Source organism: Anopheles coluzzii, chromosome 2 (genome assembly GCF_943734685.1).
Source record: "Anopheles coluzzii chromosome 2, AcolN3, whole genome shotgun sequence".
Classification (NCBI taxonomy): domain Eukaryota; kingdom Metazoa; phylum Arthropoda; class Insecta; order Diptera; family Culicidae; genus Anopheles; species Anopheles coluzzii.
In genome coordinates this window covers 115,700,468-115,821,421 of record NC_064670.1, presented here as the reverse complement: position 1 = coordinate 115,821,421, position 120,954 = coordinate 115,700,468, and the positions used below count along the sequence as shown (strand labels likewise).

The window sequence follows — 120,954 nt, the reverse complement described above, 5'->3', positions numbered from 1 at the left end:
GGTACTTGCAAGGGTATCCGCAAAACCATCTACGCCCTCCCGAACGCCTTCCACCTACTACACTATCGGCCTATCGGCTTGGTGGACGGTCGACCTCAAGGAAGTCCAGAAACTGGTGCATGAATAATCGCACCGTACAGAACCGTACCGGCCGCGGTCTCGTGTCACCTTGGCTGAGTCACGTTTCTGGTTGCGGGGTGATCGTTTTTATGTTGGTGCCGTCCACAATTCGCTCTAGGCGCTCTGTATCCTGGTTCCCTATTTCGGAGCACGCTATGGAATTGGGATACACAACATGGATTGAGGTTTTTCAATTCAATCATCGTGCCTTTCGCCTTTCATTCTCGGAAATGAGGATCGTAGCCAGATAGTGGACCGTTCCCACCCGTCTGAAGCGACCTTGCAGGGAGGCAAATCGCAGTGTTTACTGATGCGATCGGGCTTAGCACGTAGAAGTATATGGGAAAAGGGATTCCAGCATGGATTTGGTTCGGAGTACGATCGTGCGTTAAAACAAAAGTGAAATTTAATCTCCAGCCCAGACTATCCAATATGCAGATACAGCCGGTCAGAGGTCACGGGAGTACATTATCCATATCCATTCGATTAAGTAAAATCGTTTCGGGCAGGTTTTTTTTTTACCGTAACAAGGTGATGTGTACATTGGAGTTCTTTTTTATGGAGTTTTAAAAATTTGAAATGATCACGGTTTTTGTGGTATGAAGGTATTGGTGAACGATTGGAAGTGCAACTGGAGCGTCGCCTGCGTTGGGTGACCCGCAGCAAGCACAGGTTGACCGTGGGGTGGAGTCGAATAAAACCGAATGCAGAATGAAATGGGGCCGACCGATGAAAACGAAAACTGTCTGCACCGATAGCAGACTAGCCTACGATGGATTAGCTTGGCGCCAATCATACGCAGACACACACACACACAGACAAACCGTTTGCCCACCCATTTATTGCGATCAGCCAAAGCGTCGAGAGGGCGGATTGGATTATTATTTGCGTTTACGCGCGATCCCCGAGGGGGGCCCCAACAGGGTGCACCGCATATCTCGAGCAACCTCGCAACCCTGGCGTGATGGTTACGCTGTCAAATAAAATTTAATGCAAGGAGAGTTGCAAATGGGACAAAATCACCCTACAGAAACAGAGAGAGACCACTCTCGCATGCAAAAAAAGAATCCAGAGCACTCCGGTCACAAATCTGGACCAATAACGTCGATGATTTATGTCTGCCACACAAATGTTTAGGAGTGCGTGCAAAAAAAGCGGGGTATGTCTGCTTTGTTGCTGTGGTTGTCGCCTGTTTGCCACCATCGCATCGCGGGGCAGCGATAGAATCCGGCTGCGTACGGTTGTCCAGCCCAGTTGCTCGGTATGTTGCGTGTTAATTATAAGGCTACTTCTCTCGGTCACCGTCGGTCCGTCGGCACCTGGCCACCCGGTTGGCCTGGTTGGCCGAATCGAAGGTTGCACACGATTGATCAGGCTGGTTCGCACCGAGGACGCCCGAGCAGACGAAGACGAGGAAGAAGGGATAATTAGGTTGGAGATGGAATTCCAAAGATGGAAGCCCAAGCGTGGGTGGCGGGCTGTGTTCTAGGGTGATCGATACCATTCTTACGTCAGGCAACCGAATGCTGGCGAGATTCCGGATACGGATTCGAGGGTGGGACAGAGAGAGAGAGAGAGAGAGAGAGAGAGAGAGAGAGAGAGAGAGAGAGAGAGAGAGAGAGAGAGAGAGAGAGGCCGCCCCAACTGGTCGCGTTGGTGTCACGGTTAATGGTTCTTGCTAGACCTCGATCAATATTGTCCCTATTAAAGTAATTCTCGGCTGCGTCTTGCTAGCCTGCAGCGCACATAGCTACAATGTTTCTGCTAAGAACAACTCAGCATTTGTATGTATGATTAGCCGTGGTGCTAGCCGAGCTAAGTTCCTTGTGTGACGCAGTGGTTTTTCGCATTGAGTGATAATTAGCGACTGTTTTGAGATGTTAAGAATGTGATTATGAAAGGATTGATCGTGTCCGGGTTGTTACAGTGAGCCATTGAAGTACAATTTCACTTTCACCAGGAACTGTTGAATGCTGTATAGAGTGGCATGTACTTGGCATGATCTCAAGATAATTAGAAGTACATCGTTGATTATGTCTGAGTGCTTCTGTCATCGCACTATACAGCTTTATAAATGAAGTTATGAATATTGTAACATTCCTGCAATTGTATCGATATGTACCTTGCGTTTATCAAAATCTATAAGATAAGTCTGCTCTCCAAACAAGTAGAAATAGATCCTTTACTCTAAAATTCACATTTATTAAATAGATAACAATATTAACATTCTAAACGTAGCCCATCAACCTGCTCAAACTCTGTTGGTTTGTGCAACTGTTCCACTCAATATTGTTTGCAGTTAAATTAGTGTATCACTGATGTACGTGGACATTCACGCACCCTTCCGACGACAAACACCAACAGAGCAGATACAGTCCGGGCTTCTATTGCACTATACGCCTTCCCGTTTTGTTCCCTCCGGCATAGTTCAGGCATAGTTCTTCGCGTACACGGGCACGTTTCGCGAGTGCTGACGTGACAGCATCGACTGTACCATTCGCTGCGACGCACGCTTCTGCTCATCGGGATGGAACAGTACCGGACCGGTGCGGGCCTGGCGGCTTCCTTTCGACTTGAAGTAGCTCGCGTAGTCGGGCCGCGCCGGACCACGGGCAGCAAACTTGTACACCGACGGGGTGGCAAAGTTCTTCAGGCCCGGCGTCGTCAGCGGCTTCAGCAGATTCTTCTTCGGTTTGCTGTCCACCTGGATGGCGTGCACTTTCGCCTTCTGCAGCGTGACCGGGTGCGACACGTGATTGTTGTACTGTGCGAACGGTCGGTAGCTGTCTTTGGTGTAGTATGGGCCGAGATCGCTTTCGGAAAGATGCGAAAAATCAACATCGGGCGAGATGGGCTTCAGCTTGGATAGGTCGGGCGCTTTCACTTCCTCGATGCGAATGCTCGGCTTGAACAGGTCCTTGTCGGAGTCCAGCTGCTCGGAGAAGAAGTCGGCCGAGTCGGACACGTAGTGCTTGTGGCTGTGTTCCGTCTCCACCGTGACGTAGTGCGGCTTCAGCTCGTCGTGCGAGTAGTGCTGGAAGATGGTTTTCGGCGGTTCGTAGTGTTTGTACGCCACCAGCGGCTTCTCGAGATTGACGTGTGGCTTCAGCTCCAGGATCGAAGGGATGGGACGCTTCTTCTCGCCGATCTCGGCGATGTCTTTCTCGTGGTGGGGTAGATCCGAACTCAGAATGAGATGATCCTGGCCTTTGCTGAAGTGGTTAATCTTCGACTGCGAGTGATGCTCGTCGTAGTAGTGCGTTTTGTGCTCGTGCTGATCGTGAGGATCCCGCACGGGATGAGCGTTTGGGCCGTGGGTTTTTACGACCGCATTGAAGCCGGTTTTGGAATCGGCCGTATAGTCCACCTCACGTATCGAGCCGTCCGGTTCGACGACACTGTAGTGGCCCTTCACGATGCCATCGTCACGCGTTTCCCACTGCGACTTTACGTCGCCACTGTGCAGATCTTTGACGCCGTAGCTGAAAGAGTAGGCAGGATGGGCCTGCCGAGACGGAGAAGAGGATGAAAACGAAGGTAAGCATACATTAATACATCAATAGAAACATCCAAACATCATATTGAGATAGTCAACTGTTTACATATTCAAAACTACGCGATTTCGATCATAACGTAGCGCTTAAATGTGCATAATTTATTACGTGCAAATCACGGAGGAATGCATTTAAATGAGGTTCACATGAAATTCGTAACCACATCGTACCGCTACCAAACCGCACTGCAACACACAGCTGCCGTTGTGTGCTGTGTGGTCTAATTTAATTCACCATCACTTGGTCGCCACCCATTGCTCCTTCAACCCCTACCATGCGACAAGGTGTGTAGGTCTTCGCACTCTTAGCGTCACGTTCGTTTGCTATCTTGCGTTTGTAGCGTAATGCAATATTAGTCGAGATGACTGTGCACTGGGGGAGGGGACATAAGGGCCGAACTGTTCGTACGTAGCGTTACAATGTAGCGTGTGCGTGAACGGGCGGTGAGAAGTTTATGATAATTTTCTTAATTAGAAAAATATGTTAAATATAATGTGTAATAAAAGGTACATTTAGGTTTCGATTACGATGTATATTTATTAGATATCGTCTGTATAAGGCAGGTCCCGGTGATTTGTGCTATGTTCGTTACGCTGTAAATACCGTAGGCTGTATCGCGTGTTTGAATTTCTAGCATGATGTTTTCTGAAGTTTGTGAAAGAAAATAAATTAAAGTTTCATTTAATTCATAACTGACAGAACGGTGAATTCAAAAAGCCTGATATTGGTAGTATAATTATCGACGTTAGGCTACGTTACAATGCGTTACGTAAAAATCATTAATGTTACCGATTAAATTCGTTTAACTGACAATTTAAAGGCTATCTAGCACGAAACCCGTGCCTGCTTGCAACCCGTTTGTAACATTCAGCCACAAATACCATTCGTCTATCATTGAAAACGCACTCCAAAACATTGAGAAAAAAAATCGACTCAATTTGCGATTTTATTTATCGCCCACCGAAGCAGTTTTCGCGGATGTCCTCGGGATTTCCGCGGCGCAGTTTTGACAGCAGTCGTGAGCCTTCCCTTCGATTGATTTATTTCACAGCCCATTGGCACCCGCCGCAAATGTCGCTGTTACGGGGTGTTAAATGGCGCTCCAAATCCGACCGACAGAGGGTTCGAACATACAGAAGTTTAATTCTGCGTACGCGACACGTCACGAGCGCACGAGCACGCGTCATGCAAATGCGCTCCGCGTAAAGTTCGACCTGGGTGGAGGTCCTTGGGTTCGGCGATAGGTACACGGGTTTGCAAATTAGTTTATTTTAAGAACGATGCAATGGTTAGTGCGTGAGTTTTTTTTTTTTGAAAACTCATTTTGGAGTGGCGACGAAATGAAATAGAGAGATAGAGAGGCAGTCCATTAGGTGGTGTGGTCGCTAAGTGCGTTTTAGACCAGGAAGAGATAAGAACTGCTGGTGTTGCTAGAGCCTGATTTGCATCCGACATGGTACAGCAACTATTGACGCAGGTCAGCCATGGGTGACTTATTTGTGTCTTAAAAAGTTGACGAGCACCATTTACGATTGGTTCGGGATTAATTAGGCGAGCAAACTTATGCAACTGCACTGCGGCGGATGGATAAAAACAGAAAAGTTGCGGAGAGCAGCAAGCGATAATGTGACTTTTAGCGATTTTTTTTAAAATTTGGCTTTGCTCTTTGCTCATTGCGTAAGACGATTATTTGAACGGTTTCAATCAAACTGCGATTGTGGGGTTGTATGTGAACGAGCCACACTGCTCTGTATCATCGATGGAGGATCATTATTGCTTAATGCAGATAAGTTCGATTGCATTTGCATTCGCGTATCGCAACCGGCAACCGGTGGTAAATGAGAGCATTCGCTCGGGCTTCGGTACAGCGTGGTGCGCGTTCCGTTGGCGTCAGAAAGGTAAATCACACTTTTAAAGCCACTCTTGACCTCGTTGGTGACATTCCTGTGTACCGCACGGAGTCGCGGTCGTAAAGTGCCAAATTTATGGGTCCGTGACGCGTTGCGGGAAGCTGCACCGGAATGGAAAGTGAAGCTGAGTGCGTGCCTAACGAGATCGTAGCGCTGCTGGTGCGCTAATTATTCGCGCTGCGTTTGGTGTGCGCGTAGTGCCAGCTCGGTCAAGGTCGGCTTGGGAGGTACTTACGTATTCTGGCGCGTAGGCGTGCAGCGAGTCCTTATAGCAGGATGCCAAACCGATGCTGGCCGAGGCGAGTATCGCCATTAGAAAATGCTGTGGAAGAAATAATGGGGTAATGTGTATTTTATTAATAAGTTGGCTTTTGCTCTCTTTCTGTCTTGTGATGTAAAGGTTGTCTGCGTTGCGTAGTGCACTGTCATTACAGGGTAAACGCTTGCCATAAAGAAAAAGATAATTAAGTGATAACGAATGGAACATGAGTTTGGCTTTTATTTCATGAGCTTGTTGAATATATTCCTTTGCGTTTCGTTTTGTTTCGTTACTTGCACTGTGAGCTGATTAAGGTAATAATGAATGGAATTATCAGAATGGAATAAGAATGGAAATTTATAGCGTTGCTTTGTTTAATATTTACCTGACGAATCAGAAAGCATTACAAGGTTTCCCAAAAATACCCAATTTTATGAACCTACTGGTACTGCTACAGGCACCAGCTTTGGAGCATTCGGTCAAATGATTCAGTGACAGAATGATTCAAATGCGCCCGAACGTGCAGCGAAACGCAACATTGCATGATTCAAGCGTGAGACTATCACTGTGCGCGCCTAAATGACCGCTGACAACTGTAATCTACTGATTCGATACGTTTAGCGACATCTCGTGCAATGCGTTCGCGGTCGAAACCGCCAAAGAAATTTCCTTGATGATTTATTAGCCCGCGGGTCCGTTTCCCAGCCAATTAAAATCTAAATTTACCTGCACCGGAGCCCGTGTGCGGTCGGCACACGAAACGCACCCCTGTATTCGCTCACTTTGGCGGATGGTTATTAATTTGGCGCCCGCGTGTGTACCCAGTATGACCCGGCGCGTCGTAAAAGGCCGTTTAATAAATCTTCAAATCGGCACCAGCCGATTGGTCGCGTGCAGTTTGCCGAAGAATGGTACACTCACGTGGCTGGCTCGTTGCCCCCGTTGTGATAAAAGGTTCGGTGTGCAACAATTGGAGCAGCAGCAGCAGCGGTGTGTGTGTGACAGTTTGATAAAATACATGCCCATTTGGAAGTGTTAGGCTGCTGCTGCATTACAGGGGCGGGAAAGCGCAACAGAGCCTTTCGGTGGACCGTCCCCAGTTTGCTTAGGTTAGAATTGCTTTCAATTTTGGCCTGGCCAGGCTGGCGTGGTGTGGCGGTTGTGCATTGTGACTAAAAATGGTGACCTATCGCGTGTCTGCAGGCGGACGCTTTCCGAAGGCCGCAGCAGGAATGTGAGTTTTGGGGTGTGTCACTTTCAGTGCAGTTTAGGCGCTGCAACGAGATGACCTTGCACAAATGAAGTGCGAAGAATGGAAACGAATGAGTGGTAACATGAGTTTTCTAAGTAGTGGAAGGTTTAATTTTTGTGCAACTTAGCTTGAGTTGAGTTTATTATTAAAAATATGTTTTTCCATATTTTTGTTATACTTGCTGCTTCTGAAACTAAACATGGAATGGAGCTCTATTTTGAAGGGGACGTAGGCTTTTTTTTCAAAATGTATGGTTTTACATTAATTAGTCTCCTTCTTCTTTATCATTTTCTTTTTCTGCTTTGTGTGGCCATGTTGTCTTATAGAGTTTTCTCTAGACTTGTTTGTACCACACGCGACTGACTAATCTAGTGGTTGGCAAACTTTAAAGCCGAAACAGTCATGATTTAAAAAAAATGCTCATAAAGTTTCCCATGAAAAGCCGATTAGAACGAACCGCAAAGTTTGAAAATGTCTAAATGATTTATAAAACGTATATAGTGAAAAGATCTATATGAGAGTCGTGCTTTGTCGAACACTGAGCTAACCAAATCCTTGCTGCGAGGCGACAGTCTCTGGATGGGAATCGATCGGAGCGTTTATCGAACAGAGTGTCATATTCCAAAGGCTGAAGTGGAGACCATACAGAAGATAAGCTTTCGGATAAGAATTTATTCTCTCTCACATGAATTAATCTTATAGGATGATCAAGCTGGGTTCATGATACAATAGAGCTGGAATAATATTTAAGGGAAATTAGTAATAAATTTAATTCAGTCTTGTTGGCATACATTTAAATACGCCCAATAAACTATGAAAGAAGGTAGGGTCAATTCATTTTTATTATTAAAATAAAGCTGCTTAGCTAATTGGCGTGAATGGATTGCTTAAACTCTCCCTAAAATTCTAAACAGGAAATAAAACTGATGACACCATCCGGATTATGCAACTCATTTCAACCCATTGTGTAACATATTACACCACAAGCGACGAGCCCGAAGCACAATTTGTCAGCAATCGGCAAATGTGCGCGAAACGTTTCCGGCCGTTTGCGGAAACTTTGGCACATCGTTGTCACTGCTGTTATTTCACCCTTCCACACTCTTCCGAATGACATGTGCCGGATGGGCTCGTGAGCAGTGAGAAGATAATCATCTTACCCATTGCCTTTCGGCGTTCGGCTTTAGCGATTCGCAAAACAATCGCACGTGTGTGCGATCCGTCGGTACGTACCGTACGGTGCCCAAACATCGCACGAAACCACGAACGGAACCGGTTCGCGAGAAGGAAGCATAATTCCCGGTCCCGGCCCACCGGATGTTGTTTCGCTTTTTATTGCACCGCTTTCCAATCCGTTGGCGGAATACGCAAAATGGGACGGTGAAAAACGAGTTTACCGTAGCCCAAACGCTACCGATAGACGACGATGGTTTTTGTCTGTCAGGCACACGGAGCGGGAGCGCCACAGTGCATATGCAATTGTTGAATAATTCCTCGCCAAAAGTGAAACGTCCGCACCGAGCCTACCAAGGTGTGGGTGCATGATCGGGCACCGTGGCCCCAAAATGAGCTGGAACTAAATCGTTTCCATGCTTCTTCCCGCTCCTAATGCTGGTATTTTCAACCCAAAACGAACACCGGACCGGAACAGGCGAGGCGATCGTGCGAAAGTGAGCTGTAATGCGCCTGCCGGTACACGGTACAGATGCAATCGCGTACCCAGGCCAGGTGGTGCATTTTAATGCAACATTTACGACATTGTAGGCGCTGTCGCTGTGGTCAGTTGGTGTCGGAAGAAAAATGGTCGAAAAGACGACATGCAAAAGCAAACACTAAGGAAATGTGTGCAAGAGCGAAAAGGGTTTTATTTACAGCCTATCATGCGCCGGCGTCGTTTTGCGAGCGTACGTTCAGCTGGGGTAGGTCAGTTCCGGCTGGGAAACGACTTGAATCGTGGGTCCGTTGGGCGATGGGTGAGCAAAGCGCAAAGGAAGCGTTTTGTAAGGAAAAAGATTAATGAGATGTTTGTGTGCTCGATCGGGCGAGCTAATTAAAGCAGCAGCATGCTGTCGGACGTGATTATCGCGTCGATGGGAGGCAATTTAAACAGCTAGGATAATTGTACAAGACGGTTAGAAAGCATTAGGAGACGATGATGTTTTCTAATCGTCTCTGTGGGTCTGTTTGTCTGTTTTGTGATTGCTTTTGGGAAAAAATAGTGCAATAAATCTCACATTTACGATTAAAAGTTGAACGAATTCCAATCATGTTCTTTAGCATACCACAATTCCAAATGATCATCAAGTTGATGCACTGAATGCTTCCGTAGTAATAAACTAGCCAACTTTATTTCCTTTCCGCTCAATATGGCTCCAATAACGTCGCATCCCCACCGTCTTGTAGTACACGACAGGAAATGCAACTCCGTTGACAAGCGATTAAATTAGCATTTTAACGCATCTTCATTTACACCTTCGCCAGCCTACACATGCATTTCGTGCCCGTGGTGTCACCGCTGTACTGGTACAAGAACCAGTCTGACACGAAACCGTGCCCGGACAGCCATTACCGAAGCTGGGTGAATTGTTGAATACACCGGAAAACGGAGCAGTAACCAGGTTTTGTTTGCATTTATTGTGTGCTTTACCAGCTTGACGATTGTGTAATGCTGATCGCAGCGCATCGATACTGCGCGAGTGATCGATGGAATCTCGATCTCAGGAAACCGATGGGAGATCGAGCAGCATCACGGAAGTGATGGTCAGGTAGGCGCGTGCTGTGTCGAATTTGTGGACGCCAGGAAACCAGAAAAGGATTACATAATCAGCATGACGGTATGCCAGTGTTTATGTATTTTAATTTCATTATTTCTAAACTCTCAAATCGGGTAATCGAGCTGGACAATTGGAATGATTGATAACGAAGTGCAAAACGATCGTACCAATCAGTTCATTCCGTTTCGTAATTCGTACCTCAGCGAAGTGTTTAATTTCGCACCATTATGCCGCGCTGATTAAATTTTATGTATTTCTAATCAACACTAATAGGTAGTGTTTTAAAAACTGGCCCGCTGCGATGCAACGACCTGCTAGCACGAGAACGAAATTATGTGTCTCCCCAGTGCCCTCCCAACCCCCTGCTGCATCCGTTTCTCGATCTCGGTTGCGTTCGAATGCGGTTCGAATCGAATTGGAAAACGGATTGAATTATGCTTCTATCGATCGATTGATTGAGCTGCCGCGAGACGTACGGGGTGGAGCATCGGAATGAACGCTATGATTAGGGGTTCGATTGAGTGTTAAACAGTAAACACGCAAATAGCGTAGCGGCTCCCCACGCTGCTGGGGTCTGCAAATCAAACCAAACCAGCGTTGGGTAATGGTGGCTGCGTAATGTGTGTGTGAAAAATAGCTGCGGGCAATCGATCGCGTTTGTTTGTTTGCGCATGATTCGAATGATCTTTTCTTCCCATTTTAAGTACCACACAAAGGCGCTGTGTGTGAGGTGAATGAAAATAATTGTCTTTTGATCGTTTTGTTTGGCAGTTTGGTGTCAATTGCAAAGAAGACTTTTATGAGATCAAATAAGCTTAAGAAGGCTCTCGAGCGTGCTTTTGAGCGAGCTTTTCCATCGTCCATCGTCAGCATTCCAGCACAACGTGATGTAGATGCAATTAATTGTATGCGTTTGCACACTCCTCGGCTATCTCCTACCGATCGGGGGCTCCGTGCGCGATTGGTGTTGGTGGTGACGCGATTGGCAAACGCTGGGCAAACATACTGGAACGGAGACAGAGTCGATCCGGTGCAATTGCCCGTACGCGGTACACTCGAAGCGTAGAAGTAATTACAGCTTTCATGCGTACCGAAAGCACTGCCTGCCTGCGCCAGCGCCGACCATTAAGCGTTCGATTTATCTCCCGCTTTGCATTTCCCCGCTCCATTTCTACCGGCTACCTTTTCCACCCGTCGTGCACCCACTTGAGAGCTGCTCAGTTTGGGATGGAAAACACACAGACGCACTTGCTCACGAACGAAATGGACGGATGGTGTTTTGCTTGCCATATCCGTCGGAGAGCATTTTCACGTCGCGTCGCCACACAGCGCCACAGCGTTCTGAGCCACCCAGTGCGGCAGAAAGGTGGCCGCCTTTTGACGAATGTAAGATTAAAATCACATTTAGCATGAAACGAGGTGCCAGTTTTGCCCACCATGTCTTAGGACCCACCATGTGTCTGTGTGTGTGCAAACGGGGTTGGGTTTTTGGAGGGTGTAAGAGGGTGATGTACAAGCACGGACACACATATTTTATGTTATTTACACACAACAGTGGTAAAACCATCCATGGCGACACTTCGGATGGGAGGGGTGTTGGTGTTGCAGCAACGGTGCGCTCACCCGCGGGGAGAAATGCAAACGCGTCAGATTTGTTTTCCAGCTACGGTTCAGTTTTTTTTTCTTTCTTAATGTTGTAAACTTATCGCACATTAGCTCTGTCAATCTGTCTGCCCGTGTGCTCGGGGGGGCAGCGACCGGCGCTCATTGTCGGTTGTGTTGATTTACAGTTCCGACAGCAACTCACCTTGGGCAGCAACATTTTCACCCGCAGCAATGTGTAAGTTGTGCGGGCACGGCAGGGAACAGAAGAAGAAGGGCTACGGTACGGCCTTTCGTTTTTTCACAAATATGCAATCAGAAGTCCTTTGTGGTACATTTGTGTTCAATGCGGTTATGCACAACTTGTCACCCTTGTTTCACCAGACAAAACAAACATAGAATGTCCTAGAGCGCAAACACTACACACGGCACACGGTACACCACTGAAGCGCTCCACCAACACAGAGCGTCTGCACTGTTTGAAGGTCTTTTCACCAGTCAACCGGTGTGCATCTTCACTGCCCGTTTATATACGTCGAGATTGGCGGAGCGACAGTGTTGGCGCACGTGCAAACGTTTGCTGGCTGGCAGGCAAGCCACGTTTCGGCCCTGTCCCTGTCGTTGCGATAGTTTGTTTTTTTTTTTGCTTCGACAAGATCAAGAGCGAAGTTTCCACCGAACGGGGCGGCAGTAAAAGCCTTTCTCCCGCTTAGGCGATGCAGCGAGTGCAGATAACCTACAACCTGTTAGTGACATCACCACGCGTGCACACTGGAACGAGTCGTGTACGGGTGCGAGGGAAGGAAAGAGACACACCTATAACGACGCGTAAGGCGGGATGCTTACGGCTAAGGAAAGGAACTTTATAGCTGCGAACCACCCGAACCAACTTCCTTCCAGTTGATGGTGGTGGAAATGGCATCCTCTTGGTGTGCGAGCGCCATAACCATCCCTTTGCTCACTATCCCTTCTCTGTTTTGCTCTGCGTAGCTTGAAACAGCGGGCCAGCACGAAAGGAGTGTACTGTTGTTGCCTTGATCTTGCACCCGTTCCCATGATCCCGACCATTCGGCAACAAAACAAACACACACACACATACACACACACACACATGCATGCGCTTGATGGAAATGGAAAGTGGGCAACCGGTTCTCCGGGTCGTTCCGATTGGCATTTTCCCAGCCGTGCAGCACTTTCCCGTAGCACGGTTTCCGTTTGGCGTCGCACCCGTGCTCTGGGATATCGATCAGCGGGATGAATTTCCCTTTCTACATGCGGGTGCAACGTTTTGTCCACCACATTACGCTTGTTTAATGTGGTGACGGGCGATGTGTTGCAGATTTGGTTTGCTTTGCTGGCGTTAATGATGATTGTGGGACGTTAAATCGATGTGACGGTTTGAGATAAATTAGATGAAAGCTTCGAAATAAGTGCCGCTGGGGGAGATGGTATGGCATCCAGCAAAAAATGGTGGGCATTAAATAGATAAAATGATTGCAACTTTGTTGCACTGCGTAAGAAATCAAAATATTTCTTTTTATTCAGGAGGGAGAATAAAACGTAAAAAAAAAACATAAACTAGGCTTTTTGTTTATGGTTGACAATATTTATTTATTTCACTTCCTGCGAACGGTTTCTGCTAAAAAAAAACTGCAAAAATACTTATTTATCTGCGCTCGGTTGAAATCTATGTCAATAGACTTCAACGCCAATTGGAAGCGACGAACCCGACGAACCCTTATTCCCCTTGTTCGCTGGAAAAACAATTTTCTTTCAATGGCAACCAAGCCCTTTTGTCGATGGCAGTTCCAATACCAACCAAGGGTCGGGGCCAAATTCCCTTCATTCCATGTGGGCTGGCCGTACATGCGAAAAAAAGGGAAAATGGCCAGTTCGTTGGGCCAGTTACAATGGCGTGCGTAACTGCTGGTGACGCAGCATCGGCGAGCGAAATGGAAAACTCAACGGCCAGGCAGTAACCGGCTTGCGTAGCCCGCAGGGATGGAACCAGTTTTCCAGCATTGCTGTGCAGCAACATTAGTAACAACGGCCGCTTTCAAAGGTTCAACGATTTAAAGGGCAGTGATGTGAGTGTAATGCTGGTCAGGAGCAGCAGCAACTAGCTGGTCGTTATCTTTCCTAGTGCGATAGAAGGGCTTTGCGTTTGTCCGAGCGGGTTAAATTGCTTAATCAGCTGAGCTGATGGGAATGATAGAAGTTTGCCACTGACAAGCAATATGGAGAAAAGGTGATGAAGGCAAAGTATCAGAAAATGTATAGCTCTGAGCTCCTACTTTTGATTTGGTAAAAAGGCAGCATAACTGAAGCCTTGACCGTTATGCATCGCCGAATGCAGAAATATTGTACAGTGCACTATGCAAATCAAACTCCCTCAACCTAGGCAAACAGATAGACGGGCATAGTAAAAGTTGAGCACTGATTGATATATGTACCTCAACATTGGTAGACTTGCTCATTATTTATGCGTGGGTATTGTTATGAATGCTGTAGACAAGAGAATCTTCTTATTGGTGTATAAATATACAGATGGTGCCAAGCCTTGTGTATTTTTGGCATTACTTGCAAAACAGAATAAACCATTTTGAAAGATATTTTGATATTTTGAATATACTGAAAGATGTTCTGCGTTCAAGGAACTTCATTTTTAAAATATGATGAAAGATTGAAGAATAGTTTATGCCGGATGTATTATTTTAAAAGTTAGTTTGTTAGTCACACAAAAAAATCACACCTCATACAATTGACAAACATATGAAATAAATTATTATAACAATTCCAGGTTTAAAGTTGAAATTTTCATTTTAGTGTGATATTCACACCGATTAGTAAACTCAACAAACAGAAGTAAAAAAGAAAACTGTTATATTTGCGTACTCGAAACACGTGCCCTGCGTTGAGCATACATTCAGGCGTTTTCATCGTTGCGCATTCATACGGCCATCTTTCGAGCAGTACACAGCACAAGAAGCAAGATGAGAGATACTGAATAGTGTAAATAAATTATGGTAGAGAAGAAGCTAAGACACAGCAGCCACTTTACAGATGCTGATTAATATTGCTGTAACTGTAACCTTCCGCTTCATCGTAGCCACCGCCCGAAATGCCGTGTTCCGTTTTGTACACCTGCGGGTGGTAAGCATGGCCCACTCGCTTGACGTGAGCCTGGAATCCGTGGTGCTTGTCGGACGAGTATTCTACCACGCGCTTCGTACCGTCAGCATCGTACAGCGTGTAACCTCCCTTGACGACGTCTCCGTCACGGATTTCCCACTGGCTCTTGTGGTCCCCGGTGTGCGCATCCTGCACACCGTAGTCGTACTTGTACTTCGGGTAAGCGTAATGATCACTGTAGTCGTAGCCATTTTCCGGGTAGCCACCATCCTGGGAGGATTTGTAACCAATCACACCGGCCTCACTGTAACCCGATCCGATGCCCAACGGTTGATAGGAATCGATGGCATTCGCCCCGTTGCCAAAGTAATGTGATGAGTGTTTGGTCTGGATATTGTACCCGTTGCCTGTAATGTATGCACTGCCTACCGCTACCACCATCAGCACCACCGAAGTCACCTACAAACAAACAAGGCTTGCGTTAGATTAACACTTTACTCTTCCCAGATTCATAGTTGCACTCGATTAGTTCGAAGTTCGTTCACTTTACCGATATCACGTTCATTTTGGGTGAAGACACTTAACCACTTATTCAGTCTATTTAGCTCTGCGTTTACCGCTGTACTGATATGTTTTTCCACTAAAGACCCTCAATATATATACCATTCTTAAACAGGCGCGTCCCTACCATAGTTAAAGCTGCCCCGTGTGGAGTAAAGCACACATGAGACACGCGCCGGTCGCAAGTGTTACATTGCGCGTGAGAATTGTAATCTTTCCTCGCGCGTTGAATTTGTTTACACTTGCGGCGAGATCGGGTCCGGAAAATTGGCAATTCTGCGCACCGTTCTGTCCCATCCATACGCACTCGCTGGGTCGCTGTGAACGAGACATGAGGGAACGGTTCGCATGATGCTGAAATGCGACGGCAGCACGCCACCAGCCACTTGTCTGTGATCGGCAGCGGTTGGAATGAATGCTGCACGAACCTCTTGCTAATGTCGAAAACGAGAATGATTGGCGGGGGTTTACTGGAAAGGGAGGTAAAGGGTTGAAGGGTTTGAAACACGTCAGCAAACAATCGGTGTCTTCTATTCGGTTGGCGTCGAAATTCCAAAATTGGAGCAGCTTAGAAGGTGGCACGAATGTGTGATACGAAATGGTAAAGTAATTGCATGTCCGATAGTTTTTCTGTTGGTTTTTTCATTACTGAGTACCGACCATAAGTGTGTGTCTAATAACAAAGTAAAATAAGTTATTAGCAGAATTAAAGATTCAAAGGGAATAAGAGATATTCTTATTCTCATAAAATTGTTAACTCTTATTTTTTAAATGTTTTCCTCATTAAATTTGGCATTGTTAAGCTCATGTAGTTTTTTCTTGTGATACCTTTCAGGTCTTGTGATTTATTAGGTCTTGGCATTGTTAAGCTTACGTTGTGTTGTCTTGTAATTGTTAGGTTTCGATGATTGACTTGGAGTACATTTAATTCTATAAATAATCATAACACCATTGATTGTGAAACGAACATTGTTCAAACATCAATTCACGCCTTTAACTATTCGCTGTACAAACAAAAGCATCCAATGCCATAATCAATGGGATGATGAATGTCTTTAAAGATTATCCCACGGATACTTGGTTGCGTGGTACACTGTGGTCTTCACACTGAAAGACCGCTTCAGAGTGGGCAGCATTCGATTCGTTTGCTATTTTGCCCGAGGAACGCACCAGCTATTTAGCTATCGCTGTACCCATCTTCTCCGCATTCACTACTGTGTTATCGACCGTTTACCGAGACGATTAATGAGCTATTTGTACCGATCTCCCCGAATCTTCGCACAACCTCTTCCGATCGCTCTATGTAACACTGTTCGCCGGTGGCTGTTCGGGTCTTGAGATGAAGATGGGTTCACTCTTTTCAATCATTCAGCTCGAAGAGCATGATATTTGCAATGGTCCGAGCAACAGATACAGATCGGTTGCACAAACGGGTGCGCAAAATTGCAGCAGTTATGCTCGGGCTCTTCCTCAAAGCGATTGCAAATTTGCCTCAATTTCGTTCGCGACGCGCTTTGCCAGGCCACCCCGTGCTTCGGCGGCGGCGTTTAAATCTCCATCGCTTGGAGCTTTTGGCGCAAAAAAAAAAAACGGCTTGTGAGGGTGTCGATTTGCTGGTGCAACGAGTCTGACATCAAAAGAAGAATATGCTGCCCATGGTTTCTCACAGACGTTCGAAAAAAAGGGCGGTTCTCTCGCAGTTTGCTACGCATGTCTGGCACAACGGTGGCAGAAAAATGATTTGGCGTGGGATCTTTTCCTTTTGCTGAGCAAACGGTTTTGATTTGCATAGCGTTGTTGGAGGGAATAGAAGACTCGCTAGCTCGTTCGACTTCGAAGCATTGCACCCCGTATAGTGTTAGCAGATCACGTGGTGTTTTGGATTTTAAAGGGCGTTACAGTCTAGTGGTGGCTGCGAACGTGCGAGGGCAAAAGAGAATGAACAATAAAATGTCAATTACTTCATCAGAAAGTGAAACGTTCGTCCGGCGGGGCTAGCTATTGCACCCGGGAAAACGATCGGTTTGGATTAAACGATCACTTGTACGGCCAATAATGCACGGGCACGTGCTGCTCGGTGGGCGGCAGCTTATTCGTGGCTTCGTGTTAAACCTCTTATGGTTGGGTGGATTATGATTTTGCTGTATGAAATGCAACGGCGAGAAAAGCTGCAAGCTTGACGGGGGAAAGTAAGCTGCTCCAGTTGTTCGGTGATTATTTATTGTCACAATCGCATGTTACAGTCGGCAAATTCTTGGATAATTTTTCACTAATTTTGCTTGGTTCATTAGTGCATTAACGCAAAGGTTTGAAGGGGGTCTGGAGAAACCGGAAACATATAATGAGCTCTTGGTCTGCAGTTTGGCTTGTTTGTTGCGTGTTTTTAATTAAGTAGGAAACAGCGATATTTTTCTGTTGAACTGTATTTTAAATTCGGAATCGACCGTGAATAGACAAATAGAATGATCTCACGAAAATATGATCAAGAATCGAAGTTAAGAATAGATGCAGGATCATAATTCAATGTTCTCGTCTGCAGATTTCCTTGTTTATGGTAGCAGCTATTGTGACTCTTATTGAAAAGATTCGTGATGTTATGAAAAAACTACATGGCTCACGATCATTCATTTGAAATATTATGCTAAATTTATTTTAAAATCTATGTATGTTATGTAGTCAGTTATAAGAATATTGTTTAGTCTAAGAAGTCCCTTTTAAAAGTGGTTTGAAATTACTTTTACTCCTTTTTGAGACGAAAGGCGGAAATGTGTTTTGAGCATTGGATTGGCTTGATCAAACGATAATCTATTCATGTGTCGATTAACTTATCACCCGTAGCCTTGGTGTGCCAAATCTTGCCGAATCCGGAACAGTTTGCAGTATCGAGTTGTCCATTTCTCACGCTCGATTTTCATCACGATCTCATCCAATCTGGGTACAGTGCTCGCCCGATTAGCAGACAGCTACATGTACTGGGGTAAAAACTCATCCACCAAGAGCAGCCAACAAGCACCCATTCAACTTTGGAGAAGCTTGCTGCCGTTGTCCAATTGTGTACGTGTGTCTGTAAGAGCTTTCTTATACTCGGTGGCATCGGTTCCGCGCCACAAATCGATTGTAACAGTGCGCTAATTAAATTACTGTAACTGCTACCAGAAAGCACTGCTGGGGCCTTTCTCTCGCTCTCCGCACGCTCTGACATGATCGGGATCGGGCGACGTCAAAGGAGGTATAATAATTTCTTTTGAACTTTTTTGTTTTTATGTAACTCGCTCAGCCGGTGTAAGTACGGGAGCGGCATAAGCTTGTACGCCTGCACATCGGGAGCATGCCGTTGGCGTCGGTGAGATTACTGACGATTAGCTTAACTCGACGGGGGTCTTGGCTGAGGTCTCCGTGTTGCGACCGTGCTCTTTCTCCCGGTCGATTAACCATTTTCACCCTTTTAATACGACTACTAGTATATAAAGTGGTTGCAAGCGTTGTAGCCGGTACCATTCAATCGATAGCGATCGAACAATAGACAGCCCAAAACTTTCGGGTACAGCGTGTGTTCAGTGTTGCAGTGCTTTAGTGTTTCGTGTGGTGAAGAACAATGTTCCGAGTGAGTATGATAACAGTGTAAAGCGTGGGCACAGAGTCAAAGTGTTCTCAATAGAATGGTATCGTTAATTAGCAACTTTCTTTTCGTGTCATTTAGTTTGTGAGCTGTTTTGCCCTGTTGGCCATTGCGACCGCTGCCTATACCGGTAGCGGTCATTACAGCTCGAAGTATGCCGCTAGAAAGTTTTACCATCATGCTGCCGCAGACGAACCGGCAAAGGCGGTACCAGCGGAAGACCATCACCACGAGTCGTCGCACCATCACGAGGAGCAGGATCATTTCGTTGATTACTACGCACCGACCAACTACAAGTTTGAGTACGGTGTAAAGGATCCGCATACCGGTGACCACAAGACGCACTGGGAGGAACGCGATGGTGATGTGGTGAAGGGTGCCTATACCGTGCTGGATGCTGATGGTAGCTCGCGGTTGGTCGAGTACACGGCCGATCCTCACCATGGATTCAACGCGGTGGTTAAGAGGATCGAACACTCGCCCATCCCGAAAAAGGAACACCATCATGTGGCGCCGGCACATGAGGAGCCGCAAGAGGAACATCACCATCATCATCATCAGCAGGAGGATGAGCATGTGGAGTACAAGCATGCGAACCATCAGTACCACCAGCAGCCGGAACATCATGGGTATGGGTATGGCAAGGGCTACTAGGAGGGAAAGTTCTTCAATCACTGCAGCATCCTGAACCCTGTGTACCTGAAGAAAAGGGGGTTGTAGTTTGTTTGTAAGCGAAAGTTGTACACTATATTTGTACTGGTTTCTAAATACACCCAAAGACTGTTACATTCGTACCGTAAATCTGCGTCTTTGGTGTTTGTTTTTTGTGTCAGGGTACCATATTCTGAGTATCTTGGAGTTAACATCATATCAACAAGCTTCCTCCAATACTGTCAACCATGGCTACTCTGTATGTCTGCATTGCATAATGTAATTAATTGCGGCATAGGTTATGATGTGAAAAATCATTAAAAATCATCATCTAATTCGAGACATTTAAAAGTAAACACTAGTTAGTTAGTTAGTTTAGAAGTAACTGTAAAAAACTTCCATTTGTTTATGGAGGAAATGTATGGGGGATATGGTTGCACCGATGATCAAATCCCTGATGATTTTACAACAAATGTGTTCAAGTCACTCAACAGATTCAATTTTCGCCGACAATAATGGTAATTACAATGGAGGTTTAGCCGGCTTCGTGGTAAAGTTGTTAACTCGTACGACTTAACAATATCCCCGTCATAGGTTCAAGCCCCAAATGGACCGTGCCGCCGTAGGACTGACTATCCTGCTATAGGGGGGGGGGGGGGGGGGGGGGGTAATCTATTATTCACTGAAAGCCAACCCCACAAGTGGGTACAAGCAGGCCTTGACCGACAACAGTTCTTGAGACAAAAGAAGAAGAAGACAATGGAGGTACGTATGCAACGTCAACAATGGATTTATTCAGGAACAATCAACCAAACACATATCGCCGATTCTGATTTAGCAAAATCAACAATAACTTAGAAATGCTGGTCCAACTTGCTGTAGCTGTAGCCCGAGCCATGACCGTATCCTCCATAGTATCCTCCGTGATGTCCGTACACTTGAGGATGATGAGCATGACCCACTCGCTTGACATGAGCCTGGAAGCCGTTGTGCTTATCCGACGAGTACTCAACTACTCGCTCAGTTCCGTCGGCCTCGTGCAGGGTGTATGCTCCCTTGACGACATCTCCGTCGCGATGTTCCCACTGGCTCTTGTGGTCTCCGGTATGAGGATCCTTTACGCCATACTCAAACTTGTAGCTAGGATGCGAATAGTAATCGTGATGGCCATGATGCTCAGCACCGTATCCATATCCAGATCCGCCCCAGTATTGAGCCGAAGCAGCTACAGCCAAACAGGCGACAGTCAGTGCGATGATCTGAAAGTAGAATACACTATTGTTGAAGATCACGATACCAGGATTTGCTGCTGAATATCTACCTTGAACATCTTTGCTAAAGAAGTGATTTGGTTAGTTGGCTTTGGCTACTGTTGGCAAGAACGTTCGGCTGCTGAATGATGGTTTCTAAATGGCTAGTTCGAGTATTTATATTGTCGTAGCTCGGCAACCAAACACGCTTGACACGGTTGCGTTCTGTACGAAATAAAAGTTTTACTAATTAACGCATCGAAGCAGTGGCCCAGCCCATCAGACAATCGTTCGGTTCGATTTCGCTAATTTGTGGTTCAGCTCTGTGACAGGACGATTGGTTATGGCATGCGACAGCCGGAATTTGTGGGCGTGCAGCGTTTCATGGCTGTAGCCATCACTCTAACTCGCAACATTTCCATGTGGTTTCGAGTACGCAAACCTTAGCACCAAACGACTGTCGATGCGTTTAACGGTTTTTTTTGCCTTCCCCTTATTTCTTCATTTGACCAAACGTGGCCGCATAACGTAATATGGAAGGCACAACCGTCGTTTTTTTTTGGTCTGGCGTCAAACACCATCGCCCAAGGTTAGTCAAGGCGAAAATGTTATTTTTCCATTTTACGTGAATTTTGACCTTGGCTGGTGGTTTTGGGTGGACGGTTAGTTGGTTCGGTACGGAACGATTGTATGTTTGTGTCTATTTCTCGAGCGTTATGTTTTATGCTTCACTGGGACGTTTTTTCCTCTACGAAATAAAACCTTGAAAGAAAACGGCGATCGGAGAGCATGAATGAAAACTGGTGAATAAAGCGCCAGACGTAAAGATTTTGTAAAACACATTTTGCGAGAGGAAATAAGATGATCAAAAGAAAAATGATTTGAGCGAATGAGAGGGAAATCTAGTTGGTGTTATTCATAGATCAGCGAGGTGGGATCATGTGTGTGGTTAACTGGGCGTGAAATTGGATCAGATCACTGCTCATGTTTACAAATTATGTTTGTATAGGATTGCATTTACAGGGGTAGATCATGTTTAGCAAGCGGAAATCACTGAGAAGATAGTGAAAGAGTTTTGTTGGCCACAGGCCTGATGTTTACCCTAATACAGTGCAGAAGATTGATTGAAGTAATTGATATGATAATATCATGTTACGTGTTTATGGACAAAACCGTTTGTTGAGATTGTCAATACAACTACAACTACACTTCTTTCAAGCCGTTAAAAGAAGCAAAACATAGAAACCTCAGTAAAAATGGTTGCGACAGGTCAAACACTGATGTTCCACCCCAAAGAAAAAAAAGTAAACAAAATGAATTTGAAACTTCAAAGAATGTGAAATCATTTGTGATTTGTGTGCGGGTTTGTCATTTGCAAATCCTTATGTGCACGGAACATGCAATGCCACTTGTTAGTTATGAGAAGGTAACTAAATGAAACTTGTATCCTTTCACAAGCTTTTTGAACGGGTTGGTATATAAGAACCAGTGCACACAGCTATAAACATCATTCAGCTTTTGTCCGTTGCAGTAAAACAATCAAACCTTCTAACCATCATCAAGATGTTCAAGGTTTGTATTGAAGAAGTCATGTTATAAAGTAAGAAAGAATAATAAACTATTTGCCACTTTTCAAACTCTCATTTTAGATCTTTGTTGCTCTGGCAGCATTGGTGGCTGTGGCAGCCGCAGCTGATGATTACTACGCATATCCCAGCTACAAGTTCGAGTATGGAGTAAAGGATCCTCACACCGGAGACCACAAGAGCCAGTGGGAACATCGGGACGGAGATGTCGTCAAGGGAGCTTACACCCTGCACGAGGCTGACGGAACTGAGCGAGTAGTTGAGTACTCGTCCGACAAGCACAACGGCTTCCAAGCTCATGTGAAGCGAGTGGGCCATGCTCACCACCCGGAAGTGTATGGACACCAGGGAGGATATGGTGGATCATACGATCATGGATACGGTCACAGCTACAGCAAGCTGCATAAGTATAATTAAATAAAGAGATTAGATCTTGGCAATAAAACTTTAAATTTAGTTCAAATGAACTCGACTGGCTTTGATGAGATAAAACTGATTATTTGGGTAATTTCAACATTAATTCAGTTGATGAGATGATTTTCGTCATTTTATTCGTTCATTTTTCCGTTAGAACTATTGTAAACAAATTCTTTCTTTAACTTATCATTGATTTGTTTTTTTTTTTCACAACTGCATATTTATTTGCCTCCCTAAGCAGTTAGTTACTAATTGGTCTTTAGTTATGGTATACATACCTGTAATAAGTAATACATCGATTAAGAATGTCAATTAATAACTGTTCTTGTTACTATACATAGACTAAACTGGTACAGTCATCAACTCGCACGTTTTAACAACATGTTCGTCATCGATTTAAATCCCGAAGGAACCGTGCATCATACGCATAAGACTGACTATCCTGCTATGAGTAATCGATAAGTCACTGAAAGCCTAGCCCGTTAGTGATACAGGCAGGCCTTAACCGATAACGGCTGTTAAACCAAAAGAAGAAAAAGAAACTAATTGACACTTTGTAATGTAATCATATTGTTTGATCACATTAAACAATCTTTAAGGTTTTACTTTAAAAGTTTTCTACTATTAGGATTCACAAGCAAGTTGAACAATATGAAGCATGTAACGCTTAGGCGTTCTAGCTAAATAAGACAAAGTGATTACTTTTGTAATTATTTTAGTTTTTATTTTTTGTTTGTCTTTTTTTTAATAGATACTTGAGCCGATCGGCCTCATTTGCCTCTTTGAATCGGTTGATGAATTCTAAAACTTAAAATCTAACATTCTTCTGTGCAAGCTATTTGTGGCTTGCAAATACCTTATACCGGTCTCGGTACAGCTATCCGTTGATTTTATTTAGAATGTTTGACTGTTTTGCATGCGGCTTTAGTTAAAGTTCTTCATAAAGACTAGTTATACGAAGGAATTTTTACAGTTTTCGCTGGCAATCGCTGTCTGGTGAGAGGATGGTGTCGATACTGTGGTCCAATTTGCTGGTGGTGCGTTCCGCAGTATATCCATGGCATTCGGTTAATATGCATAGTGATGGGCAGGATTTTTGCAATAAAAAGGTTTGGGTGAGCCAGGAATGTCCAATTTGAAGTCGTGATAGAATTCTCTGGCCTTGGTGTGAAAGATGGTCTCTCTATTGTGGTGTTGTGGTCTTGATGGTTCTCAGGAAAGAGTGGCCGCTGCTAACCCAATTACCATTACAGCTATTGGCGATGATAGCTTAGTTTCTATATGTTTGTAAATATACACTGTTGTGCTGAAACTACCACTCATTGAAACGATAGACACATGTTTTGGTTAATAAAGTTGTATAAGTTTATTACCGCATTACCAAAGCTATATAAACGTAAAATAGTAGTATGCGATAGTTAAAAATGATATTTTTTTTTTAAATCAGGTGTTTCAAAACAGAACAAACAATTGCATAGTTTAGCAAAACAGCATGCGGATCAATTTGGAAATATGTACTCTACAAACAGTTGCAAATTCTATTTAACTTGAAGAATTATCTAATATCACAACAATTTCGGAGTGTCAGTAATTTGAGTCAGTTGGTTTTGAAAAGTCTATGAAATGAAATGTATTTATACAGATAAGATCACAATAACAGTTCAAGATGATGATTATAGATCACAATGCTCTGGTTCCTCAATGATGTTGGTTGAGCTTAGCGTAGCTGCTGGCGTGTCCATGGCCGTACGAATGTCCAGCCTCATGGTGTCCATAGACAGCCGGATGGTCAGCATGGCCCACTCGCTTGACGTGAGCCTGGAAGCCGTTGTGCTTATCGGACGAGTACTCAACCACTCGCTTGGTTCCGTCGGCTTCATCCAGCGTGTACTGTCCTTTGACAACATCTCCATCCCGATGTTCCCACTGGCTCTTGTGGTCTCCGGTGTGAGAATCCTTTACTCCATACTCGAACTTGTAGCTGGGATGCGAATGATAGTCCTCATGTTCGTATGCAGCAACGGCGACGGCCAGCAGAGCGAGGGCGGCGATCGTGATCTTCATCATGTTGGGAAGGGTTCTTTGGTTTGTGGATTGGTGAGCTGCAGATTGAGCTGTGGCTGGCGGTTGACTGATGGCGTTTGAGTTGGGTATGCGGCCTTAAATACGATGCGAAGCGAGTAGGGTTGGAATGTGTGGTTTCCTTTCGTTTTGTTTATGTTTGGCAAGTTATTGCATGACCTTGCATATGGGTGTAGAAATGAAAATTGTCAAATGATGTCATAATTCGGTCTCTATTTGGTCATAATTTTTTGTATAATTATGGCTATCTGCCCGAAAATCGATACAAATACCGGGTTAGGTAATGATTGGAAATTGAAAAGGACTCTTCCTATGAAAATAAAGAAAGAGCGAGAACTTTCTTGGGCACAGGTCTATTGTTTTACCTAATAAAGGGTTGATGAATTGTTGAAGTAATTAATCTGTGAATGTCCTGTTACGTGTTTATGGACAAAAACAGGTTGCTAAATCAAAGATTCATTTCATGCATCTCAAACATCCAAGCCAAGGCACTCATAGATATCTATTTAAAAATGGTTTGGGCAGGCCAAACACTGAAGGCCAAAGCAAAATATGTGAACGAAAATCATTTGAAACTTCAATCGTCGTGAAACCGTTTACGCAGAAGTTCAAACCCTTGTGTGAATGGAACACGCGATGCCACTTGTCAGTTATGAGGAAATAAATAGCCACCGGAGTGGTCGTTGACGTTGTTATCCTTACACAAGTTTTCCAACCGGTTGGTATATAACAACCAGTGCACACAGATAGACTCATCATTCAGCTTTTGTTCGTTATAGTTAAACAGAAAACCTTCTAACCATTACCAAGATGTTCAAGGTCTGTATTGAAGATTCATTGTTTCGAAGAAGGAAAGATTAAAAAAATATATACAAAACTACTACGTTTTGACGTTTGACGTTTAACGTAAAAGTCGCTTTCGCATATCGCTCAGTATCTTTTCTTGAAAATCGCGCTGTTTATCTCACTATTTTTCGGTTTCTGTATAATCACAGTATTTTAGAACACCGTTCGTATTTCGTGCAATAGTGCGTTTATCTCTGTGACCCAAAAACTCGCGCATATTTCGCATTTCGGATCGCGTCTGAGTTCACGCGTCCTGACCGCCATCGCTCTTGTTGCTGCAACGACAACCTGCACCGTTTCCCGTAGAATGGCCCGTATTTGCAACGCCTGCACTATGGAAATTGCGGAGGCATCTATCAGCTGCTGCCTGTGCGACTCCCCATTTCATCAGCGCTGCACTTCGGTTCCCGCTGATCTGTTCCTGCGCATTTCGGAATATAAACAATTACACTGGTGCTGTATTGGCTGCAACAACGTCTTCATGAATCCGCGCACCAAGTTCGTAAAAGACGCAGCCATGCAATCTGGGTTCCAGGCGGCAATAACGACAGTAGCCGAAAGCATCAAGACCGTTATGGAGCCATTGACTAACGAAATTAAAACTGGGTTTGCACGGATGAGCCAACTTGACCTAAAAACTCCACGTAGCAGTCACCCTCCCGCAAAAATTCGTCGCATAAATCCATCCAAACGTTTGTTTTCCGATGTCATTAAGGACAATCACGCATTGTTTACATTCGGTGCTACGAGCAATCAAAGAAATAGCCAAAACAACAATACGAAGCGAACTGACGATGTTCAACGCAAAACTCATGCACCACCTGTGATAACTGGCACAAAAAAGGATATAGCAGCATTTCCAATCAAAATAGTACCCGCTCATTCCGCGGTGCAAAAATGCGCGTTGTATATTTCCCGGCTCTCTCCCGATACAACCAGTGACCAAATTGTACAAATGGTCAAACAAGCTTTATCCATTGACGATGCTACAGCATACTGTCTTATTCGCCAGGGTACAAATACGGCTACACTCTCATTCCTGTCGTTTAAAGTGTTAGTGCCTTTATCACTACGTGACAAGGCTCTTTCCCCTGACACCTGGCCTCTTGGCCTATCAGTACGTGAATTCATTGACTACCGAACTCAACAGCCGAGTGCAAATTTTCGTATACAACCGCCAATGGGTCTCTCCACACCTACAACTTTGCCTACGGTGCTAAATATTCGGTCACCGCCACTGCTGGATCACACAATTTTATCGGCACACACTCCACGCACATCACCAACACCGCAAACCCACTAATATTCACCGGTATTCAGTCCACGCACATCGCGCACACTTACAATCACACAAATCATCCTGACACGTCTCAAGAAACGAAGAACACCGGCGCTGAAACAACGTTAGTAAATAATAATTGCACTTACCAGACGATTGTTTTTCCTACAACAAACAATATTTTTTCGACTGAGGCAGTGCTTGACGAAAGGCGCACGCAACTTAATGATCGTGAAACCAAAACAAACCATCGCCAAAGAACGGACACTACACTCACACAATCGCACGGCTATCATGTCAATCCTACAGGGGTCGCCTGCCGTAATAATACTGACGAATTATTGTTCCTGTACCAAAACGTTAGAGGATTGAAATCTAAATGCAATCAAGTATTTGACTATGTTTCTACAACCCACTATGACGTTATTATCCTGACTGAAACATGGTTGGATTCAACGATTGATTCCTCGGAATTGTTCCCGGATAATTATACAGTGTATAGAACAGACCGCAGCAGCAAAAATAGTAAAAAATCAATCGGTGGCGGGGTTCTCATTGCCGTTGCTTCACACCTACGTACAATACTTTGTCCTACACAGGATACCGTTGAGCAACTCTGGGTAAGAGTTTATGGTAATAAACGTACTTTTATCACGGGTGTAGTGTACATTCCTCCAGATTTAGTAAACAACACTACTACCATGCAAACTATCTGCTCCACCATAGATAATATTGCTTGTGCAACCACCGATACGTTTCTCCTATTCGGGGACTTTAACTTCCCCAATCTTTCCTGGAACACCGATGATTCTAACGTTCCTGCACTGCGAATCAATTATGAGAATTCACGAATTACGGACAACTGCCGCTCTTTGCTTGACTGCATCTATAGTAATGGGCTTTCTCAGATCAACTTTATACCTAATGCATCGAATAACATTCTCGATCTCATAATTGTCTCTGACGAGATCCTACATTATTGTGCCCCACCGGTGGTGTCTCCTTTCCCTATGGTTGCCGTTGATGTTCATCATCCTCCTGTTGAACTACACTTAACTGGTGCTGGCAATACAGCTCGTTCCTGGCGTTCTACCTCACCAAACCGTGAGTCCGGCACACGTAACTACAGGCGAACTAACTTTATCCGTCTAGCTGAACTGCTTCAATCTACTGACTGGTCTTTCCTGGAAGGTAATCCGGATGTTAACTCAGCATTGGAACTATTTAACACAACACTACTGGCGCTTATATCTGAGTGCTGTCCTCTAATGCCACCGCGTCGCAGTCCACCATGGTCTGATGCACGTTTACGCCGTCTAAAGCAAAACAAAGCGTCATGCTTTCGCTTTTACAGTACAAATGGTACACAACACTCCAAGTTAAGGTTCATTGCTGCCCATAATGTATATAGAAGCTATAACAGACAACTTCATACTAATTATCTCATTCGAGTGAAATTCTCGCTCATCAGACACCCAACACGATTCTGGAGGTATGTTGAATCAAAACGCGGTAACAGCTCGCTCCCCGATGTTCTCACATATAACAACGTCTCCACAAGCAGTAAGGAAGGCATGTGCAACTTATTTGCTGATCGTTTCAAGGACTGCTTTACTACGGATGATGCAAGCTTATCATTAGAAGCAGCTTTAAATAATGTGCCCCGTGATGTTGTTGACATTGATGTACGCGATATTATTATCTCGGTAGATACTGTACTACGTGCTCTGCAGCAGGTCAAAACCTCATACAACCCTGGACCCGATGGTATTCCTACGGCAATCCTTGCCAAATGCCGCGAATTTTTAGCAGAGCCTCTGTCTCAAATCTACCAACTCTCTTTTGCACAAAGTACTGTACCCACGGCCTGGAAATCCTCTGTGATGTTTCCGGTGTACAAAAAAGGAGATAAAAACTCTGCTGAGAACTACCGCGGTATAACCACCTTGCCTTCTTGTGCCAAGGTGTTTGAGATCGTCATACAAAACTCGCTAATGTATCACTGTCGTTCTTATATTTCTACACGCCAGCATGGTTTCTTTCCTCGACGCAGTGTTACCACAAACCTGGTGGAATTCGTCTCCAACTGCCACGCAGCCTTTACTTCCGGAGCTCAGATGGATGCAGTATACACTGATCTTAAGGCTGCGTTTGATCGTGTGAACCATCGCTTGCTGTTGGCTAAGCTCGCCCGGATCGGTCTCTCTACTCCGCTGGTGAATTGGTTCAGGTCCTATATCTCTGAACGTAGCTACTACGTACAAATCGATGGTGTCTCCTCTAAGGTTTTCGAGAGTTCATCTGGCGTCCCTCAGGGCAGCAACTTGGGACCACTGCTGTTCTCGCTTTTTATTAACGACGTCACACTGGCCATTACGGAAGCAGATTGTCTGCTTTATGCGGATGATGTTAGGCTGTTTCGTATCGTACGGAATACTTCCGACTCTCTTTCACTGCAAAGATCGATTGATGTTTTCTCTGACTGGTGTATCAACAACGACCTGCTAATTTCTGTTGATAAGTGTACGTCAATGTCTTTCTTTAGAATAGCTAGTCCGATAAGGTATATCTATAGCATATCAGGGACACAACTACCGCGGTGCAATACGGTCAGGGATTTAGGAGTCACCCTGGATCGCAAACTAGATTTCCGACAACATTACTGTGATATTTTAGACAAAGCTAACAAAATGCTAGGATTTATTCGTCGACATTCGAGAGAACTTAATGACCCACACTGCCTGTTAACTCTGTATAAGTCCTATGTTCGTTCCATCCTCGAGTTTAGTTCTACAGTTTGGTGTCCGTTCTCTAGTGTTTGGTCCAATAGAATAGAAGCTGTCCAAAAGAGAGTTACTCGTATTGTCCTACACTTCACACCGTGGCGTAATGTAACCCCTCGTCCATCGTATCATACTCGTTGTTTGTTGTTTGGTCTGGACACACTTGCTAGGAGACGTGATAATGCCCAATGTACGTTTTTGTCCAAACTTATTGTCGGTGAGATAGATTCGCCAGAACTACTGGCTAGAGTCAACATAAATGTCCCTCCTAGAGTGTTCCGTAACTACAGACTATTAAGAACTGACCTTACAAGACGTGCATATAGCGAGAACGACCCAATGACTGCGATGGCCCGTAAATTTAATCAGCGTTACATTTTATTTGACTGGCACCTACCTACTAGATTCTGTTGATCGGTTTTGTCATTGTACACTGCGTTAGTTATTTAAGTTTTAGTTTTAATTCAGTGATAAGGCCGCTTGTTTGGCCAATCACTTAATACAATAAACAATACAATACAACAATACAATACTACTAACAATCTCTTCATCTTAGGTATTCGTTGCTCTGGCAGCTTTGGTGGCTGTGACAGCCGCAGTTGATGATTACTACGCATACCACAGCTACAAGTTTGAATATGGAGTAAAGGATCCTCATACCGGAGACCACAAGAGCCAGTGGGAACATCGGGACGGAGATGTCGTCAAGGGAGCCTACACCCTACACGAGGCTGACGGAACTGAGCGAGTAGTTGAGTACTCGTCCGACAAGCACAACGGTTTCCAGGCTCATGTGAAGCGAGTGGGCCATGCTCACCACTCGGAAGTGTATGGACACCAGGGAGGATATGGTGGATCATACGATCATGGATACGGTCACAGCTATAGCAAGCTGCATAAGTACAACTAAACAAAGTGATTTGATTTTACGCAAACTGAAATAAAATTAAAAAAATCTTAATATTTTTTTTACGAATTGATGATTGTCTAATAAGAAGAGCATAAAAGAAGGAATGTATTTTTGAATTTACTTTTGGTTCATATTTCTACCAGTAATAAAAAACATTATTTAGACCAAAAACTGACATAAGCATAAATACAAAAGTTGCTTTTGCTTTTCTGTGTCTTAAGCAAACGGTTATTGTGTATTACCAAACAACAATTTAATTGTTTCTGATAAACGCTATCTTGAATGCTTCTATTGTAAATTTTTAGAAACGATTAGGTTATTATAAACGATAAATGATAAATGATAAACAATCAACATTCATTTGCAATACATAAATAAGGAAAGGGGGTCGGTCTTGTGGTGCAGTCGTCAATTCGTACAATTTATAACATGCCCGTCATGCATTCAAGCCCCTACGCATATGACTGACTATCCTGCTATGAGTAATGAATAAGTCACCCAAAGCCAACCCCGTTAGTGGTACAGGCAGGCCTTGACCGACAACGGTTGTGGTGCCAAAAAAGAAGATGAAAGAACGAATAGCGATAAAAAATGTCTCCTTGGCCTATCCATCAAACGTTGATACAGTTTTTTATCCTTGATAGTGCAGTCATCATGAGTAAACGGTATTTTATTTTGAATTTAAAATATTTATACTCGCAGTTAAAAATCCTAAGCAAATTGGGCTCTTCATGCAGCAATGTGGCAAGCTATTCTAAATTGAAAACTATGTTTAAAAACCAAAACAAAAATAAGAAATAAACTAAATAAAATCTCGTTGTTTTGGCGAAAATATTGTAAAATTGATAGTTTCGAAATACTTAGTGATTGTCACCTGCAAGTGCACTTTCATACAATTCTGTTTTTTGTTCACTCACAAAACGTTTATCTTTATTGCTTAAAAATAAACAAAGATTTCAAACGATGACAAAAAAATTGGAAAAAACTGTAGAATTACTATGTGTACTTGAGGACAGTTACTTGAGACCGTTGGATTTGAAGAATTGATGAAATGAAATGTATTTACACAGATAAGATCACAGTGACAGTTAAAGATGATGATTATAGATCACAATGCTCTGATTCCTCAGTGATGTTGGTTGAGCTTAGCGTAGCTGCTGGCATGTCCATGGCCGTACGAATGTCCAGCCTCATGGTGTCCATAGACAGCCGGATGGTCAGCATGGCCCACTCGCTTGACGTGAGCCTGGAAACCGTTGTGCTTGTCGGACGAGTACTCAACCACTCGCTTGGTTCCATCAGCTTCATCCAGAGTGTACGCTCCCTTGACGACATCTCCGTCGCGATGTTCCCACTGGCTCTTGTGATCTCCGGTGTGAGGATCCTTTACGCCATACTCGAACTTGTAGCTGGGATGCGAATGATAATCTTGATGTTCATGACCATATCCAAACACAGCAACGGCCAGGGCGAGAATCAGAGCAATCTGTCATAAGATAGAAAGTTAGTACTGTTGAACTGAACGGTTTCGCCACTGAACACACAGTGTCCCAATCAAGCTTACCTTGATCATTTTGTTGGTTATTGAGGTTTAGCTAGAGCTGGTGAAACTGTTTTTACTGAGCGCTAGTTGAGTACTGATGTCAATCTGTCTCGCGCTCGGTGGTTTTATACCCGGCCAGTGACTATTGTTGAGATACGACTACGCTCACCGAAAAACCGAATTGTGGTTAATAATTTTCTCCCCGCGTGCGAGCAGGTGGGCTGCGCTTGAGGGAAAACTCGCCGCACCCACCCAATGACGGGTGACGAAATCGTTAAATTAGCTGCACTTTCCTGTGCCGGTGATGTGGACACGCGGCATCGAGCGGAGAACGTTAGTCGTGTTAGTGAGTTGGTGATCGGGTCGAGCATTTGCCGGCTTCGCGAATGGTTTAGTTAAAAGAACAGGCAAATTTGAACAGCGATAAATGAAAAACTAAAGCAAAATTTAGACTCAATTTAGATATTAGCTGTGTGATTTGGTAGCGAAAAAGTACAGAGGGTAAAAAATATTAGTTTGCGTACATAAGACACACACTTCAACGTATTTTTAAAGATTTCAACTGATCTGGTTTTCGATTTCCACTTCCTGATCGATGCCCTACAGCGAGTCGGTTGATTACAAACATGTGAAAACATATCGAGCGGGCGTATGCGTACAATACAGTGAAGTGTATACGAATGGTATTGGTAGTAATTGGGTACATTGCTGTTTGTTCGAGCGTTAAATCAAAACATGTATACGGCAAGGGCTCAAAATCTGCACCGGTTACAGACCGGTTGTTTGTGTGTGGCTGTGTTTATGGAGTTGGTGGGAGCATTTTCACGCCGAGGGTCTCTATTTGCAGGATGAGTCTAGGGCACGTGCCACTACTTACTACTGTTGTAGATGTTATTGTTGTGAGTGCAATGTTTTCATGATTTGTTAGAAAATAAAATGCAATAATACTTATCGTTCATCATGAGGACTGGTGTCGTCTGAATGACGAAACGAGGAGCGGACTTTCACGAATGAACAGCGAATGGTGGTATAAATTTGGAAGGTATGATGACTTTTAGCATCAGTTCTCATTTAGAATCCGCGACGCAAACACTACATTATGCTGTGCAAGGTAAGATCAAGTGTAGGGCAGTATGTCAACTTAAAATTGTAATAAATATTTTCATAATAAATGTAGATCATCTTCATTGCTTCCGTAGTAGCTATTGTTGTTGCTGACAACAGCGATCATGATTATCATTCGCATCCCAGCTACAAGTTCGAGTATGGAGTAAAGGATCCTCACACCGGAGATCACAAGAGCCAGTGGGAGCATCGCGACGGAGATGTCGTCAAGGGAGCGTACACTCTAAATGAAGCTGATGGAACCAAGCGAGTGGTTGAGTACTCGTCCGACAAGCACAACGGCTTCCAGGCTCACGTCAAGCGAGTGGGCCATGCTGACCATCCGGCTGTCTATGGACACCATGAGGCTGGACATTCGTACGGTCACGGGCAAGGACATGGACATGGCAGCAGCTACGCCAATAGTAACCTGCATCAGTATCATCATTAAGGAGCGTCTATGATCGTTCCGTTTTGGTTCCTAAAAATATGAACTGAATAAAATCATGTTTATACTATGAATTGTAATTGTATTTTTCCATTGCTGAAATCAATCATTTAAGTATATATTCAGAAAATATATTTCTGAGTATTTACTTGTTATTTAAAAGTTTTAAAACAGTGTATGATATGGAAAAGCGACTCGAATCGCATTTCTGACGATAATGCATAATTGAAATATAACGATTTATTTTATTACGATTAGATTCCCTTTTTTAATCCAATATGCTTTGCCGTATTGCTTATGGGGCAAGGTCAATTTGAGAGTTGAACCCATGACAGGCATGTTTTTAAGTTGTTCGAGTTGACGACTGTGCCACGAGACCGGCTTCTGGCATTGTCTATCCTGTTTTTTTTTTAAATGTGCAATTAATGCTTTTTACTGTTTATATTCTATTTTGAAGTCCATTTATTTTTTACCTCAAAAATTCATCAATTCATTGTTGGTTTTAGTCCATGTCATTCAAGAGCTTGATTCTTTGTGATTCATTAATGAAACCACACAACAATAGCCTGTCTTACAATTGGGTCCTTCTAACAGTCTTCTATTAGTCTTCTGTGTAAAAGTCAGTTAAAACAACCTTTATAGCATATGGTTGTTGACATTTCATGAATTAAATGCCAAGAAAGGTGTATCAAATGCCTGTAATATTCTTTGTATTGTTCTTTTTAATGATGGTAGTTTCAAAATTCATAATCTTTTAATAAAATAATTAATTGTAATCATAACTAACTACTGCCTTTTCACGCCACAAATAGTTATAACTACCATAATACTAGATGCAGATGACGGCAGCAACTGTATATCTACCTTGCAAAATAGTATAGCATATCTTAATACAGACCTTTTTTGATTCATTTATCGTTGAACATAATTATTCATTTATGATTATTTTATCTAGCTTCATGCAGGAGATATACGACCAAAATCAAATTGTTTTTCGTTTTCGTTTTTAAATTGAAGTTAGCATTACTTGCTCAAAGTGAGAATCTAGACGAAGTGAGCTACAATCAGGTAACTTATGATACTGATTTGCATTTAATTTGACACGAAAACATATACAGTTTTGAGGAATTAACTGCATATTAGTTGAAACCTTTTTATCCGAAGTACATTTTTGCAAACCTTCATAGAACTTATTTTAAGGTTATCAATAAATTAGGTCCTGTTACAGGGTTTACGTTACGAAATATAATAATATTATATAATATTATTATTATTATATAATAATAATATTACGAAAAAAATCTGGTGTTGATCTTGAAGCCATACCGATCCTTGAACTGGTACTAAACGAATACTTTTCCTGAAACTGATAACGAACCCGTAGCGGTCCTGGTCTTGAGCCTAAATTTGTTAATTTAATAATCATTATTCTAAACAATAAATAAAAAATAATTTTAAAATCCAATACAGCAGCATTTAGAATTTCTGTGGAACATTATGTGAACACATATGCATCGCTTTCCTTACTGTCACGCAAGGTCACTCGAAAATGCACCAAACTTTCAGCAATGAAAGTAAACCACTCATTCGTCGCCCTACTTCTTTCGCTTCATATTTAAGCCCTCATAACTGACTCAAACGCCATCAGTAAACCAGCAGCCACAGCTCGAACAACATCCAACCAATCCACAAACCAAAGAACTCTTCCCAAAATGATGAAGATCACGATCGCCGCCCTCGCTCTGCTGGCTGTAGCCGTTGCTGCTTACGAACATGAGGACTATCATTCGCATCCCAGCTACAAGTTCGAGTATGGAGTAAAGGATCCTCACACCGGAGACCACAAGAGCCAGTGGGAACATCGGGATGGAGATGTCGTCAAGGGACAGTACACTCTGGATGAAGCCGACGGAACCAAGCGAGTGGTTGAGTACTCGTCCGACAAGCACAACGGCTTCCAGGCTCACGTCAAGCGAGTGGGCCATGCTCACCACCCGGAAGTGTATGGACACCATGAGGCTGGACACTCGTACAGCCATGGACACGGTCATGGACATGGCAGCAGCTACGCCAACGGCAACCTGCACCAGTATCATTATTGAGATGCATCAGTGCATCAATTCCGTTTCAGTTCCTGTAAATACGAATGAAATAAAGCTACTTTTTGTTAAATACATTTGCGTGTTTGTATTGGTCACAATCAATCTATATTCTATAGGAACGCTGAGGCCTTATAAAATTCTCATAAAGTTCCTATGGTTTAATAGTTTTTTGTAGTGTTACTGCAGAAATTTTGGAGAGGTACTATTTTGATTTGCATTATAAATATTGTTTTTAAAGTTGAATTTGCTATCGATTGTTGTTGATCTTGCAGGATTTATGCCATACTAGAATTGTTAGGGAAATGGTGGTTACAGAAATCGTTTTTGTCTTACACGTATTTTTTAATCAACTAGTGTACATTTTTGAATGGGAAGTTTCTTTAGGATAGTACTTATAGCAATAAATGCCAAAAAACTTATAAAACCCAATTTATTATACTTTTTTTAGTTGAAGCAAATTCTGCAAAATTGTGACAACCTAAAAACATAAACTAGCATGTCAATTTTAAGTAAAATTCTTAGATTTGTTTGTAATAAAAAACTAGCGAGTTCTATGTTAAGTCTTTTCCATAAAAAATATATAATGATAATATGCATAAAATCAATAAATACAAATTAAAAAGACTACAATAATTTTACATTTTGACATGCTTAATATGCTGCCAAATGTTTTAAATTTTACGGTTAAAATATGTTGACGGCCAAGCAATTTTAAAAATTATCTTGTGAGGCCAAAGGAATCATTTTAAAGTGAATGTGGCTTATTTATATGTTTTAGTGTTCTGTATATCCCTTACATGAATGTATTAAATTAAGCGATTTATTTATGTTTGAGTGATTTTTTTTTTAATTTTGGTTGAATTGCTTATGTTAGCATCAGTGATTGTACAGAAAACCCAAACAAATCTTTAAAAAAATCCAAAATATTTTTTCGCAATTTCTAAGTATGTATTTTGTATGATGCGCTACTTTACCATATGCTCAGCGTAAGCTTATGCTGTTTGATTTTGTCTCTCGTAGAACTGGGTTATACATCTCTCAATTAAGTATTTGGATATTGTGAACAACAATTAACAATAAAAAATCCGGCAAACGATGAAATGGCGTAGACCATTTGTTGATCAACAAATTATCATGCATTGATATTGTTGACATTTACTAATTAACGCACAACAAGCAATTAGACAACTTCGTTATGAACATTAAAAAACCTATAACTATAGCAGTTACATACTGCCTGGTACGGTCACTCAGTAACTTGCCAAATATAAACAAATGAAAGGAAGCCACACTTTCCAACCCTACTCTTTTCGCTTCGTATATAAGCCCTCCTGCCTTACTCAAACGTCAACAGTCGTACGGCAGCCACTGCTTACTCTGCATCTAACCAATCCACAAACCAAAGAAACCTTCCCAAAATGATGAAGATCACGATCGCCGCCCTCGCTCTGCTGGCCGTCGCCGTTGCTGCTTACGAACATGAGGACTATCATTCGCATCCCAGCTACAAGTTCGAGTATGGCGTAAAGGATCCTCACACCGGAGACCACAAGAGCCAGTGGGAACATCGCGACGGAGATGTCGTCAAGGGAGCGTACACTCTGGATGAAGCCGACGGAACCAAGCGAGTGGTTGAGTACTCGTCCGACAAGCACAACGGCTTCCAGGCTCACGTCAAGCGAGTGGGCCATGCTGACCATCCGGCCGTCTATGGACACCATGAGGCTGGACATTCGTACAGTCATGGACACGTCCATGGACATGGCAGCAGCTACGCCAACGGCAACCTGTACCAGCATCATCACTAAGGAGCATTTGTGGTAGCTCGAAATTTGTTCCTGTGATTTGAAGACGAATAAAATTGAGGCTGATAACTTGATTATACTCAACAAATCTCTGTTGTTTCACTTTGTATGACCATTAGGATTTTTTCTCATTGTTTTTGTTATCATATCTGGTGTATCTTGTTTGGTAATTATATCGATGGAACAACTTTTTACTTTATTTTTAAAGCGTACATTTCCTTCTGTTTATTAACTTTCCACAATTTGGTGTATTGTGATCGAACTCGCGCTGATCACGCGGGCCTTTGACCACCGCTTGAGGAAGTTCAGTATTTTTGTGACATAGATCAAACTTATGCGAAACATTTGAAAGAGTGAACTGGTTGAAACCGGCGTTTGATCATGCATGCTGTTGAATTGAGAAGATGAATATATTTGTAGGATGCGTATGCTGACATTCCGAACGAATTTGATTTCCTAAGAAACGTCCTACACGGACATGCCGGCCTATACAGGCTTTCGAGATTGAATTCATTACCACGCAGTCGGATAGTCAATCCTTGCTACGGGGGGGACGGTCCTTTCTAGGCTTGAACCCATCACGGGCATGTTATTGAGTAGTTCGAGTTGACAACTGTACCATAGGAACACCACTGATCATATTCGCTTCGTCTATCTGAACAGAAATAACAATGTGTAATTTGGTAAGCTTAATCAATCCAACTGTTCCGGATTAAACCCAATTAATAGATTTACTTCTTTCCAAAAGATTGTTAAACAAAATATTCAAAATGACCTAGTTAATTGATATGTTGTTTTATGGTCAAACCGTTTTCAACATCGATTATTACTGGAGTGTTAGAGTGTGTTGATTTTAGCTTTTTATTTGTACTTATCATTTGACAAAAAACAGGTAGTTTAATCAGATCTACATGTAGAAGCATCTGTATTATGAATGGCAAAGAACAATGATTGAAAATTGAATTTGTGTTCATCACATGTTATGTTTTATACTGTTGTTTGATTGATTGCTAACATTTTAGTCGAATGGTATCATATCATTTCTTATGGAAAAGAAATGAATACTTTTTGGTGAGGCAGTACACAGAAATTACACATAAGCGAAAGATTACGTAAAACTTATACAAAATCAAAATTTTTCTTATGTCCGTGACCTAGGAACAATGTAAGGATTCGAAAATTAAATCTGAATGTTCACGTGTGAAACTGCGACCATTTTCTAAGGCGTGAAAGTCATTCCCATGCTACACCCACATGCAAGGTCATGCAATAACTTGCCAAACATAAACAAACGAGAGGAAACCACACATTCATGCCCAACTCGCTTCGCTTCGTATTTAAAGCCTCATACTCAACTCAAACGCCATCAGTCAACCGACAGCAAAAGCTCGATCTGCAGCTCACCAATCCACAAACCAAAGAAACCTTCCCAACATGATGAAGATCACGATCGCCGCCCTCGCCCTGTTGGCCGACGCCGTTGCTGCTTACGAACATGAGGACTATCATTCGCATCCCAGCTACAAGTTCGAGTATGGCGTAAAGGATCCTCACACCGGAGACCACAAGAGCCAGTGGGAACATCGGGACGGAGATGTCGTCAAGGGAGCGTACACTCTGGATGAAGCCGACGGAACCAAGCGAGTGGTTGAGTACTCGTCCGACAAGCACAACGGCTTCCAGGCTCACGTCAAGCGTGTGGGTCATGCTCAACACCCGGAAGTGTATGGACACCATGAGGCTGGACACTCGTACAGCCATGGACACGGTCATGGACATGGCAGCAGCTACGCTAACGGCAACCTGTACCAGCACCATCACTAAAGAACATTTGTGAATAAATGAAGTTGAATTGCTAAGGATATTTGGTTTTTATTTTCGTTGCTGTGTTTTTCCCTGTTTTGTTGGACCATTTTATGTTTCATTAGCAGGAAAAGCACATTTTGTTGTAATGTTTGTGTTTCAATTTTTTGTGAACATTGCCCTAATGAGATCAACAACTATCCGACCATCGTTAGAACTAATCACATATATGAGAACGCTAGTTGTTAAACGTGTGTTTAGAAATACTGTGATAAATTTGTTGCGTTTAATAGTAGCCAAGATCAATAAGGCTTTAAAATTCCAAGCTGACGGTTATATATGTGCATGTGTTCAACTGTCTTCCTTTATGATTTGATCATAATAGATAAAACGCAAAATGTTTGACATGTTCGAACGTTGAAAATGAAAATACTTTTCGTGAAAAAGTAAACTAATGTTTTATTTTTTAACCGATTTTGGAAATTTCTTCGATTTTGGCTTAATGCTTCAGGGTGTGATGCGATATTTCTAAAAACATGATTACTAACGGGCCTATTATTAAACAGGAAGATTAACAGCACTAAATCCTGTGACTTTTATTTGGTAATTACATTTATGTTACGTTATTTTTCTTATTCTTCTCTTTACGAGGTTATTCACGGTTCGGCAAAGGGTTCCATTTTGTTGGGCTCACTGATACTATTCCGTAATTGCAGTTTATTTAGTCGATCTCCTTGATTTTGAATGGCAACGTTAGCAATTTGTTCTATCCTATGTTATGAACAAATGTTCTAATTACAGAAGCGAATACTACATATGCTATGTATCTAAATTTTAAAAGATTTTGTAAGTAAGCATACGACCACATCAAGAATTTATAATGCCTTAACGTACGGTATTATATTATAACATTTACATAATTTATTGAATATCTTGGCATTCTTTCGTTTCGGTTTATTAGACAAAATACAAATCAGGTATATTTTCTAAACTATGAACATGTGTTGATACATTGATAATAAACTATTCCTATGATTGAAATGCATTGATTGGTTAATTATTTATTAATTTAATTATTCATTTCAATGTTATTGTGCCTCCTCACACTCTACTTTATTCAGAGTTTTATGAGCTAAGGGTTCCTATATTAATAGTGTTTCAGAAAAGATTTGCAAACTAATATTCCAAATGCAACAGATAACAATCAATGAGCAATTACGCTAGAAAATGAAAATAACATTAAAGAAGAGAAAAAAACTACAAAAACATAAATTACATACAATTAAACACCCAATGGCATTAAATATATAATAAATATTTGTAAAACTTTATAAGCAAAAAGAAATAATTCGAAATAACTGTCTAACGGTAATGGTAAATTTAATGAAAGCTCTGCATCAAACACCCTTTAAATATTGTTTAGAACAATTTTAACGTATAATACACAGTTTCAGTATGCACATTGCGGAAAGCCACTCGGTGAGCCAGCATTGCTTCATGAGAGATATGAGCAGATATATTGCTTTAATTCGAGCAAACCAATAAATGATTCCCTACCTATACGTGGCTTGAAAATCAGAAAGCGAGATGGTGAAATACTGTAGACCAAAACCCACCACCAGCAGCCCGAAAGCATGCGTGGTTTTTGGTTGATTTCGTGTTAATTCTATGCAAGGCTGTGCGTTTTCGATTACGCCACGTAACAAATGGTTTAGTAAGAGCGACCGCGTTTGTGAGAGTCGTGGGTGGTATTTAAGAACTGGCTAATTCACCAAACAGCAACAGTCGGCCAAACAGCAACAGTTGTGAAGCTTTAACAATACGGAAACGTTCTTTGTGAAGTATTGAAGTCAATCACTCGAACATGATGAAAATCACGATCGCCGCCCTCACCCTGCTGGCCGTAGCCGTTGCTGCTTACGAGCACGAGGACTACCATTCGCATCCCAGCTACAAGTTCGAGTATGGAGTAAAGGATCCTCACACCGGAGATCACAAGAGCCAGTGGGAACATCGAGATGGAGATGTCGTCAAGGGAGCATATACCCTTCACGAGGCCGACGGAACTGAGCGAGTAGTTGAATACACTTCCGATAAGCACAACGGCTTCCAGGCTCACGTCAAGCGAGTGGGCCATGCTCACCATCCGGAAGTGTATGGACACCATGAGGCTGGCCATTCGTACGGTGGACACGGTCATGGACATGCCAGCAGCTACGCCAACGGCAACCTGTACCAGCATCATCATTAGGATATAGATGTACTTGATGCGAGAAAGTTCCTTATTATGTGATTTAAATAAAAGAATGCAAAGAGAAGCTAAAATGTATTTTTACAGATTATTAGTTAAAGTTATTGAGATGATTGAGTCAAACTCGTTTAGTATCGCGGGCTGGATTAGAGAAGAAAATATTCCCGTAGGCCGCAGTTGAGCGGTGTTGGGTAGCGAGAGGGGAGGGGGGTTTGAGTGGACAATTTTTGGTGAATAAAGTTCCACCTTTTTATACTAAAATTTAACATTAAGAAATTTAAATTTTTGATTTTTTTTCTGTTTTCCCCATCACCCACTACACCACATGGTGCTTTCCATCGGCGAAAATCATTAAGGACTTATTCTTTGACCTAGAATTGTATCTAAATTTTTTCGTAGTGAGTATAAAACCTATAAAACTTTTGATAACAAATACTCCACTTCGTTATTTGTGTAGAAATAAGAAATATAGAAATACAATTAAACTACGTAAAGCAGTTTACATTTACCCATACTTAACTTTGAAGGCGGTTTCCCTAACTCGGACAATTTATCGTTCTTATGTAATACTCCAGATAGGCTACCTGGACGATTCTTTGAAACCTCGTATATCGCCTCAACATATCGACACACGAACAACAAATGCTGCATTTTGACAACGCTAATGACTAATAATGATAACTCATCATGTTAGCACTATATCCTCAAATATTAGCTGGATATGTGATCTTTTTTTAAGAAAAAGAGACTACCAACTTCCAATCGGTTGCATACAATTCACGCCTTTTTGATGTACTTGGTTTTTCGAGTTTTTAAAGAAATCGACCTGATGTTTGCAAAAGCGTAGCTAAATAGTAACCCTCATCAATGAAGTGAAGAAAGTGTTATTCCGATACATGCTTTCCGAATTTTCCTGAAAGCCTCAAAGTAAAAAAATGGGTGAAAATATGGGAAAATATAAGATCGACTTTGGGGAGTCAAACAAGAACTAAAACACATGCTACATGCCATCTTCGCGGATACCTTCTTCTAAACAGCCACTATGCGAAACTTACTTCACACTTTGTTAATCGAACTATTGAGACTGGGTGGTGAAATTTTCTTCCTCAGTGGATAAAAATTAGTACATCCATTTTTACTGTCACGTAATAAAAAATTTTCTTCAGTTTCATCCAAATAACTGCCAAAGTTCTGCGCGGGCCGGATTGAAAGGCTTCGCAGGCCGCATGTCGCCCGCGGGCTCTATGTTTAACCTTTCTGATGTAGAAAGAACGCTGGTTGAATCTAGTAAAATTTCATCCAATTTAGATAGGGCAAACTAATAAACTAGATAAACTAGCAAATCTACATCGAAAAAGCTTATATTTCATATGGATCTATTAAAGCTTTAAACTTCCCTTCACAGTACCACCTTCACCTACATTTCTTTTGTATGGAATAAGTAACCTCAATCAATAATTATTGTAATGATTGTTGTTATAAACAACTAATTACTTTTTAAAAGCTTAACTTACTTGGCCTGTAAGGTTTTGATGGTTTTTTTCAACTTTGTGATGTTATTTGTCATCAAAAAATGTTCAGAATATATCAAAAAAGCTTTTTGGTACTCCAAAACCAAATTTTAACTAATTTTAATGAAAATTTTCAAACAGGATAGAGAAGAATGACATACATAAACTTAAACAATAATTCATGCTCTTAAAAGAATCTGAAAATACAATTAATAATTTCATAGCTACTATACTATCAATAAATAAAAAAGTAAAAAAACATATTAAATTATTCACTCAAATCCACACAAAAGGTTTGCCAAACGAACGGCTTTCCAAACGTTAATGCAAGGTCACTCAATCATGAACAAAATCATAGCAAACGAAAGGAAAACACACATTCGTGCCCTACTCGCTTCGCTTCGTATTTAAGCCGTCATACCCAATCCTAAAGCCAACAGTCAGTCGCCACAGCTCAATCTGCATCCAACCAATCCAAAATCAAAGAAACCTTCCCAAAATGATGAAGATCACGATCGCCGCCCTCGCCCTGCTGGCCGTAGCCGTTGCTGCTTACGAGCATGAGGACTATCATTCGCATCCCAGCTACAAGTTCGAGTATGGAGTAAAGGATCCTCACACCGGAGACCACAAGAGCCAGTGGGAACATCGGGATGGAGATGTCGTCAAGGGAGCATACACTCTGGATGAAGCCGACGGAACCAAGCGAGTGGTTGAGTACTCGTCCGATAAGCACAACGGCTTCCAGGCTCACGTCAAGCGAGTGGGTCATGCTGACCATCCGGCCGTCTATGGACACCATGAGGCTGGACACTCGTACAGCCATGGACACGGCCATGGACATGGCAGCAGCTACGCCAACGGCAACCTGTACCAGCATCATCATTGATAGCTATCTGTGATAGTTCCGTTTCAGTTCCTGTAAATACGAATGAATAAAGTTACCTTTTCAGTTATAAATTTGCGTATTTTGTTTGCTACAATCAATCTACATTTTAAAGGAACACTTAGACATTTTCATCATAAACTTTCTTTGGTTTGATAGTCTGTGCTTTCTTTACCCAAGCGATATCGGAAATGTATATTTTTGCAGCGCATTATAAATATTGTTTTTGGTATAGAATAATTTACCAATTATAGTTTACTTCACTTTTGTTTGACTAAGGATTCATAAATGATTACCATCATGAATGAAAATGATGCCGAGTAATATTTCAATTGTTTCTCAAATATGATTGCTGACAGGCCTTAAAATCGGTTTTGCCACTTATGTTTAAATTGCCTTTTATGTAAGAAAAATTTCTAATGACTTTTCTAATGACTGCCATAACTGCCACTAGTTTAAAATTTTTAAAGAATCAGAGAAGCAATAAAAAGAACTCAATAAATCTGTATTCTTAAATCGAAACCTGATTTCTAAAAATCCTTCATTAAGCAAACTAATGATCAATTTTTAAATAAAAAAAAACCAAATCGATATGATGACAATAAACTGATATATTCTATATTTGAAAAATATCTTCCACAACGTGTGATTTTAATATTACACGGAGTGCGAATAGTTAGAGAAAAATAAATACTGGTGAAACTTATATTGGTATCGCTAGGCTGGATGACTTCATTATGTATTGGAACCAAATAAACAAAATACTAGCAAAACGGCAGGTCCATTCCTTCAAAATACCATCATGAATCAATTTGCATAACTAAAACAACTTCGTATTCAATATTTATGCATGAATTGAATTATTATACATTAATTAAAAGTAATTCTATTCAAATCGCTCCTGCTCCAGGAAAACAAATAAACAATATGTACGAATACACTATTCAAAAATAAATCAACATCTTATCACGCTTAATATGTTGTTCAAATGTATTTTATTCATGATTTATATATAATTAAACAAACATAACTGAACAATCTTTGAACATAATGATTGTCAGGTAATTTTAAACAAATTTGTCAGTCTAGTAATTGGTATCATTTTATATGTGTGGGAGTTTAACGCTCCCATCGCATCCATTTACCTCATTGAGCGTAGTTTTTTTAACACTAACTTCAACAATTAAACACAACAATCGTTAGTAATTTCAAAAGATCCATGTCTGCATTATATGTTCTTGCAGATGAGCTTTAATTTTAATGTTATTTAGCGAATCAAACAAACTAAACTACCCAAGGTAGACTTCGTCAAACAAATTCATTTTACAAATTTATTGCAAAAGATCCCAAAAATACAATTCAAGAATTTCCATACAGCCTTGCAAGGTCATGCAATAACTTGCCAAACATAAACAAACGAAAGGAAACCACACATTCATGCCCAACCACTTTCGCTTCGTATTTAAGGCCTCATACCCAACTCAAACGCCATCAGTCCACCGCCAGCCACAGCTCGATCAACATCCAACCAATCCACAAACCAAAGAAACCTTCCCAAAATGATGAAGATCACGATCGCCGCCCTCGCACTGCTGGCCGTAGCCGTTGCTGCTTACGAACATGAGGACTATCATTCGCATCCCAGCTACAAGTTCGAGTATGGCGTAAAGGATCCTCACACCGGAGACCACAAAAGCCAGTGGGAACATCGGGATGGAGATGTCGTCAAGGGAGCATACACTCTGGATGAAGCCGACGGAACCAAGCGAGTGGTTGAGTACTCGTCCGATAAGCACAACGGCTTCCAGGCTCACGTCAAGCGAGTGGGTCATGCTGACCATCCGGCCGTGTATGGACACCATGAGGCTGGACACTCGTACAGCCATGGACACGGTCATGGACATGGCAGCAGCTACGCCAACGGCAACCTGTACCAGCATCATCACTAAGCAGCATTTGTGGTAGCTCGGAATTTGTTCCTGTGATTGAAAGACAAATAAAATTGAGGCTGATAACTTGATTATACTCAACAAATCTCTGTTGTTTCACTTTGTATGACCATTAGGATTTTTTCTCATTGTTTTTGTTATCATATCTGGTGTATCTTGTTTGGTAATTATATCGATGGAACAACTTTTTACTTTATTTTTAAAGCGTACATTTCCTTCTGTTTATTAACTTTCCACAATTTGGTGTATTGTGATCAAACTCGCGCTGATCACGCGGGTCTTTGACCACCGCTTGAGGAAGTTCAGTCTTTTTGTGACATAGATCAAACTTATGCGAAACATTTGAAAGAGTGAACTGGTTGAAACCGGCGTTTGATCATGCATGCTGTTGAATTGAGAAGATGAATATATTTGTAGGATGCGTATGCTGACATTCCGAACGAATTTGATATCCTAAGAAACGTCCTACACGGACATGCCGGCCTATACAGGCTTTCGAGATTGAATTCATTACCACGCAGTCGGATAGTCAATCCTTGCTACGGGGGGGACGGTCCTTTCTAGGCTTGAACTCATCACGGGCATGTTATTGAGTAGTTCGAGTTGACAATTGTACCATAGGAACACCGCTGATCATATTCGCTTCGTCTATCTTAACAGAAATAACAATGTGTAATTTGGTAAGCTTAATCAATCCAACTGTTCCGGATTATACCCAATTAATAGATTTACTTCTTTCCAAAAGATTGTTAAACAAAATATTCAAAATGACCTAGTTAATTGATATGTTGTTTTATGGTCAAACCGTTTTCAACATCGATTTTTACAGGAGTGTTAGAGTGTGTTGATTTTAGCTTTTTATTTGTACTTATCATTTGACAAAAAACAGGTAGTTTAATTAGACCTACATGTAGAAGCACCTGTATCATAAATGGCAAAGAACAATCATTGAAGATTGAATTTGTGTTCATCACATGTTATGTTTTATACTGTTGTTTAATTTATTAATAATATTTAAGTCGAATATTATCATATCAATTCTTATGAAAAAGAAATGAATAAATTTTGGTAAGGCAGAACACGGACATAACACATAAGCGAAAGATTACGTAAAACTTATACAAAATCAAAAGTATTCATATGTCCGTTACCTAGGAACAATGTAAGGATTTGAAAATTAAAGCTGAATGTTCACGTATGAAACTGCGACCATTTTCTAAGGCGTGAAAGTCATTCCATGCTACGCCCACATGCAAGGTCATGCAATAACTTGCCAAACATAAACAAACGAAAGGAAACCACAAATTCATGCCCAACTCGTTTCGCCTCGTATTTAAAGCCTCATACTCAACTCAAACGCCATCAGTTAACCGACAGCCACAGCTCGAACAACATCCAACCAATCCACAAACCAAAGAACCCTTCCCAAAATGATGAAGATCACGATCGCCGCCCTCGCTCTACTGGCCGTAGCCGTTGCTGCTTACGAACATGAGGACTATCATTCGCATCCCAGCTACAAGTTCGAGTATGGCGTAAAGGATCCTCACACCGGAGACCACAAGAGCCAGTGGGAACATCGCGACGGAGATGTCGTCAAGGGAGCGTACACTCTGGATGAAGCCGATGGAACCAAGCGAGTGGTTGAGTACTCGTCCGATAAGCACAACGGCTTCCAGGCTCACGTCAAGCGTGTGGGTCATGCTCACCACCCGGAAGTGTATGGACACCATGAGGCTGGACACTCGTACAGCCATGGACACGGTCATGGACATGGCAGCAGCTACGCCAACGGCAACCTGTACCAGCACCATCACTGAGGATCATCTGAGATTGTATTGTTTGAGTTTGACTGAAAATAAATTGTAGAATTTACTCAAATCTACTTTTCTTTTATGTTTTTGTCAATTATTTATGACACCCTGATTTTCAGGCTTACCTAAGGTTTTTATTTACTTCCTCGCATATGCTTTTGGTGTGTTGGAAAGATTGTTTATGCTTTCCAGGATTATTTTGTTTAAAGTGTTTTAATGTGCAACGAGATAATAGCAATTAATTGTGAGAGCGAACAAATATTTATGGGATATGATGATTGAATCGTTAGACGAGCTTAAAAACTTCCAATAAATAATCAACCAATGAATAATGGAAACCCTGTATTAGTACTGAAACAATCGAAACAAGTCAAAAGTATTTGATACTAAAATAATCCTTCTAACTGTGTTGTGAAATTCTGTTCCTTTGAATCTTTAATGTAATTTTGAAGAAAACACCGTCTCCATAATTGAGTTATAATGTCTGCCTGTGTTCAGTTTTTGAGATTTTATTATCCAATAAACTTGAATCAATTTACGGTGCGTAATTTTGACAATTTCAAAACCAGCATTTTCAAAACACAATACACAAATTTACAAATTATTGAGTGATGACATGAAACTTCCTCACATAAAATACAAGTCTTGCAATTGATAGTTAATATTGAAGAAAAAAACATCAATATTTTTTGGATTGTATTTCTTGACTAACAGTCCGTTTTATTCAAATAATAATACAAATTTAAAGAAATTATAATACGGAAGCTTGTGTTCACTGCGTTTCCATGTATTCAAAAATGATGTAAATGGTAGAGGTGTGTCAATAGTAAACCATACCATCGATCCAATCTAACGTAGCGAATGGCGCAATGAACTCGAACAGCCCACAAATCAACCTTGCCTTCACAATTCACACGAAACTGCCAAACGAAACTGAACGCTGTCTCTTTTCTTCATTCGCTGAGTTAGATATGTGGCAGCAAGAATTTGAAGTTCAAGCGATTTCACGCTTCACTATTTCCTGAAATGGCCAAAGATACTCACCGTTGGTGTCGTACGATTTCTCATGATTAGTGACCATGTGTGTGAAAGTGGCACATGCTGTTTTGAGCGGCATTTTAGCTATTACTCTAGCAAAAGTCACTTAATTTCCATGTTGCATAATTGATTAATTTAGACTCATTAACAATTTCCACTACGGTGTTTCTTATGCGTACAGCTATAATTACTTTAATCACTCATGTTTAAAATAGTCTAGCTGTACAACCAATCTCATTTTATCGATCGATCATTGCATAGCAACTGCACGTTCCTGAGACGATTAAAAATTTTATGCTATCACAATACCATTTAATTTAATTTCAATTTCTTTTCAAAACTTAATTTATTTTAAAGAATAGAACTACAGGAGCGGACAGACATAACGTGGTGATGTTATGAAAACTGTCTGACGATCTCTGTTGAAAAGTGTACCATGGTATCTTTTAAACGTTTTAATAACCCTTTGTTTCTTGGCTACAAACTATTAGGTACTACACTTAGACAACATGAGTTCTAGAGTCTTGATTTTAAGAAGCGATAGTTTAGCTCTAATGATTTTGTGTTATCTATGTCTCGAATTTGTAACTTATCGTATGTGTATTTTGATTTTCATTGTTCCATTTACGCTTTTAATACTTTGAGTGCCAGATCATTTTTGGTTATGTTTCCCTGGGGGCCAGCCACTTTTGGTTTACATTTTTTATGGCAGACATTTTCTTAGGGAAATGTAATTGTATATTAACAAACAAAAAAGTTATTAGAATAAGGATTTTAATACAATTTTGATTAATTTCTTGTTGTGCTTTTTTTTCTTTGCTTCGATCATTAAATCGACAAAACATTAGTTTGATGGTATGTTTAGATTAGTTTTCATGAAGATGCTTCATTGATGAAAAGGAAATATTGATCATGTTATCAACAACATAACATTTTGTATATCTTTTTGCAGAATTTCATGATAATACCCCCTATCTGTTACAAGATATTAACATTTAAAGTCAATACTCCTTGGCTGTCGTATATGATAGCCATGGCCCACCAGGGAATATAACTGGCTATCATATATGATAGCCATGACAGACTCAGTGTTAACACGTTGAACACGCCAGTGAAATTTCCCGCAGGACTTGTGCGATCGTTTATATTATCAATAGTATTTCTTAATGTTGAAAAGATTGCTTAAAAGTATAATGGTGAGTTGTATCAGCCAAAACAATTTAATTTTTAGAATATTTCATGTTTATTCTTCTCATATTCAACAGAACCAAAACGAATATATCACAGATACTCCTTAGTGATGATGCTGGTACAGGTTGCCGTTGGCGTAGCTGCTTCCATGTCCATGGCCGTGTCCATGGCTGTACGAGTGTCCAGCCTCATGGTGTCCATAGACGGCCGGATGGTCAGCATGACCCACTCGCTTGACGTGAGCCTGGAAGCCGTTGTGCTTATCGGACGAGTACTCAACCACTCGCTTGGTTCCGTCGGCTTCATCCAGAGTGTACGCTCCCTTGACGACATCTCCGTCGCGATGTTCCCACTGGCTCTTGTGGTCTCCGGTGTGAGGATCCTTTACGCCATACTCGAACTTGTAGCTGGGATGCGAATGATAGTCCTCATGTTCGTAAGCAGCAACGGCGACGGCCAACAGGGCGAGGGCGGCGATCGTGATCTTCATCATTTTGGGAAGGTTTCTTTGGTTTGTGGATTGGTTGGATGTTTATCGAGCTGTGGCTGGCGGTTAACTGATGGCGTTTGAGTTGGGTATGAGCCTTTAAATACGAAGTGAAACGAGTTGGGCATGAATGTGTGATTTCCTTTCGTTTGTTTATGTTTGGCAAGCTATTGCATGACCTTGCATGTGGGCGTAGCATGGAATGACTTTCACGCCTTAGAAAATGGTCGCAGTTTCATACGTGAACATTCAGCTTTAATTTTCAAATCCTTACATTGTTCCTAGGTTACGGACATATGAATACTTTTGATTTTGTATAAGTTTTACGTAATCTTTCGCTTATGTGTTATTTCCGTGTTCTGCCTTACCAAAATTTATTCATTTCTTTTTCATATGAAATGATATTATAATAATCACCTAAAATTTAAAAAATCAATTAAGCAATATAATGAAACATAACATGTGATGAACACAAATTCAATCTTCAATCACTGTTCGTTGCCATTTATGATACAGATGCTTCTACATGTAGGTCTAATTAAACTACCTGTTTTTGTCAAATGATAAGTACAAATAAAAAGCTAAAATCAACACACTCTAACACTCCAGTAATAATCGATGTTGAAAACGGTTAGTCCATAAAACAACATACCAATTAACTAGGTCATTTTGAATATTTTGTTTAACAATCTTTTGGAAAGAAGTAAATCTATTAATTGGGTTTAATCCGGAACAGTTGGATTGATTAAGCTTACCGAATTACACATTGTTATTTCTGTTAAGATAGACGAAGCTAATATGATCAGTGGTGTTCCTATGGTACAGTTGTCAACTCGAACTACTCAATAACATGCCCGTGATGGGTTCAAGCCTAGAAAGGACCGTCCCCCCGTAGCAAGGATTGACTATCCGACTGCGTGGTAATGAATTCAATCTCGAAAGCCTGTATAGGCCGGTATGTCCGCGTAGGACATTTTTTAGGAAATCAAATTCGTTCGGACTGTCAGCATACGCATCCTACAAATATATTCATCTTCTCAATTCAACAGCATGCATGATCAAATCGCCGGTTTCAACCAGTTCACTCTTTAAAATGTTTCGCATAAGTTTGATCTATGTCACAAAAAGACTGAACTTCCTCAAGCGGTGGTCAAAGACCCGCGTGATCAGCGCGAGTTTGATCACAATACACCAAATTGTGGAAAGTTAATAAACAGAAGGAAATGTACGATTTAAAAATAAAGTAAAAAGTTGTCCTATCGATACAATAACCAAACAAGATACACCAGATATATTAACGAAAACAATGAGCAAAAATCCTAATGGTCATGCAAAGTAAAACAACAGAGATTTGTTGAGTATCATCAAGCTAACATATCAGCCTCAATTTTATTTGTCTTTCAATCACAGGAACAAATTCCGAGCTACCACAAATGCTGCTTAGTGATGATGCTGGTACAGGTTGCCGTTGGCGTAGCTGCTACCATGTCCATGACCGTGTCCATGGCTGTACGAGTGTCCAGCCTCATGGTGTCCATACACTTCCGGGTGGTGAGCATGACCCACTCGCTTGACGTGAGCCTGGAAGCCGTTGTGCTTGTCGGACGAGTACTCAACCACTCGCTTGGTTCCGTCGGCTTCATCCAGAGTGTACGCTCCCTTGACGACATCTCCGTCGCGATGTTCCCACTGGCTCTTGTGGTCTCCGGTGTGAGGATCCTTTACGCCATACTCGAACTTGTAGCTGGGATGCGAATGATAGTCCTCATGTTCGTAAGCAGCAACGGCGACGGCCAACAGGGCGAGGGCGGCGATCGTGATCTTCATCATTTTGGGAAGGTTTCTTTGGTTTGTGGATTGGTTGGATGTTTATCGAGCTGTGGCTGGCGGTTAACTGATGGCGTTTGAGTTGGGTATGAGGGCTTAAATACGAAGTGAAACGAGTTGGGCATGAATGTGTGATTTCCTTTCGTTTGTTTATGTTTGGCAAGCTATTGCATGACCTTGCATGTGGGCGTAGCATGGAATGACTTTCACGCCTTAGAAAATGGTCGCAGTTTCATACGTGAACATTCAGCTTTAATTTTCAAATCCTTACATTGTTCCTAGGTAACGGACATATGAATACTTTTGATTTTGTATAAGTTTTACGTAATCTTTCGCTTATGTGTTATTTCCGTGTTCTGCCTTACCAAAATTTATTCATTTCTTTTTCATATGAAATGATATTATAATAATGGCCTAAAATTTAAAAAATCAATTAAGCAATATAATGAAACATAACATGTGATGAACACAAATTCAATCTTCAATCACTGTTCGTTGCCATTTATGATACAGATGCTTCTACATGTAGGTCTAATTAAACTACCTGTTTTTGTCAAATGATAAGTACAAATAAAAAGCTAAAATCAACACACTCTAACACTCCAGTAATAATCGATGTTGAAAACGGTTAGTCCATAAAACAACATACCAATTAACTAGGTCATTTTGAATATTTTGTTTAACAATCTTTTGGAAAGAAGTAAATCTATTAATTGGGTTTAATCCGGAACAGTTGGATTGATTAAGCTTACCGAATTACACATTGTTATTTCTGTTAAGATAGACGAAGCTAATATGATCAGTGGTGTTCCTATGGTACAGTTGTCAACTCGAACTACTCAATAACATGCCCGTGATGGGTTCAAGCCTAGAAAGGACCGTCCCCCCGTAGCAAGGATTGACTATCCGACTGCGTGGTAATGAATTCAATCTCGAAAGCCTGTATAGGCCGGTATGTCCGCGTAGGACATTTTTTAGGAAATCAAATTCGTTCGGACTGTCAGCATACGCATCCTACAAATATATTCATCTTCTCAATTCAACAGCATGCATGATCAAATCGCCGGTTTCAACCAGTTCACTCTTTAAAATGTTTCGCATAAGTTTGATCTATGTCACAAAAAGACTGAACTTCCTCAAGCGGTGGTCAAAGACCCGCGTGATCAGCGCGAGTTTGATCACAATACACCAAATTGTGGAAAGTTAATAAACAGAAGGAAATGTACGATTTAAAAATAAAGTAAAAAGTTGTCCTATCGATACAATAACCAAACAAGATACACCAGATATATTAACGAAAACAATGAGCAAAAATCCTAATGGTCATGCAAAGTAAAACAACAGAGATTTGTTGAGTATCATCAAGCTAACATATCAGCCTCAATTTTATTTGTCTTTCAATCACAGGAACAAATTCCGAGCTACCACAAATGCTGCTTAGTGATGATGCTGGTACAGGTTGCCGTTGGCGTAGCTGCTGCCATGTCCATGACCGTGTTCATGGCTGTACGAGTGTCCAGCCTCATGGTGTCCATAGACGGCCGGATGGTCAGCATGACCCACTCGCTTGACGTGAGCCTGGAAGCCGTTGTGCTTATCGGACGAGTACTCAACCACTCGCTTGGTTCCGTCGGCTTCATCCAGAGTGTATGCTCCCTTGACGACATCTCCATCCCGATGTTCCCACTGGCTTTTGTGGTCTCCGGTGTGAGGATCCTTTACGCCATACTCGAACTTGTAGCTGGGATGCGAATGATAGTCCTCATGTTCGTAAGCAGCAACGGCTACGGCCAGCAGTGCGAGGGCGGCGATCGTGATCTTCATCATTTTGGGAAGGTTTCTTTGGATTGTGGATTGGTTGGATGTTGATCTAGCTGTGGCTGGCGGTGGACTGATGGCGTTTGAGTTGGGTATGAGGGCTTAAATACGAAGCGAAGCGAGTTTATGCATGAATGTGTGGTTTCCTTTCGTTTGTTTATGTTTGGTAAGTTATTGCATGACCTTGCAAGGCTGTATGGAAATTCTTGAATTGTATTTTTGGGATCTTTTGTAATAAATTTGTAAAATGAATTTGTTTGACGAAGTCTACCTTTGGTAGTTTAGTTTGTTTGATTCGCTAAATAACATTAAAATTAAAGCTCATCTACAAGAACATATAATGCAGACATGGATCTTTTGAAATTCCTATCGATTGTTGTGTTTAATTGTTGAAGTTAGTGTTAAAAAAACTACGCTCAATGAGGTAAATGGATGTGATGGGAGCGTTAAACTCCCACACATATAAAATGATACCAATTACTAGACTGACAAATTTGTTTAAAATTACCTGACAATCATTATGTTCAAAGATTGTTCAGTTATGTTTGTTTAATTATATATAAATCATGAATAAAATACATTTGAACAACATATTAAGCGTGATAAGATGTTGATTTATTTTTGAATAGTGTATTCGTACATATTGTTTATTTGTGTTCTTGGAGCAGGAACGATTTGAATAGAATTACTTTTAATGAGTGTATAATATTTCAATTCATGCATTAATATTGAATACGAAGTTGTTTTAGTTATGCAAATTCATTCATTATGGTATTTTGAAGGAATGGACCTGCCGTTTTGCTAGTATTTTGTTTGTTTGGTTCCAATACATAATGAAGTCATCCAGCCTAGCGATACCAATATAAGTTTCACCAGTATTTATTTTTCTCTAACTATTCGCACTCCTTGTAATATAAAAATCACACGTAGTGGAAGATATTTTTAAATAAATAATATATCAGTTTATTGTCATCATAGCGATTTGGTTTTTTTTATTTAAAAATTGATCATTAGTTTGCTTAATGAAGGATTTTTAGAAATCAGGTTTCGATTTAAGAATACAGATTTATTGAGTTCTTTTTATTGCTTCTCTGATTCTTTAAAAAATTTAAACTAGTGGCAGTTATGGCAGTCATTAGAAAAGTCATTAGAAATTTTTCTTACATAAAATGCAATTTAAACATAAGTGGCAAAACCGATTTTAAGGCCTGTCAGCAATCATATTTGAGAAACAATTGAAATATTTCTCGGCATCATTTTCATTGATGATGGTAATCATTTATGAATCCTTAGTCAAACAAAAGTGAAGTAAACTATAATCGGTAAATTATTCTATACCAAAAACAATATTTATAACGCGCTGCAAAAATATACATTTCCGATATCGCTTGGGTAAAGAAAGCACAGACTATCAAACCAAAGAAAGTTTATGATGAAAATGTCTAAGTGCTCCTATAAAATGTAGATTGATTGTAGCAAACAAAATACGCAAATTTATAACTGAAAAGGTAACTTTATTCATTCGTATTTACAGGAACTGAAACGGAACTATCACAGATAGCTATCAATGATGATGCTGGTACAGGTTGCCGTTGGCGTAGCTGCTGCCATGTCCATGGCCGTGTCCATGGCTGTACGAGTGTCCAGCCTCATGGTGTCCATAGACGGCCGGATGGTCAGCATGACCCACTCGCTTGACATGAGCCTGGAAGCCGTTGTGCTTATCGGACGAGTACTCAACCACTCGCTTGGTTCCGTCGGCTTCATCCAGAGTGTACTGTCCCTTGACGACATCTCCGTCGCGATGTTCCCACTGGCTCTTGTGGTCTCCGGTGTGAGGATCCTTTACGCCATACTCGAACTTGTAGCTGGGATGCGAATGATAGTCCTCATGCTCGTAAGCAGCAACGGCGACGGCCAGCAGGGCGAGGGCGGCGATCGTGATCTTCATCATTTTATTTCGCTTTGGTTTTTCTTTCGATCACTTGCTGCGTTGGATACGGTTAACGTGCTACTGTGCCTCTATCGGTGTTCCGCTTGGCTTAAATAGTGACCAACAATCCACTAACCCGCTTCTTCGGTTGTGTGCGTGTTACATTCGCTCTTACATTTTTCGTAACCTTGAGATGAATTTTCCCTCAAGCACGACCGAGAGAGGGAATCAATGTTAGGCACTTAGCTTTTCTTTTGCGAAATATGTTTTAAATTGATATCTTAATTTCTGTATGACTTTTAAAGTTTATCGGATTGATTTCAAAGTATTTTACCTAAGACGCATTTGTTTACGGAATATGTGTTTCCATGTTTCTCTTGCATTACTTGTCCGCAAAGAAACCTCTTCTGTGAAAGCTTCTGGACGCCGTTGACAGCACTTGTAGAAGTTTAAATGGGGAAAAAACACTTTTGGTGAGCCAACGTAACTGCATGGAGGTGAGCGTGTGTGTGTGTGTGTGTTGTTAGCTTTTATGTAAGCAATCTCACTCTTGACACATGCATTCCTAGCAAATGAGAAGAAGTGTTATGATTTTTATGTTGTTGTTTTGTTTACGATTCCCTGTCGGTTATGCGCTTTGCATGTGTTGACGATCGATAGCGTACTTGGATTTGTGCTCGAGGCTAAGAAAGACGGCATGAATATTGGATCGAACGTTTCTTCCAGTTCAATTTGCAAACGGAGGTGTGTTGTACGTTGACTTGAGTTAATGTTTGTCATTCTATGATATAACGTTGAGAGGGTAGAAGATGTAGCAGAAAATTGAATCATGGGGATGCATTAAAACAATCCATAAGTCCACAATTAATTTACACAGGGGGTAGCACAGTCGTCAATTTGCACGACTAAAGAACATATAAGTAGTGTGCTCATGCCTCGTAAAAAGAGCACATATTTACGTAGCGACAGGATAAATATTATGCCATAAGCATAATACATGACTTGATAAGTACTCTAATGAAGGTAAAACATACTGTTTGTTCTTTAAAGGCAATCATTATCAGAAGTTGTGAAAAAATGGTCAACTAGCGGGATTTTTAAAATGCTGGATTAAGGATTAACATAAAAAAGAAATTAAAACCGAGCCAGTCGAATGGTGCAGTCGTTAAGTCATATGGATTAATACATATACGCCTTTGGTTCAAGCCACACATCGACCTAGTTATTTTGACGCTGAACTGACGAGTACGATAGTTTGCATAAGTTGATGTTTTCAATAACCATTTTTGGAAATTTGACAAATGTCTGTATGTTGCTGCTGATATCAAAAAGAACAGAAATTCCTTGAGTTATGGGAATAATACGAGTTCCTGAAATATTTGCGTAACTTTCATGTATATCAAATATCACGTTTTCAGCCAAATTATAGTTGGTAAATGGATATGTTGATAAAATCTAGTATTTTAATGCAACTGATTACTTATTTCATACAATTTGTGTAGATAATTACGTTAGTTTTGACTTTCTGACGATTTTAAATTTTTAGACAAAAGTAATTTTATTTTGCATTTGACAATTGTAGGAAGAAATCGTACCGATAGGATACATGAACTGTTAAAATTTAAAATTTGCGTAGGTCGAATTTGCGTGACTCGCATTGCGTAACTCGGAAAAAGACTGCAGTATACGACATCAAACACTTCAGAAGCATTGTGATTATTTTTAACACTTCAGAAACATAATGGAAGTGAAAATGAGTTCTAAGAATCTTTGATAATCTATGAAGGAACGAACTAAGTAAGCAGCATAAATAGGTTTTCTTATAGTTTGTTTTAATATACAGTCTGTATATTAAAGCATACTTTCCATTATGGACCATGCTTTTTTGAAAGTTTAAGTTGTTTAACTTACTTTGTGAGTCTGGCTTTGATATTGAATATTTTGAAGTAAATGGAAACAATCATATTCAATAGTTTCAGTACTTTATTTCTGGGTATTTTTTAGGCTTGTTGAGGTTTGAGTTGAGCTCAGTTTAGATATCACATTCGGGGTTAGGAAAAAATGCTCCAGCTCTAACGTAGGCCAGATGCAGCGGACAGGACATTTGGACTAAACCTCCTTCGTAGAACGAAGGAGCACGGCAGTAAAGGTTCCTAGTAGTGGTGTCCACCGTACACCTGCGGGTGATGGGCATGGCCGACCTTCTTCACGACGGCTTCGAAACCGCTGTGCTTGTCCGACTTGTACTCGACGACGCGTTCGGTACCGTCAGCCTCATGCAGCGAGTACTGTCCCTTGACGACATCGCCATCACGCACTTCCCACTGGCTCTTGTGGTCGCCGGTGTGGGGATCCTTCACACCGTACTCGAACTTGTACTTCGGGTACGCGTAGTAGTCCTTGGGCTCCTCGTGATGATGAGCGTATCCGCTGAGACCGTGTTCTCCTCCGTAGTACTGGGCGGAAGCAACCACAGCCAGACAGGCAACGAGAGCGATGATCTGCAACAAGGATAGGGATCGATATGAGTAAATAGATTCGGGAACAGTCCAGAAGGGCCTGCAGATGTAGAACAGTGCTGTTCGGATTGTGCAAACTTACTTTGAGCATTTTTGCTGCTAATTTGCTGCTTTGAATGTTGACGATGTGAAAGCTGATGTGAAACTGATACCTTTCTGCAGCACGCGCCTGCCTATTTATATGCCGGGTGACGACTCGCCTTCCCTCTACTCCAAACCGGGGCTTTCGTGTTCAAAATGGGGAAGCTTCAAGCGAGCTAGCGCGAAACCAAAGCCACCCCGAAACGTATGTGCAGCATAACTCGATTGTTATAACATCAGTGCAGTGTGGTGCTGTCGGTAGAAGGGGTATGGTTTGAGCACCGGTACGTCAAACGGTTGCGGCCCACACCGAAGGAGGATGGTCCGAGTGAACATGCGATCGGGTTGTTGCTGCTTCTGGTACACGATGACAGCTCCGGCTGGTCAGCGGAGGCCAAGCATGGCCCAGATTTTCTCCACACGCATCGAAAGAAAAAAAAGCACACACACTCACACACCACAACACTAAGGGGGTGTACCCGGAGTTTCTGCGAAGTTTTCGGTCCGCCTCGGCTACGTACAGTGCAGTGCTTTGCGCGAAAGAGATGCCCTGTGGGAAATGTATGCACAGCCCGCACTGGCTGCCGTGTTATGTTCTTTGCCAGTTTGTTTTCACTGTTCAACCATCGCACTGTAACCATCCGTGTCCCCGCAAGCATTTCTATTGCCCGCACACAGTCACCGTGCGGCATTCACGTCGATTGCACATAATGCCATTAAATTCAATCAGTAATGTGCACGGGGAGCAATTATTTTGTGATCCATTTTGATCTGACAGCCCGAGCTGACATGGGTAGAATTATGGGACCGAGAGTCATGAGCCGTTTGACACCTCCACTACCCACCCACCGAGGGCACGGAGCCTTCTGAACTGATGTGATGTGGGTGCAAGCAAATAATCATTGGAAAATTGGAAACCTCCACGCTGCCATTTCTTGCAGCATGGATAATGTCATTCTACCGTCTGGGTGGGTAGATTTGGGCAATTTTGAAATGGTGCATCGGTTTGCTCATGTGTGTGATGCCGAAAGATGATCTCCTTGCGAGGGTAAGGTGAATGTAAATTGGCCACACACCCACATACCCACTGTCGCACACTTATTGTTTGTCCAAGGTGTTCATTGGAAGGTGTAAAAGAAATTGTATTCTTGTGTATAACACCCATTCTTTAAGACAAACATTATGATTTTCAATTTTATATTGGATGACCCTGGCAATCAGGTATAAAGAAGCTCTTTGGCGTTCACAGAGTCATCAGTTCAGTTTCTGTTAGCATTCGTTGAACATACACTTCACCTCACGTTCAAAATGTTTAAGGTATGTAGTTTTGAAGTTCAATGGCTCAGAGTCCCATATTTTATTAATTAAATTATTTCTTTATAATAATATTAGGTACTTGCTCTCATTGCCTGCTTGGCCGTGGTCGCCTCAGCCCAATACTACGGATCCGCATACGAGCACAAGGAACATCACGATCACCCGAAGTACAAGTTCGAGTATGGCGTGAAGGATCCCCACACCGGTGACCACAAGACCCAGTGGGAAGTGCGCGATGGCGATGTCGTCAAGGGACAGTACACGCTGCACGAGGCCGACGGTACCGAGCGCGTGGTTGACTACAAGTCGGACGGTCACAATGGTTTCGAAGCCAACGTGAAGAACGTTGGTCATGCTCATCACCCGCAGGTTTACGGAGGACATTCATCCCACGGACATCACGACTACGGCCATGGATCGGGATCCAGCTACACGAATCTGGACAAACATTACTAAATCTAAAGTACCTGATGCCGAAAAACATGCTGGATGAACGAATGAAAAAAAAAAGAATAAAATAATGATTTTGAATTTGAAATTGTTTTTAAATTAGTTTCTGTTTGGGTTCTACTGTAGAGGGTTTAAAATAATTTTAATAATCAGTTTTTAAATCAAGTCAAAGTTGGAAATATACAAATATACATACTTTGGAACACCTTCAAATACCCGAAAGCTATTCTTTACGTCGGTTGTTTAGAATATTGCCTCAAAATGACCTAGTAATGGTATTATTTGAACCCTTCCATCAAATATGTTTTACAAGTATTAATGTTATTTGTGTTGTCAATTTGGTTAATCGGATAGATGCGCCAGCTACTAGAAGGCTGGACGAAAATGAAACTCAACCCGTCTTAACGTTTCAATGACCGACTAATCAGCTGAGCAGAAGACTCCAAGGCCTATAAGGCGGTCCTGTGGAACAGTTATCAATTTGCACGATCTAACAATATACCTGTCATGGGTTCAAGTCCCGTATAGAACGTTCTTTTGTAGAAAGGACAGACCACCCGGCTGGAATGACCGCGTTGTTCGTTATACCAAACACAATTAGAGGAAGACCAGTATTAGCCGGCACGACCAGGAAGGTGACTATGCCAAAAGAAAAATAGAAGCGGTATTAATTCTAGTACGGCAGAAATTTCTATTTGTTTCATTAAAAAAAAACAAAAATCTAGATTATTAGATAACCATAACAAAATCTGACATAAAAAAATGTTAATTTCAAATAATCACAATCATAAAGAGCAGTTAATAAGCATAAACAAGAAATGTTATACATGAATAATAGCATATATTATACTCACAGCTTTGAGAATCTATTGTCTTTTGGCCAAGTGTTGAACGTTCAGTAATTTGTTGATTGAAGTTCCATCGGCTAATTTTCATCATTTAGTTTACTTCATAAAACATTTTAATTTACAAATTGCTGTTTATTGAGAATCTCCTGTTGTTCATTTAATAGTGCTTATCGACGTTAACGTAGCTGGCACCCGAGTATCCGTGGTGGACATGATGCTCCGGCACATGCACTGGGGCGTGAGTTGGGGCATGATGGACTGGAGCATGGACCGGATGGCTCGGGTGGTGGGCGTGTCCGACCTTCTTGACATCAGCCTCGAATCCGTTGTGACCGTCCGACTTGTAGTCAACCACGCGCTCGGTACCGTCGGCCTCGTGCAACGTGTACTGTCCCTTGACGACATCACCATCGCGCACTTCCCACTGGGTCTTGTGGTCACCGGTGTGGGGATCCTTTACGCCATACTCGAACTTGTACTTGGGATGATCGTGGTAATCCTTGTGCTCGGGCACTCCATGGTACTGGGCCGAGGCCACGATAGCCAGACAGGCAATGAGGGCAAGGATCTGAAATAGGACCAAATATGCTGAGTTAAGCTCGTTAAGCTACCAAAGGATCGGTAGATTCGTACCTTGAACATTATGAATGGTTTGAGGTAGTTGAGATGTGTTTACAAGAAGAAATCTGAAGATGAACTGATGAATTTCTTGTAGCTGAAGAGCAGTTTTATACCTGTTTCTCATGGACATTATCACAAAAAGCATCAGTTTGTTGTTTGTATGCGAAATCAAAGAAATTATTGCACTGCTTGATGCGCGCAATCGATTGAAACGAGTGAATGCATCTGCATCAATTGTTACTTGGATGCCGATACCCGATACCATATTCCATTATCAATGCACACAATTCGTTGGATATCGTCATAATCGTTGCCAGTCACGGTCCTGTTTTTTTTCAAACAAAAATAGTCTCTCCTGTATTTCATACTGTATAGGGTCAAGCCTTAGAGACGCCAGCGAATATGTCCATTATCCACTGCGTGCCACGATCTTTCAACATTATAACTCAGCTAATGCTTTAATTGTGTTTTCACCCACACGTATACCTTAAGAAACAGATCATTACAATAAACTCACAAATTCAACGAAACTACAAGAATGAGAAAATGCGAAATAATTGTCCATGGGTGTAACTTCATGGAATGTCTTTCAAAACAACCATGTGAAAGGGGTATAAATTTGCTCTTCAGCAACAAGAAATTCATCAGTTCATCTTCAGATTTCTTCTTGTAGACACATCTCAACTACCTCAAACCATTCATAATGTTCAAGGTACGAATCTACCGATCCTTTGGTAGCTTAACGAGCTTAACTCAGCATATTTGGTCCTATTTCAGATCCTTGCCCTCATTGCCTGTCTGGCTATCGTGGCCTCGGCCCAGTACCATGGAGAGCCCGAGCACAAGGATTACCACGATCATCCCAAGTACAAGTTCGAGTATGGCGTGAAGGATCCCCACACCGGTGACCACAAGACCCAGTGGGAAGTGCGCGATGGCGATGTCGTCAAGGGACAGTACACGCTGCACGAGGCCGACGGTACCGAGCGCGTGGTTGACTACAAGTCGGACGGTCACAACGGATTCGAGGCTGATGTCAAGAAGGTCGGACACGCCCACCATCCGAGCCATCCTGTCCATGCTCCAGTCCATCATGCCCCAGCTCACGCCCCAGTGCATGTGCCGGAGCATCATGTCCACCACGGATATTCGGGTGCCAGCTACGTCAACGTCGATAAGCACTACTAAGTGATTACCATCGGAACGCAAACGAACCAAACCAAAATGTGATTTAATAAACAAAAAGCAACAGTTGCAGCATGAACATGCAAACCTTAACAATTGTTAATTTATCTTGAGCATTATTGTATTGTTTGGATTGTTGTCCCTAGAACCCCGCCGATCCATTGCCCAATCATCAGCCCAATGATTAGGAAGATAGTTGGTATTAGTAATTAAAAGTCCTGTTCAGCCATCTGTCCCGACCATAGAAGCCATTGTATTTGTCACATTGTATTATTATGAAACATAATTTTTCGCATGATTATTATAATATAATTCATATAATATAATTCATGACTTGTTAGGTTCAACTGTTGGGAATATGAAATTAGGAAAGACTTACGTTATTGTTGTGGAAAGATTTGAGTTACTTGGGTCCCTTATTTGATTAATTCTTTACATTCAAGCTATGTTGACGGTCTCGTGTTTGCCAATACATTATCCAGAGCTTACAGATAAACGCTTCTATAAAACCTTCATTTTTTAAAATGGACCTGAGAGCTTGTGAACAAACTTAAGACATTTATGAGTTATGTATTTTGGTTTTATGTTGATAATATCATAGTCCACCATTGTATACATAGCTATGTAATACTAATGAAGACATCACTTACTTCGAAATACTTGACACGTTTGAAATAAAAAAAAGAATCTATATTCAATCATTTTTTTAACATTTTTAACCAAGAAAGGTGACGTCTATCATTAACCGGTTCATACTGAAATTGATTCATTCGGTGTGTCAGCATTCTTTTTCTTCTTACATATGCTAGTTTGGCCCAATATCCTCCAATGTTAGATGGTAACCATCTCTCATAATCAGAGGCTTGCCGTACTCTTAATTATCGTTCGTCTACTCAGAGTCATATCGACTTCGTTTTGATTTTTGTAATGGTCGTCACATCGCCTTGTTTTGCGAGCATTATTCTCACCAAATCTCTCAAATGAACCTTACGCTCTAGATTGCGCTTTCCCTTTTCTATTCGTTGCTAGGGCGAACTTTGACTTGTTTCTCTATTTCTTGGATTTGGTGCAATGTACTTCTTTGAATTTGTTTGTATTTTATCTAAGTATTAACACACCATGTCTATAAAAGAAGAGATGGATAGCTAAATCGTTATCGACAACCATCTACAACAAGCTAGTAGTTTTTTTAAAGAACAACGATATCTTCAAACAAAATGATTCATTTTCAAACGGTTCAAGCTATAGTACATACAATTTAATCAACATGCAATTGTTTTTTTCATTTTCCTTCTTCTCCCCGTTTGTTTGAATGTTGCGATAAACCAAAATAATTGCAAATGGTATGTGTAATTCGAAGAAATGCATTGAAGAGAACGAGCATCAAAGAAAAAAGTCCCTGAGAGTGAGGTATAAAGCATCATCTCAGCTACTGAATATTCATCAGTTCATCTTCAGATTTCTTCTTGTAAACACATCTCAACTACCTCAAACCATTCATAATGTTCAAGGTACGAATCTACCGATCCTTTGGTAGCTTAACGAGCTCAACTAAGCATCTTTGGTTCTTTTTCAGATCCTTGCCCTCATTGCCTGTCTGGCTATCGTCGCCTCGGCCCAGTACCATGGAGTGCCCGAGCACAAGGATTACCACGATCATCCCAAGTACAAGTTCGAGTATGGCGTGAAGGATCCTCACACCGGAGACCACAAGACCCAGTGGGAAGTGCGCGATGGTGATGTCGTCAAGGGACAGTACACGCTGCACGAGGCCGACGGTACTGAGCGCGTGGTTGACTACAAGTCGGACGGTCACAACGGATTCGAGGCTGATGTCAAGAAGGTCGGACACGCTCACCACCCGAGCCATCCGGTCCATGCTCCAGTGCATGCTCCAGTCCATCATGCCCCAGCTCACGCCCCAGTGCATGTGCCGGATCATCATGTCCACCACGGATACTCGGGTGCCAGCTACGTTAACGTCGATACGCACTACTAATAGAATATGTTATTTTACCTTCAGAATACTGCTTAATATGATTGCGATACAAATTTTACAAATTCAATTTGCAAGAGGAATACTGAATAGAACAGTTGAATGCATGCGCATTCATTATATAATGCAGGTGAAATAAAAAGTCACGTTGACTTAAACAACATCTTGATCTTGAAACCAACAGGATTGTCCAAAAAACATTACATGAGACTGGGTGACTGGCCCCGCACCCACGTGACCGTTTTGTTTAGCGTCGGGTTGCCTCCCTTCCCCCTACATCCAGGCACCCAGTTTCCTGGGATACTCACCTCCCACCTGGATCGCCATTGGATGGGAGAGCCAGTATTATCCCTCGGGGGGCTTCGGATCCCATCCCATTGCAGAGCGCAAAATTACATTTTGATAATTGACCTTATAAAACTCAAAACATCTTAAAACAAGATATAAAAATTCTTTAAAAAATTTGTCAAAAATGTATTTCTGAAGAACCTGTTTAAAATATGTTTTTTGGACGATTTTTAACTGCATTCTTCTGCTTTTGGCTCAACAACCGTTGTCGGTAAAGGTCTGCCGGTACCACTTGTGGGTTTGGCTTTCTATGACTTTTGGATTACTCCCTATTGCAGGTTAGTCTATCCTACGTATGGCGGAACGGTCCATTTGGGGGTGGAACCCATGACGGGCATGTTGTTAAGTCGTACAAGTTGACGACTGTAACACGAGACCGGTTTAAAAGCATTAGTAAGTACAATAAAAAAAAATCGAAGTGTATATATAGTTATGGTACGACCCAAATTTCGGTTTTTCGTAATAAGTTTGTAAAACGTATTTAGCAAAATTCATACATTCACTGTTTTTACCTACCTTTTCCTGATTTTCCACAAATCGCGCATAATAGACTAACCATATACTTATGGTAGGTTGTTTGTACCTACCGATTAATTGAAGTACCGGAGCATTCCAAATATGCATGTTTGTTTCAACCAGTTATGTTATTAGTTATGATTCAAATGGGTTTTTTTATTACTGTGGCGTTTGCCACTGTAAATCCCATGTTTGAAATACGTTGTTCGTTCAATGTTTTATTTAAGTATTTGTTAGATTGTATAAAAATTTAGCAATTTGTATTTGTATTTGTATATATTGTAATAAAGCAATGAAACTTAATTCCGTTTATATATCTGAGTTTTATCATTGCTGTAATGGCAACCCATTATTAGTGAATTTTTTTTGTATAATAAATAGACGCTTCCTAAACTACACAATTGTGTTTTACGCGTCATGTGAACATGCTAGTCAACATGGAGAAGAAAGAGGAGTTTACCATTAGAATAGATTAGAATTATTGATGGGATAAGAAAGATTTACACATCATGTAGAGCTAGGTAAAAAAATGACATCATAAGTTGAGCTAATGCTATCAGTGCTGTATGATACGCTAAAGCGTACCTCCCTTATGTCAAAAGCTCGCATTTTGAACAATCTAGCTCCGGATGAGTATTTAATGTTACATGCGAAGTTTATCTAGAACCGCTTTACATATTCGATCGGAGGAAACAAACAGGTGAACAATTAAAACATAAGTGTGCTTTTCAAAGTGCTTTATATTTTTGTAACAATTTCCAACAATTGCATTTCGAATTTCCAGGATTTAGTAATGTTTGTCCAGATTCGTGTAGCTGGATCCCGATCCATGGCCGTAGTCGTGATGTCCGTGGGAAGAATGTCCTCCGTACACCTGCGGGTGATGAGCATGACCAACGTTCTTCACGTTGGCTTCGAAACCATTGTGACCGTCCGACTTGTAGTCAACCACGCGCTCGGTTCCGTCGGCCTCATGCAGCGTGTACTGTCCCTTGACGACATCGCCATCGCGCACTTCCCACTGGGTCTTGTGGTCACCGGTGTGGGGATCCTTCACGCCATACTCGAACTTGTACTTCGGGTGATCGTGATGTTCCTTGTGCTCGTATGCGGATCCGTAGTATTGGGCTGAGGCGACCACGGCCAAGCAGGCAATGAGGGCAAGTACCTTATGATAGAAAAAAAATGAATACATTACCAGAACACAAACCTTGCATATAACGTACCTTGAACATTATGATTGTTTTGAACTAGCAGGGATGTTTACAAGAAGAAATCTGAAGATGAACTGATGAATACCCAGTAGCAGAGATGGTGCTTTATACTCAATCTTCAGGGACATTTTCGTTGATGCATTTTCTCTTCAAGGCATTTTCTCCAATTTCTCATTGCAGCTGCATTTGCTTTTTTTTATAATTACAACACACACAGCAAATATTGTAGAGAAAATGAAAGAATTGGTTTGTTTTCACTCAATGGTCTGTAAATTATGTTTCGATACTGAATAATAATGCGCAAAATAAATTCTAATGATGTTCTACAATCAATTTGTTGTTCCAGCGTGTATGATCGTTCATAGCACAGCAACAAAGAAGACCTTAGTGTCAGTGACGTATTAAAGCAGCAAAACATTAGAAAATGACATGAAGTGACCATGGCTTGTTGGTATATAAAAGCTTCCAGCTTTGTATCACTCAAGAGTTTATTGTTCTGTATCATAGCGTGAGGACAGCTTCCGTCAATATATCGTAATGTTCAAGGTATATGTTTTCTGAGACAAGTTTAAGTGACATGAAAAACTATATCTAGATTTTGTTTTGCATACAAGGATCTTCTTCTGATTTTTTGTTTAGCCACCATCGCCTTAGCGGGCGATTACGAGGATTACGAATCAATGGAACACACCGATCATTCAAAATACGAGTACGAATATGGCACCAAAGTTTTCCCCACCAGTGGCCACAAGATTCACTGGGAAGAACTTGAGGACAATAGTGTCAAACAACCCAACACTCTCGACGAAACAAATATCACTGCAGGTGTTGTTGAGTAAGAGTCAAAACACTGGTAAAAGTTACGTCGTAAAAATAAGACAGTATGAATTTTTTCATCATTTACAGATTTGTGAAAGAAGTTCCTTCTATTAACACCACAACTATTCTTCCGGACGTCACAACAAAAACAATGGAAAATAAGCAAATCATATCAATGTTAGCAAATGTCACTGTTATAACTCCTGTGGCAAATCAAACACTAAAAACAGAGTCTAAACAACCGCTACCCAAAAAAATAAGCTGCTGTTAATTAAAAATCTTCTCTGTTATGCTAAACAGGCAACTTGGTACGTCTTATGGAACAAAGATTACAAATTTCTGTTTTATTTCGTTGATTTGTTTTAAAATATTTGATGTTTACTTGCAACTAAAAGAGTTCAATTTAAAATAAATACTTTTTCAGTTTGAAACCTAAACCGACTCTTTGAATTTATTGAACATGGCAATTTTTCAAAATCATTTTCACATTCACATTCAAGGTATCATAAAATAGCGATAGATAGAGAGGTCATAGAGATTATACAATAGAAAAGCAATTTAACTTGAGCTTGAGAAGAGCAATTTGGTACAGTCGTCAACTCGAACGACTTAACAACATGCCCGTCATGGGTTCAAGCCACGTATAGATCGTGACCCCACACGTAGGACTGACTATCCTGCTACGGTAACAAAAAGTCACTGAAAGCCAAGCCCACTTCACTAATGGGTGGTTCAGGCAGACCTTGACCGGCATCGGTTGTTTTGCCAAAAGAAGAAGAAGAATTTAATTTATATCATTTTTCAAAGGAATAGTCTTTTCTGGTTGAATTATTTACAAACAACCATCATTTGTATACTGGCTGGATTGATGAATTAATCAAAATAACAACAAAAAGTAAGCATTGAAATGGTGTGGCATAAGTAAACAATGAAATAAGCAACGATTTTTAGTTTCATACTTTATTTTCGTTCTATCACAATTGATTGAATTGCGTTCTACCGATTACGCGATAACTCAATAGTGCTTATCGACGTTAACGTAGCTAGCGCCCGAGTATCCGTGGTGGACATGATGCTCCGGCACATGCACTGGGGCGTGAGCTGGGGCATGATGGACTGGAGCATGCACTGGAGCATGGACCGGATGGCTCGGGTGGTGAGCGTGTCCGACCTTTTTGACATCAGCCTCGAATCCGTTGTGACCGTCCGACTTGTAGTCAACCACGCGCTCGGTACCGTCGGCCTCGTGCAGCGTGTACTGTCCCTTGACGACATCACCATCGCGCACTTCCCACTGGGTCTTGTGGTCACCGGTGTGGGGATCCTTCACGCCATACTCGAACTTGTACTTCGGATGATCGTGGTAATCCTTGTGCTCGGGCACTCCATGGTACTGGGCCGAGGCGACGATAGCCAGACAGGCAATGAGGGCAAGGATCTGAAATAGGACCAAATGTGCTTAGTTGAGCCCGTTAAGCTACCAAAGGATCGGTAGATTCGTACCTTGAACATTATGAATGGTTTGAGGTAGTTGAGATGTGTTTACAAGAAGAAATCTGAAGATGAACTGATGAATATTCAGTAGCTGAGATGGTGCTTTATACCTGACACACTGCGAAGTTTTTCTTTGGTGCTCGTTCTCTTCAACACATTTCTTCGAATTTCACATACCATCTGCAATTATTTTGATTTTTCGCACCTTCAAACAAACGAGAAGCTGAAGGAAAATGTAAAAAAAAATGTTTGATGAAACTGTTTGCACAAAAGCTGAATTTGTATGAGAATGAAATATTTTGGTGTGAAGATAATGGTTGTCTGACTTGAAATGTAGTAGTTGGTAGTAGAGCATATATATTTATGTTTAAGGACATTGCTTTTTCATCGTTATTGTTGTATTGAGACAGCTTTCAAGGTAAAAGTCGGTTCCAAAGTGTATGGAAATATACAGTCACTTTTTGACAAATGATAACAAAATTCTTCAATATCAACTCAAGGGCCTAGGAATATTAGCAGTTTTTATCCAAAACAACAGTTTCACAAAGCATCATATAAGACGTGTTAAATACTTTATTAATTGTTCTTTCGAAGCGCAGTGCACTTGTTTTACAATGAAAGGGATGTTTTCGTTAGATCGTAGAAATTAGCTGCTTTTTTATAAAGTAACCATCAAAAATCCGATTTAATTCAAGATAATAAGCTGACTATATAGAATGCCACATTTCAATACAAAGCTTCACTTGTTATTTTTTGCTTGCTTAATGTAGATATTCGTAACTATAGTATGAACCGCAATGTGAGACCTCGATAATGACCCATATAATGAGTAGTAATGAATTGAATTATTAAAAAGAAAAGAAAAGAAAGAAGGACCTTAATGAATTTGCTGAGCTCAGACAAAACAAAAACAAAAAATAAGTTATGAATGATATGCGTCAACAGAACAAATATTTTCATAAAAGATATATTAAGAGTTCTTTATTCTTCGTACGTGTTTGATGCTACAATCGTTGCAATACAAACGATTGTCGTAAGTAAAGGCACCTACTTGTTTTTATCATCTGCGGCGGGCAAACCACGTTCAAACTGAACTTCTTATCCCAGCGATGGGCATAGTACAGCTCGCGAGCCGTATGCAGATCTTTGATTTTGAGATAGCGGCTCTAAAGCGTTCATACAATATTTAAAACTTTCACTCAGTTTTGCTGTCGATTAATCTATTTGGCTCTTTACATCAAACTCTACGAACATTTTTGTAGCATATGGCTCTTTCGGTGGCAAAGTTTGCCAATCGTTGACCTAGCCCATTCGTTTCTTTAAAACCGCCCACAACTTCATTAGCATAAGTTGATTGATTAGGAAATTTTAACGGCGTGCACCATTGAAACTGGCATAATGAATTAGCAGACGAAGGACCTTAAATGTAACAAAAGAATCATAAAAGTGATCAAAACACTAAAAACTTTCAACAGCATTATCGTTATTCTTTCTCGATTACATATGTTCAACAGTTAATTGTACCAAATCATGGATTATGTGTAAGGATTGTGCGACATAATGTTCAAATCAAATAAACAATTGTTAAGGATTGCATGTTCATACTGCGTTGCTTTTTGTTTATTAAATAACATTTTGGTTTGGTTCGTTTGCGTTCCGATGGTAATCACTTAGTAGTGCTTATCGACGTTAACGTAGCTGGCGCCAGAGTATCCGTGGTGGACATGATGCTCCGGCACATGCACTGGCGCGTGAGTTGGGGCATGATGGACTGGAGCATGGACCGGATGGCTCGGGTGGTGGGCGTGTCCGACCTTCTTGACATCAGCCTCGAATCCGTTGTGACCGTCCGACTTGTAGTCAACCACGCGCTCGGTACCGTCGGCCTCGTGCAGCGTGTACTGTCCCTTGACGACATCGCCATCGCGCACTTCCCACTGGGTCTTGTGGTCTCCGGTGTGAGGATCCTTCACGCCATACTCGAACTTGTACTTCGGATGATCGTGGTAATCCTTGTGCTCGGGCACTCCATGGTACTGGGCCGAGGCGACGATAGCCAGACAGGCAATGAGGGCAAGGATCTGAAAAAGAACCAAAGATGCTTAGTTGAGCTCGTTAAGCTACCAAAGGATCGGTAGATTCGTACCTTGAACATTATGAATGGTTTGAGGTAGTTGAGATGTGTTTACAAGAAGAAATCTGAAGATGAACTGATGAATATTCAGTAGCTGAGATGATGCTTTATACCTCACTCTCAGGGACTTTTTTCTTTGATGCTCGTTCTCTTCAATGCATTTCTTCGAATTACACATACCATTTGCAATTATTTTGGTTTATCGCAACATTCAAACAAACGGGGAGAAGAAGGAAAATGAAAAAAACAATTGCATGTTGATTAAATTGTATGTACTATAGCTTGAACCGTTTGAAAATGAATCATTTTGTTTGAAGATATCGTTGTTCTTTAAAAAAACTACTAGCTTGTTGTAGATGGTTGTCGATAACGATTTAGCTATCCATCTCTTCTTTTATAGACATGGTGTGTTAATACTTAGATAAAATACAAACAAATTCAAAGAAGTACATTGCACCAAATCCAAGAAATAGAGAAACAAGTCAAAGTTCGCCCTAGCAACGAATAGAAAAGGGAAAGCGCAATCTAGAGCGTAAGGTTCATTTGAGAGATTTGGTGAGAATAATGCTCGCAAAACAAGGCGATGTGACGACCATTACAAAAATCAAAACGAAGTCGATATGACTCTGAGTAGACGAACGATAATTAAGAGTACGGCAAGCCTCTGATTATGAGAGATGGTTACCATCTAACATTGGAGGATATTGGGCCAAACTAGCATATGTAAGAAGAAAAAGAATGCTGACACACCGAATGAATCAATTTCAGTATGAACCGGTTAATGATAGACGTCACCTTTCTTGGTTAAAAATGTTAAAAAAATGATTGAATATAGATTCTTTTTTTTATTTCAAACGTGTCAAGTATTTCGAAGTAAGTGATGTCTTCATTAGTATTACATAGCTATGTATACAATGGTGGACTATGATATTATCAACATAAAACCAAAATACATAACTCATAAATGTCTTAAGTTTGTTCACAAGCTCTCAGGTCCATTTTAAAAAATGAAGGTTTTATAGAAGCGTTTATCTGTAAGCTCTGGATAATGTATTGGCAAACACGAGACCGTCAACATAGCTTGAATGTAAAGAATTAATCAAATAAGGGACCCAAGTAACTCAAATCTTTCGACAACAATAACGTAAGTCTTTCCTAATTTCATATTCCCAACAGTTGAACCTAACAAGTCATGAATTATATTATATGAATTATATTATAATAATCATGCGAAAAATTATGTTTCATAATAATACAATGTGACAAATACAATGGCTTCTATGGTCGGGACAGATGGCTGAACAGGACTTTTAATTACTAATACCAACTATCTTCCTAATCATTGGGCTGATGATTGGGCAATGGATCGGCGGGGTTCTAGGGACAACAATCCAAACAATACAATAATGCTCAAGATAAATTAACAATTGTTAAGGTTTGCATGTTCATGCTGCAACTGTTGCTTTTTGTTTATTAAATCACATTTTGGTTTGGTTCGTTTGCGTTCCGATGGTAATCACTTAGTAGTGCTTATCGACGTTGACGTAGCTGGCACCCGAATATCCGTGGTGGACATGATGCTCCGGCACATGCACTGGGGCGTGAGCTGGGGCATGATGGACTGGAGCATGGACAGGATGGCTCGGATGGTGGGCGTGTCCGACCTTCTTGACATCAGCCTCGAATCCGTTGTGACCGTCCGACTTGTAGTCAACCACGCGCTCGGTACCGTCGGCCTCGTGCAGCGTGTACTGTCCCTTGACGACATCGCCATCGCGCACTTCCCACTGGGTCTTGTGGTCTCCGGTGTGGGGATCCTTCACGCCATACTCGAACTTGTACTTCGGATGATCGTGGTAATCCTTGTGCTCGGGCACTCCATGGTACTGGGCCGAGGCGACGATAGCCAGACAGGCAATGAGTGCAAGGATCTGAAATAGGACCAAATGTGCTTAGTTGAGCTCTTAAAGCCACTAAAGGATCGGTAGATTCGTACCTTGAACATTATGAATGGTTTGAGGTAGTTGAGATGTGTTTACGAGAAGAAATCTGAAGATGAACTGATGAATATTCAGTAGCTGAGATGGTGCTTTATACCTCACTCTCAGGGACTTTTTTCTTTGATGCTCGTTCTCTTCAATGCATTTCTTCGAATTACACATACCATCTGCAATTATTTTGGTTTTTCGCAACTTTAAAACAAACGGGGAGAAGAAGGAAAATGAAAAACAATTGCATTTTGAATCAATTGTATGTAATATGGCTTAAATCGTTTGAAAATGAATCATTTTGTTTGAAGATATCTTTGTTTAAAATAAAAAAAGCTTTAAAATAAAACTAGTATCTTAAAGCAGATGGTTTTAGATGTCGATTTAGCTCTTCATTTCTTCTTTTATAGACATGGTGTGATAAAACTAAGAAAAAATACAAGCAAATTATACCTGAAATGATATCAAAGTGGTCTCAGCAAGTGTTAGAAAATTGTTATACAATAAAATTGATAGTTTCATAAGTCAACGATCCTAAGCGTTCTTCAATCAAATTTACCAAAGACTCTGACATCGTATTCACCGCTTCAAAACGAAGTTCGTTATTCGCCAGTTCTATTCAATTATCATTACAGTAAGGAAATATATCAATGCTGACTCACCAAATGATTCAATTTGAATTATACATTATCAAATCAACCAATAAATCGCTGCTTTCGACAGTGATACAAGTAATGGATACAAATGAGCTAAAAGCAAGTGAGCAGATCCAATCCTGTAAGTACCATACTAAATGTAAAAAATACAATTTACTAACAGGAAACACCATCGGGTTTTCATAAACCAATTAAAGATAGACGTCACCAAGAAAATAAATGTTTAAAAAATGATTGAGTAAAGATTTTTTTTAATTTAAATGTTTCAAGCATTTCGAAGCAAGTGATATCTCCATATATTACATAGTTATGTCTACTCTGGCGGACTCAGGTCCATTTTCAAAAGTGAAGGTTTTATAGAGGCGTTTACCTGCAAGCTCGGGATAATGTATTGGCAAACACGAGACTGTCCACATAGCTTGAATGTAAAGAATTAATCAAATAAGGGACCCAAGTAACTCAAATCTTTCGACAACAATAACGTAAGTCTTTCCTAATTTCATATTCCCAACAGTTTAATATACAGGAACGAATGGAATATAATGAGAGGTAACAATTAAAGAAGTGGAAAGTGGAGTAGAAAATTCGCATACCACGTATAAGAAGATCTCTGCGTCCTTTTGCTGTGCGACGTATGAAACCAGTAATAGAGGGCAAATGGAAAGGGTAGGACGAGAAGGTGCATATTAGAAGAAAGACCATGGTGCGTCGACAAAGTGGAAATTATTTGAAACTATGGAGAATGATTGGGCAATGGATCGGCGGGATTCTAGGGACAACAATCCAAACAATACAATAATGCTCAAGTCAAATTAACAATTGTTGTTTGCATGTTCATACTGCAACTGTTGCTTTTTGTTTATTAAATCACATTTTGGTTTGGTTCGTTTGCGTTCCGGTGGTAATCACTTAGTAGTGCTTATCGACGTTGACGTAGCTGGCACCCGAGTATCCGTGGTGGACATGATGCTCCGGCACATGCACTGGGGCGTGAGTTGGGGCATGATGGACTGGAGCATGGACCGGATGGCTCGGGTGGTGGGCGTGTCCGACCTTCTTGACATCAGCCTCGAATCCGTTGTGACCGTCCGACTTGTAGTCAACCACGCGCTCGGTACCGTCGGCCTCGTGCAACGTGTACTGTCCCTTGACGACATCACCATCGCGCACTTCCCACTGGGTCTTGTGGTCACCGGTGTGGGGATCCTTTACGCCATACTCGAACTTGTACTTCGGATGATCGTGGTAATCCTTGTGCTCGGGCACTCCATGGTACTGGGCCGAGGCGACGATAGCCAGACAGGCAATGAGGGCGAGGATCTGAAAATAGACCAAATGTGGTTAGAAGAATTCCCTAAAGAAATTAAGTGTATTACTGGTTATAGTGTTATACCTTGAACATTTTGATGTGTTGTTTTTCTTATTTGCTTGTGTTGTGCACTTGTGCTCGTTGTGATAGCTCTTGATGAACTGATGATTGCTTTGTTTCGAATCGCGAATATGTATACCATTGTACTGTTGATGCACATTTTGTTCGTCTTTATTTTCAAATACATTTTCCATATGATCATCTCATTACTCCCACTGCAATGGTCGAATGTGTGTAAACATAGCGCTGCCGCCTGAACTTGAGCATCAAAATGATTCAATGCTCCAATGATCCACTTTCAGATCTATTTGCGTGCATGAGTTATTATCGTGTTTCGCTTTTCATCTGCTTGTTGTGTAATGATTAATGCCAATCCTTTCTCAACTTTCCTCTGTTTGTTGTTGTTTTTCATGTATGATGTACTTGCATTGCAGTTTTTAACAATAGCTCAGGGACACCACGCCAATTCTATGTATAATATGATAACCAGATTTTTTTTCATAATTTCAGCACGTGAGTGCTTCTGTTCATGATTAGAATTTCTCGTGACAAACGAACATGTTATTTAGATTGATAGTAGTTTATTTCGCCGGTCTTGTTTGGGCCGGTATCGTAGTACAGTCGTCAACACGTACAACTTAACATCAAGCTCGTCATAGGTTCAAGCCCCAAATGGACCGTGCCGCCATATGTAGGACTGGCTATCCTGCTATGGGGGGATCTATAAGTCACTGAAAGCCAAGCCCACAAGAAGAGTGGTACAGGCAGGACTTGACCGACAACGGTTGTTGAGCAAAGAGAAGAAGAAGAAGTAGTTTATTTGCTGAATAAAAAACATGCTACCACAGAAAATTTAAGAAGAAGAGAATGATTAATAAAATCATTCGACAAGCTCTTTATTTAATAATACTATTGTTAAACATTCAAACTGTTCATACTGTCAAAGAATTGTACAAAATGAGTCTTCTCTTTAGAATAGGAACATAATAGACATTTAGTGTATACCGGTGTATTATTTTACTCTTAACTATGATTAAACTATTAATTATCTTTTGTATTATTTAACTTATTTATCTAGTTTTTATAATCTTCCACAGTTGAATAAAGGAAGATCAAAACAGAAGAAAAGTGTCGAACAAACTAATGAGTTAAATGAAGTACAACAAGAGCCGAAGATAGGTGTGATCGGTCCACTAATGAAAAAAAAAAATAGATGAGTTTCGATGTAATGATTGTCACCAGACAGTTCAGGAAGGCATTGATGTGCGGTAAAGCAAAATTACTAGAATTTATAATTTATTAAAAAATTGCTATAGTAATTATTTTTGTCTCTACAAAGAGGTACATAAAGTGTTAATTAGCGAAATGCAAAAGCATTTTGTCACTTTAGAAAGGCTTACATTTGTGTGACCGCTAGGGGCCTCCACTCGTGTTAGTCCGCTACTGATAGCAGTGATATGGAATGAGAGGAAAGCGAGAGATAACACATTCATTTCAGGTGCCTTACCAAGGGAGGAATAATATTCATTGTAGTCGTCTGATGAATGCTGTCTGATGTTAATCATTTTTATGACCCTTGCTATCATTTAGCCACAAAAAAACGATCTGTTGATTTCAAGAAACTGTGATTATTTTCCTTTTCGTTTGGTGACTTGGGCATGGGCAGCAGTATGTCGTGCTGACATTACCGGGTAGTGAACCGTTCAAATTCTATTCTTTGACTTTAGGAATTCAATAAAAGCACTCATTGAAGCTTTAGAAATTTAGTCAGACTTAGTATACAGGGGCGGCCCCGTGGTACAGTCGTCAACTCGAACGACTCCATAATATGCCCGGTATGCACCGTCCAGTAAGGATTGACTATTCGGTTGTGAGGTAAATAATTAAGTCTCTAATACCTGTATAGGCCGTCATTTTGGCGTAGAACGTTACGCCAAATAGAAGAAGCCGATAGCTCAGTATGATTTTCGATGAATCCGACTAATAATCCCATTGAATTCAGAAGTCATGTTTGATTGAGCCAATGATCTCGGATTAGTATGTCCGATCGTGGCGTATGTTGCGGTCTTAAGCTACTTTTATTCTAATCACTAGGGTAAGTGACTGATTTTTTATGCTTGGTAAAATAAAATAAGGTGCCTCAAAAACGCATGTGTATCGTTTTTTAGTTCATTTTGGGTGAAAAAAAGGAAGTAACAATGCAAGTGTCTAGACCTGTTTTGAATTAGAGTTCTGAACCGCTGCCCTAAATTACTTCATCAATAAATAATGATTAGTCGATAGCGACCTGGACGTTAACCTTTATAAACGATTGTTGTGATATTTAATTGTGTATCAACGTTCGACGGATCATTAACTTCAATCACAGATAGGTTTATTATAAAAAGAGCACGAGGCAGTTTGCAATCAGCCAGCCAGAGCCAGTTCGGTTCGCGTGGCTTTTCGCAACAGTGTTTGCAGTAACGATAATAAATAATCTTTTCCTACAGAATCGCGTCTAGTTAATCTCAAGTGGGTTTAACTCCCAGTCAGCCGTGAGCAGTATCGACACCGCAACATCTGCCGGCGACGGAGTGACGGAGGTGAACAGTTGATCGGGGGTGCGGTTTTAGTGCTGCTTCCAAACCTTGGCGTAGCTGGTGGCACCCTTGCCGTAGTAATCTCCGGTGGCGTACGCTCCCGCGTAGTTGCCAATGTAGCCGTAGGCGTTGTGCTGCTTAACCGGCTCGGGATGGGTGGCGTGGCCGAACTTCTTCACGACCGCGTTGAATCCGTTGTGGTCATCCGACGTATACTCGACGACACGGGTCGTACCGTCGGCTTCCTTCAGCATGTATCCACCTGTGGGACAGGGCAGGAGCAGGATGTGCGGGATTAGAACAAATGCACAACATAACCTGAAGAATCGGAGCCCATTCTAAGTACATACCCTTGACAACATCACCATCACGGAATTCCCACTGCTTCTTGTGGTCGCCGGTGTGTGGATCATCGACACCGTACTCGAAGCTGTACTTCGGGTACGCGTTGTACTCGTCGTACTTCTTGGCGTAACCCGATTCGTACTGGCCATACTGGTAGTTATCATACAGATGAGAACCGTGCTTGCCACCGTACAGGGAGCTATAGTCGTTGCCCTCGCTGTAGCTGGTGGCCGGAGCTTCATGATGATGGTACTCGTGTGCCTCACCGATGTACTTATCGTTGCTCAGCACGAGCTGCGGCTCGTGGTGATGATCCTGCAGCAGCTCAACCGGATAGTGCACGGCCAGCTGCGGTTCTTGCGCATGATGCACATGCTCCAGCACGTGATGATGCTGCTCCGGGACGTGATGGTGCTTCGTCACGAAAGCGTACTGGGCTGGTTCTACTGGAGCCGACTGGACAGCCGTCGCTGCCAGGATGGCAATAGCGGACACAAACTATCGTTTGGAATAAATTGAAGTAACAGATAGGCGTTAGAACTTGGGTTCTTTTGGGAATCTGGATGATGTAAAGGACTCAAGAATAGAAACTAGATGTTTAGCTAGAAGCACTTATTGTTATGTGTGCACTTTTCGGGTCTATTTTGATCATGTTTAAGTTCACTGGCACAGATATTATATTGTTAATCCAATTATTAAGAACTTTAGGCTCAACATTACAAAAACTTCCACAGTAACCTAGAACTAGCTCATATCTTGCACCAAGTCACTCAGAAAACTCACTCGCAACATGGTATTATAACACTGGCTCAACGAGTTTCACTTTCTGCACTGAGGAACTGCTGTTACTGCTGCTGCTGCTTCTGCTGCTGCTCCGGAACTGCTAGGTCTGTACCTTTGCACACTAAACTGCTCGTCTGATGGTGTTCTGTGCCCGACCGTACGGTTTTATAACGGCTGAAGCACTTTTTTCCCATCCATACCCTCCGCAAGAAGTTTCGAATGAAAACACCTCTAAACGCACTGCAGCAGCAACACCGCAGCTAGTGCACCGTGCGCCATTGATTCTCGAGGACACATCCACCACCCCACGCCGGGTGTGTCCTCCGCCGCCAGGCCTACTACATCGCGCTTCGGTTCAAAGAACTTTAAAACGGACATCAGCGGCAATTAATTGAAACACGAAGGCGTTGTGAAGTTGCAGTGGCAAATGGGTGGTATCGCACGAGGTTCTCGCACCATGGCTCATGGGTAAAGAAACCTCCCCCCCGTTGGTGGCCATAAAAGTTAACAACACCTCTAAAAGTGTGCCCCCATACCCTGGGCAGCGAGTGCGCACAATGGATGTCTTCGACGGTTGGCGCCATTTTCCAACACTTTTCTAGTGAACTCGTGGAGTTCAGAGAGACAAACAACGAACGAACAACAACACCAAAAAAAAAAAAGGAAACTGAAAACCATGAAGAACTACGTCACTGTGTCAGTCGGGCGCATTGGATACGGTGCGTGAAGACATTGAGATTAATTTTTTCCACTTCCAGTGCGGCGATGGAAGTAGGGTGGTTGTCGGTGGTGAAAAGCACTTCACGCATGCATTGGGTGTTGGGTGGGTGTGGAATAATGATCTTCAAGTGTGCGGGTGGTAAAGGTAACCTATGTCGCACGGACCGGCTCAAAGTGCTCCGAAAAGGAGGCTTTTGTTGACGGAGGAAAAATCGAACGAAACCGTAACTACAGCCAGCGGGCTAATTAACCTACCCCATTAGTGTACGGATCAGAGCACGAGTCCGAAAAGCTCAGGTTTTTTTTGTTCGCTTCCGAACAACGTTAACCGCGGGAACTGCGGCATTACGACACGTGCAGTGTGCGCGTGTGTGAGGGCACGGTTCAGGGGTAGTTGTTTTGAATTGCTCTACGCAGCTGTGCGGTGTCCGTGTTGCAAGCATTAGCATACGCTGAGTGAATTCACATCGCAAAAAAAAATCTAGCCCATAAAAACAGATTGCCAAAAATGAGCTTGCAAAAATGCATAAACAACACCAGATATGCAACGTGCACGCGCGTGTATCTACATGCATGCGTTCGCAGTCGTGCGCAGCAGTTTTCCGATGCATTGAGGCATGTGAAGGGTTAATTAGTACCGGTGACCGGAGCGTTTAATTGAGCGACATTCTGAACTGGGAGCGTTTACGAGCGTTGCGTGCTTTGATTTGTGTGTCACTCGGGCAGGACAGGAATGTTACAGCTAAGCTGACAGACGGACATCGATGCGGTACGTAACATAGGAAATGGTATGCAGTGATCTTGACCACGATTGCCTGAGGTAATAGAAGGGTTAAGGGTTTGGGAGGTAATAAATTGCTTTAATTAGTGTCAATTTTTGATTTGATGTTCCAGTTCGATGGAGTTGTTTAAAAGCTTCAGAAACTTCCAAACGAAAAAGGAAGTTGTTGGCTGTTTCACACCTCATCTTATCACTGTCCCAAATCAACGGTGATCTTTATCGTTTCGTTATGATGCACGCGATGCATGAGTAATGATGGGAAGGATTAAAATTATCAATCGTTTTATTGATCTCCGACTGGCCATAAATATGTCTTCTGATTGACGTATTCCGGCATTGCATAACTAAACGGTCAGGTACCATGATGAACTCAATCGGCCAGTTGCATAAATTGATTAAGGCATTATTGGGATTGGTTTTCAGTTGTATTAGGCATGATAGAAAACGATCATTATCTGCTGCTTTTTAGCCGTTGGGGTCAATAAAATGCGGGGACAAAAAATAATAATTATCAACCCGCTGTGCCTAACGCTGCGCCCGGAAATGCGTCCGTCAACGCAACGTTAGTTATGGCCCACGGAGATCCGAAACCTGTCCATAGCTCGTAAACCACCGCTTTCCCATCCGTTGTAGGCGAACAGGTGCAGTTTTTGTTTGGCTGTAGCCGTGCAAGATTGAGACGTTTTACGGTGCGGTATCGAAATGGTTCGGTTGAAATATGTGAGTTTGTTAGGCAACTTCCAACTGTCAAAGGTGTGATAGTTCAATTATTTTATTTAGCTTTAATGGGTTGTATAATGTCGGTTATTTTATACATTGAACATATGTTATGAAAAACTACAACCTAATGCAAAAACAATAAATTGAAATTCATCTTCATCTTCAACAAAGTGTCCATGTCTAATAGCAAGGTTAGGGAAAATTGGATCAAAAATTAAATCAGATCAGTCAGGTGTAAAAGAACCGATCGACAGTAATTGCGACCTGATCAATCAACCATCTCGCGTTATTCTAGCTCCAACATTATGCAATCCTTTTGCTCACGTTCTACGCATGCACTCCATATGCTGTAATGCTTTCAAGTCCAACCTCACCACGGTCAGCCTTTCTCATCTCATTTCGTTTTGATTCGATCGATCATCGGCGGCCTACAACAAAAAATTGAAATCCACACTTCACTGTCTGAAACGCTCTTTTTTTCGCTAGACATAGACTCTCATGATGAAAGTTGGGTGTCGTACCATGAGCAGCGGCACCAATTTTCAATGTTTCAGTTTTCAAGGCAAACGGCTAGAAAAGCGAAGAGAAGGAAAAACTTTGTCACCTAGGCTATGGTATGTGGCATGGAGCGGCTTCAAGGTGATGATGGGTGGTTGATTTATTGGTGACGCGTGTGTGCTGTTGGTGGACTGGAAAACATTTGTTTGAAGAAGAGATTTATTGTAGCATCGAACATAAAATAATCGAATGAAACATAAGTAAACGCATTTCAATATGGGGTGGTGTATTCTGAAATTGATCAGTTTGTAGCTTATCATCTAAATCGTCTCATTTCAGATTGACTGGTGCCGTGACCAGGATTTCTCAGTGAAAACACTTCAAATGCTCGGTGTACTCAAATAGAAAAACCCTTTACCTACTCTCCCATATGAAGAAATTTTAGGTACATTACATCAACAGAGATGATTTGCATGAACAAGCGTTATCGGCAAGCGTTACGATAACACCGATCGCTTCAATCGCTTCGCGCAAGATATTTCACTCGTTGCGCTCGTGTGCTGTGTTTATTCGGCCGATAAAACGAAAGAAGGAAAAAAAAACTCCCGAGAAACTCTCGCAATACTGCCATTCCAACACCTGTGTTCGATTATGTTTGCAATGGTTAACATTGTTTGCGCTTCAAAAATTATCCCTTGCCCTGGGTCCACTTTGTCATCGACAGTGGCGAGAATTTGTACCGCAGCGCACCCAACGGCCGCGGGAAGGGAGATAGGAAAATTGACCAAACTTTGCCGGCCAATCTCGTGAAGCAATGCTCGTGCTAAGAGCACGAGCATGTGAGCATTCCATCGGGCGGATGGGGGTAGGTATCTCCACGTAAATACGGGTACTTATCGAAATGAGTTCAGGCGCACAAGCGCAGCATTTGCGTCGTAGCTCGATGCTCGATTAGCGTAACATGACAAAGGTAACACTGGCAGCGAAGAGAAGAAAAAAATCGTTAAACATATGATTCACTCCCTTTGGGTTCGCTGCAGAGGGCTCCGGTGTGGCAAAGAGTGGCAGAAAAAAAGCTGCAACAGATGTTTTATGCTCTTGTTTGGGGGCCACTAGGCCACTAGGGTGGCAATATTGGAGGGTTTTTATTATGAGTCGGGACACAGACACTCTTAGATGTGTGTGTATGTGGTCGTGTGGTTTTTTATGCTTTTTTTCCACCAAAACCATCCTTTCCTGCTGAGACTGTTGTGCAGGGTAGAAACGAATGCTGCACTCTTAGATGCACACATACAACCATCACAAACGCGTATGCACGGACGTGTGACACTCGGGAAACGGTTTCGTGATTTTCGCCGTAAAGCGGTGGCCTACTACGATTGCCCCATGCAGAAAGAGCAGCAGCCGCGGTCGTTTGGGCCCGCATTGGGCAAGCAAGGGCTGTTCCGTGTTATGGATCAATCGTAAAAAAGGCCTTAATTGCTGCATCGGTTTGTGGGCTGATTGATCGGTTTATTTCGTTATGAATGTGCTGACCGCCGCCAGGCACGCCGCTGTGTCCTAGTGGGGGGTGTATGCGTGTTTTTTTTTGGGACCGATTTTCCACAATCCAAAACAGATGACACTTTAATAACTGTTTAGCTGGAGCGACTGGCGCACGATAATGGTGGTGGTTAATTTTCTCGAGCATACAATTAAAATTTTTCTCAAATTGATTTCTAGCCTTTTGGGTAGGGATAGGGACGTAGCGTTGCGTAGGGCGAATGAAATTGAGAGTTCCATCTCAATCGCTGATCAATCTGGTGGCAATGCGTGCGTGCATGCGTGCGGTGTTGCGTATTACGGTAGCATGCTTATTAGTTTTGGAGGTTTTTGTTGATGAAATGTGTGAGACCTACTTAGCTGAAAAGGAATGATTATTGGGTGGGAAAAAACGGATTACATCGAGCCCTATCAGATGGGTTTGTATTTTGATTGATTTATTGGTGATGGAAAATCAGAATAATTTGAAGCAATTGGCAAATACTAAAAGGATTCGTCGAATAACACCCTTACTTTTAATAATATTTTTAATTATAATGCAATCTTTCTTTTCTTCAAAATGGTAGAATAAATTCCATGAAAATTTTCCAAACTTGCACAGGAAAACATGAGATACAAAAAATAACCCCAAGCTATGGAAATCTTCGTTTCAATATCAAATACATGAGTGAAAAATTATTTTCTTTCAATAAAGCTATACTCAAGAGAAACCAGGATAAATGTTGCATTGTAGATGTTGATGTTTATTATCAGGAATTTATTGAAAGATAAAGTCAAACTATAGTGCTCTGTGTATTTGTGTGATTTTTAAAACAAATATTGCATATATTTTATTATTCTCTAAAGTAGCTCTGCTTTACATTGAAATTCATGTTTGATATAAGTTGTTGTTTTTAATTTCTTTGTTTTGTGTTAATTTTTTATTAGAAACTAAAAAACGACTTGATGTAAATTTGAATATTCTATGAAATAAAGTAAGTTTGTCTGAGAATGACATAAACAAACTAGCATGAAGTTTAATACATTGACAAGAAAAGAATAAAAAGGTACCTAAACGATTTTTTGGACCAAGAAGTAATTTTCTAATAAAGTTGCTTATGGTATACAAACTCTAAAAAGTCCTCTCCCATTAAATGTACTGCTTACAAGGGCTTGACTAAATAATCCTTTCCAATTCGAACCTCCCTTTTAAGCAAATGCTTTGCATATTTTGCTCAAACGAAAAAAAAAACCTGCATCGCCACTGGGCAGTCAATGGGCCCGGTTAATTTAATTCGCGGAAACAATCGCCCGTCGGACGCGTGCCTGATGCGGTGTGCTACCGTTTGCTGCTGCCCGTCTACAGTGATCTTCGAGTGGGAGGGTAGGGGCCGGTGCACACCAACGACTGACCTACTTCTGAGCGGTGTTGAAGCCTGCCTCAACGAGCGGGAGCCACGATGGAAAGCAAAAGTGGCTGAAGCCTTCACGATTGATGCAATAAGCGTGCGCGAATGAAGCTGAAAGTGAGGAAAATTATGTTGAACTTGAATTCGGCGCTGCGCAGGCTGCTGCGCTTACCTGCGCACACGGCGGTATTGCGGGCGGGTGCTATTAGTTTGCTTTTGCTCCACTCGTGGTCCTACTTTCTGCTCCACTCTCCATTTTGCGCATTATGTTTTGCCTCAGAGCACGTACGCCTTCTACGTGTCGCCTCAGCGACGACTGACGTAGCCCACATACGTGTGTGATGGCTCTCGTTGCTGTCAAGAGGCTGCGCTTAGGATTGGCGCCAGCCACAGTTTATTTGTTTATGATTAATGAGAGTGAGAGTTTTCCCCCTGCTGCTGCTGGTTGAGGGAGGCACACGCGCTGGACCGTTGGCCGGGCCACTTTTCTTATATCAGACCCTACGGCGTTGAGTATTCGTGTGATGATTGTTTTCCCGAAGATGAACAACAATAAAACCGGACCGGGATGCCCGGTGTGCAACTACCTGATCGGGACGGCTTGCGGTTGTGTAACGTTCACTTCCCAATTGAGCTGGCTTTTGAATTGGGTTGAAATAACGGATTATGTGACACCGCAGCGGAGTGCTGTGTTTTCTGAAGGATAAGTCGCAAGGCTCGTTTGTTTGAATTAGTGTTACATTGTAGGAGTTATTGATGGAGGCATTTCAATGAGTCGGCGGCTTAAGGAGAGAAATGTTTGTTATGTTTTGACTGTGAATCAAAGCACAACCTGAACGAAAAATAAAGATACATATTAAAGAAGCTCAAAGCGAAACACATAAACTAAAAAGATCAACAACTATTTCAGCTCAAAAACTAGTTTGGCTGTCATAAGTACGACTTAATATTTCATCAATACTGAGGCATTTTTTATAATTTCCCTTTTTTTAACACGCTAAGAAATATGAGTCGGAAGTATTCAATGGTTCAAAAATTTAGTATATTTACATTGCAAACACTTGAAGCGCTTACAGCGTACAATGATTAATTTTTATTCTAAAAATTAGGTTTATGTGTATTTTTTATCTATAAGAAATGGCATCGAGTACATTGGCTAAGGTAGATATTTTATTAGTAATAGTATAATATCTTTTAGATCCTTTTGTAAGAAATTCTTTTGCTATTGAACTTGAAAAAAAAATTGGAGAAATATTTAATTTTTATTTTTATCCCAAGCAAAAATGTAAGTAGACTGCTCCCTTAAAATTGTACGAAAGCTTGTGCTACCTCACCCCAAAGCTTTTGTCCGACATGTTTCCACAAGCTCGCTCTGCTATAAAACCCTAGCCACAAAATTGAAGATTTCCGACGTCGTGTGGACGTCGTGTGGACGTCCACCCGACGTCCACACGACGTCCGGTTTAAGAGGTTACTCGACCAAGCGAACTTTTTTAGACGGGTTTTATGGCAAAAATTGTGGCGGATTTCCCAGGGTTGTTGTATCGAATAGCAGCCACAAAAAAAAATTATGGATGGCTAGAAAAAAATGAATCTTGTTCTCCCCCTTACTCCTTCCTGGTCGGTAGTTGCGATCACACCAGCTGTTCATATGATGGTGGTGGGAGTGATATCGCTTATCTGCTGTCTTCTTTATCCGTTCTACCAGATCATACGCGTTTTCAGTGACGTCCTTCCCCACCTCCTTCGTTTTCCCAGCAGTTATTGGCGAATGCTTGACCTTGTGTGAGCGCGCTTGACTTGTGGTTATTGTTTTTTTCCTTCCCGTTTTTTTTGGCTGCTGATGCATTGCGCGTTGGCTAGAGCGCCGTCGTTCGAATCTGGATTTGATCAACGCGCAAGTTGTCGTGTGGATGGAATCGATTTACCGTTCGAGCTATTTTCCGAACCGAATGAATGCATGCTTCGTACTGGTTTTATGTTATTTGTTAGTGTAGTTAGTTGCACTTGTGCAAAAAAAAAAATAATTCAAACAAAAGATCACTCAATGCACTAGTCCGCTCAAGTTAAGCCAACCAATGCTTAGTTAAAGCCAAAGGAAGGTCAAATATTAAAATGAGGGATAGCATTGAACACATATTGTCTTTCCATTATTTTTTCTTTAATAATGTACAAACTCTCTAATCTTCTCCCACCCCTCCTCCCTTCCTCTCTTCCTCCCACGGATTGAAGGTTAGGATTTACCCACCATGGTGTACCCTTTTAATCCTAATTACCGGGGTCTACTGTTCGGAAGAGAAACAGTAACACCTCTCGCTCGATGCTGTAAGCGAGGAGCGAACCGCCCCGGCTTGGCCTCGCTCGCTTTGCCCTGCTTGCTCCAACTCTCGCCTGACGCAGGATGCGTAAGTGGCGTTTATGCTGCATGCATAGTCGATAGCACTGCGGCTGCGCTCGAGGATTGGCTGTGGCGACTGGCTCCCGGGAGCCTCAATTGCCGGTGATGCAGCCGGTCCTTTCACTCGCAAAGCTGCTCCACGCGCCCCCGCATTTTATGGATGGCTTGGCTGGATTTGGCTGCCCCTCGTTGTCGTACTACCCGAACACAACACAACAACATGACCGTCCTGCGTTCAAGCCCCGTTTGATCCTAATGGCCCAGGAGTGCGTATCTCGCTAGGGGTAAAACAATTAGTAACAGGTCACGTCAACTCGCACGACTTAGCAACATGCTCGCCATGAGTTCAAGCCTCGTATGGACGTCTATCGTAGCAAACGGTTAACTATCCGGCATGACCGCGTAGGTCGTTGCGCCAAGAAGAAGAAAGAAGTGGCTGAGGCAGGCAGAAAAGCAATGGTTACTGTGTCAAATAAGAAAAAGATGAAGAAGCTTTGTACGATCCGCAGCTCATAAGATAGATGTGGACAATGTGGACAATACAGAAGGAAGAAAATCGACTTAAAAAATGCATGTTGTTCCCTTCCTGTATGTCCTCCCCGTTCTTGTATGCTCCGTCCAGTTCGCTTCGCTCTCGTCCCCCTTTGTTTAGAACCCATCGTCGCTTCGGAACAGTAAACGCTACTACACGCAATCACCGCTTTCATCTTCTCATCTCACCTCTTCGACTATCACCCTTCCTGCTCCTCCGCTCCCTTCCGCTCTGGTTAGTTCCCCATTTATTTACTCCCTTTCTCCTTCTTTCCTTCCCATTCCTTTTCTTTCGTATTGCTGTTCAATAATGCTAGTATAGTTTAGAATAACAAATTTAAACTGTATTTGCCGTAAGCCTTAAGGCAAACAATAGTGAGGTGCGGGCAGGGGCGGATTAACCAGAGGCCAAACCAAACTAAGCGCCCGCGTGGGGCCCCGCGGAAAAGATCCAGCGTAATCCTTCTCTGTCGGAACCATCCGTAAACGATCCAGTTCATTTGTGTCGGCTCGAACTCGTTGCACCCACGGGTCGGACTGGCGCCTGCCGAACTACCTAGCGCACTCGCTGACCACATACTAGCGCTTCATCGGAACCACTTGGGCGATTGCAGCCCGTGGCCGATAAGACCCCACAGTTCCCTGCCATCTCCCTGCTCTCTTTGTTCTACAGGGGATTTCGCCATCCCCCACGTACCGAGGCCGCGTGCGGCATTGCAAGCTCATAGCCTCCCGCTTTTCTTCTTCTTCTTCTTTGACATAACGAACAATGCTGTAGACAGCGCTGAAACGACTTCTTAACCTTACTCAAATCACGTTATCGAATAGTCGGTTCTTTCTATCCGGGAAATGGTCCGGATAAGAATCGATCTCGTCTGGCCTCGTAGGAACCGGTCTCATCACAGCATGCGTTCAATGAGTCGGGGCGCTGGTCGAAGAGAGCACCAGAGTGACGATGAAAAGATTGCAGCAGATTGCCGTTTGGTTTAAAGGGTATACAATATGCGGAATTTAATTGTTGCTCGACCCCATAAAAGGTTTACCAAAATATGTCCCAAATCTACAAACATCATAATACTGTGTTTGTGGTTGTGTTAGTCACAAAACGCTTTAGGTGCAGTGTGGCACATAAACGTGCACGAATTGGTACATCATTTGGTGTGCCAGAGCCATTACATCTAACAATTTACCCTTTAACTAACTTAACTTCCTTTAACGCATCAAGAGGATTCGCAGCCAATGTCACACACGGGAAAAACAAGGACAAAGAAAACTCCCTCACGTGCGAGAAAGAGCAGCAACAACCACAGATTTGCGCCAATAACTTGGTGAGAAAGCGACGGGACATCATCGCCTGTGAGTGAGAGTGAAACAGAAGTCATAACCATAATCTTCCCACCCATAATCAACAACCATAATTCGTTTGTGTGTGTTCGCCCCATACAAATGGTATAATTTTTATTTTCGCTTGGTCGAAAATCGCGGCGAAAACCCGATTTTGCGGCTGGGGAATGTACTAACTCCTTCTGAAAAGCTTTAAAAGCTCTCCACTGCACCAAAAGCTTTGCTACCCGTTCCACCACCCCTAGCCACAAAATTGAAGATTTCCGACGTCGTGTGGACGTCGTGTGGACGTCCACCCGACGTCCACACGACGTCCGGTTTAAGAGGTTACTCGACCAAGCGAACTTTTTTAGACGGGTTTTATGGCAAAAATTGTGGCGGATTTCCCAGGGTTGTTGTATCGAATAGCAGCCACAAAAAAAAATTATGGATGGCTAGAAAAAAATGAATCTTGTTCTCCCCCTTACTCCTTCCTGGTCGGTAGTTGCGATCACACCAGCTGTTCATATGATGGTGGTGGGAGTGATATCGCTTATCTGCTGTCTTCTTTATCCGTTCTACCAGATCATACGCGTTTTCAGTGACGTCCTTCCCCACCTCCTTCGTTTTCCCAGCAGTTATTGGCGAATGCTTGACCTTGTGTGAGCGCGCTTGACTTGTGGTTATTGTTTTTTTCCTTCCCGTTTTTTTTGGCTGCTGATGCATTGCGCGTTGGCTAGAGCGCCGTCGTTCGAATCTGGATTTGATCAACGCGCAAGTTGTCGTGTGGATGGAATCGATTTACCGTTCGAGCTATTTTCCGAACCGAATGAATGCATGCTTCGTACTGGTTTTATGTTATTTGTTAGTGTAGTTAGTTGCACTTGTGCAAAAAAAAAAATAATTCAAACAAAAGATCACTCAATGCACTAGTCCGCTCAAGTTAAGCCAACCAATGCTTAGTTAAAGCCAAAGGAAGGTCAAATATTAAAATGAGGGATAGCATTGAACACATATTGTCTTTCCATTATTTTTTCTTTAATAATGTACAAACTCTCTAATCTTCTCCCACCCCTCCTCCCTTCCTCTCTTCCTCCCACGGATTGAAGGTTAGGATTTACCCACCATGGTGTACCCTTTTAATCCTAATTACCGGGGTCTACTGTTCGGAAGAGAAACAGTAACACCTCTCGCTCGATGCTGTAAGCGAGGAGCGAACCGCCCCGGCTTGGCCTCGCTCGCTTTGCCCTGCTTGCTCCAACTCTCGCCTGACGCAGGATGCGTAAGTGGCGTTTATGCTGCATGCATAGTCGATAGCACTGCGGCTGCGCTCGAGGATTGGCTGTGGCGACTGGCTCCCGGGAGCCTCAATTGCCGGTGATGCAGCCGGTCCTTTCACTCGCAAAGCTGCTCCACGCGCCCCCGCATTTTATGGATGGCTTGGCTGGATTTGGCTGCCCCTCGTTGTCGTACTACCCGAACACAACACAACAACATGACCGTCCTGCGTTCAAGCCCCGTTTGATCCTAATGGCCCAGGAGTGCGTATCTCGCTAGGGGTAAAACAATTAGTAACAGGTCACGTCAACTCGCACGACTTAGCAACATGCTCGCCATGAGTTCAAGCCTCGTATGGACGTCTATCGTAGCAAACGGTTAACTATCCGGCATGACCGCGTAGGTCGTTGCGCCAAGAAGAAGAAAGAAGTGGCTGAGGCAGGCAGAAAAGCAATGGTTACTGTGTCAAATAAGAAAAAGATGAAGAAGCTTTGTACGATCCGCAGCTCATAAGATAGATGTGGACAATGTGGACAATACAGAAGGAAGAAAATCGACTTAAAAAATGCATGTTGTTCCCTTCCTGTATGTCCTCCCCGTTCTTGTATGCTCCGTCCAGTTCGCTTCGCTCTCGTCCCCCTTTGTTTAGAACCCATCGTCGCTTCGGAACAGTAAACGCTACTACACGCAATCACCGCTTTCATCTTCTCATCTCACCTCTTCGACTATCACCCTTCCTGCTCCTCCGCTCCCTTCCGCTCTGGTTAGTTCCCCATTTATTTACTCCCTTTCTCCTTCTTTCCTTCCCATTCCTTTTCTTTCGTATTGCTGTTCAATAATGCTAGTATAGTTTAGAATAACAAATTTAAACTGTATTTGCCGTAAGCCTTAAGGCAAACAATAGTGAGGTGCGGGCAGGGGCGGATTAACCAGAGGCCAAACCAAACTAAGCGCCCGCGTGGGGCCCCGCGGAAAAGATCCAGCGTAATCCTTCTCTGTCGGAACCATCCGTAAACGATCCAGTTCATTTGTGTCGGCTCGAACTCGTTGCACCCACGGGTCGGACTGGCGCCTGCCGAACTACCTAGCGCACTCGCTGACCACATACTAGCGCTTCATCGGAACCACTTGGGCGATTGCAGCCCGTGGCCGATAAGACCCCACAGTTCCCTGCCATCTCCCTGCTCTCTTTGTTCTACAGGGGATTTCGCCATCCCCCACGTACCGAGGCCGCGTGCGGCATTGCAAGCTCATAGCCTCCCGCTTTTCTTCTTCTTCTTCTTTGACATAACGAACAATGCTGTAGACAGCGCTGAAACGACTTCTTAACCTTACTCAAATCACGTTATCGAATAGTCGGTTCTTTCTATCCGGGAAATGGTCCGGATAAGAATCGATCTCGTCTGGCCTCGTAGGAACCGGTCTCATCACAGCATGCGTTCAATGAGTCGGGGCGCTGGTCGAAGAGAGCACCAGAGTGACGATGAAAAGATTGCAGCAGATTGCCGTTTGGTTTAAAGGGTATACAATATGCGGAATTTAATTGTTGCTCGACCCCATAAAAGGTTTACCAAAATATGTCCCAAATCTACAAACATCATAATACTGTGTTTGTGGTTGTGTTAGTCACAAAACGCTTTAGGTGCAGTGTGGCACATAAACGTGCACGAATTGGTACATCATTTGGTGTGCCAGAGCCATTACATCTAACAATTTACCCTTTAACTAACTTAACTTCCTTTAACGCATCAAGAGGATTCGCAGCCAATGTCACACACGGGAAAAACAAGGACAAAGAAAACTCCCTCACGTGCGAGAAAGAGCAGCAACAACCACAGATTTGCGCCAATAACTTGGTGAGAAAGCGACGGGACATCATCGCCTGTGAGTGAGAGTGAAACAGAAGTCATAACCATAATCTTCCCACCCATAATCAACAACCATAATTCGTTTGTGTGTGTTCGCCCCATACAAATGGTATAATTTTTATTTTCGCTTGGTCGAAAATCGCGGCGAAAACCCGATTTTGCGGCTGCCCTAGCCGCAAAATTGAAGATTTCGGACGTCGTGTGGACGTCGTGTGGACGTCCACCCGACGTCCACACGACGTCCGGTTTAAGAGGTTACTCGACCAAGCGAATTTTTTTAGACGATTTTTATGGCAAAAATTGTGGCGGATTTCCCAGGGTTGTTGTATCGAATAGCAGCCACAAAAAATAAATTTTATGGACGGCTAGAAAAAAATGAATCTTGCCCTCCCCCTTACTCCTTCGTGGTCGGTAGTTGCGATCACACCAGCTGTTCATATGATGGTGGTGGGAGTGATATCGCTTATCTGCTGTCTTCTTTATCCGTTCTACCAGATCATACGCGTGTTCAGTGACGTCCTTCCCCACCTCCTTCGTTTTCCCAGCAGTTATTGGCGAATGCTTGACCTTGTGTGAGAGCGCGCTTGACTTGTGGTTATTGTTTTTTTCCTTCCCGTTTTTTTGGCTGCTGATGCATTGCGCGTTGGCTAGAGCGCCGTCGTTCGAATCTGGATTTGATCAACGCGCAAGTTGTCGTGTGGATGGAATCGATTTACCGTTCGAGCTATTTGCCGGATCGATTGAATGCATGCTTCGTACTGGTTTTATGTTATTTGTTAGTGCAGTTAGTTGCAGTTAGTTGCAAAAAAAATAATTCAAACAAAAGATCATTCAATGCACTAGTCCGCTCATGTTGAGCCAACCAATGCTTAGTTAAAGTCAACGGAAGGTCAAATATTAAAATGAGGGATATCATTGAACACATATTGTCTTTCCATTATTTTTTCTTTAATAATGTACAAACCCTCTAATCTTCTCCCACCCCTCCTCCCTTCCTCTCTTCCTCCCACGGATTGAAGGTTAGGATTTACCCACCATGGTGTACTCTTTTAATTCTAATTACCGGGGTCTACTGTTCGGAAGCGAAAAAGGAAAGTCTCCCCCGCCTCTCGCTCGATGCTGTAAGCGAGGAGCGACCCGCCCCGGCTTGGCTGACGCACGCATCGCTCGCTTTGCCTAGCTTGCTCCTTCTCTCGCCTTTTTGGAGACGCATCATCGTTGCGGATGGTGCTGCGCGGCCATGTCGCTGCCTGGAGGATGGCATAGAAAGTTGTGTTCTAGCCCGTCGCTGTCCTGGCGATTGACGCAGGATGCGTAAGTGGCGTGTATGTTGCATGTATAGTCGATAGCGCTGCGGCTGCGCTCGGGGATTGGCTGTGGCGACCGGGCCCCGGGAGCCTCAAATGCCGGTGATGCAGCCGGTCCTTTCACGCGCGAAGCTGCTCCACGCGTCCACGCATTTTATGGATGGCTTGGCTAGATTTGGCTGCCCCTCGTTGTCGTACTACCCGAACACAACACAACAACGTGACCGTCCTGCGTTCAAGCCTCGTTTGATCCTAGTGTCCCAGGACTGCCTATCTCGCTATGGGTTAACCAATTAGTAACAGGTCACGTCAACTCGCTCGACTTAGCAACATGCTCGCCATGAGTTCAAGCCTCGTATGGACCGTCTCTCGTAGCAACGGTTAACTATCCGGCATGACCGCGTAAGTCGTTGCGCCAAGAAGAAGAAAGGAGTGGCTGAGGCAGACAGAAAAGCAATGGTTACTGTGTCAAATAAGAAAAAGATGAAGAAGCTTTGTACGATCCGCAGCTCATAAGATTGATGTTGACAATGTGGACAATACAGAAGGAAGAACATCGATTTTCAAAAAATGCATGTTGATCCCTTCCTGTATGTCCTCCCCGTTCCTGTATGCTCCCTCCAGTTCGCTTCGCTCTCGTCCCCCATTGTTTAGAACCCATCGTCGCTTCGGAACAGTAAACGCTACTACACGCAATCCCCGCTTTCATCTTCTCATCTCACCTCTTCGACTATCACCCTTCCTGCTCCTCCGCTCCCTTCCGCTCTTGTTAGCTCCCCATTTATTTACTCCCTTTCTGCTTCTTTCCTTCCCATTCCTTTTCGTTCGTAATGCTGTTCAATAATGCTAGCATAGTTTAGAATAACAAATGTAAACTGTATTTGTCGTAAGCCTTAAGGCAAACAATAGTGAGGCGCGGGCAGGGGCGGATTAACCAGTACACAAACTAAGCGGCCGCGTGGGGCCCCAAGGAAAGGATCCTTCGTAATCCTTCCCTGTCGGAACCATCCGTAAACGATCCAGTTCATTTGTTTCGACTCGAACTCGTTGCACCCACGGGTCGAATTGGCGAATGCCGAACTACCTAGCGCACTCGCTGACCACATACCAACGCTTCATGGAACCACTTGGGCGATTGCAGCCCGTGGCCGATAAGACCCCACAGCTCCCTGCCATCTCCCTGCTCTCTTTGTTGTACAGGTTATTTCGCCATCACCCACGTATCGAGGCCGCGTTCAGCATTGCAAGCTCATAGCCTCCCGTACACATTTTCTTCTTCTTCTTTGACGTAACGAACAATGCTGTAGACAGGGCTGAAACGACTTCTTAACCTTACTAAAATCACGCTATCGGATAGTCGGTTCTTGCTATCTGGGGAATGGTCCGGATAAGAATCGATCTCGTCCGGTCTCGTAGGAACCGGTCTCATCACAGCATGCGTTCAATGAGTCGGGGCGCTGGTTGAAGAGAGCACCAGAGTGACGATGAAAAGATTGCAGCAGATTGCCGTTTGGTTTAAAGGGTATACAATATGCGGAATTTAATTGTTGCTCGACCGCATAAAAAGTTTACCAAAATATGTCCCAAATCTACAAACATCATAATACTGTGTTTGTAGTTATGCTAGTCACAAAACGCTTTAGGTCCAGTGTGGCACATAAACGTGCACGAATTGGTACATCATTTGGTGTGCCAGAGCCATTGCATCTAACAATTTACCCTTTAATTAACTTAACTTCCTTTAACGCATCAAGAAGATTCGCAGCCAATGTCACACACGGGAAAAACAAGGACAAAGAAAACTCCCTCACGTGCGAGAAAGAGCAGCAACAACCACAGATTTGCGCCAATAACTTGGTGAGAATGCGACGGAACATCATCGCCTGTGAGCGAGAGTGAAACAGAAGTCATTACCATAATCTTCCCACCCATAATCAACAACCATAATTCGTGTGTGTGTGTTCGCCCCATACAAATGGCATAATTTTTATTTTCGCTTGGTCGAAAATCGCGGCGAAAACCCGATTTTGCGGCTGGGGTGGGGACCCTAGCCACAAAATTGAAGATTTCCGACGTCGTGTGGACGTCGTGTGGACGTCCACCCGACGTCCACACGACGTCCGGTTTAAGAGGTTACTCGACCAAGCGAACTTTTTTAGACGGGTTTTATGGCAAAAATTGTGGCGGATTTCCCAGGGTTCCCTAGCCACAAAATTGAAGATTTCCGACGTCGTGTGGACGTCGTGTGGACGTCCACCCGACGTCCACACGACGTCCGGTTTAAGAGGTTACTCGACCAAGCGAACTTTTTTAGACGGGTTTTATGGCAAAAATTGTGGCGGATTTCCCAGGGTTGTTGTATCGAATAGCAGCCACAAAAAAAAATTATGGATGGCTAGAAAAAAATGAATCTTGTTCTCCCCCTTACTCCTTCCTGGTCGGTAGTTGCGATCACACCAGCTGTTCATATGATGGTGGTGGGAGTGATATCGCTTATCTGCTGTCTTCTTTATCCGTTCTACCAGATCATACGCGTTTTCAGTGACGTCCTTCCCCACCTCCTTCGTTTTCCCAGCAGTTATTGGCGAATGCTTGACCTTGTGTGAGCGCGCTTGACTTGTGGTTATTGTTTTTTTCCTTCCCGTTTTTTTTGGCTGCTGATGCATTGCGCGTTGGCTAGAGCGCCGTCGTTCGAATCTGGATTTGATCAACGCGCAAGTTGTCGTGTGGATGGAATCGATTTACCGTTCGAGCTATTTTCCGAACCGAATGAATGCATGCTTCGTACTGGTTTTATGTTATTTGTTAGTGTAGTTAGTTGCACTTGTGCAAAAAAAAAAATAATTCAAACAAAAGATCACTCAATGCACTAGTCCGCTCAAGTTAAGCCAACCAATGCTTAGTTAAAGCCAAAGGAAGGTCAAATATTAAAATGAGGGATAGCATTGAACACATATTGTCTTTCCATTATTTTTTCTTTAATAATGTACAAACTCTCTAATCTTCTCCCACCCCTCCTCCCTTCCTCTCTTCCTCCCACGGATTGAAGGTTAGGATTTACCCACCATGGTGTACCCTTTTAATCCTAATTACCGGGGTCTACTGTTCGGAAGAGAAACAGTAACACCTCTCGCTCGATGCTGTAAGCGAGGAGCGAACCGCCCCGGCTTGGCCTCGCTCGCTTTGCCCTGCTTGCTCCAACTCTCGCCTGACGCAGGATGCGTAAGTGGCGTTTATGCTGCATGCATAGTCGATAGCACTGCGGCTGCGCTCGAGGATTGGCTGTGGCGACTGGCTCCCGGGAGCCTCAATTGCCGGTGATGCAGCCGGTCCTTTCACTCGCAAAGCTGCTCCACGCGCCCCCGCATTTTATGGATGGCTTGGCTGGATTTGGCTGCCCCTCGTTGTCGTACTACCCGAACACAACACAACAACATGACCGTCCTGCGTTCAAGCCCCGTTTGATCCTAATGGCCCAGGAGTGCGTATCTCGCTAGGGGTAAAACAATTAGTAACAGGTCACGTCAACTCGCACGACTTAGCAACATGCTCGCCATGAGTTCAAGCCTCGTATGGACGTCTATCGTAGCAAACGGTTAACTATCCGGCATGACCGCGTAGGTCGTTGCGCCAAGAAGAAGAAAGAAGTGGCTGAGGCAGGCAGAAAAGCAATGGTTACTGTGTCAAATAAGAAAAAGATGAAGAAGCTTTGTACGATCCGCAGCTCATAAGATAGATGTGGACAATGTGGACAATACAGAAGGAAGAAAATCGACTTAAAAAATGCATGTTGTTCCCTTCCTGTATGTCCTCCCCGTTCTTGTATGCTCCGTCCAGTTCGCTTCGCTCTCGTCCCCCTTTGTTTAGAACCCATCGTCGCTTCGGAACAGTAAACGCTACTACACGCAATCACCGCTTTCATCTTCTCATCTCACCTCTTCGACTATCACCCTTCCTGCTCCTCCGCTCCCTTCCGCTCTGGTTAGTTCCCCATTTATTTACTCCCTTTCTCCTTCTTTCCTTCCCATTCCTTTTCTTTCGTATTGCTGTTCAATAATGCTAGTATAGTTTAGAATAACAAATTTAAACTGTATTTGCCGTAAGCCTTAAGGCAAACAATAGTGAGGTGCGGGCAGGGGCGGATTAACCAGAGGCCAAACCAAACTAAGCGCCCGCGTGGGGCCCCGCGGAAAAGATCCAGCGTAATCCTTCTCTGTCGGAACCATCCGTAAACGATCCAGTTCATTTGTGTCGGCTCGAACTCGTTGCACCCACGGGTCGGACTGGCGCCTGCCGAACTACCTAGCGCACTCGCTGACCACATACTAGCGCTTCATCGGAACCACTTGGGCGATTGCAGCCCGTGGCCGATAAGACCCCACAGTTCCCTGCCATCTCCCTGCTCTCTTTGTTCTACAGGGGATTTCGCCATCCCCCACGTACCGAGGCCGCGTGCGGCATTGCAAGCTCATAGCCTCCCGCTTTTCTTCTTCTTCTTCTTTGACATAACGAACAATGCTGTAGACAGCGCTGAAACGACTTCTTAACCTTACTCAAATCACGTTATCGAATAGTCGGTTCTTTCTATCCGGGAAATGGTCCGGATAAGAATCGATCTCGTCTGGCCTCGTAGGAACCGGTCTCATCACAGCATGCGTTCAATGAGTCGGGGCGCTGGTCGAAGAGAGCACCAGAGTGACGATGAAAAGATTGCAGCAGATTGCCGTTTGGTTTAAAGGGTATACAATATGCGGAATTTAATTGTTGCTCGACCCCATAAAAGGTTTACCAAAATATGTCCCAAATCTACAAACATCATAATACTGTGTTTGTGGTTGTGTTAGTCACAAAACGCTTTAGGTGCAGTGTGGCACATAAACGTGCACGAATTGGTACATCATTTGGTGTGCCAGAGCCATTACATCTAACAATTTACCCTTTAACTAACTTAACTTCCTTTAACGCATCAAGAGGATTCGCAGCCAATGTCACACACGGGAAAAACAAGGACAAAGAAAACTCCCTCACGTGCGAGAAAGAGCAGCAACAACCACAGATTTGCGCCAATAACTTGGTGAGAAAGCGACGGGACATCATCGCCTGTGAGTGAGAGTGAAACAGAAGTCATAACCATAATCTTCCCACCCATAATCAACAACCATAATTCGTTTGTGTGTGTTCGCCCCATACAAATGGTATAATTTTTATTTTCGCTTGGTCGAAAATCGCGGCGAAAACCCGATTTTGCGGCTGGGGTTGTTGTATCGAATAGCAGCCACAAAAAATAAATTTTATGGACGGCTAGAAAAAAATGAATCTTGCCCTCCCCCTTACTCCTTCGTGGTCGGTAGTTGCGATCACACCAGCTGTTCATATGATGGTGGTGGGAGTGATATCGCTTATCTGCTGTCTTCTTTATCCGTTCTACCAGATCATACGCGTGTTCAGTGACGTCCTTCCCCACCTCCTTCGTTTTCCCAGCAGTTATTGGCGAATGCTTGACCTTGTGTGAGCGCGCTTGACTTGTGGTTATTGTTTTTTTCCTTCCCGTTTTTTTGGCTGCTGATGCATTGCGCGTTGGCTAGAGCGCCGTCGTTCGAATCTGGATTTGATCAACGCGCAAGTTGTCGTGTGGATGGAATCGATTTACCGTTCGAGCTATTTGCCGGATCGATTGAATGCATGCTTCGTACTGGTTTTATGTTATTTGTTAGTGCAGTTAGTTGCAGTTAGTTGCAAAAAAAATAATTCAAACAAAAGATCATTCAATGCACTAGTCCGCTCATGTTGAGCCAACCAATGCTTAGTTAAAGTCAACGGAAGGTCAAATATTAAAATGAGGGATATCATTGAACACATATTGTCTTTCCATTATTTTTTTCTTTAATAATTTACAAACCCTCCAATCTTCTCCCACCCCTCCCTCCCTCCCTCTCTCCATCCGAACGGAAATAAGGTTAGGATTTACCCACCATAGTGTACCCTTTTAATTCTAATTACCGGGGTCTACTGTTCGGAAGAGAAAAAGGAACGTCTCCCCCGCCTCTCGCTCGATACTGTTATTGAGGAGCCACCCGCCCCGGCTTGGCTGACGCACGCATCGCTCGCTTTGCCTGGCTTGCTCCTTCTCTCGCCTTTTTTGGAGACGCATTATCGTTGCGGATGGTGTTGCGCGGCCATGTCGCTGCCTGGAGGATGGCATAGAAAGTTGTGTTCTAGCCCGTCGCTGTCCTGGCGATTGACGCAGTATGCGCAAGTGGCGTTTATGCTGCATGCATAGTCGATAGCGCTGCGGCTGCGTTCGAGCATTGGCTGTGGCGACCGGCCCCCGGGAGCCTCAAATGCCGGTGATGCAGCCGGACCTTTCACGCGCCAAACTGCTCTACGCTTCCCCGCATTTTATGGATGGCTTGGCTAGATTTGGCTGCCCCTCGTTGTCGTGCTATCCGAACACAACACAACAACATGACCGTCCTGCGTTCAAGCCCCGTTTGATCCTAGTGGCCCAGGACTGCCTATCTCGCTAGGGGTAAACCAAATAGTAACAGGTCACGTCAACTCACACGACTTAGCAACATGCTCGCCATGAGTTCAAGGCTCGTATGGACCGTCTCTCGTAGCAACGGCTAACTATCCGGCATGACCGCGTAGGTCGTTGCGCCAAGAAGAAGAAAGGAGTGGCTGACGCAGACAGAAAAGCAATGGTTACTGTGTCAAATAAGAAAAAGATGAAGAAGCTTTGTACGATCCGCAGCTCATAAGATTGATGTGTACAATGTGGACAATACAGAAGGAAGAAAATCGACTTAAAAAATGCATGTTGATCCCTTCCGGTACGTCCTCCCCGTTCCTGTATGCTCCCTCCAGTTCGCTTCGTTCTCGTCCCCCTTTGTTTAGAACCCATCGTCGCTTCGGAACAGTAAACGCTACTCCCCGTTTTCATCTTCTCATCTCACCTCTTCGACTATCACCCTTCCTGCTCCTCCGATTCCTTCCGCTCTTGTTAGCTTCCCATTTATTTACTCCCTTTCTCCTTCTTTCCTTCCCATTCCTTTTCTTTCGTAATGCTGTTCAATAATGCTAGCATAGTTTAGAATAACAAATGTAAACTGTATTTGCCGTAAGCCTTAAGGCAAACAATAGTGAAGTGCGGGCGGATTAACCAGTACACATACTAAGCGGCCGCGTGAGGTCCCGAGGAAAGGATCCTTCGTAATCCTTTTTTTGTCGAAACCATCCGTAAACGATCCAGTTCATTTGTTTCGACTCGAACTCGTTGCACCCACGGGTCGAATTGGCGAATGCCGAACTACCTAGCGCACTCGCTGACCACATACCAACGCTTCATGGAACCACTTGGGCGATTGCAGCCCGTGGCCGATAAGACCCCACAGCTCCCTGCCATCTCCCTGCTCTCTTTGTTGTACAGGTTATTTCGCCATCACCCACGTATCGAGGCCGCGTTCAGCATTGCAAGCTCATAGTCTCCCGTACACATTTTCTTCTTCTTCTTTGACGTAACGAACAATGCTGTAGACAGGGCTGAAACGACTTCTTAACCTTACTAAAATCACGCTATCGGATAGTCGGTTCTTGCTATCTGGGGAATGGTCCGCATAAGAATCGATCTCGTCCGGTCTCGTAGGAACCGGTCTCATCACAGCATGCGTTCAATGAGTCGGGGCGCTGGTTGAAGAGAGCACCAGAGTGACGATGAAAAGATTGCAGCAGATTGCCGTTTGGTTTAAAGGGTATACAATATGCGGAATTTAATTGTTGCTCGACCGCATAAAAAGTTTACCAAAATATGTCCCAAATCTACAAACATCATAATACTGTGTTTGTAGTTATGCTAGTCACAAAACGCTTTAGGTCAAGTGTGGCACATAAACGTGCACGAATTGGTACATCATTTGGTGTGCCAGAGCCATTGCATCTAACAATTTACCCTTTAATTAACTTAACTTCCTTTAACGCATCAAGAAGATTCGCAGCCAATGTCACACACGGGAAAAACAAGGACAAAGAAAACTCCCTCACGTGCGAGAAAGAGCAGCAACAACCACAGATTTGCGCCAATAACTTGGTGAGAATGCGACGGAACATCATCGCCTGTGAGCGAGAGTGAAACAGAAGTCATTACCATAATCTTCCCACCCATAATCAACAACCATAATTCGTGTGTGTGTGTTCGCCCCATACAAATGGCATAATTTTTATTTTCGCTTGGTCGAAAATCGCGGCGAAAACCCGATTTTGCGGCTGGGGAACTCCTTCTGAAAAGCTTTAAAAGCTCTCCACTGCACCAAAAGCTTTGCTACCCGTTCCACCACCCTAGCCACAAAATTGAAGATTTCCGACGTCGTGTGGACGTCGTGTGGACGTCCACCCGACGTCCACACGACGTCCGGTTTAAGAGGTTACTCGACCAAGCGAACTTTTTTAGACGGGTTTTATGGCAAAAATTGTGGCGGATTTCCCAGGGTTCCCTAGCCACAAAATTGAAGATTTCCGACGTCGTGTGGACGTCGTGTGGACGTCCACCCGACGTCCACACGACGTCCGGTTTAAGAGGTTACTCGACCAAGCGAACTTTTTTAGACGGGTTTTATGGCAAAAATTGTGGCGGATTTCCCAGGGTTGTTGTATCGAATAGCAGCCACAAAAAAAAATTATGGATGGCTAGAAAAAAATGAATCTTGTTCTCCCCCTTACTCCTTCCTGGTCGGTAGTTGCGATCACACCAGCTGTTCATATGATGGTGGTGGGAGTGATATCGCTTATCTGCTGTCTTCTTTATCCGTTCTACCAGATCATACGCGTTTTCAGTGACGTCCTTCCCCACCTCCTTCGTTTTCCCAGCAGTTATTGGCGAATGCTTGACCTTGTGTGAGCGCGCTTGACTTGTGGTTATTGTTTTTTTCCTTCCCGTTTTTTTTGGCTGCTGATGCATTGCGCGTTGGCTAGAGCGCCGTCGTTCGAATCTGGATTTGATCAACGCGCAAGTTGTCGTGTGGATGGAATCGATTTACCGTTCGAGCTATTTTCCGAACCGAATGAATGCATGCTTCGTACTGGTTTTATGTTATTTGTTAGTGTAGTTAGTTGCACTTGTGCAAAAAAAAAAATAATTCAAACAAAAGATCACTCAATGCACTAGTCCGCTCAAGTTAAGCCAACCAATGCTTAGTTAAAGCCAAAGGAAGGTCAAATATTAAAATGAGGGATAGCATTGAACACATATTGTCTTTCCATTATTTTTTCTTTAATAATGTACAAACTCTCTAATCTTCTCCCACCCCTCCTCCCTTCCTCTCTTCCTCCCACGGATTGAAGGTTAGGATTTACCCACCATGGTGTACCCTTTTAATCCTAATTACCGGGGTCTACTGTTCGGAAGAGAAACAGTAACACCTCTCGCTCGATGCTGTAAGCGAGGAGCGAACCGCCCCGGCTTGGCCTCGCTCGCTTTGCCCTGCTTGCTCCAACTCTCGCCTGACGCAGGATGCGTAAGTGGCGTTTATGCTGCATGCATAGTCGATAGCACTGCGGCTGCGCTCGAGGATTGGCTGTGGCGACTGGCTCCCGGGAGCCTCAATTGCCGGTGATGCAGCCGGTCCTTTCACTCGCAAAGCTGCTCCACGCGCCCCCGCATTTTATGGATGGCTTGGCTGGATTTGGCTGCCCCTCGTTGTCGTACTACCCGAACACAACACAACAACATGACCGTCCTGCGTTCAAGCCCCGTTTGATCCTAATGGCCCAGGAGTGCGTATCTCGCTAGGGGTAAAACAATTAGTAACAGGTCACGTCAACTCGCACGACTTAGCAACATGCTCGCCATGAGTTCAAGCCTCGTATGGACGTCTATCGTAGCAAACGGTTAACTATCCGGCATGACCGCGTAGGTCGTTGCGCCAAGAAGAAGAAAGAAGTGGCTGAGGCAGGCAGAAAAGCAATGGTTACTGTGTCAAATAAGAAAAAGATGAAGAAGCTTTGTACGATCCGCAGCTCATAAGATAGATGTGGACAATGTGGACAATACAGAAGGAAGAAAATCGACTTAAAAAATGCATGTTGTTCCCTTCCTGTATGTCCTCCCCGTTCTTGTATGCTCCGTCCAGTTCGCTTCGCTCTCGTCCCCCTTTGTTTAGAACCCATCGTCGCTTCGGAACAGTAAACGCTACTACACGCAATCACCGCTTTCATCTTCTCATCTCACCTCTTCGACTATCACCCTTCCTGCTCCTCCGCTCCCTTCCGCTCTGGTTAGTTCCCCATTTATTTACTCCCTTTCTCCTTCTTTCCTTCCCATTCCTTTTCTTTCGTATTGCTGTTCAATAATGCTAGTATAGTTTAGAATAACAAATTTAAACTGTATTTGCCGTAAGCCTTAAGGCAAACAATAGTGAGGTGCGGGCAGGGGCGGATTAACCAGAGGCCAAACCAAACTAAGCGCCCGCGTGGGGCCCCGCGGAAAAGATCCAGCGTAATCCTTCTCTGTCGGAACCATCCGTAAACGATCCAGTTCATTTGTGTCGGCTCGAACTCGTTGCACCCACGGGTCGGACTGGCGCCTGCCGAACTACCTAGCGCACTCGCTGACCACATACTAGCGCTTCATCGGAACCACTTGGGCGATTGCAGCCCGTGGCCGATAAGACCCCACAGTTCCCTGCCATCTCCCTGCTCTCTTTGTTCTACAGGGGATTTCGCCATCCCCCACGTACCGAGGCCGCGTGCGGCATTGCAAGCTCATAGCCTCCCGCTTTTCTTCTTCTTCTTCTTTGACATAACGAACAATGCTGTAGACAGCGCTGAAACGACTTCTTAACCTTACTCAAATCACGTTATCGAATAGTCGGTTCTTTCTATCCGGGAAATGGTCCGGATAAGAATCGATCTCGTCTGGCCTCGTAGGAACCGGTCTCATCACAGCATGCGTTCAATGAGTCGGGGCGCTGGTCGAAGAGAGCACCAGAGTGACGATGAAAAGATTGCAGCAGATTGCCGTTTGGTTTAAAGGGTATACAATATGCGGAATTTAATTGTTGCTCGACCCCATAAAAGGTTTACCAAAATATGTCCCAAATCTACAAACATCATAATACTGTGTTTGTGGTTGTGTTAGTCACAAAACGCTTTAGGTGCAGTGTGGCACATAAACGTGCACGAATTGGTACATCATTTGGTGTGCCAGAGCCATTACATCTAACAATTTACCCTTTAACTAACTTAACTTCCTTTAACGCATCAAGAGGATTCGCAGCCAATGTCACACACGGGAAAAACAAGGACAAAGAAAACTCCCTCACGTGCGAGAAAGAGCAGCAACAACCACAGATTTGCGCCAATAACTTGGTGAGAAAGCGACGGGACATCATCGCCTGTGAGTGAGAGTGAAACAGAAGTCATAACCATAATCTTCCCACCCATAATCAACAACCATAATTCGTTTGTGTGTGTTCGCCCCATACAAATGGTATAATTTTTATTTTCGCTTGGTCGAAAATCGCGGCGAAAACCCGATTTTGCGGCTGGGGAAGTGGCTGTCTGTCTACTTTTTTGCTGTTCACTATCGATCGATTGATCTCCCGTACGTCAACAGTTGATTGAACTCGGTTTTAGCGGTTTCGGTAACCGCTTTGCCCTTGAACTTAATGTATTTTGATCGCTAGCTCGTGGCGAATCAGTACGTATGATGAATGGTGCAAAAATCGACTGACGTTGTCCGTTCGGATGGGAATATTTTGGATGGGAGCTTCTATGCTGGTCGCACAGGGTATCGGAGGGTATTGGCGCGTTTACATGAGAGAGTTTTTGACGATGATCGCAGTGCTTTTTTTTGCCTATGTCCTTCATAAATATTTTTAATCGATCATTAAAATAAACTGAGCCAAGAAATACGTTTTACTTGGAAGTCGATTAGATGATGATTTTAAAAATACTTGCAAAAGAAACGCAATAATCAGTGTTAAAAGTGTTAAAATACCTTGAGGATCTTTAGGAAAATTTCAAGGTTTTGTTAAAAATAGAATTAATACGCAGCTATTAATCATAAATGCTGACCTTTACCTTTTTGCTGTATAATTATAGTGCGTATACAAAAGTCACAGTTGGTACGATAAAAATCGCCAATCGATTCGAAACGAAAAAGCTTCCAACACTGCAAATTAAATCGACACATATAGAAAACATATTTTCGGTTTCCGTTTCCGAGGCAGTAGGTAGAAACATCTAATTTATTAGCATGAAAACATACACACAACTTATCAACTAGCATTGACCTGTGTCAGACAGAAGAGGACAACATTGGTAAACTCTAAAATATTCATCTTCCAGCTGGATGGTGCAAGACAAGGCTTTACACGGATTTATCCTACTATGATGCAACTTGTCCCAACCCGAATGGACGCTGGGATCGCGTGTAAAGCTCGCGAGATGCTCAGTATCGTCGCATCCAAGGGCTCGGCTACGATTTATGGACGCCCTGCACGAAGGCGACAGGTTTGGTGTTCCAAAGTGGCTGCGGAGGAGGCGTCCTTTTTCCTCCGGTGTGTATGTTGTACTGCTGAGAGCTTCCTGTAAGCATACGACACGGCGTATAAGTTAGCATAGACGTGAAATGGGTTCTCTGTTGGCCAACAATCAATTTACCTGGCGCAGTTGTTTTGATAACCGTCCGAAAGCCACTATCGCCGTCGACCTCGTAGTGTACGGTGCGTACGAATCCGCCCGGCTCCAGCACACCGTAACCGCCGTGCACGTGGTCACCCTTTCGATTCTCCCAGTGATCGAACGACACCCCGGAAGGCGGATGATCGATGTAATACCGAAAGGAGTAATCAATCTGTAACAATTAAGCCAGACCATTTAGTAAGCTGTCCCTCGGGCGGCTTTGGAAATGTGGTTCATTTTTCGTTTCGCTCTCAGGGCACGGTCCAATTAATAAGCTTCTCAGTTTCCTAATTGAAACATAATTACGGGCGATCTCAAAGCCGCCCTGCAGATAGCACCCTATTACCTCAAAAAAGTCCGCCAGCAAGGGTAAGCGAAATGCGAAGCACGCAAATTGACTGCCACCGGCGAGTTCTGGTCACCAACCACGATCGGGCGTATCGCACTGAACCCTACACTATGTGATCTTGTGTGATTTACTACACATTGCATTCGCTCTCTCTCTCTTTTTTGCCTATATCTCTCTATCTCTCTGCCTCTAGTTTTTGAACGCATGGCCTCATGGAGATATGTGCGCTTTCGCTAATTGAAAGTAATTTAAGCGTCGTAAATTCTCGACGAAAAGTTCAGACCACTGCAACCGTGGCGCTGGTGCAGTGACGCCCGACCGAAAGGGTGCATGGGTACCATTTTTCTGTTCGTCCATTGCTCTCCATTTATTTCGATCCAGCTAAAGAGCGCTCACACGGCACATGGTTTGATTTATTGGCAGTGCAAGGGTAGCCAATATTGAACGTACAGCTACAGATTGAGTAAAACGCGGCACTAGATGCTGCCGAGATCGCTGAGGAAAAATTGCTCTTTACATTCCCCAACCGGTATCAGAAGGGGTTGAAAGGGGTGCCCAGATAAGCAAACTTGTACCTTAATTATTATTTGATATGTAATTCGTATCGCGTTATTTACACCTGACGTAAGGAAGCAAGTCTTTTTCTCTGCTAGCGTTTTCTTGATTTCTTTCCCGGCCCACCACCATTACCTCAGCATTCTGTTGGTAATTTGACACGAACTCGACCAAGTGATCGCCGGCTGTCAGCAGGGCGCAGAGGTGTGCCACGAGCCACATACAGGCAGCCGTTGGAAACAGGTTCATCTGGAACGAGATAGAGATAAGGGCAGGCTTAGAAGAAGAATTATTTTTAGCTGTTTTTAAAACATGCACACGTCACTGCCCAAATGTGGACGCGTACATGCGAAATTTTAATGCTACTAGATGGACGTGCTGCGATAAATTCAGTTTCATCCCTTTGTCCCTCATCTCCGATTCAAGAACCAGTCTCGGTTCCAAATGGAACGCAAGAACGCTTGATTTTATCATTTTGCGTTAATCATACGAGAATGAGGCTTTAAATAAAACGTTCTCAAACGATCGTGTGCCCGTACGATCGCGTACATAAACAACTCCCGCCAACAACAATGGATGAAAAATGTTCTCCTTCCTGTCATAAAGGCATGCTGCGGCAAAAACATCTCGCGCCGCGCGTTCGGTTCGTCGCTTGCTGTATCGTTAAAGTTCATAGACTTGCGCGAAACGGGGCACTGAGCGCGCCTGTGTGTCATTTACCTCTGCTCGGCAAAGACGATGCGTCGTTTCCGCTCACTTGCTCCCGAATTTCAGCATTGACCTTGGTATTTGCCCTGCGAGCCGTGGAGGAATGGAGAAAAGCTGGTTTACATTGTTTACGTTGTGCGATGTGTGTTCTTGCTTCCCGCCAGCGTGTAATGCTTCAAATTTCCCCTCTCCTCTGAAGCGTCTCGTTAAGCAGCTTGAATTGTGGTTGTCACCTTTGCGTGAATTAAATACGGCGCAATGAGCCCGAAGTATCCCAATGTCCTGCCCAGTGCCAGGAGCTACTATAGAGTATGTGTGGTGGAGGATCAAAATTCGGCTAACCATTCCGTGCGTGGGTAGCTCCAAATGGGTCTGACATTTGGATGAGGTATTTATCCCGCTTCCGACAGTGTCGTTTTGGTAGTGTTTGCAGAATATTGGATTTGATTGATCGGACGCTAAAGTTCAGCTTTTTGCGATTGGGATTTTTTCGGCTGTTGTGCTGCTGAGTTTGATTAAATTAAAGCCCTGACTCTTGGATGTTTATTGCACGGTTTCAATTGTGAAACCAGTGCTGTATGATTCAACCAAACCCTGTGAGGCATACGAACTGGAACGTTTTATTTATTGAATGTTGTTTATTGTTTTAATATTTAACGACTGGAATTTTTGGGGAATGAATGACTCATCACTACATTATGGTTTATTTTGCTTTGAAATGCTGCTTAGTGACTCAATTGAATGGTAGAGTTATAATTTATCTTTCAAGTTTGAATTAAATTCGGCATTTTCTAGATTCTAAGATATTTAAAAGATCAATCTTGCTAGTCGCATTAAACACAGCACGACTGAATCAAGCTGTTTTGCTTCACAAATACTCATTATCTCCTTCTTCAATCGATGCTTTTAACCTTCCTTGGTCAATGATTCATTCTAACGGGTACGGAACCATAAAAGAAAATCGCTTAACTCTACTACAGATTTAGTGCGCGTCACGATCCCAGCAGCAAGCTCATCTGCCCGCAGGCGAAGCTAAGCCTACCGGCACGAATAAAATGGTTCTTGATTGTCTGATACCCATCACCGCATGCAGCTACAGCGGATCAATGTACAACTCCATGACGAATGACAGGTGCAGGTTGCTGAACTCCTTGGAGGGTTTTTCCCTTCGCTGCTAGAAGGTGCGAGATTGAGCGATTGTTTGTTTACAGGAAACGGAACATCAAAGCGTCTACTTTTTTTTTGCGCCTACCTATAACGACCCTCTTGCTAGCGGTGGCTTATTAGGATATATTGAAGCTCGTTAGATGCCGCCAGCAGCAGCTTTGACGTGTTGAAGACATGTTGATGAACGTCTTCTTTACTACTCCATCTCCATCTATCACGTTTGCTTCCCACCCGCGAGTGACACGAGCAAACGGAACAGTTGCTGTCATTCTAGGGGATGTGCTTTTTTAGTCGCTCAACTGCTTCCTGGCGCACACTTAATGATCAATCATTAATGATGCCATTTTTTGCGTTCTTCCTCCTGCAGAAACTTACCATCTGCTAGCGTTCTCTCGGGGTGAACGGTTTTGCTCGATTCCCTCGGGCAGTTTGGTGGGCCGGAATCACTTCCCCTGGGGGGTTTGTATTTCTCTACCCACCTCACTCGGTACTGGTTTGGTGCTGCTTGGTTTGTTTTTTTTTGTGGTGCCATCGTTCGCAATACCATTTCTTACGACGCCGTATGAACTTGGCATTGAAGTTGGCTGTGCCGTTGCCAACTTCCATGTGCAAAATAATAAGCCACTCAAGGACGATCGAGCTCTTTGACAGTGTTGCAGGGACTGAAGCAAAGGTAACGGGTGCTTGGAGAACCGTGCGAGCTCGCTTGTTTCAGCCGAGATGAACCAATTTCCACAGAGAGACTGAGAGATCGTATATTCGCTACCGCGATGCAGGAGATCTGATGCGATCGAGCGCGATACGGTGTCGCGTTCAATTTCTCGCACATCGGACACTTTGCACCGCTTCAGCTACTGCTGCGTCCCGATCCGTACCGTGCTGTATTGTTTCTTCTCATGCAAAGTAGGCTACGATGATCTTGCTACCGTGGGGTGTTGTTTTCTGGTACGTAGCTACAGGTTTTTAGTGCGCTTACTCTGTTCGAAATGTTCAAGGTTGAAGCTTCATAAATGTCACACCCTGCGTGTTTACGATTGCGCCATCGCTAGGTCTGTAGCAGTTTACCATAATGGTAGATATTTATCGTTTTGAGAATATAATTGATTTTATGAAATATTTTCAATGCATTCCCGTCATACCGATGGCCTTAGGGTTGATGATTGTGGTTTGCTGGTACTAAGATCCTATTTCAGATCGTAACGGAAGAGAGACATCAAGAGATTCAATCGGTTCTTTTGTTTGTAAATGAGTGTAGGGCTGATGTTTGATTGTGAGCAGCGTTAAAGATCTTGTAGTAATCTGTACATAGCAGAACTTTCTTGTAGAAGTTAATTTTTGTCACATGGCTTTAAACTGAGTCATGAAAAGTAAGATTTTCACACATTTTTGTTGTGGTATTCCTGAAATACTTTAAACTTGCCTAATGATATGAACCTTACGGATCCGAAACTACCATAAAAGTTATCTGTGTGCAATGATAAATGGACAATACTTTCAAGCGTCAAACCTCCTATTTTGTCTTCCCTCAACATGTCAGATTACCTGTTTTACCATATCGTTACATATTAATCTTTGTCGTCGAGTATGCATTTTCGTAACCTATTATGAGCATGTATGTGACTCTTGGGCTCCAACCATACGGGTCGTCAATTTACTGATAAACATCAGCACCGTTATTGCGCTGACCTATGGGTTAGGTGCTGCCAGCCGTACAAACCGTATCGCCTTGCGAAGAGTTCATGAACCCTTTTCACACCTGCGAGGGAACTTGATGGATGGATTGATCGTAAAGCTGCGATCTAGCCGTGTGTATTACTTGGATGGAGGGAAAAAAACTGTATTCCACAACGTCAACCATTGTGCTCGTGCGGAACGATGCTCTCAAATGTTAATTACTTTCCGGAGGGCCGGCTCCGGAGGCCTCGGTCCGGCCCATCTGAAGCGTATCGCCATCGTTCGTCCGTGTGGATGCAGCGAAGGTCATGCGTTTTTTTGGGTGCTCTCTGATGCCTTGCCCCGGCACCGAACATTTGTGGTCAACACAATGCCGTTTCGGTGCAGCAAATTAATCCGTTATAATTAATGTTTTGACCAGTGCCGGCTAATGGCGGGGCTGCCGGCTGGTATCTTTTGGTTCAGGGTTAGCTGTGTAGGAAAGGTCACAGGAAAGACCACGGATCATCACCGCAAAATATTTCTTGCGAGCATTTGCTGAGATGTAAAATGAGTGAAATGATTTAGTACGGTAGGTTTTCTATATCCTTACCTGCCACAGAAGCATAGACATTCTATTCCATCATTAAACATGTAGATTTTACAACGCATAAACCGCTACTGCCTCTAGTCGAACAGAATTACTTCATCAGTAAACGTCGTATGCAATATTTTTCAAAATCGGATTGACGTCATTAATGAGCACGCTTTTCGTTCTTTTAACACAAATTAACTTCGAAAGGGAAGGGACTATGGCGTGATATTTATTTGCATGTAAATTGAAACACTAATTGGCGCACGATTGAAGATCACATAGACCACATCGCGAGTAGGTTGGTACAAAAAATCGACCATCACTATTACACGTGCTAAGCTTTACGCTCGAACTGCAACGAAACGCGATCGAAGGGAATGGATGTCGATCGTTTTACAAGTGACTAAAGCAGCTAACCATACTCTCCAGGGGAAGAGATCGATTTGCTCACCGCTTATTGCAGCAAGTGTTAAGGCGCTGATTTGGCCACTAGTGACGGGGGCTAGTGCTCCGTAGCAGAACGTGACCAAATCACTGGCCAGATTCAGGTGTTAAGTACGTCCACAGCTGCGAACATGAAGATCCTAACGTACTGCTGCGATAATGGTACTGCCCAGGCACCGCCGCAACCAATTCAGGATTGAAGCGATTTGGAAAATTTAGGTTGTGTCCATTTTCCGGCCATTTGAGGCGCACGCTGACGGCCTTCCGCCCGTAAGGCTATCGGTTGCATCGCTTGCGACACGTGATTCCGTGGGGAGGGAAAAACGAAACAGCCCGTCCCGGTACGTAACCGGTCGGCGCTGCACAAAATCGCCAACTGCACTTCGAACTGCTCGGCAGCAGTTCGCCATCTCGAACCTTGCGGGCTAATAAATTTTCTTTTATGGTTGGGTTATTAACAATTTATCAACCCACTGGGCTTGCATTGGAGCGCCACGCCAGTTTGGACTGGGGTAAGTCTTCGTGTCTGTTGATTGAAGCCGATTTGCAACCGCACCGGAGCCGGAGCTTGATTCACTCCCGATAGGGTACAATTTTCCACACCACCCCAAGCGGCCCGCATCATTTATCGATCGCTAAACGGCTAACATGATGCGATCGACTCACCGGATCAGTCGTTTCAAACGGACCGATAAGGATACATTATAGCGAGTGGAGAGGCAAGCGGCGAAAAAAAAAAATCTCTTCACACTGTTCCACACGAACTGGTGTTTGAATCATGCCGAAATAGATCGTAAATCTTTTTAAAATCTCATAAAAATAGTTTTATGCAACGATCAGCACACTCGATCTGCGCAGGTGCCGGTAGAGTACGTCGATCGGGCTCGGTGCACCGATGATGAAGTACCCGTCTGTGAAGGTTCACCGAGTTGACGATGATAAGTCACTGTAGGGCGTTGTCTATTACGGCTTCGAAAGGGGAAGGTACAGTATGGTGTGTACCGGATGAAAGGCTCGCTGTTAAAGGAAGCTAACCATTTAGCGTTAATTGAAAATGGCCGGACAGGTTGTTTTGGGGTTTGTTGGTTAATTTAGGAAAGGGGCTGGGGCAAATGAATAATTCATTTTGTTGATTAATTTTAAGGCACAGCTCGATACATTGTTGCAGGGTGTACAGACGTGTCGGTTCGTCGCCTGCAGACGCGTTGTAGTTTTTTGTGCTAAATTTCTATTTAAAATGCATTTTTAGTTCCGAATACACAGATGTATTAATCCAAATACATAAAAAGTCCTTAAAATGTTAATCACATGCCCCATATTACATAGATTTCATATTTCAAATTAAGTTACGAGTCATAAATCACCAAAACATTGTTTGTTTGTGTAAACCGCACAAATTGCGTTTGAATTTTAACAAGGTAGTTGCTTCAATCGTCTAACCTTGTCGAAAATATGGTAGCTCCAGAAATGATTCCCATTAACTTAATGGTATAGAACAATCACATCACAATGTGGTTGGCAGTACACGTGCCAATCGTCACGACCACTAAAGCAGTGCCCGTACGCTTACAAGTAAATAGTCGTGTGGTAGCACGAATCGTACCTACTGGAGGGAGCATCGTACGTTTCGTTCAATAAATATTACTTTAAGCCACACTTCACTGCAAAGGCTCATGTCTGGCAACAGCAGCGCCGAATGTACAGCATCTATTCACCACTCAATTCGCATGGAGACATCCGAGCGTAGGAAGCACTCCAATCAAATCGTGCACGAATTCTACAAATTGCTAGTTTGAATCATTCAGCCTCACTCGGGCTCATCATTCATCTAGTCGTTGAATATGAAACAAATATGATCGTAGAACCAATGTTCCCTTTCCGCAAAATGCTTCGAACGACAACGTTCATAAAAACGGTGAGCTGCTCGATCCGTGGTACAAAACGTAGCCGAAACGTGTGAATTTTACGCGAAGGTTGTTCACAGTCAAAGCGAGCGTGTTTGCTCCGCTTTAAAACGATGCTCCAGTACACAATGCTTCAACCATGCGGCAATTGTGTTCCGGATTTGGCGCAAAAAGCTATCGACAAAATTAATGACTGGTGAAAATAGAAATTTCCATTTTTATCGACCAGAAAACGGTGCCCACCATGAATCGTGATTAATATATTTTTCATAATTTTCCAACGATAGTCGTTATCACACAACAAACGTTGCAGCTGATAATTGTTCCGCCCCTGGTTTGAACCATTTTCCCAGTCCCCATCGGCTCGCTCGGTGGTCAATGGGAAAATATCAACGTGATTGAGAGTATCGTGATTTTTTATGAAAGCTTTTCACTCGATTTCAATTACCCTAACGAGTGACAGCACAACCAACTTCCCATCCACGGCGCCGTAGCTAATAATCCATCATAACTGTGAGCTAAGATTTTCTGCACGAAACAACGATAAAGCCGTAGCTGTAAAGTTCACCCCCCAGCAAGCTTTCAATGAATGGGTTGATTCCACTGCACTTCATCAGCCACCGTAGAGTCATTCGGAACGGATTAAATCCTGCGGTGAATTTGTCGTTTTGCAATCATTGTGGTTCATAAATCAAGAAGACTGTTCGGTTTGCTCTCACCGGGCAGGGGCGAGTGAGAGAGAATAGGTAACAGGATGGGAATGACGGTGACGGCAATCAATCACGTACTTTATGTTTCATCTGCTTACTACCAGGTGGCACGTTTTCGGTGAAGGCAAGTTTAGTAGTAGTTGCACAGGGACTTCGTTGCGGATTGGGCATGTTACAATCACTCACCTTGCCTTTTCTTGCCAACGGGTAAAGAACTTCTGACGAAAGATGTTTCAAGATACACCAACGGCACAACAGACGCAAATAAGACGTGAACACTTTTACAGGCTTTGTGCAATCGATTGCCTTGGTTGTGGTTGAGCTGGCCTCTACACACTATCAACACTATCAAACATCACCATTAAAAGCACCTGGAAGCACTAATTGAGTTTTTTTTTTGTGTGTGTTCGTCTGCGATACTGCAATGGTCTACGACACTAAGATTCGCTATTCTTTTGCCTGCTAATAGCTCACTTACAACTCCTCCTTGCGAGCTTTCTTTCCCTCCGTTTTCTTCCTTTTCTTCGAAACGTCAACACACAGACGCCTTCAGTAGCTGATACGGACGGTGCCTTGTTTTGGGACACCCTACACCGCGGCTGAATGGGCTGATGTCGCAACCGGAGCGACGATTTGCAATGACGACGACACCGATCGATCGATCGATGGATGATGAAACTCTGCCTGCCGTTCGTCTGGAGCAGCAGCACAAAATTAGGTTTTCCGATGCGCACCCTCCCGAGTGCCGCGAGAGGAAATTGTTCGAATCGAATGCGATGATGTACATGTTTATGTGAGTGTGTGTGTGTGTGAATTTGTACATTGAATTGTGGCGTGATGGTGCGCCTAGGATCGCGACCGCACGCCACGGCCATTAGGATCCGGGCTAGGGCTGGCAATCTTCGCTCCATTAAGCGAGGGAGCGAGACGGCGCTTTTAGAAGTATCTCCGATGAAACGATTAGCAATTGGCGAAGGAGCCGCAAGAAAGGGGATTGGTGTTTGAAGGAGGCGCCTCCAAGCGCAATGGAACGCAATCAGCGCAGCATCGTGGTGAGCATCAAGCGAAGCGCGATCACCGGTCTTAACCTCCGGCGTGCTGGGGAGAACGATCGTGCCGTACTAGCAGGTGAGCAGGCTGATGATGGACACCAACCAACCAACCCGCCAACCAACCGCAGTGATGGGGCCCAGCAACGTGAGCAGCACGTCGTCACACATCCCAGCAGGAACACAGTTACCTCGGTGTGTGTGAGAGTGGTTGCTAGCTATTACTGTGTTTTTTTAATTCCAAACGCTGTGTACATCTAAAATATGAGATAATATCGAAGACACTTGGCAGATGAGCTACGCTCCGTACTTTTGCGCTCACACTCACCAGTCGAGTGGGGGAGAGGCCACACGAAGATGCCACAATGAAGTAATCAACGGGCTGTACCGCTTCGCGTAGTGACTACAATGTCGAAGGACTCTGTCTCGGTACGAAAGGTGATGGTTGTTGGGCATTTCGGTGCGGTCGGCAGTGGACAAAACGCGTGCGTTGTTCTGTTATGTGCGGTACATAGTAACCTTCAGTTGAGGCTGCCCAGTATGGTTAACTATAAGGCTGGTAAGCGTCACAACTGTTTTCATAATTATGTTCGAAGCTTAATTGTGAGTAACTACTGCAAAGTATGCTCAAGGTTTTGTGGAAGATACACATTAAAGAGTGAAGATAAATAACGTTAAACGGATTTGGATGATCATCCATTTTTGAGCAGTTATAGAGATCTTGGATTGAATGGATCATTCATGACCTACTAGCTGATCTAAACTGGCATAAACATGTTAAATTACAATGCACAACGTATTTCCAGACAAAATGGTAGCGTGGAACATGGTTAACATGTTAATTAAACCATGCACTTCATGCTGCAAAAAAGCTATTAATCAAAACCCAACATTTTGCGGCGAATAAAGACGCCTCCTCGACCACCTATCGCAGCGTGACATTCTTCGGATTTCTATAGCATACACGACCATGTGTCGATTGTCGCTCAATACCCACACGCTGTGCGTTACAAATCGTTACCACGACGACTAGATTTGCCAGCTTCCATCTCCAATTCTATTGCCTTCACCAACCGGATTCCTGCCGATAGATTCTTCATCCTCACTACTACTACCATAAAAAAACAACATCAGCACAATGCACAGACTATTGAAGCGGAATCCGCTTGAACTGGGTTTATTTTCTATGTAAATTCCATTATGACAACATCACGAAATCAAAAGGGTCTAGGTCTTTCGAATCAGCTGAACTTCTTCAGCTTGCTGTAACTCTGCCCGACGATATGGTGGGTGTCTGCTGCCTGCTTTACCGCCAGCTGCTTGCCCAACTCCTCCGGATGCTTTGGTTTGCCGATCTTTTTCACGATCGCTTCGAACCCATTCCGATCGTCCGCCCGATACTCGACGATGCGCTGTGTACCGTCCGGTTCATCCAGCGTGTACGATCCTGGATTAAGAGCATCAGCACAATGATTCTGGACCTTTGTTCCCTGACCTCACCGTGTGCCACAACTTACCCTTCACGATGTCACCGTCTCGCATTTCCCACTGGCTCTTGTGATCGCCCGTCAGCGGATCCTTGACACCGTACTCGAACTGATACTTCGGGTAGGCGTAGTAGTCCTGCGACTCCTCGATTAGCTCCTTGCCCGCATCGACTTCCTCGAGCTGGTAGCTTGCCTGTCGTGGTTTGTGCTTTACCGCCGACTGTTTGATGTGTGCACCGTGCACGAACGCAACAAGGCAAATAATTGTGAAGAGTTTGAACATGTTGGCTGCTGTTTTTTGAGGATGCACCCGCGTGTTTGAAGAAGCTTCCAAACTGATGATGTATGTTTGGAGTTACATTGCTTTTATAAGAATTGCCAAACGTTACTGCACAGGGTGGTGTAATGCTGTGGGCAACCTATGCCGAAGGGTTAGTAGAAAGTGGGTGAACTGTTCCGACACGGTTCGATGATCGCGACGGTTGGGCTGGGTGTTCTTGGGCTAGACCTTAATTCTTGAACTTGAGCAAACGGTGCCTTACTTTCATCAATGGACTGCAGTCACGAATCGATCAAGGTCAAGTGTTGTGTGGTTAGAGGGTGGAATTAAATCAATTGTTTGATTAGGTCATGACGTTGCGAGGCACATTTAAATCTTTGAAGTATTTCCTATAAAAGCTTGTTGTAAAAAGAGTAATAGACAAACCAAATAATAAAATTCCATCGTATGTAGAGCGTCTACACTTCACCGTGAGCCTTCTAAGTGCTCCGTAATTGATTTGTTCAGCTTGCGATTATCTACAATTTGGACGGTTTATGTCAAGGCCGTAGCGTATATTTGCACCAACTGGACAACCACAATGTCCACACGTTCCGGATCAGCCATCAACCACCGGCCTACGGACGGTACGGTGTGCGCTAGCGCACTGCTACAGCTACCCTTCCCTTTGCAACGCACTGTTTCGACGCAATTTGCATAGCGAGTGGCCGTGATTGACATTGCCTGCAATCATGCCGTCATCGGGTAAGGGCACACCGGTGGCTTTTGTATCATCAACATTTGGCCAATGCGAGTGGCGTACGTTGGCAGGCAGGCCGCAACTGGGGATATGTTGCGCCGAGCTGGAAGGAAATGCATGTCGCTGAAGACGATCGCGGGACGATTGTGTAATGAAGAGCTCAACCGGTTATGGCCGATGGTAGAGTTGTATTGCTATCTTTGGCAACATGTCTGGTGACATTGGTGAGTGCTGTAGGGTGCTGACGTACGAAAAATTGGTATTGGTACGTACGAAAAATTGGTAACAGTTTCCTATGTATAATGGTCCTCATGACAGCTATCACCCTTTCTGGAGAGAGTATTTTTGTTTTTGTTTGAAACAGACTCAAAGCAAAACTGAGCATGAAAATCAGGCTTAAATAGTGCTGTATGCTTAAGGTATCAATTAAAATAATATAAGAATTAACGAAGAATACATCTTTCAAGAGAAAATCCTCTTAATATCCTCGCAGCTCTACCCACCCTGACCGGCTTTGATAAGGTTTATGTCTTATTTCCTCCCTGCTCTGCTGGAATTCGGATGTACCGTCACATAAAGAGCACTCGTCGACCTTGTGATGAAATGTCAGTCACTCATTGCATCATCTCCTTCCATCCAGTCCAAACCCCAAAACAAAACAAGAATAGCAGGCCCGGCCCGAACGCACCCAGGAATGGAAGGAATAAAATAAAGTGAAACACATTGAGCAACCACACATTACCAGTTTACCCAACAGTGGATGCGCCAGAACACTTGCCCTCTCAAATGAGGTGGAGTGCCTTCGGGCGAAAAGATGGTCCATTGCGCAAAAACAGCGCTCAACCGATCGAACCAACGCCATCCGTTCGCGTTACCGCATTCGTCGTATCTCTTCCAGGGTCATCTGGAGGCGATACGGTCGGTGGTACGAGCCGCAGGATCTACATCCTTCCCGCAGGCATCTTAATTCCGTTCACCGCTTTCGCACAAAAGGTCAAGAACGTCACAATCGCGCCTGGTTGGGCGTATGGTGGCCCGCTGGCCGGAGTCGTCTGCCAAAGGCGCGGAGAAGGTGGAGTACGCGGTCGCATCTTAAGCAACTGGACGCTGCGCTACACTTTAAGGTCTCGCTCGTTAGCGATGGTGTCTCGCCAGCGTCAAATCCAAACCTGTTTACGTTTCGAACGCCACCAAGAACTGCAGTCACCTTTGCCGAGCTGGGGATCATTGCATTCAGGAAGTAATTTGGGCTCTGCTTTGTTATTGTTCTGGTTGTGCCGGTCTAGTGGTCCCTCGCACCGATACTGTAGAATATCGTGATAAATGTCTTCCTAATCTTCCCGATTAGTAACGTTGGCATGGCATTTAAGACGGGCTCCAATTTGGAACGGTTTGCCGAATGGTACCATTCGTTCGATTGAATTCATTTGCGACTGGACTAATGCCCGTACGTCACCTCGTTCACTAAAGCTGATCATAAAATCGTTGATTTGACATAATGTTCGCTTCCCTGCCGTCACTTCCCGTCGCGTTTGCCCATAACACGCGTTTTGCACAAAGAAACAAAGGTAGTGTGATTGGGTGAACAATATTTATTGAATTTTGAGAATGGTGCGTCGTACGAGAACTTTACCATTTCACAAACGGCACCGGTTGTGCCTGTAAAAGGCTCGATCCGTTCTAATTCTAGCCGCTGCTCGCTGCTCACACCTTATCTCGATGTCGTAAGTGTCGCAGTGCCATATGCATCGACATCGATTGATCTGCAGCTCCCTGCAAGGCTGGTGGCTGGACTTGTGTTGCTTGTGGAGAAAACGGGCTTGCCGCGGGTTTGTAACACCGTTGACGATCAATTTCAAAGTCGGCACCCGGTGTAGTCTGGTCGGATTGTTTGTGGCACCGATGGGTGCTACAATGTTACACATTCGAAGGTGCTCCAAGCGCGTTCCGAATCGATGATCAGTGATTGATAAGTCCCGGATTGGGAACGGGAGTCCATTTACTGGCGGGCAGTTGGAAAAATAGAGTCGTTGAAAAGGAGGCGTGATCGGTAATCAATTGTAGTGATTAAAGATGATTTATCATGTGCTCGTTGGTTGATCTTAGAAGCCGTCGGTTGGGAGGGTAAAAGTTGTTTTAATTCTGTTCACTTGAAGCTAGTTTAGCAAAGAGTGCCACTAATGGTGTTCGATTTCTACACACTGGCATTTAACTGTGGCAACGCTAGAAATCGATAGTGATTGATGAACTCAACGTATTTCCTTATTAGTAAAGTCTTGTTAAAAAGACTGAAAATGGGAAACGGCATTGCAAAATGCCTCGCGTTGAGATTGGAATGCAACATTTAAATTTACAGTATTTAAAGTTTTGGTTTTAAATATTTTTGTTATATTTCAAAACTACCCTTTTTTAAACTGAACTACCGTTGTGTAAATAAATACGAAACATTAACTTCAATCAATACTGAATGGTTTACATTACCTGTAATCAAATGGGTTAAAAGGTTTAACTTACCTGATTGAAGACAAATGGTAATACTAGCGGCAAAAGATAATACAACACAGTACTTTTGTGTTATCTCGTGTGGCCTTGCGGCTTAAATCCTACCGATTGATCAAAATGCCGGTGTCAAGTAAACAACTTACCAATTTGCGAAAAAAAGTCACAAACAACAGTAAACACTTAAATACCAGCTCGTGCATCCTGTTCACGCATTCGGCGTACCTTTTATGGAGAAATGTGCCAAACAGCCGACACCCAGTTCACAAAAAAAACAACAACCTTCCCTCAAGCTTTACGAGCCTCGAGCTACGATAAAAGCTCGCGAAGGATGCGCTGAAAAGGTTGAACGCGTGCAGACTTGTCGGCGTTGTAGGGTTAAGCACATACAAATAAAAAAATCGCACAAAATCCAACACCCGAA

At 43.0% G+C, this 120,954-nt stretch overlaps 29 protein-coding genes and 1 long non-coding RNA gene across 30 annotated transcripts; 12 read left to right on the top strand and 18 right to left on the bottom strand.

The window, feature by feature from the left end:
- Positions 1-2,301: 2,301 nt before the first annotated feature.
- On the bottom strand, positions 2,302-11,998 carry LOC120947429 (uncharacterized). The gene is made up of 3 exons (XM_040362755.2): positions 11,677-11,998; positions 5,820-5,906; positions 2,302-3,625 (listed from the first exon to the last, which is right to left on the bottom strand). The coding sequence occupies exons 1-3, from the start codon at positions 11,689-11,691 to the stop codon at positions 2,549-2,551; spliced, it is 1,179 nt and encodes a 392-aa protein (XP_040218689.1). The 5' UTR covers positions 11,692-11,998; the 3' UTR covers positions 2,302-2,548.
- A 2,344-nt stretch (positions 11,999-14,342) lies between these two features.
- On the bottom strand, positions 14,343-15,253 carry LOC120947433 (cuticle protein 7-like). Its single transcript, XM_040362759.2, has 2 exons — positions 15,154-15,253; positions 14,343-15,062 (listed from the first exon to the last, which is right to left on the bottom strand). The coding sequence occupies exons 1-2, from the start codon at positions 15,166-15,168 to the stop codon at positions 14,529-14,531; spliced, it is 549 nt and encodes a 182-aa protein (XP_040218693.1). The 5' UTR covers positions 15,169-15,253; the 3' UTR covers positions 14,343-14,528.
- A 3,422-nt stretch (positions 15,254-18,675) lies between these two features.
- On the top strand, positions 18,676-19,584 carry LOC120947432 (cuticle protein-like). Its single transcript, XM_040362758.2, has 2 exons — positions 18,676-18,768; positions 18,865-19,584. The coding sequence occupies exons 1-2, from the start codon at positions 18,760-18,762 to the stop codon at positions 19,435-19,437; spliced, it is 582 nt and encodes a 193-aa protein (XP_040218692.1). The 5' UTR covers positions 18,676-18,759; the 3' UTR covers positions 19,438-19,584.
- A 616-nt stretch (positions 19,585-20,200) lies between these two features.
- Positions 20,201-20,848, bottom strand: LOC120961397 (cuticle protein 19-like). Its single transcript, XM_049605969.1, has 2 exons — positions 20,756-20,848; positions 20,201-20,693 (listed from the first exon to the last, which is right to left on the bottom strand). Exons 1-2 carry the CDS (start codon positions 20,762-20,764, stop codon positions 20,289-20,291), a joined length of 414 nt encoding a protein of 137 aa, XP_049461926.1. The 5' UTR covers positions 20,765-20,848; the 3' UTR covers positions 20,201-20,288.
- Positions 20,849-22,247: 1,399 nt separating this feature from the next.
- LOC120947452 (cuticle protein 19-like) lies at positions 22,248-22,705 on the top strand. The gene is made up of 2 exons (XM_040362779.2): positions 22,248-22,256; positions 22,334-22,705. The coding sequence occupies exons 1-2, from the start codon at positions 22,248-22,250 to the stop codon at positions 22,685-22,687; spliced, it is 363 nt and encodes a 120-aa protein (XP_040218713.2). The 3' UTR covers positions 22,688-22,705.
- A 1,587-nt stretch (positions 22,706-24,292) lies between these two features.
- Positions 24,293-24,814, bottom strand: LOC125906561 (cuticle protein 19-like). The gene has a single exon (XM_049605974.1). The coding sequence runs from the start codon at positions 24,752-24,754 to the stop codon at positions 24,386-24,388; it is 369 nt and encodes a 122-aa protein (XP_049461931.1). The 5' UTR covers positions 24,755-24,814; the 3' UTR covers positions 24,293-24,385.
- A 765-nt stretch (positions 24,815-25,579) lies between these two features.
- Positions 25,580-30,587, top strand: LOC120947450 (cuticle protein 19-like). Its single transcript, XM_049611195.1, has 2 exons — positions 25,580-25,588; positions 30,234-30,587. Exons 1-2 carry the CDS (start codon positions 25,580-25,582, stop codon positions 30,585-30,587), a joined length of 363 nt encoding a protein of 120 aa, XP_049467152.1.
- A 1,034-nt stretch (positions 30,588-31,621) lies between these two features.
- LOC120947451 (cuticle protein 19-like) lies at positions 31,622-32,257 on the bottom strand. The gene is made up of 2 exons (XM_040362778.2): positions 32,152-32,257; positions 31,622-32,073 (listed from the first exon to the last, which is right to left on the bottom strand). Exons 1-2 carry the CDS (start codon positions 32,158-32,160, stop codon positions 31,714-31,716), a joined length of 369 nt encoding a protein of 122 aa, XP_040218712.2. The 5' UTR covers positions 32,161-32,257; the 3' UTR covers positions 31,622-31,713.
- A 972-nt stretch (positions 32,258-33,229) lies between these two features.
- Positions 33,230-33,749, top strand: LOC120947441 (cuticle protein 19-like). The gene is made up of 2 exons (XM_040362767.2): positions 33,230-33,241; positions 33,308-33,749. Exons 1-2 carry the CDS (start codon positions 33,230-33,232, stop codon positions 33,683-33,685), a joined length of 390 nt encoding a protein of 129 aa, XP_040218701.2. The 3' UTR covers positions 33,686-33,749.
- A 1,590-nt stretch (positions 33,750-35,339) lies between these two features.
- LOC125906558 (cuticle protein 19-like) lies at positions 35,340-35,784 on the top strand. The gene has a single exon (XM_049605972.1). The coding sequence runs from the start codon at positions 35,395-35,397 to the stop codon at positions 35,782-35,784; it is 390 nt and encodes a 129-aa protein (XP_049461929.1). The 5' UTR covers positions 35,340-35,394.
- Positions 35,785-37,165: 1,381 nt separating this feature from the next.
- On the top strand, positions 37,166-39,451 carry LOC120947448 (histidine-rich glycoprotein-like). Its single transcript, XM_049611194.1, has 2 exons — positions 37,166-37,591; positions 38,933-39,451. The coding sequence occupies exons 1-2, from the start codon at positions 37,203-37,205 to the stop codon at positions 39,411-39,413; spliced, it is 870 nt and encodes a 289-aa protein (XP_049467151.1). The 5' UTR covers positions 37,166-37,202; the 3' UTR covers positions 39,414-39,451.
- Positions 39,452-41,176: 1,725 nt separating this feature from the next.
- On the top strand, positions 41,177-41,721 carry LOC125906559 (cuticle protein 19-like). The gene has a single exon (XM_049605973.1). The coding sequence runs from the start codon at positions 41,257-41,259 to the stop codon at positions 41,641-41,643; it is 387 nt and encodes a 128-aa protein (XP_049461930.1). The 5' UTR covers positions 41,177-41,256; the 3' UTR covers positions 41,644-41,721.
- A 1,923-nt stretch (positions 41,722-43,644) lies between these two features.
- Positions 43,645-44,114, top strand: LOC120961398 (cuticle protein 19-like). Its single transcript, XM_040385111.2, has one exon. The coding sequence runs from the start codon at positions 43,654-43,656 to the stop codon at positions 44,041-44,043; it is 390 nt and encodes a 129-aa protein (XP_040241045.2). The 5' UTR covers positions 43,645-43,653; the 3' UTR covers positions 44,044-44,114.
- Positions 44,115-45,517: 1,403 nt separating this feature from the next.
- LOC120947445 (cuticle protein 19-like) lies at positions 45,518-46,038 on the top strand. The gene has a single exon (XM_040362771.2). It carries the CDS (start codon positions 45,600-45,602, stop codon positions 45,987-45,989), a length of 390 nt encoding a protein of 129 aa, XP_040218705.2. The 5' UTR covers positions 45,518-45,599; the 3' UTR covers positions 45,990-46,038.
- A 1,308-nt stretch (positions 46,039-47,346) lies between these two features.
- On the top strand, positions 47,347-47,838 carry LOC125906557 (cuticle protein 19-like). The gene has a single exon (XM_049605971.1). It carries the CDS (start codon positions 47,420-47,422, stop codon positions 47,807-47,809), a length of 390 nt encoding a protein of 129 aa, XP_049461928.1. The 5' UTR covers positions 47,347-47,419; the 3' UTR covers positions 47,810-47,838.
- Positions 47,839-50,126: 2,288 nt separating this feature from the next.
- LOC120947440 (cuticle protein 19-like) lies at positions 50,127-50,569 on the bottom strand. Its single transcript, XM_040362766.2, has one exon. The coding sequence runs from the start codon at positions 50,523-50,525 to the stop codon at positions 50,136-50,138; it is 390 nt and encodes a 129-aa protein (XP_040218700.2). The 5' UTR covers positions 50,526-50,569; the 3' UTR covers positions 50,127-50,135.
- Positions 50,570-51,939: 1,370 nt separating this feature from the next.
- On the bottom strand, positions 51,940-52,390 carry LOC120947439 (cuticle protein 19-like). The gene has a single exon (XM_040362764.2). It carries the CDS (start codon positions 52,347-52,349, stop codon positions 51,960-51,962), a length of 390 nt encoding a protein of 129 aa, XP_040218698.2. The 5' UTR covers positions 52,350-52,390; the 3' UTR covers positions 51,940-51,959.
- Positions 52,391-53,755: 1,365 nt separating this feature from the next.
- LOC120947444 (cuticle protein 19-like) lies at positions 53,756-54,188 on the bottom strand. Its single transcript, XM_040362770.2, has one exon. The coding sequence runs from the start codon at positions 54,171-54,173 to the stop codon at positions 53,784-53,786; it is 390 nt and encodes a 129-aa protein (XP_040218704.2). The 5' UTR covers positions 54,174-54,188; the 3' UTR covers positions 53,756-53,783.
- A 1,469-nt stretch (positions 54,189-55,657) lies between these two features.
- Positions 55,658-56,196, bottom strand: LOC120947443 (cuticle protein 19-like). Its single transcript, XM_040362769.2, has one exon. It carries the CDS (start codon positions 56,116-56,118, stop codon positions 55,729-55,731), a length of 390 nt encoding a protein of 129 aa, XP_040218703.2. The 5' UTR covers positions 56,119-56,196; the 3' UTR covers positions 55,658-55,728.
- Positions 56,197-58,062: 1,866 nt separating this feature from the next.
- On the bottom strand, positions 58,063-58,800 carry LOC120961399 (cuticle protein 19-like). The gene is made up of 2 exons (XM_040385112.2): positions 58,699-58,800; positions 58,063-58,598 (listed from the first exon to the last, which is right to left on the bottom strand). Exons 1-2 carry the CDS (start codon positions 58,705-58,707, stop codon positions 58,251-58,253), a joined length of 357 nt encoding a protein of 118 aa, XP_040241046.2. The 5' UTR covers positions 58,708-58,800; the 3' UTR covers positions 58,063-58,250.
- Positions 58,801-60,005: 1,205 nt separating this feature from the next.
- On the top strand, positions 60,006-63,292 carry LOC120947442 (histidine-rich glycoprotein-like). Its single transcript, XM_049611193.1, has 3 exons — positions 60,006-60,014; positions 60,090-60,464; positions 62,672-63,292. The coding sequence occupies exons 1-3, from the start codon at positions 60,006-60,008 to the stop codon at positions 63,119-63,121; spliced, it is 834 nt and encodes a 277-aa protein (XP_049467150.1). The 3' UTR covers positions 63,122-63,292.
- Positions 63,293-64,528: 1,236 nt separating this feature from the next.
- Positions 64,529-65,498, top strand: LOC125906555 (cuticle protein 7-like). The gene is made up of 2 exons (XM_049605967.1): positions 64,529-64,629; positions 64,695-65,498. The coding sequence occupies exons 1-2, from the start codon at positions 64,621-64,623 to the stop codon at positions 65,115-65,117; spliced, it is 432 nt and encodes a 143-aa protein (XP_049461924.1). The 5' UTR covers positions 64,529-64,620; the 3' UTR covers positions 65,118-65,498.
- Positions 65,499-66,705: 1,207 nt separating this feature from the next.
- On the bottom strand, positions 66,706-67,188 carry LOC125906556 (cuticle protein 19-like). Its single transcript, XM_049605970.1, has one exon. It carries the CDS (start codon positions 67,171-67,173, stop codon positions 66,766-66,768), a length of 408 nt encoding a protein of 135 aa, XP_049461927.1. The 5' UTR covers positions 67,174-67,188; the 3' UTR covers positions 66,706-66,765.
- A 1,838-nt stretch (positions 67,189-69,026) lies between these two features.
- LOC120961401 (cuticle protein 7-like) lies at positions 69,027-69,523 on the bottom strand. The gene is made up of 2 exons (XM_040385114.2): positions 69,515-69,523; positions 69,027-69,449 (listed from the first exon to the last, which is right to left on the bottom strand). The coding sequence occupies exons 1-2, from the start codon at positions 69,521-69,523 to the stop codon at positions 69,027-69,029; spliced, it is 432 nt and encodes a 143-aa protein (XP_040241048.2).
- A 1,563-nt stretch (positions 69,524-71,086) lies between these two features.
- On the bottom strand, positions 71,087-71,751 carry LOC120947435 (cuticle protein 7-like). Its single transcript, XM_049605968.1, has 2 exons — positions 71,652-71,751; positions 71,087-71,586 (listed from the first exon to the last, which is right to left on the bottom strand). The coding sequence occupies exons 1-2, from the start codon at positions 71,658-71,660 to the stop codon at positions 71,176-71,178; spliced, it is 420 nt and encodes a 139-aa protein (XP_049461925.1). The 5' UTR covers positions 71,661-71,751; the 3' UTR covers positions 71,087-71,175.
- Positions 71,752-72,978: 1,227 nt separating this feature from the next.
- On the bottom strand, positions 72,979-75,885 carry LOC120961400 (histidine-rich protein PFHRP-II-like). The gene is made up of 4 exons (XM_049611192.1): positions 75,677-75,885; positions 75,199-75,603; positions 73,636-73,671; positions 72,979-73,570 (listed from the first exon to the last, which is right to left on the bottom strand). Exons 1-4 carry the CDS (start codon positions 75,683-75,685, stop codon positions 73,160-73,162), a joined length of 861 nt encoding a protein of 286 aa, XP_049467149.1. The 5' UTR covers positions 75,686-75,885; the 3' UTR covers positions 72,979-73,159.
- A 2,119-nt stretch (positions 75,886-78,004) lies between these two features.
- On the bottom strand, positions 78,005-79,460 carry LOC120947431 (uncharacterized). The gene is made up of 3 exons (XM_040362757.2): positions 79,360-79,460; positions 78,582-79,074; positions 78,005-78,493 (listed from the first exon to the last, which is right to left on the bottom strand). Exons 1-3 carry the CDS (start codon positions 79,366-79,368, stop codon positions 78,261-78,263), a joined length of 735 nt encoding a protein of 244 aa, XP_040218691.2. The 5' UTR covers positions 79,369-79,460; the 3' UTR covers positions 78,005-78,260.
- A 13,421-nt stretch (positions 79,461-92,881) lies between these two features.
- LOC125906563 (uncharacterized) lies at positions 92,882-98,577 on the bottom strand. The gene is made up of 2 exons (XR_007451925.1): positions 96,311-98,577; positions 92,882-92,973 (listed from the first exon to the last, which is right to left on the bottom strand). It is a non-coding gene; the product is annotated as an uncharacterized LOC125906563 (long non-coding RNA).
- A 7,348-nt stretch (positions 98,578-105,925) lies between these two features.
- LOC120947438 (cuticle protein 8) lies at positions 105,926-115,352 on the bottom strand. The gene is made up of 4 exons (XM_040362763.2): positions 114,663-115,352; positions 107,431-107,544; positions 106,371-106,563; positions 105,926-106,295 (listed from the first exon to the last, which is right to left on the bottom strand). The coding sequence occupies exons 2-4, from the start codon at positions 107,542-107,544 to the stop codon at positions 106,186-106,188; spliced, it is 417 nt and encodes a 138-aa protein (XP_040218697.2). The 5' UTR covers positions 114,663-115,352; the 3' UTR covers positions 105,926-106,185.
- Positions 115,353-116,670: 1,318 nt separating this feature from the next.
- On the bottom strand, positions 116,671-117,603 carry LOC120947434 (larval cuticle protein A2B-like). Its single transcript, XM_040362760.2, has 2 exons — positions 117,043-117,603; positions 116,671-116,972 (listed from the first exon to the last, which is right to left on the bottom strand). The coding sequence occupies exons 1-2, from the start codon at positions 117,293-117,295 to the stop codon at positions 116,767-116,769; spliced, it is 459 nt and encodes a 152-aa protein (XP_040218694.1). The 5' UTR covers positions 117,296-117,603; the 3' UTR covers positions 116,671-116,766.
- Positions 117,604-120,954: the final 3,351 nt, after the last annotated feature.

What these genes read in the sequence shown, in the direction of transcription:
- LOC120947429 (XM_040362755.2), bottom strand. An exon ending in ACGCCTACGCGCCAGAATAC is followed by an intron (nt 3,626 to 5,819) that starts GTAAGTACCTCC and finishes CCGTCTCGGCAG; the next exon opens with GCCCATCCTGCCTACTCTTT.
- LOC125906561 (XM_049605974.1), bottom strand. Translation starts at nt 24,754, where the DNA reads ATGATGAAGATCACGATCGCCGCCCTCGCTCTGCTGGCCGTCGCCGTT.
- LOC125906558 (XM_049605972.1), top strand. Translation starts at nt 35,395, where the DNA reads ATGATGAAGATCACGATCGCCGCCCTCGCTCTGCTGGCTGTAGCCGTT.
- LOC120947448 (XM_049611194.1), top strand. Translation starts at nt 37,203, where the DNA reads ATGATGAAGATCACGATCGCCGCCCTCGCTCTGCTGGCCGTCGCCGTT. An exon ending in CTGTACCAGCATCATCACTA is followed by an intron (nt 37,592 to 38,932) that starts AGGAGCATTTGT and finishes TCGTATTTAAAG; the next exon opens with CCTCATACTCAACTCAAACG.
- LOC125906559 (XM_049605973.1), top strand. Translation starts at nt 41,257, where the DNA reads ATGATGAAAATCACGATCGCCGCCCTCACCCTGCTGGCCGTAGCCGTT.
- LOC120961398 (XM_040385111.2), top strand. Translation starts at nt 43,654, where the DNA reads ATGATGAAGATCACGATCGCCGCCCTCGCCCTGCTGGCCGTAGCCGTT.
- LOC120947445 (XM_040362771.2), top strand. Translation starts at nt 45,600, where the DNA reads ATGATGAAGATCACGATCGCCGCCCTCGCACTGCTGGCCGTAGCCGTT.
- LOC125906557 (XM_049605971.1), top strand. Translation starts at nt 47,420, where the DNA reads ATGATGAAGATCACGATCGCCGCCCTCGCTCTACTGGCCGTAGCCGTT.
- LOC120947440 (XM_040362766.2), bottom strand. Translation starts at nt 50,525, where the DNA reads ATGATGAAGATCACGATCGCCGCCCTCGCCCTGTTGGCCGTCGCCGTT.
- LOC120947439 (XM_040362764.2), bottom strand. Translation starts at nt 52,349, where the DNA reads ATGATGAAGATCACGATCGCCGCCCTCGCCCTGTTGGCCGTCGCCGTT.
- LOC120947444 (XM_040362770.2), bottom strand. Translation starts at nt 54,173, where the DNA reads ATGATGAAGATCACGATCGCCGCCCTCGCACTGCTGGCCGTAGCCGTT.
- LOC120947443 (XM_040362769.2), bottom strand. Translation starts at nt 56,118, where the DNA reads ATGATGAAGATCACGATCGCCGCCCTCGCCCTGCTGGCCGTCGCCGTT.
- LOC120947442 (XM_049611193.1), top strand. An exon ending in ACACGAATCTGGACAAACAT is followed by an intron (nt 60,465 to 62,671) that starts TACTAAATCTAA and finishes ATCCTTTGGTAG; the next exon opens with CTTAACGAGCTTAACTCAGC.
- LOC125906556 (XM_049605970.1), bottom strand. Translation starts at nt 67,173, where the DNA reads ATGTATTCATTTTTTTTCTATCATAAGGTACTTGCCCTCATTGCCTGC.
- LOC120961400 (XM_049611192.1), bottom strand. An exon ending in ACGTCAACGTCGATAAGCAC is followed by an intron (nt 73,672 to 75,198) that starts TACTAAGTGATT and finishes TTCTCGTAAACA; the next exon opens with CATCTCAACTACCTCAAACC. An exon ending in AACCATTCATAATGTTCAAG is followed by an intron (nt 73,571 to 73,635) that starts GTACGAATCTAC and finishes GTCCTATTTCAG; the next exon opens with ATCCTTGCACTCATTGCCTG.
- LOC120947431 (XM_040362757.2), bottom strand. An exon ending in TGATGGTGATGTTGTCAAGG is followed by an intron (nt 78,494 to 78,581) that starts GTATGTACTTAG and finishes CCTGTCCCACAG; the next exon opens with GTGGATACATGCTGAAGGAA.
- LOC120947438 (XM_040362763.2), bottom strand. Translation starts at nt 107,544, where the DNA reads ATGAACCTGTTTCCAACGGCTGCCTGTATGTGGCTCGTGGCACACCTC. An exon ending in ATTACCAACAGAATGCTGAG is followed by an intron (nt 106,564 to 107,430) that starts GTAATGGTGGTG and finishes TAATTGTTACAG; the next exon opens with ATTGATTACTCCTTTCGGTA. An exon ending in TATCAAAACAACTGCGCCAG is followed by an intron (nt 106,296 to 106,370) that starts GTAAATTGATTG and finishes GTATGCTTACAG; the next exon opens with GAAGCTCTCAGCAGTACAAC.
- LOC120947434 (XM_040362760.2), bottom strand. Translation starts at nt 117,295, where the DNA reads ATGTTCAAACTCTTCACAATTATTTGCCTTGTTGCGTTCGTGCACGGT. An exon ending in AGACGGTGACATCGTGAAGG is followed by an intron (nt 116,973 to 117,042) that starts GTAAGTTGTGGC and finishes CTCTTAATCCAG; the next exon opens with GATCGTACACGCTGGATGAA.